At 38.0% G+C, this 144,179-nt stretch overlaps 8 protein-coding genes and 2 pseudogenes across 8 annotated transcripts; 8 read left to right on the top strand and 2 right to left on the bottom strand.

Moving 5' to 3' along the window:
* Nucleotides 1–9,275: 9,275 nt before the first annotated feature.
* LOC121134399 (olfactory receptor 5B12-like) lies at nt 9,276–10,220 on the top strand. The gene has a single exon (XM_040732596.1). The coding sequence runs from the start codon at nt 9,276–9,278 to the stop codon at nt 10,218–10,220; it is 945 nt and encodes a 314-aa protein (XP_040588530.1).
* Nucleotides 10,221–22,984: 12,764 nt separating this feature from the next.
* LOC101828848 (olfactory receptor 5B2-like) lies at nt 22,985–23,914 on the bottom strand. Its single transcript, XM_005063794.2, has one exon. The coding sequence runs from the start codon at nt 23,912–23,914 to the stop codon at nt 22,985–22,987; it is 930 nt and encodes a 309-aa protein (XP_005063851.2).
* A 4,882-nt stretch (nt 23,915–28,796) lies between these two features.
* LOC121134394 (olfactory receptor 5B12-like) lies at nt 28,797–29,810 on the bottom strand. Its single transcript, XM_040732587.1, has one exon. The coding sequence runs from the start codon at nt 29,808–29,810 to the stop codon at nt 28,866–28,868; it is 945 nt and encodes a 314-aa protein (XP_040588521.1). The 3' UTR covers nt 28,797–28,865.
* A 27,049-nt stretch (nt 29,811–56,859) lies between these two features.
* LOC101840046 lies at nt 56,860–57,803 on the top strand (annotated as a pseudogene).
* An 8,604-nt stretch (nt 57,804–66,407) lies between these two features.
* On the top strand, nt 66,408–67,379 carry LOC106020832 (olfactory receptor 5B2-like). The gene has a single exon (XM_013110714.1). The coding sequence runs from the start codon at nt 66,408–66,410 to the stop codon at nt 67,377–67,379; it is 972 nt and encodes a 323-aa protein (XP_012966168.1).
* A 19,736-nt stretch (nt 67,380–87,115) lies between these two features.
* LOC101829117 (olfactory receptor 5B3-like) lies at nt 87,116–88,042 on the top strand. The gene has a single exon (XM_013112100.2). The coding sequence runs from the start codon at nt 87,119–87,121 to the stop codon at nt 88,040–88,042; it is 924 nt and encodes a 307-aa protein (XP_012967554.1). The 5' UTR covers nt 87,116–87,118.
* Nucleotides 88,043–104,461: 16,419 nt separating this feature from the next.
* Nucleotides 104,462–105,388, top strand: LOC106021000 (olfactory receptor 5B3-like). The gene has a single exon (XM_013112151.2). It carries the CDS (start codon nt 104,465–104,467, stop codon nt 105,386–105,388), a length of 924 nt encoding a protein of 307 aa, XP_012967605.1. The 5' UTR covers nt 104,462–104,464.
* Nucleotides 105,389–111,643: 6,255 nt separating this feature from the next.
* On the top strand, nt 111,644–112,570 carry LOC106020995 (olfactory receptor 5B3-like). The gene has a single exon (XM_013112138.1). It carries the CDS (start codon nt 111,644–111,646, stop codon nt 112,568–112,570), a length of 927 nt encoding a protein of 308 aa, XP_012967592.1.
* An 8,405-nt stretch (nt 112,571–120,975) lies between these two features.
* LOC101829380 (olfactory receptor 5B2-like) lies at nt 120,976–121,896 on the top strand. The gene has a single exon (XM_013112141.1). The coding sequence runs from the start codon at nt 120,976–120,978 to the stop codon at nt 121,894–121,896; it is 921 nt and encodes a 306-aa protein (XP_012967595.1).
* A 15,111-nt stretch (nt 121,897–137,007) lies between these two features.
* Nucleotides 137,008–137,939, top strand: LOC101839505 (annotated as a pseudogene).
* The last annotated feature ends 6,240 nt before the right edge of the window (nt 137,940–144,179 follow it).

Below are 144,179 nucleotides of genomic sequence, written 5' to 3'. Positions count from 1 at the left end.
TTTTAAGGACTGATTTTCTGACTTGAGAACGGATCTTATTCAAAGTTACTAGACTTGGATATTCTAATCTCATCTTTTTTGAAATCATGCTATCCCTTATAGCCTTACCAATATCCAGCATGACAATTTCCACTATAAGAAAATAAGAGAACCCTTACAATTCTTATACTTGGTAAGGAATGAAAATAATGCCAGGTACTCACTTTTAATTTCACCACTCTGGAGGCCGAGGCAGGCAGATTTTTGTGAGATCAAGGCCAGCCTGGTCTACTAAGATAGTTCCAGGTCAGCCAAACTACACAAGGAAACCTTGTCTTGGAAAAAAAACAGAATGAAAATCATGACATCAATTCATGTAATTGTTACAGGTTTTACCCCATAACCACTATGTAGATCTATAAATAATTTCTTAGTTTAAGAGACTATCATTGTTGCTGCTTAGTGAGTATTAACATGTAGGTGGAAAAAAATTAATGGTCAAAGCAATGCTATTCCTTGGTCTGCTCCCTTTAACATGAAGACAACTTCAGTTATGTCAAGGCTTCCCCTCTACCATGATGTTCCCTGAGCCTTAGTAGGGGGGGGGTAATTTTTTTTTTACAGTGAATGGTAGTACAGGCAGAGATTCATGGCTGTATAAGATGTTGAGAATAAGTGATGGGTAATGACTCAGCTCTAAAGCAGACATTTATACTATGTTCTCTATAGATATGTATTTTTTATAGTTCTTTAGGCTTCAGAGTCCAAGACTGTAAGATCATATCTGGTAAGAAGTGACCTCCCCAAGACAAAGCCTACATACTAGCCCATAGAATAAGATTAGGCTACTTTTATATCATTGTTGTAGGGCAGTAGCAACAACAAAGATCTGGTATCTCAATGCTGTTTCAATAGCATTAAATCTGAATTGGTCTTGGGAAAGCCATTCAAATTATAGTAGGGTACAAGTCTTGAAACTCAGATCCTTTACCACGTATCTTTCATGTTTTCATTTTGTTTGGTATGATCTTTCATATAATTTTCAGGGGACCACATTTAGGTTTTACTGGAATATCTTTCTGTAGAGAAATTTCAGATAGATCAATTTAAGCAACACTGATTTCTTCTCTATTATTTTCCTATGCAGCATGCACTTTATTCTAAATAAGTTGTATTTTTGTGTTTTTAATGTGTTTATTACTTAGTTTCTGTTTTTATATAATATTTAAATATCATGAGTGAAGCTGGTATTTGCTTTTTTGTGTCTGGTTTAGTGGGTTTTGCCATTATGGATGTAGTACACTTGGATAAACTGATATTTATTCTCACTGTTTCAGACATTTAAGAAAACATGAGCAGATGAAGTTCTGAGACCCACTCTGTTTAGTAACAGACTCTGCGTCCTTGTACCTTAATAGTCATGTTAAATCATGGTTCTGAAAGTATGATGAAGCTTGGTTTGTGCATTTTTGAAGCAAATCATCATATATAATGTAAATATACCCAGGTTCTTCCACAGAAGCAGAGCTAGATCCCCAGAGTTCCTGTAATCACCTGATCATCAGTCAGATGAGATAAAGTATTTGTAACCCTCATGGGATATTTTTCTCCCTCAGAGCTCCATAACTATATAATTTCCTCTTCGTTTCTGTTGTTTAACATTTTAAATCATCACCTAACTACAGTTGTCTTCATGTTAGAGGGAACAGTCCAAGGATTAGAGTCTCTTTGACCATTCATTTGTTCAGATAAATGTTAGTAGATACTTATAACAACAATTGTCTTTCAAGATGATATGTTATTTAGATCCTACAACAGTGGCAATGGGGTAAAATAATCACATAGATTGAGGTCATGACACTTTATCATGTGTAAGGATTGCAAGTATTCTTTTATTTTATTATAGAAAAAGTCTTAAGCATGAATATTGTTCAAGCTGTAAGTGTTTGAAGTGATTATCAGGAAAGACAAGACCAGATCGTATATTTGTTGAATCCAAGGACATTAGTAGCCTTTTTTTCAATGTCTTTTGCCAACTTTCATTTAACTCTTAGCCTTTTGAAAACACACTAAAAAGAGTCACCAAATAAAAATGTATTCTTTCTTTCAAGGTTTGAGACTTGATCCTATACAAAGGTGATGGTCTTGAATGTTGTGCTGTTCAGGGAGAAAGGTAAGTCTCTGTGTCCTACCCACTGTCTCCATAAAATTGTAGGGAGTTGAATCATGGCAGCTAAAAGGCTGATCTTTGCATTTTTGTATATTTGACTTCTGTATCTTTAATTTCAGTTTCTCAAGATAGAATTAATGTGTTTAAATAACAATGAGATTTTATTAGAATATATATGTTTAATGTGATGTATAGAGGAAAAATAAACTACTTTGGTCCTTGTTTTTACAACATGGGCTTCTACAGTTGTGATCAAGTTAATTAACCCTTTACCTTAGTTTTTTTAAAGTCAGAAAATATGTTAATATTAGTAACCCAGACTAAGTCTAGCATTGTTGAATTGATGGAATGCGAACAATATAAAATGTCATCATAGTCTGGGTGTTCATCATCATTAAAAAAAAGAGAAACAGAAGGAATAGAGATCATTAAACAGGATAGAAATCAGGTCTAAAAGCCAGTTTTGTACATTATAGTGAAATAAAGTAGATATAAACTTGTACAAGACACAATTAATTAGCAGAATCCTAACTCCTGATCTTAAGTTCTAATTCTTCTAGTAGAAACTTTTCTTAGGTTATGAGCTAGTAATTGATACACTAAAGTGTATATGACATTAACCACCACCATATATCACTGAGACAGTGGGAAAATAATGATTTCTTCTTGGGAGTGAGAATGAAAATAGCAAACAGTATCCATTGCTTTAGATAACCAATCCATGAAGCACCTGGAGGTTAAGGGATATGCAACATATATTAGTAGAGCTGTTTAGGTCTGGAAATGAGCCCATAGCCTGGTAAACTACTGGGAACAGCTTAGTGTCTTTGGGGAGAATAGAGAAGCCAGCAACATCCAGCACAAAATGTGGCTTATTGGTGTTACTAAAAATACTACTTCTTTTTTAGTGTTGATTTCTTTTCAGGATTTTTAGAATGCTCTAAAGCATTGCAGATCAATTACTTGCCACTAAACTGAATTTTAAAAATGAAGATTGTTTTCATAAAGACACACAAACTGGCATTCAGATTTGATTCGCACATTCATGGTTTTCAACTATCCATATTGACTTTAGGCAATATATTTAACACTAAGACAAACAATCAGTTCGTCAAATGAAGTACTTTCTTATACTCAGTTTAGGGTAAAAGGTTTAAAGTTTCACATATGATTCAATGAGAGTACATTTCAGTTTCCATATTTGTGAACAGGTACTAATAATTCCCATGACTCATACGTTCTGATGATAAAGTAGCAGTTTCTAGATTGGTGATAGGAACACAGTAAATATTAAATAAATGACTTGTACAGATAGTCATGATCAATTGTGACATCAGCATACATAAAATATCTGCATATATGTTACAGTTCTGTGGCTTGGTCTTCTTGTGGGACTCTTAACAATAGGAGCAAGGGTTGTCTCTGACTCTTCTGCTGACTTCTGGGACCTTCATCCTTATACTGGGTTGCCTTGTCCAATTTTCAATTTGACATGCTATGTTTGGTTGATATCCATGAGAAGTTGCCTGTCTCTAAACAGTAACAGAAGAGGAGTAGATGGGATGGGAAGCAGAGAGAAAGTGGGTGACACTGGGAGGAGATACATAAATAAATAAACAAATAAATAAAATGAATGAATTAAGGTAAATTTAAACAATTTACAGTAACAAAGTAGTAGAATTTTACCGACATAGGTAGTAATGTTGGAAGATGAGAGACTGGGGAAGGCTAAAGAAAGCTTTGTACCTTGTATTATTCTTTGAAAAATGCATTGGTATAAGAAGCATTAGTATTTTATAAGGATTTTTTTGCATTTTTAAAGACATTTTTCCTGGGAAGTAAACTACACAAACTTTAATCTGTAGATAGTTTGCAAACCACACTTGGTGAAACAAATCAAAACCCTGACATTCTGGAATCAAGAGTCAGTGGGATTGGTGCAAATTTAAGGCCAGTCTGATTAATGTGCTTCTTTATTTTTTAACTTTAAATTAGAAACAGCTTGCTTCACATGTCAATTCTGGCTCCCTCTCCTTCCCCTCATCCCCTACCCCCAACTCCTCCAACTTCCCCAACTCCCCACTCTATCCACCCTCTGTTCCCCAGGGAGGGTGAGGCCTTCTATGGGGGATCTTCAAAGTCTGTTATATCATCCTTGGCAGGGCCTAGGCCCTCCCCCATGTGTCCAGGCTGAGAGAGCTTCCCTCCATGTGGAATGGGTTCCCAAAGTCCATTTGGATACCAGGGATAAATACTGATCTACTATCTGAGGCCCCATAGATTGCTGAGGCTTCCTCACTGACACCCAGATTCAGGGGTTCCGAATCAGTCCCATGCTGGCCTGTCAGTCACCGGTCTGGAGTCCATGAGCTCCCCCTTGTTCAGGTCAGCTGTTTCTGTGAATTTCACCAGCCGCATCTTGACTCCTTTGCTCATCACGCCTCCCTCTTTGCAACTGGATTCCATGAATTCAGTTCAGTGTTTAGCCATGGGTGTCTACCTCTGCTTCCATCAGCCACTGGATAAAGGCTCTAAGATGGCATATAAGGTAGTCATCAATCTCATTATCAGGAGAGGGCATTTAATGACCACTTGGTGTCATTCTTGTAGATCTCTGAAAATCTCACTAGTGCCAGATCTCTCCTCAACATATAATGGCTCCCTCTATTATGGTATCTCTCATCCTACTCTCCTCTTTTCTTCCCCTGACTCAACCTTCCTGCTCTCCCATGTCCTCCTCTCCCCTCATCTTCTTTCCCTCTCTTTCTCCCAGCTCCCTCTCCTCTCCTCTCCCCCACATGCTCCCAATCACTTCAGGAGATTCTGTCTCATTCTCCTTCTCCTGGGTACCATGCATATCTCTCTTAGGGTCCTCCCTGTTTTCTAGACTCTCTGGCAGTGGGATTGTAGCCTGAAATCCCCTGCTCCATGTCTAAAATCCATATATGAGGGAATACATGCCATGTTTGTCTTTGTGTGACTGGGTTACCTCATTTAGGATGGTTTCTTCTAGTACCATCCATTTGCTTGTGAATTTTAAGATTCCACTGTTTTTTTGTTCTGCTGAGTAGTACTCCATTGTGTGAATGTACCACATTTTCTCTATCCACCATTCAATTGAGGTACATCTAGGTTGCTTCCAGGTTCTGGCTATTACAAATAATGCTTCTATGAACATAGTTGAACAGATGTCCTTATTGTATGAATGTGCATCTTTTGGGTATATGCCTAAGAGTGGAATTGTTGGATCTTGTGGTAGACTGATTTCCTTTTTCCTGAGGAATCTCCACACTAATCTCCTAAGTGATTGTACAAGTTGGCACTCCCACCAGCAGTGGAGGAGTGTTCCCCTTTCTCCACATCCTCTCTAGAATAAACTGTCATTAGTGCTTTTCATTTTAGCCATTCTTATGGGAGTGAGACGATATCTTCGAGTTGTTTTGACTTGCATTTCCCTGATGGCTAAGGATGTTGAGTACTTTCTCAAGTATCTATCAGCCATTTTAGACTCCTAAATTCTCTATTTAATTCTGTACCCCATTTTTTAATTGCATCCTTTGGTGTTTTGGAGACTAGTTCTTGAGTTCTTTGTAAATTTTGGAGATCAGCCCTCTGTTAGATATGGGGTTGGTGAATATTTTTTCCCACTCTATGGGCTTCCATTTTGTCTTGTTAACTGTGTCCTTTGCCTTATAGAAGCTTCTCAGTTTCAGAAGGTCCCATTTATTGTATAAGATCAATGTGTTTCAAAAACAGCAAAACAAAATGTTGCTGATCAGGGTAATAAAGAGAAAGCCTCAGAGTAGTGGAACTTATAAAAACTTGTTATTTGAGAGTAGCTAGACTTTTCTATCTGAGGTGAAATGCAAACAAGTGCAGGCTTTCTGCTGATAACCTAATTAAAAAGCAACGGGCACACACTTTCCTGATGGTAGCCTCCTTTACTTCAACTTCAGTTGACTTCCTTTCTTTTTTTTTTTTTTTTTTGGTTTTTCGAGACAGGGTTTCTCTGTGGCTTTGGAGGCTGTCCTGGAACTAGCTCTTGTAGACCAGGCTGGCCTCGAACTCACAGAGATCCACCTGCCTCTGCCTCCCGAGTGCTGGGATTAAAGGCGTGCGCCACCAACGCCCGGCGACTTCCTTTCTTGACAGTCTCTCTTTACATACAAACATCAGTCTGTTGTCCCGTTACATACTTCTATACTCAGTTACAAATCTCCACACAGCTTCTCTATGTAGCAGTAGCTCTTTCATGTCGGTCTCTCTGTCTCTGTCTCTGTCTCTGTCTCTGTCTCTCTCTCTCTCTCACACACACACACACACATTTATAAATCACTCATTCTTTACTCACTCTCAGTCACTCATTCTCTCACACTTCTCTCTCTCATAGCAGCCTTCTCTCAACACTACCACTCTTCTGCCTCCTTGCATTGCTGCTGCCTCTGCCTTTAAGTTCTCCGCCTTGCTGTCCGCTGCTTCCTGCTCCTCTCACAGCCCAACTCTGGAGAATTGTAAGTTGTTTTTCAGGGCCTGATTCATACTCACAAAGCGTGTTAAGTCACATATTCTCTCAGGGTAGCAGTAGCACAATGAACGGTCAGTGAGCAAGTGGCCTTTCTCGTAGTTCTAGGTTGGTGAGGGTTCACAGAAGTAAACAGTTGGCTGAACCTTGAGGTTGGAAAATATGTGCAGGCTAAAGTTGCTTTAAACTCTGAGCTTGAATCAGTAAAACAACACCTGGGAGAATGGCCCCATGTGTTTGTCTCTAGGGGCAACCAGATATTGTCTCCAGGGGTAACCAGCCTGCTTTGAATTTGCTCTGAAGTCTAATGTTAGCTGTTTGTGTGACCGAGAATCCTATGTCAGTCTAAGCAATGTAAAGTGTCCTAGCATTTCTTTTTTTAATTTAAAATTTGCCTTTCATTTTACAAACCAACCTCAGTTCTCCCTCTCTCCCCTTCTCCCACTCCCCTACCTCTTCTCTTTCCAACATTGATATACACCTCAGTGGGTGAGGGGCCTTCCTTGGGGAATCAGCCAAGTCTGGCATACCAAGTTGAGGCAGGACTAAGCTGAGCAAGGTATCCCACTATAGGGAATGGGCTCCAAAAAGCCAGCTCATGCACCCAGGTTAGGTTCTGGTCCCACTGCCAGGGTTCTGCCCAACAGATAAAGTCGCACAACTGTAACCCGCATTCAGAGAGCCTAGTTCTGTCCCATGCAGGTTCTCCAGCTGAACTCCCACTAGCTCAGGCAAGTTGTCTCTATGGTTTTCCCTATCATGCTCTTGACCAACATTGTTCATATGATCCCTACTCCCTCTCTTCAACTGAACTCCAGGAGCCCAACCCAGTACTTGGCTGTGGGTCACTGCATCTGCTTCAATCAATTGCTGAATGCACGTTCTATGATGATTACTACAGTAGTTACTAATCTGATTAAAGGGGAAGGCCTGTTCAGACACTCCCTATACAATTACTTGGAATCTTAATTGGAGTTATCCTTGTAGATTCCTGGAAATTTCTCTAGCACCATGCTTCTCCCTAACCACATAATGGCTCCCTCTATCGAGACGTCTCTTTCATTGTGTCCGCCCCGCTTATCTGAGGAAGACTATTTATCCTGATATCAGGTGGGTATAAGTATAAATATTTAGAATGTAGTTAGGAATAATTAGTTGCTTTAATAAAGTGGCAGTAGTAGATACTCCCCTAAGATTAATGATTTTACTAGCTCCTAGTAGTTGGCTATATTTTGGTCACCAAGCATGAATTCCTTACTGTTGAACAGGTCTTACCTTCAATTAGAAAATCAGTGGCTACATGCCTGGTGCTTTGTTGTTGTTATATAGTTTATGCTTCTTGGTAGAGGTATTGTCAGCTCAAGTGGAATAATTTTATTTAAACTTCATAAGTATATAGATATAGAGATAATATATATTACACGTAACTTGGGTAAATAACAATATGATTCATTATTTTATTGAGATATTTGCTTAAACTTGATTTCAGATGTAGTAAACAAATTTGGTAAAATATTTTGAGATAATTCCTAATTTTTTTCAAAAATTGAAAAATATCCATCTGCAGTATTTATTCAAATGAGTAATATTTAACAACAGGTATCTTAATCACTCTGGTACAGATAAATTTCCTCTATATTAAAGATATCTGTAAGTAAAAGCTAAAACCTCTAGTAAAGTAGTAAATGTTAAGCACCATTATTTTCTAGATGCCTTTATTGTTTACATATGGTTTTGTTCCATGTTTTCTTATTGTGATAACCTGCATATCTTGTGGATTACAGAAAACCACTATCATTTTTGTCAAATGATGTTCTATTTAAGCATCTTTAGTTATCATATGACAGTTCTTGACACGATGGGAATGATGAAAAACTAGAAGCAAAACTAACTCGTTTCACCACATTTTTATATAGCGTCATGGCCTGATTGTTTTCATCACCAAATTCGTATGTTGAATCTTCCAAGGTGAGATTCATGATACTGAGTCTTAGAGAGTGGCTAGTACATGAGGAAAGAACTCTTGTGAATGAGACTAATGTTTAACTAAAGAGAGGCTGGGTAGAGAGACAACAAACAGTATATATAGTCTGTGAACTGGGAAGCATCAGTAGCAGACAACAGATTGCCAGGGCCTTAGTCTTGGACTTTCTAGCTGTCAGAATAGTACATGATGAGGTTCTGTTACTTATACCCTGTAAAATTTTTGGTATTTTTGTGACAACATACAGAAGGCATCAAGATATTAGGCTGTTCTGGTGTAGAATAAGGGATGTCTTTGCTTTACAGAGATAGAAGTGATTTTGATATTTTCCAGTAAATAATTTGTCTGATAATCTCGTGGCAGACTTTTTATCTGGCCTCTATTCAGTCATCTGTGGAATTACTAGATTAAGATACATCATCTTTTCTGAGAAACAGTATGACTGACCATTAATTTAAATTTAAAATTTGCTGCCATGACTTGCTTAAATCAGGATGCTGGAAAGGAGTATATGCACAGTGAGAGAAGGCATGGAGAAGACAAGCAGAGTGCATCATCAGTCTCCCCTCCAGTTCTCATCCTGATCTTTCTCTTTGTGCAGGGAAGCCCCATAATCCCTAATGGAGAACAGAACAGAGGTGACTAAGTTCATTCTTGCAGGGCTAACAGATGACCCGGAGCTCCAGATTCCACTCTTCATTGTCTTCCTTCTCATCTATCTCAGCACTGTGCTTGGGAACCTGGGAATGATAGGGTTGATTCTGCTGGACTCACGTCTCCACACTCCTATGTACCTTTTCCTCAGTCACCTATCTCTGGTAGACTTTGGTTATTCTTCAGCTGTCACACCCAAAGTGATAGCAGGTCTCCTTTCAACAGATAAAATCATATCCCACGATGCTTGCGGCACCCAATTCTTCTTCTTTGTGGGCTTTATAACCACAGAAAGTTTCCTCCTGGCTGTCATGGCTTATGACCGCTATGCAGCAGTGTGTAAGCCCCTGCATTATACCACCACCATGACCACAAACACATGTACTTGCCTGACTATAAGCTCCTATGTCTGTGGCTTCCTGAATTCCTCCATCCACACTGGGAACATTTTCAGGCTGTCCTTTTGCCAGTCCAATGTGATAGACCACTTCTTCTGTGATGCCCCTCCTCTCCTGGCCCTCTCATGCTCAGACACCTCTGTCAGTGAGATGGTGATTTTCTTTGTGGTGGGTTTCAATGATGTCTTCTCTATTGTAGTCATCCTGATCTCCTACCTGTTTGTATTCATCGCTATTTTGAGGATGCGCTCATCTGAAGGACGCCAGAAGGCCTTTTCTACCTGTGCTTCCCACCTTACTGCAGTCTCCATCTTCTATGGGTCGGGCATCTTCATGTACTTACAGCCCAGTTCCAGCCACACCATGGGCACTGACAAGATGGCATCTGTATTCTACACCATGGTCATCCCCATGCTGAACCCTCTGGTCTACAGCTTGAGGAACACAGAGGTCAAGGGTGCCTTACAAAAGGCTGTGGAGAAAGCAAAATTTTCTATAGCTTTCACATTTTAATTATATACAATCTACACAAAGTCAGCTTTATCTACCTCAGGCTAATCTTGGCTCAGTTCAGCAAGTGAATTTACTGAGTAGCTGTCTCTAACCACTTTTAAAACTGTGTAAGATCTCACTATTTTATCTTGTTTTATACTTGGAGTAGTGGGGATTGAATCTAGTGCCTAGCACATGGTAAACAAGGGCCTTTCCACTGAGCTAGACCAGAAGCCCACACTTGGGTATTTAAATTAATAGTATTTTATATGCTCTGGAAATACTCTTTCATCATATATAGCATATAGTTGCTGATGGTGAAATTTAGTGAGTTCCTGGTTTACTTAATTTGTATCCCTTATTTTATGAGATTTAATATCATTATATAATTTATCTTTCCCTTCTTCCTCCAAAACCCTCCATATACCTCTTTGATCTGTAATATTCATATGTTCTTTTTGTTTAATTGTTGCTACACCCCCCCCCCACTACAGCCTGATTGTTCTGTGTAATTCTACTTGTACGTATAGTTTCAGACATGATGATTTGGTATTGGACAACATTTGGTGTTCCCTCTCTTGGGGAAGACTATTTCTTTCACTATCAGCACTCCTTAGCCCTTTAAAGACGTTTCTTTTATTTTTGAGATTGTAATATATAATAAATCATTTACAGTTATCCTTCTGTACCCTCCCATAGACTTGCACTTTTTCAAATTCATTCTCTATTTTTTAGTTGTTATTCTATCATCTATCTGTCCATTCATCCATCTATTCATCCATCCATTTCATATATTATCTCATGGGTTTTCTTATATCCACATTATGTAAAAAGTTTTGAACCATTAATTTTCTCATTCTCTCTTTTGTTTTTGGTTTTTACGAGACAGGGTTTCTCTGTATTGTTTTGGAGGCTGTCCGTCCAGCCCAGCTTTGAACTTGCAGAGATCAGCCTGCCTCTGCCTCCCGAGTGCACCACCACTGCCCGGCCTCTCATTCTCTTCTTTATGTATGTATTTGCATATCTTTAATATGCCAATGGCTTAAAGACTTAATTTTTATATATAGCTGTATTTAACCCCAAAGTGGGCCTAAGATGAAAGATGGTCTTGGTTCATGCCTATAATTCCATCAATTGAGTGATGCAGGAGGGAAGTAGTGAGTTAAAGGTCAGCCTCAGCTGCCTTATGAACTCAATGAGACATTGTCTAAAAAAAGGTTAAGTTCTTCCCAGACTTCTATAGACACACATAAGTTCTGGACATATGTAGAATTTTCATTATCACTAGCATGCCACGGAGGTGTTTCAGTTTTCTCCATGAAATTCCTTAAGAGTTTCAATAGGGTGCACAGTCTCTACTCTGGAGGAGAGACTAGTGTTCTTCAGTTGTCCTGATTAAAGAACAGTCCTGCTCAGGTCTCTGCTTTCTTTAATTTCCAAATCACCTCCATGAATTCCGAACTAATACTTGGTGCCAAAACTTGGAGGATTTTTAGTATCATGTACTCACAGCCTTTCTTTTTGGGTAATTTTTACTGTATTCCCTTAACTACCTCCCTGCTTTTTCTGATAACCATTTAATCAAGAGTGTGGTTGCTTTCTGAACTTAATTAAGATTGAAGAACTGCCAATTGCGTCCTGAAAGTCCCTGGCTTTTTGCAGATTTTGTTTTCACTAGCAGTGTAAGCCACTTTCTTAGGTTTTATTGGTGTGCCACATAAACTCAGCTTGGGTTTGTTTTCTCATCTTTCTTGCTCTCTTACACCTTCACTGTCTTCCAACCTCTAGAGCAGATGCTTCTCACTGTTTGACCACAGTATATTAAATACACAAATGAAGGCAAGTTCTGGGTTCAATTACAGATATCCTAGACTGACACCCTTGTCCAAACTTCAAGGATTGTTCAGTCTTCTGGCTTTGGTTTCAGCATTGGGTTTTGCCTGAAGCCAGATCACGAGAATTTCAGACCTTATGGGCTAATCCCAGATTCTAGAAATTGGCTTTTTCTGTTGCCAGATGCCCATTCCAGACCTTGGTTAACTGGTTCTCAATCATTTTCTGGTTGTTGGTGATGGCTTATTGTCAGAAACTGGCCCCCTCCTTACTTTGTCTAAAATGGGGTTTAATACCTCCATTTGTATACACCTTTTGCTTGCTTTAAAACAAACCTCAAAGCATTAGTTTGCCTGATGATTGGGGTCCTAATTCCCATACACATTCTCTCACATGTTAATCTTGCTAACAAGCCCCCTCACTATCTAAAATTAGCATATTAAGTTATGTTAGCATATTGTCCTGCCCTGTTTCAGCCCATGAGATGCTGGAAGATGGGATTTGGCTTTCCCATTCCAGAGTCAAGCATCCTTACCTCCAAATATTCTTCAAACTACTGTCTTGGGTCAGGTTGGTCTATTGGCTCTGTGACTGAGAAAAAAGAGAACAAAGAAGCCCAAACCTTCCATCATTGTGGAACAGGGCTGGTCACAATCCTTAAGAAGTTCTCCAGAGCTCCTTTTTCTCTTGCTCCTCGTCTTTTCTCTAACTCTGAGAGAAACTGAGTGCCATGATTCTAGCTCTTCTATCAGTTACCTATGGACTCAGCTTCCTTGAGTTGAGACAATGAAACTCCTTTTTCTGTTTTATTATTTTTCTGTTTTGTTCCTACTAACGTAGGCCATAAGTACCATTTCTTCCTATATCCAAACTGACCTATCTAATGAAAGTGTCTTTCTTTTGTAAAAAAGAGTGTAGCAATCCATATTTAACCTGTGAAATGGTGGCTTTCCTAGGGACTTATGCCCTGATTGGGGGTGGGCTCACTTTACCATGGGACTGAGTTCATATTGAACACAAAATGCCCATGTAGTTTGCTATCTTTTCTGGTGGCTTCTTTAAAATGGAACCAACAATGGAAATTGACTGCCACATTTCTTAATTACGTCATAAAGAAGGCAAATGCCATGTGACCTCACCACCATCCTGGTTAATGTCACTTCATGGCAGAAACTAATATGGTTCCATCCATGAAACTTTATGGTCCCATCGAGTCCTCTGGTGATCCCTGTGTTCTTTTTGTATTTGACCTGAAAACATCAGACCTCTAAAGAGGTTATTCTGTAATTTTAATGCTTTTAACTTTTGACATGATATATTTACTTCCAATAACTGTATCCTAAGAAAGGGAGCTAATATTTTGAGATCCGCATGTCTAAAAAGAGACTCCAAGTGTAACTTACCAAGAGCTAGACAAGCCACTGCCAGTGAGGAGCTGTGATACCTACCATCTGAAGGATCTTTTTTCATTTTTAAAATTTAAATTAGAAACAAGCTTGCTTCACATGGCCATCCCAGCTCCTTCTCCCTTCCCTCCTCCCCTGCCCACCTCTGCCAGGCCCCCCATTCACCCTCACAATCCCCACTCCGATCTCCAGGGAGGGTGAGGCTCTACATGGGGGTCTCCAGAGTCTATCATTTCCACCCAGGGCAGGGCCTAGGCCCTCCCACAAGAGTCCAGGCTGAGAGAGCATCCCTAATTGTGGGATGGGCACTCAAAGGCCATTTGTATGCCAGGAATAAATACTACCCAAGGCTCCATAGATTGCCTAGGCCTACTCACTGACACCCACATTCAGGGGTTCTGGATCAATCCCATGCTGGCCTCCCAGTCATCAGTGTGGAGTCTAGGAGTTCCATTTTGTTCAGATCAGCTGTTTCCGGGGGTTAAACCAGCCCAGTCTTGAACTTTTTGCTCATCAGTCCTCTTTTTCTGTCACTGGATTCCAGGAATTCAGTTCAGTGTTTAGCTGTGGGTGTCTGCTTCTGCTTCCATTAGTCACTGGGTGAAGGTTCTTTTTCCCAGACTCTCTGGCAGTGGGACTGTATGCTGGCACTCCCTTGATTCATGCCTAAAATCCATATATGAATGAGTACATACCATGTTTCTCTTTTTGTGACCGGGTTACCTCACTCAGGTAACTAGTTCCATCCATTTGCCTGCAAATTTCAAGATTCCATTGTTTTTTTTCCACTGAATAGTACTCTGTTGTGTAAATGTACCACATTTCCTCTATCCACTCTTCATTTGAGGGACATCTAGGTTGTTTCCAGGTTCTGGTTATTACAAATAATGCTGCTATGAATACAGTGGAACAGACATCCTTGTTGTATGAATGTGCATCTTTTGGGTATATGCCTATGAGTGGAATTGCTGGGTGTTGGGGAAGTCTTATGCCAATAAAGCACTGTTGAGCCAATAGGAATCTAGATACGTGGGATTAGGAGTCCAGGAGGACTCTGGGAAGGAGAAAGACAAGAGAGTCAACATGTAACGCCATGGGGTCGGAAGCCCGGAACTATTCTCCGGTAAGAGAAATACTTAGATTAACAATTATGGGGTAATTACTTAAGTCAGAGCTAGCCAGTAAGAAACAAGCAAGGCCAACAGTTTCATAATGAATATAGCCTCCTGTGTGTTTATTTGGGACTGATGCGGCTCTAGAACCAGGCTGGCGGGAAGGCTCCTATCAAAGGAAAAAGCTTCTCTTTATAGCTGGGTTTTGTGGTAGACTGATTCCCATTTTCCTGAGGAATCTCCATACTGATTTCCAACGTGGCTGTACAAGTTGGCACTCCCACCAGCAGTGGAGGAGTGTTCCCCTTTCTCCACATCCTCTCTAGCATAAACTGTCATTAGTGCTTTTGATTTTAGCCATTCTTATGGGAGTGAGATGATAACTTAGAGTTGTTTTGACTTGCATTTCCCTGATGGCTAAAGATGTTGAGCACTTTCTCAAGTATCTCTCAGCCATTTTAGACTCCTCTATTGAGAATTCTCTATTTAGTTCTGTACCCCACTTTCTAATTGTATTCTTTAGTTTTTTGGAGGCTTGCTTCTTGAGTTCTATGCAAATTTTGGAGGTCAACCATCTTCCAGATGTGGGGTTAGTGAATATCTTTTCCCAATCTGTGGGTTGTATTTTTGTTTTGCCTAACTGTGTCCTTTGCCTTACAGAAGCTTCTTAGTTTCAGGAGTTCCCATTTATTAATTGTCAATGTTAGTGTCTGTGCTACTGGAGTTATGTCCAGGAAGTGGTGTCCTCTACCAATTTGTTCAAGAGTATCTCCCACTTTCTCTTCTAAGAGGTGCAGTGTGGCTGGATTTATGTTGAGGTCTTTGATTCATTTGGAGCTCTGATGGATCCTAATTCCTACTGTTTCTCCTTTGTATCTTCAGGCCCATTTCCCTCTAACTTGGATAAAATGTTACTTGTCTCCTCAGTCCTCCTTTGTTCCACATATGTTTACTTTGTTTCTGTCCAGTCTAACAAAGCATTTGCTAAAATATCTATTCCCAGCCTCTGGAATGCAGGGTTAGTGACCTAAACGTCTTAGATGGGTCAAGAAACTTCTGACAAGAAGATTGACTTGAATGATAATACCTGTTGGCTGACATGATCCTGGGCACTTCTGATAAGGATATCAACATATCACCCCCACTGCTATCTACTACTCTGAGACTACAATGGAATGGACCTGCAGATGAATCTTCTATCTCAAGCGTTTCCTTTTCTGTCTTTGGAAATTCCCAAGCAAACTGTACCATGTGTCCACAGTTCCCACTATGCCCTCTGGGAGGCATAGGGAGGAGGCAACATAGACTACTCATGTTCTTCAGCTGTTCTGATCAAAGTCCAATTCTCATATTAAAGACAAAAGAGTTTGGCTAGACTCCTATTTGCCCTTACTGATGTTTATACCTTAGAAACTTGCAATGATAAATAGTTGCTGCTCTTTGAACATGTGTTCTAAGAACAGAGTTTTTCCTCACTCAGTTAACTGTGTTTAATGAAACTATAAATTGTAATTGGGCTCTTCTAGGGAGCTGTTAGATGAATAGTGGTACTTCTTTGGAAATGGTTGTTTTTATCATTGCAGTGGGTGTGAGGATAACATTTTCCTGAAAGTGTTAGCTCAGGAAAGAGAAATCACTGAGGGAAAGTCTTAGTCTTAAAATTAGCACTGGAATCACCACAGTAAAACTCATTGCTGTACATAGTCTCATAGCCTCTGTCCCCATGTTGGTCACAATGATCATATTACCTAGGGAGTAAAAGGATACCTTTAATCCCATTGTCCTAACATTAGCACTGAACTGATCAAGACTTTATTTGGTGCGTAGTAAGATGGAGAAGCAAGAAAATGTTACCTTGAAAATTAGAGATGGAATTATGCTAATCTAATATTCAATGAATATTGATGGTTCCAGTGACCAGGGTATTGCCAGTTCATGAACTAGTGACTAAGTTCATTGTGCTATGAAGTGGATGGCTAGTGAGATTTGGCCCCAGTCAGATAGCCTTTTTATCTGGCCACATCATTTGTCTTTTGTAGATGCTGGCCAGGGAAGCAGGAAGGCTACTTGCAGATATTTATCAACTCTCCCCTTTCTTCTCCAAATCCAACTCCCCAGCATCACCTCCAAATCTGTGGCAGACTACCAGTGATCTCCCTCTCTTCTCTGCCACCATCTCTAGCAGATCACACAGCTCTTCTCTAGGCTTCCTTCCAATTCATCCTGTTATTCCAGCCCCGATTTCCACCAGACATTCCGTGGGAACAAACCAGCCAAGTCTATCACCAAAGCAGATGGGCAAGCTGCAGATCTTTACTCTGCCTCCTCTTCTCCAAGTCAGGTTTCCTAGTTTCATGTTCAGTTTTGTACTCTTCTTCTCCAAGTCAGGTTTCCCAGTTTCATGCTCAGTTTTGTAGCAAACTAACTGCTATGGTCTCTTCTCAGCCCCTATCCCTACTTCCAGTAGACTAAGCATATTCTGGTGAAATACAATGCTATTTTCCCTCCAGTGGACCCATTAGCCCTTCCTCCTATCCCATTCCCCTACTTACGTGTCAGATCCCAATACCTAGTAACACATTTTAATCTAGAAGCTCCAGTGGCTATACCTGGCAGGATACTAGAAGAAGATCTAACAGGCACCACAAGACCCCTACCAGACACACACATTCCTCAGAACCAGAGAGGGTAACAGAAACCAAGGAACAAAAAACATGCTTAACAAATACAAGATCAGATATCAGCATCTAAAATTACAACCATCTGAAACTCAGATGCCTAGATGCCAGCATAAAAACACATTCAATAATATTCAGTGCAAATGTTTCCACTGAAGCCCAGCAACCCTACCACAATAGGCCCAACACAACGTAGATGAAGAACAAGATAAGGTCATTAAAATAGCCTTTACGACTATGATAGAAGACTGTAAAGAGGAATCAGTAAATCCCTTAAATAAATCTATAAAGACACAACAGTGGAAGGGAATAAAAACCTGAAAGTGGAAATACAATCAGTAAAGAAAACACAAGCTGTACTCTGCAAAATCGCAAAATTTAAGGGAATTGGACAATTTTCTGGATAGGTATCACATACCAAAATTAAAATCAAGAATAGATAAACAATTTAAATAGACCTATAACCCCTAATCAAACAGAAACAGTCATTAAAACTCTCCCAACCAAAAAAAGTCCAAGGCTAGATGGTTTCAGTGTAGAATTCTACTAAAATTTCAAGGAAGCGCTAATACCAATGTTCTTCAAATTGTTCCATACAATAAGAAGTAGAAAGGTGTTTGCCAAATTCTTTTTATGAGGCCACAATTACCTTGGTATCCAAATCACACGAAGGCACAACTAAGAAAGAGAACTACAGACAAATCTCCCCCATGAACATTGATGCAAAAATACTCAATAAAATACTGGCAAACAGAATTAAAGAACACATCAGAAAAATCACCACCATCATCAAGTAGACTTCATCCAGAGAGGCAGGGATTGTTCAACATATGAAAATCTGTCAATGTAATCCACAATATAAACAAATTGAAAAAAAGCACATGATCATCTCATTAGATGCTGAAAAAGTCTTCAACAAAAATCCAAAACTCCTCCATGATAAAGGTCTTGTAGAGATCAGGGATAAAAGGAACATACCTAAACATAATAAAGGCATTATACAGCAAGCCAGCAGTCAACATCACACTAAATGGAGAGAAACTCAAAGCAATTCCTCTAAAATTAGGAACAAGATAAGGCTGTCCAGTCTTTCCTCATCTATTCATATTGTCCTTGAAGTTTCAGCTAGAACAATAAGACAACAAAAGGAGATCAAGGAGATACAAATGTGAAGGTAAGAAATCAAACTTTAACTATTTGCAGATGATATGGTAGTTTACATAAGTGATCCAAAAATTCTACCAGGGAGCTCCTACAGCTGATAAACACCTTTCAAAGTAGAATGCATGATTAACCTCCCAAAATCGGCAGTCCTCCTCTATATAGATGACAAACAAGCTGAGAAAGAAATCAGAGAATCATCACCCTTCATAACAGCCAAATAAACCATAAAATATCTTGGAGTAACTCTGACTAAACAAATGAAAGACCTGTATGACAAGAACTTTAAGTCTTTCAAGAAAGAAATTAAAGAAGGTATCAGAAAATGGAAAGATCTCCCATACTCTTGGATAGGTAGGATCAACGTAATAAAAATGATAATCTTACAAAAATAATCCATAGATTCAATGCAATACCCATAAAATCCCAGCACAATTCTTCACAGACTTTGAAAAAACCAATACTCAACTTTGTATGGAAAAACAAAAACCCAGGATATCCAAAACAATTCTATATTATTAAGGAACTTCCAGAGTTATTACCATTCCTGACTTCCAGCTCTACTGTGGAGCTATAGTAATGAAAATAAGTTGGTGTTGGCACAAGACAGACAAGTGAACCAATGGAATTGAATAAAAAAACTTGATATTAATCCACATATCTATGAACACCTGTTATTTTGACAAGAAGGCTAAAATTATAAAATGGAGAAAGAATGTATCTTAAATGAATGGTCTGGCATAACTGGATGCTGACATGCATAAGATTTCAGATAGATTCATATCTACTGCCATGCACAAAACTTAAGTTCAAATGGATCAAAGACATAAACATAAATCCAGCCACACCGCCCTCTTAGAAGAGAAAATGGAAAGTACCCTTGAATGCATTGGCACAGGATACTACTTTGGAATACAACATCAGTAGCACAGACCCTGAGATCAACAATCAATAAATGAGACCTCCTGAAACTGAGAAGCTTCCCTAAGGCAAAAGACACAGACAACAAGACAAAATGGCAGCCTGCATAATGGGAAAAGATCTTCACCAAGCCCACATTTGACAGAGGGCTGGTCTCTAAAATATACAAAGAACTCAAGAAACTAGACACCAAAACACCACATAACCCAATTTCAAGATGGGATACAGATCTAAATAAAGAATTCTTAACAGAGGAATCTCAAATGGCTGAAAGACACTTAAGAAATTGCTCAACATCCTTAGCTGTCAGGGAAATGCAAATCAAAACAACTCTAAGACACCATCTTACACATGTCAGAAAGACTAAAGTAAAAAAAGATACTAATGACAGTTTACACTGGAGAGAATATGGAGTAAGGGGAACACTCCTCTATTGTTGGTGGGAGTACAAATTTATACAGTCACTTTGGACATCAGTATGGCAGTTTCTCTGAAAATTGGGAATGGATCTACCTCAAGACCCAGCAATACCACTTTTGGGCATATATCCAAGGGATGCACACTCATACCACAAGACATCTATCTGTTCAACTATGTTCATGGCAGCATTATTTGTAATAGTCAAAAACTGGAAACAACTTAGATGCCCCTCAACCAAAGAATCAATAAAGAAAATGTAGTACATATTCACTATGGACTACTACTCAGTGGCAAAAAAATGACATATTGAAATTTACAGGAAAATGGATGGAACTAAAAGAAACAATCCTGAGTGAGGTATCCAAGACATAGAAAGACAAATATGGTATGTACTCACTCATAAGCAGATGTTAGACATAAAGCAAAGGATAACCAGCTTATAATCCACAACCCTAGAGGACCCTAAGAGAGACATGCATGACAATACCCCACCCAGAAGGGGAAAGTGACAAGATCTTCTGAATAAATTGGGAGTATGAAGAGAGTGGGCAGTGAGGCAGGAGAAAGAGGAGGGGAGAAGGGACAAGGGTAGGAGAGTATGAGGGATCAGAAAGGCCAAGTTGGGAGAAGGATAGAGAAGGAGAGCAAGGAAAGAGATAGAGGGAGCCATTACGGGGTAAAGGAGAAACCTGGCATGAGGGAAATTCCTTTGAATCTACAAGGCTGACCCCAACTAAGAATCTAAGCAATAGTGGAGAGACTATCTTTTTTTTTTTTTGGTTTTACAACACAGGGTTTCTCTGTATTGTTTTGGAGGCTGTCTGTCCAGCCCGGCCTCGAACTCACAGAGATCCGCCTGCCTCTGCCTCCCGAGTGCTGGGATTAAGCGCGTACACCACCACCTCCTGGGGGAGAGACTATCTTAAGTGCTCTTCCCTATAATGAAATTGATGACTACCTTAAATACCATCATATATCTTTCATCCTTTAGCTGATTGAAGCAGAAGCAGAGATTTACAGCTAAGCACTGAACCGAACTCCTGGAATCCAGTTGTAGAGAGGGAGGAGTGATGAGCAAAGGGATCAAGACCACGTTGGGGAAACCCAGAGAAACTGCTGTCCTGAGCAAGTGGGAGCTCACAAACCAGTGTAAGATTAAACTAGACTCCCTAGTTTAGGTGCCAGTTGGGGGGCTTGTCTATGTGGATACTGGTGGTGGAACCAGCATTTATGCCTAGGGCATGAACTGACTTTTTTTCAAGGCCCATTCACTATGGGAGGATACCTTGCTCAGCCTAGATACAGGGGGGAGGGCCTCAGTATTGCCCCATATGATGTGACAGAGTTTGATGATCACCCATGGGAGGCTTCACTCTCTCTGAGGAGTTGATGGGGTGTGGGATGGGGAGATGGTGGGAGGAATGGGAGGATGGGAGGGAAGGAGAACTAGGATTGGTATGTAAAATAAGATTGTTTTTAATTTAAATAAAAAGAAATGAAAATAATAAATGGACATTATGAAAGTTTCCAAAACACCCTTTTAAAGAAAATTACACCTCCTAATTTCTCAGCTTGATTCAAATACCAGTTGATGATGGTTACGGTTAACTATATATGAATACATTATAATATTTCAGTTGGACCTCCACTTTCTTGTGTTTTATTTCACCTTTTGAAATTTCAAGTATAAAACTGTATGGTTATAGAAATTGACTTAATCTAGCAGAAATATTAATTCATAGGAAATTTCAGAATTCTTCATTTGTGAATATTAAATAGAACACATGTAATTTCAGTTATTTCTCATGTTTTCACTCAAGTCTCATATGCCAACATACAGAGAAATAAATATTATACAAATGTTATGTTTTAAAAAGCAAATGACAGATTAGATCATAATCACTGTATTGATTACTTTTCTGTCATGTGATACAATTCAAATCACCAGAAGCAACTAATGGAAGAAAAAAGAGTTTATTTAGGATTATGGTATTGGTGGGATAAGTATTCATCATGACAGTAGGCATGGCAGCAAGAGGCAGGGATGGTGGAAGGAACTGGAGGTCAAGAGATCACATCTTCAATCACAATTATTAAGTAGAGAGAAAATTGGAAATGGGGTAAGGCTATTAACATTCAAAAGCCTGTCCCAAGAAATGTGCTTTATCTAGCAAGGCTCTACTACTTAAATCTCCTCAAACAGCACCACCAACTGGGACCAAGTGTTCAGACAGATAAGCCTATAGAAGACATTTCTCATTCAAAACATCAAACTCACTATATGTTTTTGTAGTTTCCATAGTTCTCATAAGAAACAATCAATATGGTATAATATACAAGGACAAATAAGAGGATATATAGTGTGGGCATTGACTCATGTGATATAGAGTTTGGGAAATACCTTGATACCCCCTTCAGGCTTTAGAAGAACAGAAGATGCTGATTAACACAATCTGAGTTCAGAAGCCTGAGAAAAGGGAGGTGGCTGAGAAAAGGGAGGTACCTGTGGCTGGTGTAAATCTTGAAGATCAAAGATAGTCAGGATTGGGTCATCAGTTCTGATGTCTATGAGTGAGAGGAGATGAATGTTCAGGGCAAAGGGGAAGGAAGAAAGGTTAGAGGTGAAGAGGAAGAGAGGGGCATAAAGAAAGAGGGAGACAGAGGGGGCGTTTGTACTTCTTTGAGCTCTAACTGGTGAGATCATGCCCAGCCACATAGATGAGAGACTGTCTTAGTTTCAAATTTAACTACTTCTAATGGTAGACTCTTGAACTCTTAGAAATATGGTCAGAGGTACATCATTAATCCAGGCAGATGAGCACATTAAATTAAGCAGCACAGATAACCACATCACAAATGTAGTTCCATAAGATTTACCACATTCATTTGCATCTCATGGAACACCTTCAGGTATTCCTTCAGTCTATGGTATTTATCTTTAAATTGCTTTATGTGTATTTTCACTGAGGTGTAGTAGGAAAAATGTATATAATTAAGTGATATAATAGTATTATTAATGAGATTTTGAAAACCCTAAGGTATCTTATATCATTCAAGTATATAATTCTGTTTCAAATATTTTTCTAAGAGTTTTGAAGAAGAAAGAAATTATTTCATCTACTGTAATTTGGTTAGGGCATCAAATTTAATTTAGTACATGCAGGAGATCTGAGAAGAATGAAGCTAGGAACAATGCATTTCATAAAGTTAAATTAAAATCCTACTTTTTTTGCCTTCAGCAAATGAGTACATCTTCACTTTAAAGGATATAGTATCGACTTTAAGAATGCATTCTTGACCTCTTTATTCCTCAGGCTGTAGATCAGAGGGTTCAGCATAGGAATGACCATGGTGTAAAACACAGATGTAACTTTGTCTATGTCCATGGCATGATTAGAGCTGGGTTGTAAATACATGAAGATGACAGTCCCATAGAAAATAGACACTGCTGTGAAGTGGGAGGCACAGGTGGCTATCGCCTTGTGATGTCCTGTTGCTGAGTGCATCTTTAAGATGGTGACAAAAATTAACATGTAAGATGTCACGATAACTATGAGAGCAAAAAAGATATTTAAACTCTCAATGTAAAGAAGAACTAGTTCCCTAAATTGATCGTCAAAACAAGTGAGAGCCATAATTGCTGGAATATCACAGAAAAAATGATGGATCACATTGGACTTACAGAAGGAGAGAGTGAATATGTCTGCAATATGGATGGAGGCATTCAGGAAACTGATGACATAAGAGCCAATAATCAGCCATGTACTCACACTTTTAGTCATGGTGGTGGCATAGTGTAGCGGCTTACACACTGCAGCATAGCGATCATAAGCCATTGAGGCCAAGAGATAATTCTCCACAGTAGCAAAGCCTCCAAAGAAGAACATCTGAGCAGCACAGTCATTGTAGGAAATGACCTTGTTTCCTCCAAGAAGCTCAGTCATAACTATGGGGGTGACAGCTGAGGAGTAACAAAAATCCACCAGAGAAAGATTGCCAAGGAAAATATACATGGGTGTGTGGAGCCGAGAGTCCAAGAGAATCAGTAGGATCATCCCCAGGTTCCCCACGAGGGTGATGGTGTAGATGAGGAGGAAGGTGATAAACAGTGGAAGCTGCAGTGCTGGGTCATCTGTGAGTCCCAACAGGAGGAACTGTGTCACTTCTGTCCTATTCTCCATCATTATCACTTTATAATCATTAGATTCTCTGTAGCAATAGGAAAAAAAGATAATGATGATTTGAAATTCCATTGAACTTGAAAAATATAAACTATATTTTTAAAAAATTTCTTAAAGTTTTTTCACGCAATGTATATTAATCATATCCTTTCCCCTTCTCTACATCCTCCCAGATGCTTCCCACCTCTCTACCCACATCTACTTATACGTCTATATTCTGCTTGAAAAAAGAGGTCACAAATTTGAAAGAGGCAAAAGAGGTATATGGGAGGATTTAGTGGAAAGGGAAGAAGAAAACCATGTGAGTTTATTTTAATCTCAAAAACAGAATAAGTAATAAAAAGGTAAAGCAGCCTAGCTTTGGGGGGTGTCATTTTTCTTATGTAATATGAATGTCAATATATAACTTTTAGTGGACCCCTTCTTGAAATGAGACCCTTTATTGAAGATTAGTCTTAGTATCACAGAAGTAAGCTTGGCTTTATGTGTGTGTGTTTTGACTAGGTGTGTTGATCATGTTTCTGGGTTTCGTCCTAGCTGTCAGCATTTCCCCAAAGTCTGCTTCATCTCAGACCTGGTGCCTTTTGCTACAGAAGGCAATAAATAGTCAGGTCATTACAAAAATAAAAAAATTCCTTAGAAAAATTTCTTGGTTGGGATAAGGGAACTGATTTTTATTAAATGTTGTATTTTCTTATATTACTTTCCTGACAAAACCAAATCATGGAGAGCAAGCTTTGACTATTTCTAGTTTATGTGCTACTTGTCACTTCACAGATTTCTTTTAGTGGCAACTTACATGTTGGAGAATATTTTATTTGAATGCTTTTTTGTGAAATAGAATTTCAAAATAACATTTATTCTCTTTTTAAAATTTATTTCCTCACATACAATACATCCCAACTGCATCTCCCCCAACTCCTCTCTATACCCTACCTACCTTGTCCCCCAGATCCACTGCTCCTCTGTTCCCCCTCAGAAAAGGGCAGGCCTTCCAGGAATATCAACTGAACATGGCATAAAAATATGCAATAAGACTAGGTGCAAACCCTCTTAAAACATTAGGTGTAACCCAATATTAAAAATTATTACCTTAGCTGCTTGAGGTGATAGATAAGGCTTAGCAATATCACAAGGGATTTATATATGAATGGCGTGTCTGTGAGCATTGGAGTATGTAAGAGAAGTGTTATACTTTATCAACAAGAAAACAGTATTTGAGTAATGTGATGCTCTAAAATTGCATAAACTGCTTGAGGAAAAATGTTCAAGATTCAGGAGTTGGATACGCTTCTTGAGAATCAGAATGAGATAGAAAGAATAAGGATTGAGTTGCAAGTTAAAGCATAGTTCATTTTCAGGAGCATTTTCACATTTCAATACATATCATTTCACTCTTTTGGGTATTTGTATTTTGTAACTTCCACAGAGGTGCAAATATATACAGAATGTGATACAATCACCACTTAACTTTTTCTTTGTTTATCACTTTGGGTACAGAATCACCCTGGCTAACAAATCACCAAGTCTCTGTAGTGAACACTGTGACATTTACAAATACTTCAGGCTCACATTTGTTGGATCAACCACTTATAATGGTTTTAAAAACACTTTCATATCTTCAAGGAACTCAAAGCAGATACATACAGCCATCTGCTTCTACATGGGTTAAACTTCTGACTTTAATGTTTTTGCAGTATAGATACTTACCAGATTTCTATAAAAGAAAGAGCATTCATCATAGAGTAGTCAGCCCAAAATCATGAAATCATCCATGGGATATTGCATAAGTCCCTTCTCATCTAGTGGGCAAATGTTCCAATCTTAGGCAAAGAAAAAACCAGTAAAATCATATTTACATTAACCAAGTTCCAAATCTATCATTCATTTTTTTTCTGTCCTCTTGCAAGAGTCATCTACTTCTTTCATATTTATAAAATAAACATAGTAAAATCACATCTCATATCTGATTCCCTAGTTATGTCTATAAATGACAAATCTGAGATATATATCTTCGAGAGGTTATCATTTGGAGATCATTAAACATGACTTTTTCTTTGGCTATGTACCTTAATTATGATTGAAGGCTTATAGCAAATTCTCAGGTAAGAGTAACTACCATTCAAAGGACTAAATGACATTCAATGAGAATAGCATGTGGTGTGTCCTTTCTAAATGAGATGCTGTGGAGTTAGGCTGGTAGTTCTGGGACAGAGATGTGGAGGGAATTTTTTAGACTTGGAGATCTCTGGAGAGGTTCCCTCTGTGAATACCTGACGTTCTTCATTCTGCCTTCCCAGGGAAGAAACGATTATTAGTCTGTAGGGATCAAAATGGTTACAACTTTTTATAATATAAATTCATTTTCACTGACAAATGTTAAAAATATGAATTATGTATATTCCTGTGGTATGGTACCGGGAGATGTTTCTGTACACACATGCCTTGTGTAAGGTCAAAATTCATGCTAAACATATCAGTTTCCTGAAATTTTTGTCATTTCTTCATGGTGAGAACTTTTAAAATCCTTCTTTCTAGCTTTTTAAACAACATACAATACTGTTTTATCTATGGTCTCTTTACTGTTCAATATTCTCTTGCTTCTGTCTAGTTATGTTAGTACCAATTGTCATTTTAGGCTTCCAAATATAAAGTTTGAGCAGAAATCAAACATTTTACAAACTAAACTTGATTAGACATATATTTAAGCCAGCATCTATAACTGAGCATATCATTTGAAAACTACATGAACTTAAGGTATGGCATTATGTTTACCAGGCCTGGAGAGATGGATCAGGCAGTAAAGTGCTTGTGTCACAAGTATTATGTTCTGAGTTTGAATCCCTGGTATCTCTATAAAAATGATGCCTATACAGTGATACACACTTGTACAATAGCAGAGAGTGAGAAACTTCATAGCACTCAGCCCTAAATGAGATGGCTTCATAAAACCTCTCTGTCTCAGGGCTCATGGATCTTTGTGGAAGAGGAGGCAGAAAGTCTGTAGAGCCAGAATGCCTTCCACAGACGATAGGACTGATGCACGTATGGACTCACAGAGACTGGCAGTCCATAAGGGTCTGCACAGGTTCAAGTCAGATGGAGTACCAGCTCCCAGCACTGAAGGGTATTTGTGATGGATACCCACTGGCAAAGGGAAAATCAGTTTCTTCCTAGGGATTCTCACTGGGTATATCAACTATACTCCAGGGCAGGCCCCATGCAGTGAACTCAATTATTACTTTTTGTGTGTGGACTTTCTGTTTAATCATTTTTCAGAAAGAGACAGAGACAGGGAGAGAGAGAGAGACAGAGAGACAGAGAGAAACAGAGAGAGACAGAGAGAGAGACAGAGAGGACATGAAGTTGGATCAGTAGGTTTGTGAGTAGGATCTCCCAGGAGTTGGGGGAGGAAAAAGTACATTGTATGAAAAAAATTAAATTTAGAGAAACATTTTTATTTTTTTCCATTTAAAATTTTTTAAATTTAATTTTACATTATAACCACAGTTCTCCCTCCCACTCCTCCTCCTACCCCTTCACCTCCTCCCATCCCCCTTGTCTCTTCCCACCCTCCTTCACCGCCCTCTCAGGCTGCCTCCAGTCCACTCCTCCTCACAGGTAAGGTCTCCCATGAAGAGTCAACATAGTCTAGCATAATAGGTTGAGGCAGGGCCAGGCCCCTCTCCCATGCATTAAGACTGAGCATGGTATACCACCACAGGGAATAGGCTCAAAGAAGCTAGATCATGTACCAAGTTTGTATTATGTTCCTACTGCCAGGGTCCCTTCTGATAGTCCAAGCTTCACAACTGTCTCCCCCACATGGAGGGCCTAGCTTGGCTTAGTGCTGGCTGGTATGTGTGTGAGCATATGGCTATTTCCTTGAACTATATGGGCAGTCTTTCAAGGGTTGCATTTCTGAAAGAAACTCTCTGTTTCTCCCTGAGCAGTCATATTGCCAAAAGCTAATTAGCTATGAGTGGGATTTATGATCTTCCTCCATCAATGCTGAGGCTTTGGTTGATTTAATCTTGTGTATGAAGTCACATTTCTATAAGTTTATATGTGTATCAGATCTATCATATCCAATAAACAGTATTTTGCTGCAGACTTCTGCTGCTTCTGGCTCTTATAGTGTTTCTTCACCCTTTTTGTGATTGCCCTTGTGCTTTGGGGGAATCTTAAAAGTCTGTCATATGATCTGGGGCAGGGCTTAGGCCCACCCCTATGTGTCCAGGAGGAGACAGCATCCCTCCATGTGGAATGGGCTCTCAAAGTCCATCTGTATGACAAGACTAAATGCTGATATATTGCTTCCACCAACAGTGAAAAATTATTCTCCTTTCCCCTCATTGATGTCAATATTTATCTTTGGCTTTTGCTTTTGATCTTAGCCTTTCTGACAGGAGTAAGATGAAATCTCAAAGTGGTGTTAATTTGAATTTCCCTCATGTTTCAGAATTTGAACATTTGAAGAACATTTGATAGCAAATTGTGTTTCTTCTTTTGAATATTCTCTGTTTAGTTCCATGCCCAAATTTTAAGTTGAGATATTTATTTCCATTATTTTTTTAGATATTGTTTATTTGTTCTAGATACTAGCCATGGTCCTTTGTGTAGCTAGTATAGATTTTTCCCATGAGCTTACTATGAAAGAGAGATGTGTGTGCAGTGCACAATGGATACATGAATGTGTATGTGTATATGAGCATGAGATAGTGGATGTGACCATATTCTTCTGAAAAGATCTTTAAATTTACTATTCCTTCTTGGTGACTGATTGCTTCTAATTAATTGGTTCTAGACCTCTTATTTTAAAAGTGCTTTCATCTTCAAGCTTCACAACTAGCTGAAAAAATTTTATAATTAGAAATACATGGACTGAATAGTCAATATTTTCCATATATTTAGAAAGTAAATGAAACTGCTTTATTGTACATTTGATGTTAAACTAAAATTTGAATGTTAGAGAAGATTTTGCATTTCCCACAGCTTTTTTGAATGCGCCCTTGACCTCTGTGTTCCTTAGGCTGTAGACCAGAGGGTTCAGCATGGGGATGACCATGGTGTAGAACACAGATGCCATCTTGTCAGTGCCCATGGTGTGGCTGGAACTGGGCTGTAAGTACATGAAGATGACTGTTCCATAGAAGATGGAGACTGCAGTAAGGTGGGAAGCACAGGTGGAAAAGGCCTTCTGGCGTCCTTCTGATGAATTAATCCTCAAAATAGCGATGAATACAAACAGGTAGGAGATCAGGATGACTACAATAGAGAAGAGAGCATTGAAACCCACCACAAAGAAAACCACCATCTCACTGACAGAGGTGTCTGAGCATGATAGGGCCAGGAGAGGAGGGGCATCACAGAAGAAGTGGTCTATCACATTGGACTGGCAAAAGGACAGCCTGAAAATGTTCCCAGTGTGGATGGAGGAATTCAGGAAGCCACAGACATAGGAGCTTATAGTCAGGCAAGTACATGTGTTTGTGGTCATGGTGGTGGTATAATGCAGGGGCTTACACACTGCTGCATAGCGGTCATAAGCCATGACAGCCAGGAGGAAACTTTCTGTGGTTATAAAGCCCACAAAGAAGAAGAATTGGGTGCCGCAAGCATCGTGGGATATGATTTTATCTGTTGAAAGGAGACCTGCTATCACTTTGGGTGTGACAGCTGAAGAATAACCAAAGTCCACCAGAGATAGGTGACTGAGGAAAAGGTACATAGGAGTGTGGAGATGTGAGTCCAGCAGAATTAACCCTATCATTCCCAGGTTCCCAAGCACAGTGCTGAGATAGATGAGAAGGAAGACAATGAAGAGTGGAATCTGGAGCTCCGGGTCATCTGTTAGCCCTGCAAGAATGAACTTAGTCACCTCTGTTCTGTTCTCCATTAGGGATTATGGGGCTTCCCTGCACAAAGAGAAAGATCAGGATGAGAACTGGAGGGGAGACTGATGATGCACTCTGCTTGTCTTCTCCATGCCTTCTCTCACTGTGCATATACTCCTTTCCAGCATCCTGATTTAAGCAAGTCATGCAGCAAATTTTAAATTTAAATTAATGGTCAGTCATACTGTTTCTCAGAAGATATGATGTATCTTAATCTAGTAACTCCATGGACAACTGAATTGAAGTCATAGGTGATGTGGGGTGAGGTGGGTGGTGGTTATATAAGTTTGTCACATTAACTGCTCTATGAAAAACTCAAAGTCTGTATTTGAACTTTCAAAAACAAGTGAAATTATTTGTTTCATTGAGCTAGAATCATTTAGTCAGGATAATATATATAATGCAATGCTGTGGAGTACACAACTTTTTTTTCTGTGTTTTGAATGTTTCCTTCAATTTTCAGCTTTTATTCTGGTGTGACTAATCAAACTGTGGGCTTTGAAAATGTTAGCCTTATACCATTCATTGGAGATAGAGTCTAAATATCCCAAATTTATGTCTCAATATTGTGCAGGTTGGGGGTCAGTGGTGTGTCATGAGGTCCCCATCCCTGGTTTATACATGGCTTCAAGTCTACTGTGCAGCATCCAGATGAAGTGAAACTGAAAGTTTGGTGATAAAATTCATTTTCTTTGAATTTTTACTATACTCTATTCTCCTTTTATCCTTTATATAGCCTTTATTCATATAAGAGTTGTCTTTTTGTATGTAGATAGCCATCCCAGTCAAGCAAATTATAAGAATCCTTTTGTGTTTTAGTCACCATGGATATCAACTTACATATCTATTCTTAGTGGACTCATAAAATGTGGATAATAAGTTCATCCAATAATTGCCTTTATTTTTATAAAATTTAAAGTGTAGGAGGACCTTCCCAAACTACCATTTTCTTTTTATTCTCAGATTGCAAGAAACTTTGGATAAGATAAAACAAAATAAATGAACATATAAAATTTGCAGGTAAGTGGGTAGAGCTGGAAGCAAGCATCCCAAGTGAAGTAATTCACACTTAGAAAGATAAATATCACATTTTCAGTTATAGAAGGCATTAATTTTGAATCTTTACAAATGTACAATTTAAAGAACCCATTATCATTGATGCTATCAATTGCATAAGAAAATTTAGTCATGCTTTAGTAATGCATGTTATTGAACCTCCAACTTATTTGTAAATCAGAAATGTTTACAAATAAAATTTGAATTTGCTTTTATTGTAAATGACTTTCACCTAAATATTTTAGAATTTTGAAATGGGAATTAGAGAACCGATTTCATGTTTAAGAGCACTACCTGCTCTTGTGGAGAATATAGCATTCACATGTTGGCTAGCAATGACACATAACTTTAGTAGGGAGGTGTTTGATACAACCACTCATCTTTTTTTTTTTTGATTTTACGAGACAGGGTTTCTCTGTAATGTTTTGGAGGCTGTCGGACCAGCCCGGCCTCGAACTCACAGAGATCCACCTGCCTCTGCCTCCCGAGTGCTGGGATTAAAGGCGTGTGCCACCATCGCCCGGCGACAACTACTCTTCTTAATTAATATATTTTATTATATCTTTTCTGAGCAACAACATGTATTTGAATATTACTTGAGTTTTATTAAAAGAGGGTTAGAAAATAAAATGATTCAAAGATATATATGTATGTCATGGAAATGCAACTCAGAGCAAATGATATATCCTGGGTCTCTGTGTATAAAAGAACTGGATCTTCAAATGTTTAGAGAGTCCTGCTCTATAATCTTTGGATATCTTTTTTAAAAGATTAAAACAAAGAATCCATATAAACTACCAGGTGCTGTCCATTCTCTTAAGAAGTATGGTATCTCTTCAGGGAAAAGAATTTCACTGACTTCTTGGTCCCCAGTAGCACAATAACGCATTTCCTAATGTCGGGAATTTTCTTACTGAAGCAAACATCCAGGCCAATAGATATTAAGCTGTTTTTCTTACTTTCCATTTCTTAAGAAGAGCACAGCGATTTATTATTTTCTTACAATTTTAAAACAGTGATTTAGCCTTGCTCAGTCTATGTAATGGTTAATAAGTCCTGTTTCTAATACCAGGTAAGTCTCTATGGATAGAAATAGACCATGAGTTTATATATTTTTATATCGTAATTATATCATATGATTTTGTAACTAGGAACATTTCATTACTTGTTCTTAAGTTTGATATTTTCTCATTTATTGATATCCATTCCTCCTTTTAAAAATATTGCTATGATTTTCCTGATTGCAATAACATTTTAAAATGATACCACCATTTGGTCTTTTCATCAACTCTGGAATTAATTAAGATAACCCATATTATCACTTTCCCCACAAGAGCCAAACAAGATTATAGTAGTTTAAATACCTATTTTAAAATCAGTCAAGTTAACTTTAAGCAAATTAGGGACCCATGACTTATTAATTGCCTTATGTCATAAGATAAACACTTTTTTTATGAGACAGGGGTTCCCTGTATTGTTTTGGAGGCTATCAGTCTAGCCCAGCCTCAAACTCACAGAGATCCGCCTGCCTCTGCCTCTCGAGTGCTGGGATTAAAGGCGTGCGCCACCACCGCCCGGCTAAGATAAACACTTTTGAAATAATATCACCACTGTATTTGGGCATACAGCCTCTGATTATCTCTGATACAAAGTACAACAATATACAAAACATTTTAGTCTAAGCTTTCAGTGAACCTAAGAAAGGTATCTGATCTCACAGGTTGTAATCTCCTGGTTCTCCTGGTTCCTTCTGTCCTCAAGTTCATGAGGGTTATGTGTCTGATCCATAGGCTTACTTTCTTACCTGAGAAAAGCAGCATGAAAATCTCGCACCTTCATATGTAATTAGGGTTCAATTCATAATTCAGTCCTTGAAAGTAAGAAAATGTCTTTACTTGGAGACTCTTACTTAGTATTTAGCAGGAAAGAAAATAACACAACTGACTTTGGAACTGTCTAACACAAGCTCTACTCCTGGGTCTCCTGGTCTTTCTTAGATACATTATCTGCCCTATTAAAATTTAATAATATATTCATCTCTCAAAAGGAATAGTAGACAGGTAACCCCAAGGACACCTGCCCTGAAGAAGGCCTGGTGTGACAAAATAGTAAAGTTCATCATTTATCATACTTGGTAAGGTGTGATTACTGTTTTATCCAAACAAATAATACCACTGTAATTTTTCCTTAGGGAACATGCTCTTGCTAACATGCCATTAGGGAGAAATTAATTGTTGATTCTAGACAACTATTAATAGTCAGATCAATAACAAAAATAAAAAGGCTCTTGTTTTGGTTCACTTACTTTAGTGTTAGGCCAATGGAGACTTCACATGTAAAAAAGCGGTAACCAGAAGAGAGTTGGAAAGTCATGGAGCTCTCATGGGAAAAATATCCCAAGAGGACTACAACATGCCCTTATCTCACAAAAATTGGTAAATGAGTAACTAAAGATTCTACAAGAATCTAACTCTGTTTATCAATAGTAATTATAGGATTATGTTCATTAATTTTTTAAAAATTCTTTTGGTAAGAAAAGAACTATAGGAAATATTTTTTGGCAGTAAAGTTAAGGGATAGAAATTTATATCTTTGTGTCTACATTGCATGTATGCTTCCCTTAATTATTTTTCCCTTAATTATTTAATTTTTGAGAAGAAAGGTCAATGTGTTAAATTGTTTTTGACCCCTGATGAGTTTTAACTACAGTGTCAACACTTGATAACAGGTCCATGCAAAATAAGAAATATTCTTTGCATTTGTAGTGCTTAAGTACAGTTGTTGTAATAAATACAAAACAAACAAAACAAGAGACACACAAATGTAAGTACAGAGACATACCTGAATTGAATGTTTTTCTCTGTCCTGCTGGTCTCCCTAGGCCGGTTTCTCTCCCATTCACTGGTTCCCACAGCGACTTATGAAATAATCACTCATAAGCCAATATTAAATATAATTGTTTGGCCAATGGCTCAGGATTATTACTGGCTAGCTCTGTCTTATAAATTAACCCATTTTAATAATCTGCATATCACCACATGGCCATGGCTTACCAGTAATATTCTGGAATCTTACCCCTTCAGCTGTTACATGGAGTCTCCCTGACTTACCCTTCTTTCTTTCTCTGTCTCTGTTTGGCTTTCCCACTTAGCTATATATTGCTTGGTCATTGGCTAAATAGGCTTTATCAACAAATAAAAGCAACACATATTCACAGTATACAGAAGGAAATCCTGTATCACATACACAGCATACTTAATAGGAACAATGCTCAGCTGCAGCACTCCTGGGTATAGGAAGAAATAACGAAAAATCAGACATCCTATAATTCATTGAAAATGGAGGCACAAATTAAACCAAACCTATGGGGCACTCTGAAAGCAGTGCTAAGAGGAAAGTTCATAGCACTAACTGCACACATGAAGAAACTGGATAATAGTCACACTAGAGAATTAACAGAACACCTGGAAACTCTAGAACAAAAAGAAGCAAACTCACTCAGGAGGAGTAAACACCAATAAATATTCAAATTGAGAATTGAAATCAATAACGAAGAAACAAAGAAGACAATTCAAAGAATCAATAAAACAAAGAGTTGGTTCTTGAGAAAATCAACAAGGTATACAAATTTTTATCCAAAGTAACCAAAAGGCAGACAGAGAACATTCAAATTAACAAAATAAGAAATGAAAAGGGGATATAACAATGGACACTGAAGAAATCCAGAGAATCATCAGGTCATACTTTGAAAATCTGTACTCCACCAGATTCAAAAATTGAAAGGAAATGGACAATTTTCTGGATAGATATCACTTACCAAAATTAAATCAAGAATGGCTAAGCAATTTAAGTAGATCTATAGCTCCTAGCGATATAGAAGCAATCATGAAAAGTCTCCCAACCCAAAAAAGCCCAGGCCCAGATGTCTTCAGTGCACATTTCTACCAAAAATTTAAAGAAGAGCTAATACCAATACTCCTCAAATTGTTCCACACAACAGAAGCAGAAGGATCATTGTCAAACACTTTTTATGAGGTTACAATTACCTTGGTACCAAAACCACACAAAGACAAAACTAAGATAGAGAACTACAGACCAATCTCCTTCATGAACTATGATGCAAAATACTCAAGAAAATCCTGGCAAATAAAATCCAACAACACATCAGAAAAATCATCTACCATGATCAAGTAGGCTTCATCCCACAGATGCAGGGATGGTTCAACATACAAAAATCCATCAATGTAATCCACTACATAAACAAACTGAAAAAGAAACATCACTTGATCATCTCACTAGATGCTGAAAAAGCCTTCGACAAAATTCAACAGTCGTTCATGACAAAGGTCTTGGAGACATCAGTGTTAAAAGGAACATAACTAAGTATAATAAAAGTAATATATAGCAAACTGATATCATCATTAAACTAACTGGAGAGAAACTCAATGCTATTTCTCAAAAACCAGGAACAAGACAAGGCTGTCCACTCTCGCCATATCTCTTCAATGTTGTACTTGAAGTTCTTGCTAGAGCAATAAGACAACAAAAGGACATCAAGGGGATTAAAAAACTAGAAAGGAAGAAGTAAAACTTTCACTATTTGTAGATGATATGACAGTTTACATAAGTGACACAAAGAATTCTACCAGGGAACTCCTACAGCTGATAAACACCTTCAGCAAAGTGGCGGGGTAGAAGATTAACTCAAGAAAATCAGTAGTTCTACTATATATAGACAATAAAGGGCTGAGAAAAAATTCAGAGAAACATTACCCTTTACAATTGCCACAAAGAGAAGACCTGCCCACACAGAAAAGACATCAGCCCTTCCAAGATCCCAAGCCCAGTGAGTCCAGCTTCAGGTGAGATTCAGTCTCCGGCAGGACCCCCTGCCCAACACCCATGCCCTTGATCTTCGCTCCTGGCATCCAGAAGACCCGCCCACACAGGAAAGACATCAGCCCTTCCAAGACCCCAACCCCAGCGAGTACAGCTTCAGGAGACCCGCCCACACAGCAAAGACATCAGCAATTCCGAGACCCCAACCCCAGCGAGTCCAGCTTCAGGAAAGATATCAGCCCTTCCAGGCCCCAAACTCCGTGTCAGCATCCCCAGCTTCAGCTGCAGGAAGGAAGGAGACCAGTGGAGACGGAAAGACCCCACCAGCACCCATTGGAAGAAGAGATGGGAAGAAGACAAAATAAGAGCTCACTCAGCAACAGAAACACCAACATGACCCCACCAGAATCTAGGGATCCAACACCAGCAAGACCCGAAAAGCACTACATAGATGAAGAAGAGGAGACAGACCTTAAAAATTATTTCATGAAGATGATGGAGACCCTCAAAGAAGAAACGAGGAAATCCCTTAAAGAAATAGAAGAAAAAACAAACAAAAAATCCATGAAATGGGGGAAAATTCAATAAATAAATAAATTTCTCAAAGAATCTAAAGAGCACCAAGGAAAAAACAACCAAAAAATTAAGGAAACAACTCAAACAGTTGAAGGATTGAAAGCTGAAATAGAAACGATAAAGAAAACACAGAATGAAGGGATGCTGGAAATAGAAAAGCTGGGTAAACGATCAGGAACTACAGATGCAAGTATCACCAATAGAATACAAGAGATAGAAGAGAGAATCTCAGGTGTTGAAGACTCATTAGAGGATATAGAGTCGTCAACCAAAGAAAATCTCAAAACCAACAAATCCTTAACACAAAATATCCAGGAAATATGGGACACCGTGAAGAAGCCAAACCTGAGAATAATAGGTATAGAAGAAGGCGAAGAAATACAACTCAAAGGTACAGAAAACATATTCAACAAAATCATAGAAGAAAACTTCCCTAACCTAAAGAAAGATATGCCTATGAAAATACAAGAATCTTACAGAACACCAAATAGGCTGGACCAGAAAAAGAAGTCACCTCGCCATATAATAATCAAAACATCAAACCTACAGAGTAAAGAGAAAATATTAAGAGCAGCTAAAGAAAAAGGCCAAGTAACATACAAAGGCAGACCTATCCGAATTACACCTGACTTCTCAATGGAAACGATGAAAGCCAGAAGATCCTGGACAGATGTCCTACAAACGCTAAGGGAACAAGGATGCCAACCCAGACTACTATATCCAGCAAAGCTCTCAATTACCATAGATGGAGAAAACAAAATATTCCATGACAAAGCCAGATTTAAACAATACTGTATCCATGAATCCAGCTCTACAGAAAATGCTAGAAGGAAAACCTAGAGCCAAGGAAGATAACTACATTCACAAAGACACAGGCAATATATAATCACACTTTACAAAACACCAAAAGAAAAAGGGAGGAGAAACTACACAAAATAACTTCACTAACAATAAATCAAGCACAAACAAGGATCATCAATCAATGGTCATTAATATCCCTCAATGTCAATGGCCTCAACTTGCCTATAAAAAGACACAGACTAGCAGAATGGATACGAAGACAGAACCCTTCCTTCTGCTGCATACAAGAAACACATCTCAACATCAAAGACAGACGTTATCTCAGAGTAAAGGGTTGGGAAAAGATCTTCCAATCAAACAGTCCCAAGAAACAAGCGGGTGTAGCAATCCTAATATCTAACAAATTAGACCTCAAATTAAAATCAATCAAAAGAGATGAAGAAGGACACTTCCTATTCATCAAAGGAAAAATACATCAAGAGGAAGTCTCAATTTTAAACATCTACGCCCCAAATAAAGGCACCTACATTCGTGAAAGAAACATTACTAAAGCTCAAAATGCACATAAAATCTCACACATTAATAGTAGGAGACTTCAACACTCTGCTCTCACCGCTAGACAGGACCTCCAGACAGAAACTTAACAAAGAAACAAAAGAACTAATAGAAGTTATGACCCAACTGGGTTTAACAGACATCTATAGAACATTCCACCCAAATACAAAGGGATATACCTTCTTCTCAGCACCACATGGAACCTTCTCTAAAATCAACCACATACTTGGCAACATATCAAACCTCAGCAGCTACAAAAAAATTGGAATAACTCCATGCATCTTATCAGACCACCATGCTTTAAAATTAGAATTCAACAACAACACAAATTGCAGAAAACCTACAAACTCATGGAAATTGAATAATGCTTAACTGCACCATCCCTGGTTCAAAGAAAAAATCAAAAAAGAAATTAAAGACTTCCTCGAATTCAATGAGAATGAAGACACAACATTCCCAAACCTATGGGACACTTTGAAAGCAGTGCTACGGGGGGAAGTTCATAGCACTAAGTGCCCACATGAAAAATCTGGAGAACAGTCATACTAGAGAATTAATAGCACAGCTGAATGTTCTAGAACAAAAAGAAGCAAACTCCCCCAGGAGGAGCAGATGCCAGGAAATAATCAAATTGAGGGCTGAAATCAATCAAGTAGAAACCAGGAAAACACTGAGAAGAATCAAGGAAACAAAGAGTTGGTTCTTTGAGAAAATCAACAAAATAGATAAACCTCTGTCCAAACTAACCAAAAGACAGAGGGAGAGCATGCTAATTAACAAAATCAGGGATGAAAAAGGGGACATAACAACGGACTCTGAGGACATCCAGAGAATCATCAGGGCATACTTTGAAAATCTGTATTCCACAAAATTTGAAAATTTAAAGGAAATAGACAATTTCCTGGATAGATATCACTTGCCAAAACTAAACCAAGAACAGATAAACAATCTAAACAGACCTATAAGCCCTAATGAAATAGAAGCAGTCATCAAAAGTCTCCCAAACAAAAAAAGCCCAGGCCCAGATGACTTCAGTGCAGAATTCTACCAGAAATTCAAGGAAGAGCTAATTCCAATACTCCTCAAAGTATTCCACACAATAGAAGCAGGAGGCTCACTGCCAAACTCTTTCTACGAGGCTACAATTACCTTGATACCCAAGCCACACAAAGACACAACTAAGAAAGAGAACTATAGACCAATTTCCCTCATGAACATCGATGCAAAAATACTCAATAAAATACTCGCAAACCGGATTCAAGAACACATCAGAAAAATCATCCACCATGATCAAGTAGGCTTCATCCCAGGAATGCAGGGATGGTTCAACATTAGAAAATCTATCAATGTAATGCACCATATTAACAAACTGCGAAAGAAAAACCACATGACCATCTCACTAGATGGTGAAAAAGCCTTTGACAAAATCCAGCACCCCTTCATGATAAAGCTCCTAGTGAGATCAGGGATAACAGGAATGTACCTGAATATAATAAAAGCAATATACAGTAAACCAACAGCTAACATCAAACTAAATGGAGAGAAACTCAAAACAATTCCTCTAAAATCAGGAACAAGACAAGGCTGTCCACTCTCTCCATATCTCTTCAATATTGTACTTGAAGTTCTAGCTACAGCAATGAGACAACAAAAGGAGATAAAGGGGATACAAATAGGAAAAGAAGAAGTCAAACTTTCACTATTTGCAGATGATATGATAGTTTACATAAGTGACCCAAAAAACTCTTCACCAGCCCCCAACCCCACACCCAATCTCCACATCATTCCCCAGGGAGGGTGAGACCCTCCTTGGGGAGGATCTCAAAAGTCTGTCATTTCATCCTGGGCAGGAACTAGGCCTTTCCTCATGTGTTCAGGCTGAGAGAGCATCTCTCTATTTGGAATGGGCTCCCAAAGCTCATTCATAAACCATGGTGAACACTGGTCTACTACCCAAGGCCCCAGTGACTTCTGTGGTCTCCTCCCTGGCACTATATTCATGGAGTCTGGACCAGTTTGTGCCAATACCAAGCTGTTTTCAGGAATATAGCTCTATAATAGAGCTTGAAGTCAGGGATGGTGATGCCTCCAGACATTGCTTTGTTGAACAGTGTAAAGGGAAGCCTTTTCCTTGAGAGAAGCCTTCCTGCCAGCCTGATTCTAGAGCCGCATCAGTCCCAAATAAACACACAGGAGACTATATTAATTATGAAGCTGTTGGCCTTGCTTGTTTCTTACTGGATAGCTCTGACTTAAGTAATTACCCCATAATTGTTAATCTAAGTATGTCTCTTACTGGAGAAGTTTCTGGGCTTCCTACCCCATGGCGTTACATCTCGACTCTGTTTCTCCTTCCCAGAGTCCTCCTGGACGCCTAGTCCAACCTATCTTGGTTCGCTATTGGCCAACAGTGCTTTATTGACAAATACACAGTACTTCCCCAACATCTCCTCTTTTCTGTTTAAACAAAAAGAAGGGTCTTAACTTTAACATACTCAAATTATATATAACAGAACAGTTTTCAAGTAAGAACACAGAATATTTTGCCAACATTTAGCAAGATTTAAAGAAAATATCATCCATCCCATTTTTGTGAGTCCAAAGTCCTGTATGTAGCTTATCTTTTATCATAACTAAGGAAAACTATAATTATACCTATCTGTCTTCAACTCCATCAAAGACCACAGAAGGATAATATATAAACACTAGGATTGACAGAGACATCTTGCTACCTGGACAGTCACCCAAAGTTCCTCTGTAACGTTGGGGCATCCATCTTCAGCCCATATACCACAATGTATCCAGAAGATTTCTCAGCAAAGCAGGAAATTTCAAAACTGTCCATCTGCATTGGCAGTCTGTCAGTCATTTCTGTGTCCTGCAGAAAGTCTCGTAGACATTTCCATGAAGCAGGAACCCTGTAAGACTGAGTTCAGTAGTCACTTTCCTGTGGGCCCTGCATGTCCAGATTATACAACAACAGTCAAACAATCCAGGCAAGAACAGTTTCTTGCCCAAATGGCTAATCTTGCCATGTTGAAAGCAAACTCCATAACAAGTCTCTTCGATGCCCATCTTCCTCTCAGATGTAATTGGTGCTGCCAGGAGCAGACATTTCTCATTGTCAAGAAAAACCCTAAACCATTTTAAATGCCATTTTCTGAAGGTCTTTGAAAGGTTTGAAGACTGTCTATCTCAAATATATCTCTGCCTATCTAGAAAACCTAACTAACCTAACTATAAGTTATAACTATTATAAGTAACTATCTATAGTCTGTATTGAATTATGCATTATGTTTTAAAAGATCAGTATAAGTACAATACTTAATCAAGAGGAGAAATATGCGCATCACAAAATCGACCTTGAATTTGTATCAATAAATGAAAAACCATACCCATACCATAATTCCCCTTTTACCATTAAAAAGAGATTGTCTGTGATCATTAACCAATTATAAGCAATCCCATATAAATGAAAATAAAGGTTTATGAACAAGATGGGAATTAGGACGTCGCTCATTCCAGACTGCTTCATGCTGGAAGGGGGTACTGTTCATACCATGGGGATCATGGCAAGACTCAGAAACCCGTATAAGTCCTTGTTTAAGGGTCTGTAAGGGTGCATCATCTTAGCTGTTTCAGTTGTTGGAACACCTGGTCCACTGCTTCTGGGGGTCTTGGTTCATCAAACCACAGAAGTCTGGAAGGAATCCTCAGCTTTTCATTTTCTGTAGAAACATAAACAAAAACTCCTTTCCCAAGTAACACATCCTTATACTTAAATTTTGAGTCAAGGCATTTTCAAAAGATATAAGTTGAATTAATTAGCAGCATTTATAATCAAGTGTGCTTTAGCAGTTGTTCCTTCCTGAGCAATCAAAAAACTGAAAAACACAATAGCATACAGTATCCAGACTTTCTGTGTATTTTCCATCTTTACGTGGATTATTTATTTCTCTATTATTACTCTATTTCTTTCACTCTTATTTATTTCTCTGAGACAGGTTTCTCTTTGGAAATCTGCCTGCCTCTGCCTCTGGAGCAATTCCTATGGCGTGTGCCACCACAGCCGGCTTCTCTATTTACTGCTATGTCGTTTCTCTTTCTCTCTCAATCTTACGTACAGTTTTTGTTTTTTTTTCTATTATTATTTATTTTTAAGTTTAAATTTAGATTAGAAACAAGGTTGCTTCACAAGTCAGTTCCAGGTCCCTCTCCGTTTTCCTCCCCTCCTTCCGTGCCCTCTCCCAACCACCCCCCAATATCCCCTCATTTCCCCGCGGAGGGTGAGGCCCTCCATGGGGGTGACCAAAGTCTGTCATTTCATCCAGGGCAGGGCCTAGACCCTTCCCCAAGAGATCAGGGTGAGAGTGCATCTCACATTGTTGGATGGGAGTCCAAAGTCCATGTGTATACTTGGGATGAGTACTGATCTACTGCCCAAGGCTCAATAGATTACCAAGGCCTCCTCACTGACAGCCTCATTCAGGAGGTTTTGATCAGTCCCATGCTGGATTCCCAGGCTGATGCCTGGGATTCAAAAGTTAACCTTTGTCAGGTCAGCTGTTTCTGGGGGTTAAACCAGCCCAGTCTTATAGTTTTAAAAACACTGTAAACCTTTAGAGGTTTTTCTTCATCCAAGTCTGACTTTACTGTAAATCTTTATGTTTTTCTGGCCACATGTCTTATCTGTTAAAACTGTGGCTGTTTAAACTGCAGTTTTTCCAAGATGGCGGGCATAAGCATGATTCCAGCTCACTGTCACAGTCTAACATCCAGCAAAACTGCCTGCTTGGAGATGTGGTCTCTGCCACTTCCAGCTGTACATATACACCTTTGAATTGTTAGCAGAGCCTCTTAAAAGAACTTTGTTTTTTTTATGCTGAGTCAGGATGACTGCCTTAAACAAGCCATGTTACTCTGCTTGGCGATCGCAAAACAGAGCCCACCTGAGAAAAATGCTGCTACCAAGAACCCATGTTTTTTTCCATTCTTTTGTTTCTAAAATTCCTTTAAAGCTTTTGTCATTCTACATGGAAATTCATGATGCCACTTCTGATCACCATTTGTAAAGGGAAGCCTTTTCCTTGAGAGCAGCCTTCCCGCCAACCTGGTCTAGAGTCGCATCAGTCCCAAATAAACACACAGGAAGCTATATTAATTATGAAGCGGTTGGCCATGCTTGTTTCTTACTGGCTAGCTCTGCCTTAAATAATTACCCCATAATTGTTAATCTAAGTATTTCTCTTACTGGAGAATAGTTCTGGGCTTCCTACCCCATGGCGTTACATCTTGACTCTTTGTGTTTCTCCTTCCCAGAGTCCTCCTGGACTCTTAGTCCCACCTATCTTGGTTCGCTATTGGCCAGCAGTGCTTTATTGACAAATACACAGGACTTCCCCAACAGAATAGTGTTGTCTTGGCTATCTTGGGTTTTTTGTTTTTCCATATAAAGTTGAGAATTGCAAGAACAATTCTCAGTATTCTTTAGTATTCATTGCTAGTGAAGTCATCCTAAATATCCTAATGTTTTCCCTTTAGCCACTAAGGTTATTACTTTCAGCTGTAACTAGTTCAAGTAATCAATTTTAAAGGTCACTGACTCTTGGAGCCTTTTATGTCTAATCTAGTTTGGAGGTAAAAGTAAGTTACCAGTAAACAGCATTAAGGGTTGAGAAAATGAGCCGGGCATTGGTGGCGCACACCTTTAATCCCAGCACTTGGGATGCAGAGGCAGTGAGATTGAGGCCAACATGATCTCCAGAGCGAGCTCTAGGACAGCCTCCAAAACAATACAGAGAAACCTTGTTTTGAAAAACCAAAAAAATGTTGAGAAAATGTAAACTGATCTTACCTTGTTTATAAATTCTTAGAGCTGAAAGAAATGGACACATGCCTCCATTCATAATTCAGAAGCAATTTCTAATTGGTACTCACTTGTAAATAAAAATTTAGTTTCCTGTATGAAGTCTCATTGAGGGCACCACTCTAGAGGGCAGAATGCCTTCCCAATAGTATATGGCCAACGGAAAATGTACTCAATGTTATCCTTGGAGGTTCCTTGTATAATGTGTCAGGGCTTTTGTTTTTAAACTTCTTAAAATTATTTTTTAAAACTTTATCTTGCTTTGTATCTTTAATTTTAATTTAATGTTGTTTATATATTTTTCTTTTCTCTTTTTACTCTACAGGTCCTTTGAGTATACATTATGACTTCCAGTTTAATGTTTTTATGGGAATTCTGTGTGTGGGTTTTTGTTTCTTGTGTTATTTTCTTTCTGTCTGTTTTATCCAATTCTTATGTGTTAGTTTTTGTTTTATCTTAATATATTATAATATATTTTATTACTTTCCCTTAGAAACCTGTTTTCTAATGTGAGACAGAGAGGGAACGGGTCTGGATTAGAAGGTATGTGAGGAGGAACTGGGAAGAGTAGAGGGAGGTGAAACTGTAATTAGTATAAGTTTTATGAGCAAGAGAAAATTGTTTTCAATAAAAGAAATAAAATAAGTGCAGTGAATGTCTCTTGGGTAAGAAATTTAGCATACAACATAGTAAAAATGTATTTGAGACTTATACCCAATAGATAGAAATATTCAGCTAGTCCTTGGTCTCTAATATGTAATATGACATTATAATTGTAGTTTCATTTATTTACATGTAATTGTATGTATGTACTCTGGTGCATGTGGGTCACGTGTGTAAAGATCAGAAGTCATTCTTGGGTGCTGTCTTCAGTCATTATTTGCTTTACTTCAGGTCCTCCATTCTATTCTATTGCTTTATACATCTAATTTTATGCCAATACCATGTTGCTTTTCTTACTCTATTTCTGCAATATATTTGAAAATCAGGTGCTGTTATGTTTCCAGTATTGATTTATTTATTAGTTTTTACGTTTTCAATAAATGTGTTCAGTATTTTTTGGTCATATCCACCTGTGCCTCTCCCTTCCAAATCCTCCTAGGTCTGTGTAACACAGGCTATTATCATTGCTTGTGGCTGTACACCATAACTGGATGGTAAGACAATATTGCTGAAGATGCCACATATTTTAGTTTCAGAATACAGCAAACTCAATCTCAAACTGGTCAGAAAACTCCTTATTCCCATCCTTTGAGGGTTACATTTCCAAGGCCTGGACAATACTATTCAGGACAAAAAAGAGCAGTGGTCTTACCCAGAATCCTGTATAACCCAGTATAGACCTGTCAGGAAAACAGTGTCTACTGTTGTAATATGGGGGTGGCTATTACCAGGATAATATATATTTTTTTTCTTGATTGGTTTATTGGCCAAGGATAGTTTCAGATATTCGTGGTCTTTTGTGGTTCCATATGAATTTTTGTTTGTTTTTTTTTCTTTCTCTATTTTTTATTTAAATTGGAATCAAACTTGTTTTACATGTCAAACCCAGTTCCCTCTCCCTCCCCTTCTCCCCTACCCACCACTAGGTCCCTATCTCATCCCCTTTCTGCTCCCCAGGGAGGATGAGGTCTTCTATGGGGGAATCTTAAAAGTCTGTCATATCTTTTGGAGCAGTACCTAGGCCCTCCTCCATGTGTCTAGGCTGAGCATATGAAATTTTCAATGTATTTTTTAGTTCTGTGGAAACCATCATTAAATGTATATATTTTAGTAGTATAATCAGTAAATGTAGACTATATCTGAAAACCCATATTCACTTATGCATTATTTATAATAGCCACAATGTACAATCAGTCTGGGTGTCCATCAACAAATGAATGGATGAGGAAATTAGAGTAGACTTGTACAAAGGACTTATTATTTGGCTGTAAAGACAGAAATTATGTCATTTTTAACTGGAACCCATGTGAAAGTGAAATAAGTCACTCAGAAAGATGAATATTCTATTTTTCTTTTCTGCTAGAAGTGTAAGTAAAAGATATTTTAAAACATCATCCTGAAAGTAGTAAGTAAACTGACAACTAGGGAAGAGTAACAGGAGTGGGGAGAAGGGAAAAAGGAGAAATTAAGAGATGGTAGATGGGAATCAATTGGGTTGAATCATGACATGTGTATGAGAGAGAATATCACTATAAAACTATAAAAATATCACTATAAAAATATTTTACATGCATTAATATTACAATAATGAAGATGTAAATTACATATTTACATGTGGGGAAATAATTTTCCCTAAGAATTTTAACTACTGTGTACTAATTTTGTTACTTAATGAGCATAATTATGTTATTTTTTTAGACATATAATGTAATTTGATCACATATTCCTTCCTTCGTTAACTTCTTTTTGTACTACATTTCCTGTTATAGTATATTATAACCATTATTTGTTTTTATCTTTCTTTAATATCACATATTGAAGAAAACATGAAATATTTGCTCTAGTAATGGTTGGTTTACTTTATTCAACTAACATGATGACATCTAGCTCCAGCTCCATATATTTTATGCAGAAAATATGATTTAATTCTTCAAAACTAAGATGATATATCTGCTTTACCGTTCATCTGCTGGTTTTTTAACCTGACAGTTGCAAATAGTGCTGTGGTAGTCGTGGTTGTGCAAGTGTGTCTCTATAGTAAGTTGACTTTGATTTTTTTTGAGTATATGAACAAAAGTGGTATATGTACATTATATAATAGTTTTCCTTTTAATTATTTGAAGAATATTTCATACTAATTTCCATGGGAGGTAAATTAGTTTAAATTGTTTTCATGATGCTATAAGGGTGACTTTTTAATGACATTGACTGCATGCAGGTAAAAGAAGAAATCCTGAAAAAATAAAATGTTTTCAACTAAAAAAAGAAAGGTGCATTATGTAGAAAATAAAGAAATCAACACAAGTAATATTATTACATCATTTTTATTCCTAAGAAGCTGAAGTAGGTCTCCACAGACAGTTTAATTGCTGCATCTCTAGGTGAATGGAGTGAAAGTTGTGGCTCTCCTCCTGGGCATGTAATCTCTGAAGGACTTTATGCCTGTGTAAATTCCTTGGATCCCCTGTATTGTTCTCTAGAATCCCAATATGGCTGTATTTGACACTGTTTTCATTGGAGCAGCCAAAGTCATTTTGGTGGTCATTTGCTGGATTTAATGTCAAGGTCTTTACTTTGCTCAGTAATTTTTTGAAAGATTTATTACTGCTACTCTCTAACTGTGTGCTTGTATGCACATGAGCTCATCTGAACATAGATGCCTGGAAAGGCTAGAGGCATCAGATTAACTAGAGCTGGAGTCATAGGTAGTTGGGAAGCTCCTGAGGTAGGTGTTTGAATCCAAAATCAGGTGCTCTGCAAGAGCAGTACATGCTCTTAACCAATGAGCCACCCCTTCATAAAACCCTGTGATAAGTGGTTTTTAACACACATTTGCATAATATTATAAACCTATACCATTAAAAATTTATATCCTTTAACTAAGAGTGAGGTCTGTGTTCAGAATGATGTCCTTCTCTTGCAGTTGCTCATAACTCCACTCAGTGCTCAAACTTTCTTCTATTTGTTTTAATAGTAGTCCTGTGCGACAGGTTGAACATTCTCTAATCTATATAATCAACTGGTCCTATTGAATTTCAGTCTTTGTGACAGGTCACTAAGAATAACTTCTTCAGCTGGAGCCTTTCCTTCTTGGGATGGGACTTACAGTTGGATCCCAAATAACACTGTGTCACCTTCTTTGAAGAGCGTGGTAAGTTTCTAACTCCATCCTGTTCTTGGTTATGCTGAGTAATGGTCCAACAGTAATCATTTACAAAGGATTCAGGGTTTATCCCCTAACTTTGTAATATGTTGTGAGTTCTTGTGACTTAATTAAAATCCAGATAAAAATGTCAATTATTCAAATAGTAAGAGAAATATCACATTTCTCTCATATTAAGAATACAGGAGATGAAAATAAAAGACATTAAGGTGAAAAGGATATTATTAGGAATGGGAATAACCAGAAATAATAATAGATTGGCGAATGTGAACAAAATTCATGATGGAGAAATGTCACAGTGAAACCTTATAATTGTATAATTAGTTATGACAAAAGGGTAAAATGAATTAGCAAGCACTGAGTAAATGCTTGTTGAGACAATGAGCAATCAATGAACAAACAGAGGCAGTAAATGGACAATGCTCCATTTACTGAGCATTTTGTGGTTGTAGTGATTTGAATGAGAAATGTCACACATAGGCTCAGGCATTGGGACGCTTGGTTCTCAATTGGTGGTGCTATGCAGGGGAGGTTTAGGAGCTGCAGCCTTGCTGGAGGAAATATGGATTTTGAGAGAACATAGTCTCTACCTATTTCCAGTTTTTCCTCTGTGTTATATGTTTGTGATTGAAGATTCCTTCCCTCACCCAATGTGTCTGCCTGGAACCATGCATTCGAATAAATCCTGCCTCTGAGAAGTTGATTTTGGTCATGGTATGTTATCACAGTAATAGAAAAGTAACCAACACAATGGTCCCATATGTGTAAAGCTAAATTTCATGATTAACTTTATGGAGATTCTTAATAACAGTGGTCCTCAACTTTCCTAATACTGCAATCCTTTGATACAGTTACTCATCTTGTGGTGACCCCCACACATAAAATAATTTAATTGCTACTTTATCACTGTAATTTTGCTACAGCTATGGATCATAATCTAAATATGTGATATTCAGGATATTTGATATGTGGCCTCCATAGGAGTCATGATCCACAGGTTGAGAACCACTGCTTTGTAGGTTCTTAGTTAAAAGGTGTTAACATTTTGGAATAAAGAATCCATACCAAGATACACTATTTTTATGGCGATCTAGCATAGCCATACACACACTCACACACACACACGCACACACACACACACACACACACGTGCACACACACACATTCATCACTTCACACTCATGGCAAAGTAATCAAACAAATCAAAAAGTAACTCATGGAACCTTGCTTCTTCTTCACTTGAACTTGACTTCTACTGTCTTTCTTTTTTACCTCCAATAAGTGTACATGCAAAAATACAGAAAAATCAGTTGTACATGATATCTGTAACACGTTGTTGCAAGTTATTATTAGCAATAGTGATAGTGAACTTATTCAATAAAATAATAGTTGGCCTACTACTCAATTTCATCATATATTGTTGCATCATGATCTTCAATGAGCAATATATTTTGCTGCAATGACCTGTTGCAAATTTAATTTCCAAGCTTTCACCTAGAGCATACTTATAGAGGGTTTTAATGCTGAAGATTTAAAGACTAGGAAAATTTATATTGATAAAATATGTATAGTATAGTTTATCAATATTTAAATTATGTTTCATGAAATTAATCTTTGTTAAATTATAGTAAATGAGTGAACATATGATCTCAATATCTCTAATTTTAATAATTTAAAGATTACTAATATTATGTTGAATGCAATATGAGATCCATTGAATGAAATTATATTAATGAGGAATATAGTTTCATCAATAAAATGCATATGAATTATTTTGTTCATTTAGGAGTCTCTTTTTTTTGGTTTTTCGAGACAGGGTTTCTCTGTATTGTTTTGGAGGCTGTCCTGGAACTCACTTTGTAGACCATGCTGGCCTCGAACTCACAGAGATCTGCCTGCCTCTGCCTCCCAAGTGCTGGGATTAAGGCATGCGCCACCAACACCCAGCTAAGGAGTCTTCTGTAGTATCTCAGAACACCTGTTATTGGTGATATTTCTGGTGATATATTTTTATAATCTAATAAAGTCATTGGAGAGCAAAAAAGATCACCACAGCCATAGAGCCTGGTAGTCCTGATACACACCTTTAGTCTCAGTACTTAGGAGACAGAGGAACATGAATCTCTGTTAGTTCAAGGCCACACTGAGCTACACGAATTTGATCCAGTCTAAAAGAGAAACAGCTCCCCATCCCCTTCCATCTTCCTTTCTTCCCACCCCCATATGCTCCCAATATTCTCAGGAGATCTTGTCTATTTACCATTTCTAGCGGGAGAGGAGAAGGGAAGCGGGGAGAAGAACATTAGGGAACAGATGGTTGAGATGCTGGAAGGACAAAGAATGATAGCAAGGAAAAAGATACCTTGATTGAGGGAGTCATTATGGGGCCAGCAAGAAGTCTGGCACTAGAGAAATTCATAGGAATCCACAAGGATGACCCCCACTAAGACCTTAATAATCAGGGGAGAGGGTGCCTGAGCTGGTCTTCCCCTGTAATCAGGTTGATGAATACCTGTATTATCATCATAGAATCTTCATCCAGTAACTGATGGAAGCATTTGCAGAGATCCACGGCTACGAAAGAGGGTGCTTCCCCGGAGTCCTGTCGAGGAGAGGAAGGAGTGATAACATGAGCAAAGGTGTCAAGACCAGTTTAGGGATACCCACAAAAACAGATGATCTGAGCTAGTGGGAGCTCACCGACTCTGGACTGACAGCAAGGAAATCTGCAGAGGACCAAATTAGGTCCTCTGAATGTGGGTGACAGTTGTGTGATTTGGGCAGCCTGTGGGGCCACAAAGAGTGGGGTCAGGATTTATCCCTAGTGCTTGAACTGGCATTTTGGAGCCCATTCTCTTTGGAGGGATACCTTGCTCAGTCTAGATATGGGAGAAGGGCCTTGGTTCTGCCTTAAAGAGATGTGTCAAACTTTGTTGACTCTCCATGGGAAGCTTTACCCTCTCTGAGGAGTTGATGGGGATGAGGTAGGGGGAAGGTAGGGAAACCTTGAGGATGGAAGGGAGTGGGAACTGGGATTGGTATGTAAAATGAGAAAAGATTAAATAATGAAAAGAAATAAATTTCTATCATAATAAACCTCAAAAATATAAAAGAGAAACAGCTCACACAAAGGTTATCTCAACACTTGGAACCACACACCTTTAATCCCAGACTGGGGATATGGTGACAGGAGTGAAAAGGCTGAGTGAAGAAAGGAATACAATACAGGAGGAGACAGGAATGCAGAGAATTGCAGTCTGAGGCTTGGTGTAGAGCAGTGAAGTCTGGGTTACACTCTGAGGATTTGTGGGGACAGGATCACCCATTTTTGGTCTGAGGTAGAGGTAAGAGATAGTGACTGGCTGCCTTGTTTCTCTAATCTTCAGCTTGAACCCCATCTCTGGGTTTATATAATTTTTGTTACAGATATTGTTTGATTTCTCAATGGGGATTGTTTATTAAGAGTTCGGGGATGGGAAGATGGAGGAAGGATCTCTGTAGCGGGAGTGGAGGGAAGGGAAACTTTGGTAGAGATGCAATGTATATGAGAAGAATAAAAGTTTAGAAAATTTGTTTTTGTTGAACAATAACCCTTTCTTCACAAGCTGATTCATTCAACACAAACTTTTGGATTGTAAGACTGGTCCTGAGTATTGCAGTACACAAAAGTCAATAGGCTTCTTCAAGTTTTTGTCAGATATAATGGATTTTCTAAAACCTGCAATGTAGTAATTTTTTCTTTTTGAGAAGAATTTATAAATCATGTTCAAATTATTATGTGAAAATGCAAATCTCTAAACACAAGTTACTGGCTCTAAAATTTAGTCAGTTTTTACAATTTCAGACTAACTTTTATTTATTAAATTATAACATTGTTCTGTCTAATTATTGCCCTTTCTATGTTTATTCATATGGTGTATGCATTTTATAATAGAGAAACAAAATTTAAAGCAGAAAAACCTATACTAGGGCTTACTAAGAGGACTGAGGACAGTAGAGCATGTGGCACAGAGGAAAATGGTGCTCACATTGTCTTTAGTGAAAAAGGCAGTCTCCATATGCATCCCTCTGCGCTTGAAAAGGCGAATTCTAATTTTTTCAAGATCTAATACCTAAACCTTCAGTCTCTAGGTGTCTATATTTGTGTATCATCTCGGGTTTCTGTGTTGTTAACTTTCCCAGTGACTGAAATGGGATCTTTCTTTCCAGTTGTTCCCTAAATGTCACCATTAGGGAATGGTGGTGACTAAGGGATGAATTTTGGGGGTGTTTTGGAGATATAATTAATAGCAGGTACTCAAGGATTATATGAGGACTGAGGGGGAAAGAGCCCAAATGGAATAATCTTTGTATTCCATTATTTTTAGAGTTAAGTTTGGATAGATATTCAAAGGATATGTTTTATCATTTTTATTTTAATTTTAAATAGCTTGTTTTACATGTCAATCCCAGTTCCCTCTCCCTCCCCTCTTCCCGCACTCCCCTTCCCCCATCCCTCCCACCCTATTGCCAAATCCTTCCACATAGGGGATATCTAGAGTCTGTCATTTTACTCTTGGTAGGGTCAAGGCACTCCCCTAAGAGTCCAGGCTGAGAGAGCATCTCTCTTTGTGCTATAGACACATGAAGACAGTTTGTATACCAGGGATAGACACTGATCCACAGCTCAGGGCCCCATAGGTTGCCCAGGCCTTCTCACTGACACTCACATTTGGGGGCTCCAGATCAGTCCCATGCTGGCCTCCCCACTGTCGGTCTGGGGTCCAAGAGCACTCCCCTGTTCAGATCAGCTGTCTCTGCTGGTTTTGCCAGCCCATTCTTTGCCAGTTTGCTCATCACTCCTCTCTCTCTGTCACTGGGTTCCTTGGGTTCAGTTCAGTGATTAGTTGTGTGTTTGCCTCTGCTTCCATCAGTCACAGGATGAAGGCTCCCGGATGGTTATAGACATCAAGTTCATTATCAGGAATGGGCATTCGAGGTGGTTCCTCCACTATTGCTTAGCTTGCCAATTGATGTTATACCTTTAGGTCACTAGAGGTCACTCTGGTGCCTGATCTGTCTTCGATCCTATGATTCCCTCTTCCCCCTATTCTACCCCCACCCCCTCAACTTCCCGTTCCTCCATGACCAACTCCCTTCCTCTTTACCCCCTCTATTCTTCCCAGGTCCCACTCCCCCCACCCCTCGCCGTGTTCCCCATCCATTCAGAGGATCTTGTCTCCATCCTCTTCTCTTGGGTACTATGTATATATGCATATCTTTTAGGTTCTTTCCTGTTTCCCAGATTCTCTGTCTGTGGAAGTGCAGACTGGCACTATCCTGATCCATATCTAAAATCCATATATGAGTGAGTACATACCATGTTTGTCTTTTTGCGACTGGGTTACCTCACTCAGGATGGTTTCTTCCAGTGCTATCCATTTCCCTGCGAATTTCAAGATTCCATTGTTTTTTTCTGCTGAGTAATACTCCATTGTGTAAATGTACCACATTTTCTCTATCCACTCTTCAGTTGAGGGGCATCTAGGTTGCTTCCAGGTTCTGGCTATTACAAGCAATGCTGCTATGAACATAGTGGAGCAGATGCCCTTGTTGTATGAACCCAATTGAGTAGGTGCCAGTTGGCAAAGGTAGACTATGTTTTTTTTTTTTTTTTCGTTAGTTTTTTTTTTAATTTTAAATAGCTTGTTTTACATGTCAATCCCAGTTCCCTCTCCCTCCCCTCCTCCCTCACTCCCCTTCCACCCTCCCTCCCACCCTATTGCCACATACTTCCACATAGGGGATGTCTAGAGTCTATCATTTTACTCTTGGTAGGGTCAAGGCACTCCCCTAAGAGTCCAGGCTGAGAGAGCATCTCTCTTTGTGCTATAGGCACATGAAGACAGATTGTATACCAGGAATAGACACTGATCCACAGCTCAGAGCCCCATAGGTTGTCCAGGCCTTCTCACTGACACTCACATTTGGGGGGTCCAGATCAGTCCCATTCTGGCCTCCCCACTGTCAGTCTGGGATCCAAGAGCTCTCCCCTGTTCAGATCAGCTGTCTCTGCTGGTTTTGCCAGCCCATTCTTTGCCAATTTGCTCATCATCCCTCTCTCTCTGTCACTGGGTTCCTTGGGTTCAGTTCAGTGCTTAGATGTGTGTTTGCCTCTGCTTCCATCAGTCCCAGGATGAAGGCTCCCGGATAGTTATAGACATCAAGTTCATTATCAGGAATGGGCATTCGAGGTGGTCCTTCCACTATTGCTTAGCTTGCCAATTGATGTTATACCTTTAGATCACTGGAGGTCACTCTGGTGCCTGATCTGTCTTCGATCCTATGATTCCCTCTTCCCCCTATTCTACCCCCACCCCCTCAACTTCCTGTTCCCCCATGACCAACTCCCTTCCTCTTTACCCCCTCTATTCTTCCCAGGTCCCACTACCCCCCTCGCCCTGTTCCCCATCCATTCAGAGGATCTTGTCTCCATCCTCTTCTCTTGGGTACTATGTATATATGCATATCTTTTAGGTTCTTTCCTGTTTCCCAGACTCTCTATCTGTGGAAGTGCAGACTGGCACTATCCTGATCCATATCTAAAATCCATATATGAGTGAGTACATACCATGTTTGTCTTTTTGCGACTGGGTTACCTCACTCAGGATGGTTTCTTCCAGTGCTATCCATTTCCCTGCGAATTTCAAGATTCCATTGTTTTTTTCTGCTGAGTAATACTCCATTGTGTAAATGTACCACATTTTCTCTATCCACTCTTCAGTTGAGGGGCATCTAGGTTGCTTCCAGGTTCTGGCTATTACAAACAATGCTGCTATGAACATAGTGGAGCAGATGCCCTTGTTGTATGAACCTGCCTCATTTGGATAAATGCCTAAGAGTGGAATTGCTGGGTCTAGTGGTAGATTAATTCCCATTTTCCTGAGGAATCTCCATACTGATTTCCAAAGAGGCTGTATGAGTTGGCATTCCCACCAGCAGTGGAGGAGTGTTCCTCTCTCTCCACATCCCCTCCAGCATAAATTGTCTTCGGTGTTTTTGATTCTAGCCATTCTGACAGGAGTAAGATGGTATCTCAGAGTTGTTTTGATTTGCATTTCCCTGATGGCTAAGGATGTTGAGCACTTTCTTAAGTGTCTCTTGGCCATTTTAGCCTCCTCTACTGAGAATTCTCTATTTAGCTCTGTACCCCACCTTTCAAGTGGATCCTTTGGTGTTTTGGAGACTTGTTTCTTGAGTTCTTTGTAAATTTTGGAGATTAGCCCTCTGTCAGATGTAGGGTTAGTGAATATCTTTTCCCATTCTGTGGCCTGCCTTTTTGTCTTTTTGATTGTGTCCTTTTACAATAGCCAAAAACAGCATCAAATATCTGGGGATAATGTTAACCAAGGAAGTGAAAGACCTGTATATCAAGAACTTTGTGTCTTTGAAGAAAGAAATCAAAGAAGATACCAGAAAATGGAAAGATCTCCCATGCTCTTGGATTGGTAGGATCAACATAATAAAAATGGCAATCTTGCCAAAAGCAGTCTATAGATTCAATGCAATCCCTATCAAAATTCCATCACAATTCTTCAAGGACCTGGAAAGAACATTAATCAACTTTATATGGAAAAACAAAAGGCCCAGGATAGCCAAAACATCCCTATACAATAAAGGAACTTCAGGAGGCATCACCATACCTGACTTCAAGCTCTATTATAGAGCTATAGTCCTGAAAACAGCTTGGTATTGGCACAAAAATAGGCAGGTAGACCAATGGAACCGAATCGAAAGCCCTAATTTTAACCCACACACCTATGAACACCTGATTTTTGACAAAGAAGCTAAAACTCTACAGTGGAAAAAAGAAAGCATCTTCAACAAATGGTGCTGGCATAACTGGGTACTGGTATGCAGAAGACTGCAGATAGATCCATGTTTATCGCCTTGTACAAAACTTAAGTCCAAATGGATCAAAGATCTCAACATACATCTAGCCACACTGAAACTTTTAGATGAGAAAGTGGGAGATACTCTTCAACGAGTTGGTACAGGAGACCACTTCCTAAACATAACACCAGTGGCACAGGCACTGAGATCAACAATTAACAAATGGGACCTTCTGAAACTAAAAAGCTTCTGTAAGGCAAAGGTAGACTATGTTAAAGAGGCCAAGGGACACAATCATAAAACTTGTGAAGGCATTTTAGTGATGTGATTGTTAAATATTACAACCTTCAAAAGATTGTCATGCAATAAAAGGATAGTGTATCATCATTTGTGTCTCAGAGTAAAATTTCATATTGTTTATATTTGTAAACATCATATACATCCTTAAACAACTTTGAATTTAAGTTGAAAAGCTACCCACATAATGATTTTTTTATAAATATGGCTACAATATTTGTTTTGAGTTTCATTTGATATTTTGTTTTTTTCCTCCAAGATACTACATATATTATTACTACTCCATTAACAGTAATATTTGTTTAGTGGTAGTATCTTATGTTTTACTGTGTTCTAACAATGAGGCAGAATTCTTAATGATTTAAACATATCAAATTATTACATTCTTCAAACACTCTGATGAAGGACACTTTTCATTGGTATTTTAAACTGAGGCACAGAAAAATGTCTACTCACCCAGTGTTTCTTGATCTGTGGGTGGGTAAATCAGGAAGAAAGTGCACACAGATCAGTGACAGAGACTATGTCCTGCTCAGTCATAGCATGCTACCTCTCAGGATGCTTGTGTGGTTTCAAAGCACCTTTAAAAACACCCACAAAAATTATGCAACCTAGGAAAAGCAGGAAGCAAAATGATCATTTTTCAAATTAACTAAATAAATTCTTAAGTCCTTCATGTTTGTTGAATGGGATTATTAAGAGAAAGCATTTCTCTTATTCTTTGTTGCAGTTGTAGGTTGTTTAGTGTAGTGTTCATTTGGATGGTGTTGAGTTTTATATACTTTTTGGGAATGTCTTTCAAAGATGACTGTTTTCTTTGAAGAGTCAAAGGATGAATATATTTCTTTAGATCTCAAATGGATTCCAGCTGAATAGATGAATATCTCATGTCTCACCATGGTACACCCAAAAAGACAGTGATGTATCATTGTTTTCAGGCAATTATACAACAAGACAGGAAGATTATACATATTCATATCTATTATTTCCTAGTCACATAGCTTATAGTGCTTCGTTAACTTGTATCTAACTCTGGAATGACAGTTATGAAAGTCAGAGTACTTAATTACTGAAACAAAATTTCAACCCAACTGAGAATATGTGATTGAAACTTTGAAGACTCTTGAGTGGTCATTTAGCATATCTGAGTGCTGTTGGGAACTAACAGATGCCATGCAGAGGGCTCTAGTGATTACATTGAAAGGATATGGTAAGATTATGGCATTATTGGGAATCCTGCATTAGTAGTGAGATTATGCAGATAATGTCATTTGAATGACAGGAGTTCTCTGTAATGAATTCCTATTTATCAACAATATATTTACTTTCCTATTTGTTTGAACAGGTGATACACAATTTCAAAATGTCATTTGTGGAGAATAGCACTAAGGTGACTAAGTTTACACTTTCGGGATTGACTAACAACCCGGAGATGGAAGTCCCCTTGTTCATAATATCTCATCTATCTCATCACACTGATTGGGAGCTTAGGCATGATTGTGTTGATCTGGCTGGACTCCCATCTCCACAGTCCCATGTACCTTTTCCTCAGTAATCTCTCTCTGGCAGACTGTGTTTACTCCTCAGCTGTGACTCCAAAGGTGATGGCTGGACTTCTCACAGGGGATAAAGATATCTCCTATGGGGGATGTGTTGCTCAAATGTTCTTCTTTGTGTCTTTTGTCTGTGTTGACTCTTTCCTACTTGCTGCCATGGCTTTTGACAGGCGTGCTGCAGTTTACAAGCCTTTACATTATGCCACTACCATGACTACTAGTGTGTGTACTTACATAGTGATTGGCTGCTATGCCTGGGGCTTTTTTTGTGTCTGCTCTACATACTGGATTCACCTTCTCTTTTTCCTTCTGTCCTTCTAATGTGGTCCATCACTTTTTCTGTGATATCCCTCCAATTCTGGCTGTTTCTTGCTCTAATATCTATGTGAATGAGATTGTGCTCTTTATCCTAGCCTCATTTAATGTTCTTTTTGCTCTGATAGTTATCTTGACCTCCTATGCATTCATACTCATTGCTATCCTGAGGATGCGCTCAGCAGAAGGACGGAAGAAAGCCTTCTCTACTTGTGGATCCCACCTCACTGCTGTGACCATATTCTATGGAACAGTAATCTTCATGTACATACAGCCAAGTTCTAGTCATTCTACAGACAATGACCAAATAGCATCTGTGTTCTACACCATAGTAGTCCCCATGTTGAACCCTGTTGTCTATAGCTTAAGGAATAAAGAGGTTCATAGTGCTTTCAAGAAAGCTGTTGAGAAAATGAAGACTTTGTTCAGTTTCTAACCTTTTAAATTATGTATTTTTGAAAATAATTGAGCCATATTTTGAAAAAATACTGATAACAATTTAAACTTTTCATCTAAGTATTATTTTTGTTTTTCACATTTTGTTAAAGATTACTTCCTTTTGTTGACGACCATTTTTATTTACGAGCAAGAGCTGTGCTTACCTTTAGTAGTTGTTACTTGGAACTTGCTAACAACATAAAGTTACAATGCTGAATTGCTGCAAATCTGACAGTGTGTATGTATGTGTTTTCTTGCTTCCTTCTCTCCCTTTCAAGAAGGAATGACACTTCAGCAAATACCTTTTAAAATGTGCTTCCACTGACTTAATCTAGCTCAGAACAACGTATCTCTTCCTAAGTTTCTTTATTATCTGTTCTAGACATGGTCTCCCATAGACCAGATTAGCTTGACCTTCACCACATAGTGAGTGTTAACCTCGAAATCCTGATCTTCCATTTCCAGTGTGGATTGTAGTTGTGAGCCATCAAGCCTGGCTTATGTGGTGCTGGGGATAGAACTCAGAGCTTCCTGCATATTGGAAATGCCCTTCACCTAACCCTGACCCAGAAAGACAAATATAATTTGTAATCACTTGTAAGTGGAGATTATACATAAAGCAAAGGACAACCATCCTCCAGGCCACAACCCCAGAGAATCTAGGTAACAAAGAAGACCCTAAGAGAGACATACATATATCTACCTAGGAAGGGGAAAAAAGACAAGTTCTCCTGAGTAAATTGGGAGCATTGGGAGAGGGGTGAGGATGAAAGGGGAGAGAGAAGAAGAAAAGGGGAGTGAAAAAATGTATAGCTCAATAAAAATAATAAATATAAAAGAAAGAAATGCCCTTCACTAGCTGCGCTACATCCCCAACACTGTCTTTTTAAACAAAGAGAAGTCTGTCAATGCATATAAAAGAAACAGGAAGCTCTCAGTGTAATTCAGAGTATAAATTAGAAACCCTGACTAGGTTAATAGAACAGCAAACATAGTAAAGTTAGTCATTTTATATACAAAGACAGCTTTTCAGTGCCTTGACGTGCTGACTTGTTACTTTTTTCCCCTTTCCTTTCTGTTGTGATGTATTTTGATTTTGGAGACAAGAGTCTCACTATGTAGCCTTGGTTGAACTGGAGCTCTTGATGTATAGCAGGCTGACTTTGAACTCACAAGGACCCCTTTGCTTCTCTCTCCTGTGTGCTAGCTTGTCAGCACTTTATTTTAATCCAGGAGACTTAAAAATCTGTATGATTGTCATTTATCTATTGTTGTATAACAAGCTTTCTTAAAATTTAATGTCTTAAGACATGATTAGTATTTTATATAATCATATGAACAATGCAATTCTTCTATTTTCATTCATGCTCACTCATGAGGCTCTTTATATTATGTAAGGTCAACTGAGCTTGAAGGCCCATGACTAATACTAATAAGAGTGAAACTATCGTAGGCCTTAAAGCTCAGTTGACCTTTTATAATATAAAGTACCTCATGGGTCTGACTTAGAGTTTATGTATGATGAAAGAGTTACCAACTCTTGGGGAAAGGATAAACAAAGGATTTGTGGCCATAAGATTATGACTCCAATCTGGTGACATTAGAATAATTTGGCTGAACTAAAATAAAGTAAAATACAGTATTACAAAATAATCTATTTCTCAAATATCAGAAGCTAGTGTAGCAGCGTGAAATGCACTATTCTGTATGCCATGACAATCCTCCCATTTGTAACGAAGGTTCTGTTAAAACCAGAGACATATTTATGGAAAGAAAAAAAAAACATGTCACAGAAACCCACTATTCCTTTCTTTGGTAAGCCAAGTGTTTGTGTTTCCTTTACTTGAAGTTCTATGAAGAAGCCTACAGAATGTAGATAGTTTTCAATAGGATGCTGAGCATATATAGCCAACATTTGCATAACCTTTCTTGGTGGACTATTCTCAGAAGCCAATTTGTAGGCTCAGTAGACTCAGTCTAGGTACCCTTCAACAGATGGATGGGCAAAGAAAATATGATATCATGCACAGCACACTTCTATTCATCCCCAAATAAGAAAGACATTATAAGGAGAAAGAATGGCACTATAGATCACCAGTTTAAGAGAAATAAGCCAGATTCAGAAAGAATTATCACATGGCTTCTTTCATGTGGTGAAGTTAGTATAAAATAAATAATAAAAATAATTGAAACAGTAGATTTACTTCTTAGGAAGGGTATGTGGCAGGGCAGGATCTAGAGCAGGGGAACTTGTGAGTCTAAGCAAATTGGACACAACTAGAGCAAAATAGATTTATAAATGGAAATGTCATGGTGGTACATAGTATGCTAAGTGATATTTAAATGAATAAATTGCATGTAGAAGAGCCAAATTATAATGTATATAGGACAATTTTTTACTTTAGCAATTTTCATTAGTATCTAATAATTGTATACAATGCCGGGTATAATTATGACATTCCTGTTTATTACTTGAATGGATTTTTGACCATATTTCTCCCACTATTATTCATTATTAGCTACATTATCCCTTGTTCATATATAATGTGCTCCCTTCTATTTTTATGTAGTTTTACTTCTAAATATTACATCTGTGAGAAATGTCTTGGTGAGAATGGTTTATTTCATTTACATGATTGATTATTTTAACATAGAAATGACATGAATTACTCTTGCTGTATGGTTGAACAATTATCTATCATCTATCTATCTATCTATCTATCTATCTATCTTCTATCTATCTATCTAATTTATCTACCTATCATCTATCAATCATAGTTTATTATTTTGATTACTGGCACTACATCTAATTATATAACTCAGCTATATTGAACAGATCATCAATAAACATGGTTTTGAAAATATGTTTATAGCGAGCTGTCTTTGTTTTGGGCCAACTCATACCTAGGAATAGTGTATCAGAATCATTAATTAGTTTTACTTTCAATGACTTTTAAACAATTTCCATTTTAGTGGACACAATAATTTACATTCCCACCAAAAATTTGAAATGATTCTATTTTTAATTTGATTTTTTCTGAAATAGACAATATTTAGCTAAAAGAAATAATAAAAAGTAAAATATTTTTAATTGAATAAAAGCAGACTCATGTGCATGATTTTTTAGAGATACATGAATAAACATCTTTTCATCCAAGAAAAGGTACCATAGTCCCATTTTCATCAGAGAAACTTCATCCAGTAACTGATGGAAACAGATGTAGATACCCACAGCCAAACATTAGATGGAACTCAGTGAATCCTAAAGAAGAGGGGAAGAAAAGACTGTAGGAACCAGAGGGATCAAGGACACCACAAGAAAACCCACAGGATCAACTAACCTAGGCTTGTAGGGACTCAGAGACTGAGCTAAGTAGAAAGTTGCATGAGACTGATATGGGCCCTCTGCATATATGTTACAGGTGTGTAGCTTGATACTCTTGTGAGACTCTTAACAGTAGGAGTAGGGATAGCCTTTGACTACTTTTTCAGATATTGGGACCCTATTACTCATACTGGGTTGCCTGGTCCAGGCTTAATACAAGGGGAGGTACCTAGTGTTACTGCAACTCTATATGCAATGTTTTGTTGATATCCTTAGGAGGCCTGCCCTTTTCTGGATAGAAATGGAGAAGGAGTGGTTGATTGGGGAGATGGGCAGTTGGAGGAAGGACTGGGAGGAGAGGAAGGAGGAGAAACTGTAGTCAGTATGTAAAAATAATACTAAATCATTAAAAAGAGAGACAGAGAGAGGATCCTAGCAATGACCAAAAGTACTTCTATCAAAATCTACCTTGATGTACAAGTGAGTACATTGTAGGCCCTTATAGGAGCTCGATGAGAAGTTACTTATAGTAGAGAATTGTGAGAGACTCAAAGGCAGCTGCATGACTGGAATTTACTCAAGCATAGATGAAGACAAAAAGCTGAATACAACTTGCAGAGAGCTACACGTCTCTCTTCCCCATGCCTTTGCTATCTGCTTATATAACCTAGGGCTGGGGACTCATGCATTTGGTAACTTTCTAAGCTTTGTGAATGATGTAAACTCAAACATTTGTAAGTTTTGTTAGCTTACCAAATCTAATTAATTTCCCCACTTTCTCTAAGAGGGACTATTTCATTTGTATGATTCAGCTACATGATAAAGAACACACACACTCTCTCTCCTCCCCCGCTCTCTCTCTCACACACACACACAAACACACACAGACACACTGCATCACACACACCCCATCACACAGACAAACACACATATGCACACGCACTCATGCACGCACGCACACACACACACACACACACACACACACACACACACACACACGGTTCCAGACAATGTAATATATGACTGTTCTTCCTCAACAAGATGATATAGGTAGGTCTCTATAGACCATTTAATTACTGCTTCTTTAGGTGAATAGAATGAAGGCTGGTGGATGTCCTCCTGGGCACCCATTTCTCTGTGGACTTTGTGAATGTTTCAGTCCTTTGAATTCAAGACATTCATGTGTAGCATCCAGGATGAATCTATAAGATCACTTTAGAAGGATGGCCCTGTGTGCCAAAGGCATTTTGGTGTTTATTGAAATATAGAAAGGTGCTATTTTTGTGAACTTTTATTTCACACTTGCATATTATTATGAGTTTGCAACAACATCCAGCTCAAACGAATGCCCAATTAAAATTGATATCTGAGTTCACAATGGTGTGCTTCTTCCTCTTAGTGTTTCTGGCCACTTCACAGAGTGCAATCAGAGACTCTTCTGTTTTCACTCTCAGCATCCCTATGTGACAGATTGGACACTATTTTGTAACCTCCTAATAATAATCACTTTTTCATTGTATTGGTCTGTCTCTGGGGAATCTCATTGTTCAACTAGTCATTAGGAAAAAACTTCTTCACCAGGAGGTTTGCTTATTTGAGAGGGACTTCCAACTGGATCTCAAGTAACACAGAGACACCTTCCTTAAAGAACAAGGTGGGTTTGTAGCTTAATCTATGTTTTGCTCAGAATGCAGAAACAGAAGATTTGGTGTATGAAGGTGCAGGGTGACTATTTTTCTGTGTAATAATCAGAGTTCAGCATTATGGTATCTAGTATCCTGTGTTCATATCTGTTTTTAAATCAGGAGTCTAGAAATCACAGCTGCTTTCCCTAATGGAGGAAATGGGTATATTTCCAAATAGAAGGTGCCAGCATTATTACAGTTTGAAATATGTTTTTAAGATAGTGTTTATAAAGTGGAGCATGCTCAGTAGGTGAGTTTTGATACACTATGCAAACAAATGAAGGACCGAATGAAGTCTATCTATGAATAACTACTTACTTGTTTGTTAAGTTATTTAGAATGTGTTTCTAAAGCAACATTCTTACAGAACTTTACACAATCAAGTGTTGTGTGAATATGGAATTTATAGCTATAAATACAATTTATATTGATACACAGAATATATATATATATATACACACATGTCAACATGGATATATTCATAGAATAAATAAAGCTTCCATGTACTCCTACTTCCCTTACTTTCAAGATTCAACTTTATGCTTCTTTTTGTCTTAAATAAATTAATATTTGCAAACATTAAGCAGAGAAGTGGCATAAAATCTGTGTTAGAAACCGTTACTAGCCAGGCAGTGGTGGCACATGCCTTAAAACCAGCACTCAGGAGGTAGAGGCAGGTGAATCTCTATGAGTTTGAGGCCAGCCTGGTCTACAAAGGGAGTTCCAGGACAGCCAGGACCATTACACATGAAAACCCTTTCTTGAAAAACAAAACAAAAAGACAAAAAGGAAACCAATACCAATAATAGCAGTGGCATTTAACACAATTTTTAAAAATTGTGTATTTCATCCATTATTTAATTTTACCATCCACTAATGGATTATAACTTTTCATTTATAAAATACTGTGAACAACCTGTCATATCCTAATTATCAAAGACTCACACTAGTCAAACTCAGAGAGAGTACAGTGCACTTAATAACACATGTATCACAGTAAATGTATTTCAATTATATTTAAGTGTTATTTCATTGACTGTTGTTCTCAGTTATGTTTCAAAAAGTATAAGCATAATATATTCTCAAAAAATTAGAGTCTATTTTGAGAGATTCTTAAAGAAAGACATGGACGCTGTCTATATGGAACATAATATAAGATATAAATTAAAAGAATATATTATCATAAAAATACCAACAAAAAGCATAAGAAGTGTTTCCTTCTTGGATTCTTCATGTGCAGTCTCAGAACAGTCATCATTAGAGATGCTTAAATTCTTATTGGGAGCTGCTCTTCAAATCACTGTTTATGAAGAGGAATTACAAGTATTTCTTAGGTAGCTTATTCACGTAAAAATGGACTGCCAGTGTGGTGTGTGCTGTATGATATGACAGGCAGATGAACATTAGGAAAAATCAAGAGGCTTCTCCGTTTTAATCTAGTATACAACAAATACTAAATTGTATGGGAATAAGTTTCTTCAAAAACTTTGAAGCATCTTATATCTTAAAGTTTTTTTCAGAGGAAAAAAGATTTTGGAGAATTTAAATGTTATTAAGTAAAAAATACTTTAGTAAAGTTTTTAAGTAAAGAAAACCTAAGTTTCAAAATGAGATATATCCTGAAGCTCAGGCACTTTTTGCTACCTCAAATTGGTTTAAATTTCCATAATTCTTGGATCATTCTGTACCTTTATTTGTTTCTCTGTTCTCTCTCCATCTTTACTCTTTTCAATCTCTATTCATTGTTCTTTGGTGCTGGGAAGTGAACCCTGGGTTTTATTTATAACAGATAAACTCCTTAACAGCATGCTCTGCTCCCAATCATTGTTCTTATTTACTTTAATTTTTTCATTTTTAGACAAAGTCTTGCTAAGATACTCAGCCTGTACTTGACCTCAGTCTGTCACCCATGTAGGAGTTAACTCACAGTTTTCTTGTTTCTGATTCCCAGATAGAATGGTGTTCTCTTATGTGTTCAGCTCTATTCTAAGTATAACGTGTCACAGAGAAATAACTTTAAAACAGCAAAATTTATTGCTTAGGTTCTCATGTTAAATTTAGAATGTTTAGATGCGAATCCATAAGAATTAGGATAACAGTGTCTGGCACCAAGAATAATGTTGCCAGTGTATGTTTAGAGTTATAAAGAATCGATGCATTAATATCCAGTAATGGATCAAGGAAGGGTTTATGGGGTCTTACTTACCCCTCACTGTTGAACTGTTAGTGCTAGATTCAGAAAAGAGATAGAATTTGCCTTCAGTACACATCCCCTGGTAAGCCCAGTTATGTTACAATGGATAGTCCTAATCCAATGCTCACGCAGATGGCCCTGGTTCACAAAAGAAAATTAAACGTCAAGAGGACTCAGGATAAGGAGGTAGACAGATCTCTCTGAGTTCAAGGCCACGAGATTGAATCGGTCTAAAACAGTTACAGATCACACGCCTTTAATCCCAGAACTAGGGGGTTATTAAAGAGAGAAGCAGGGTTTTCAGTAGTCAGTATGAGGCAGTCATTCTCCAGAGGAGAGGTTATAGTCTGAGGCTTGGTGAGATCTTGTGGAGACAGGATCAGCCCATTTAGCTTGAGGTAGAGGTAAGAAGATAGTGGCCAGCTGCTTTGAGTCCTCCCCAAATGTCAGGAATCTGGAAAAGGAATACATAGAGAGGAAGAAGGGTTGAGCACTGCCAAAAGAATGTAAGAAATGGTGACAGGGGAGATTAATAGGAATCACACACACAATAAAAATGTAGCCCTATCATCTTTAAGATCAGATATTTGCAGAGCACAGGAGATTTTCTCGTCCCATCTTTCCTATGAACTAATTTGAAGTCTCAGTTCTTTCCTTCTATGACCCAAATGGTAGTGGCTCTTCTGGGGGTAGTGACTGATGAATACTTTGAGGGTATATGTTGGAGAGAACATTAACCATGTATGCTTATGGATTACATGTAGAGCAAGAGAGTAAGATACCCAAAGCCAAGCTATTCTGGTATTAAATTCTTGTTTGCTGAAGGGTTTATCATATTTTCAGCAGATATTTACCCTGGATTTTATAAAATAAGGGGGCTATTTTATAATGGGATTATGTAGTCAAATAAGGTTAGTGGTCAAACCTGAACTTCATCAGGTTATGTTGTAGCACAAGATGGCATTTAAAAATTCCTGTTTGTTATTCTTTCTGAGACATTATCCTTGTTACCATTTAATATTTGTGAAAGTTTTATTTTACCTAAGCAAATTTTAATTAAAGTTAGATGATTATCTACATAAGCTGCATGAGTGATGGGGTTCAAATAATTTTTTCTTTCCCATTTTATCTATTCCAATAACATGTGCATACATCATTGTTGTTATTAATAACATCATATTTATTTAGAATGGTATAATGGTTGTTCACTGTGCATTAACTATACATTAACAGAATTCTGAGCAATTTAAATCAATGATTCATTATATTGTTTTCTTCCCTGCTCATCATGTGTTTACCTATGGTGACTGAACCCAGGGTCTCATGCTCTCTGGGAAAGACATCTGTCATGTCCTTTCTTGATCTTGACAGGTAAAATACAATATAAAAACGTTGTTCATGGCCAATAGCAGTAGAATGAGTGCTTTTATACTTTTGGGATTGACTGACAACCCGGAGATGGAAGTCCCCTTGTTCATAATATTCACCCTCATCTATCTCATCACACTGATCGGGAACTTAGGCATGATTGTGTTGATCTGGCTGGACTCCCGTCTCCACATTCCCATGTATCTTTTCCTCAGTAATCTCTCTCTGGCAGACTGTGTTTACTCCTCAGCTGTGACTCCAAAGGTGATGGCTGGACTTCTCACAGGGGATAAAGTTATCTCCTATGGGGGATGTGTTGCTCAAATGTTCTTCTTTGTGTCATTTGCCAGTGTTGACTGTTTTCTGCTTGCTGCCATGGCTTTTGACAGGCATGCTGCAGTTTGCAAGCCCTTACATTATGCCACTACCATGACTGCTAATGTGTGTACTTATATAGTGATTGGCTGCTATGTGTTTAGCTTAGCAGAATCATCTATCTATATTGGGTTTATCTTTGATCTCTCCTTTTGCCATTCTACTGTGATTCATCACTTTTTCTGTGATATCCCTCCAATCCTGGATCTTTCCTGCTCTGATATATACATGAATGAGATTGTGCTCTTTACCATGACATCCTTTAATGTCTTTTTTGCTCTGATAGTTATCTTGACCTCCTATGCATTCATACTCATTGCTATCCTGAGGATGCGCTCAGCAGAAGGACGGAAGAAAGCCTTCTCCACTTGTGCATCTCACCTCACTGCTGTGACCATATTCTATGGAACTATAATCTTTATGTATCTACAGCCCAGTTCTAGTCATTCCATGGACAATGACCAAATGGCATCTGTGTTTTACACCACAGTAGTCCCCATGTTGAACCCAGTAGTCTATAGCTTAAGGAATAAAGAGGTTCATAATGCCTTAAAGAAAGCCACTGAGAAGATGAAGTCTGTTCAACACCTAGTTTTAATTAGAGATTTATACAATTTACACAATTAATAATTTATTTATTGTGTAGCAGAAAATTCTTTCATTTACTGGCTAAAGGCAATGGTTTACTATATATACCAGTCATGACAGAAAAGCCCCTTTGCTTTGAGTCTGGGCTCACTCATGAGATTTTGTATGTTTATTACTTGGGTGTTCCAAGATAGTCTCATTTTATTTTATTGTTAACAATACTGGCTCTTTTCTAGACAATCTTTGTTTATCTGCTCTGGATCTCTCATCCTATAGTGCACAATACATTTGGCTTACTTACAATTTTAGGCAGTATTCTCAGAGACTGTTATGTAACTCATAGTCTTATTCAAATCTTAAATAAAACATGTATGCATCTCCTCCACAACTCTATACCAGGAAATGGCAGTTAAGCCTCACCAAGATTCAAATACGAAGAAGGAGATACTAGTTTTTGAGAAAGGGTGTGAGAAGAATTTGTCATTGTGAGGTGATTAGAGCTTCACTAGATCAGAGCTATTGTGGAACAACAATACTAGTCTGCTGAAGAATACAAAACATGTTCAATGTTCAGAGACTAAGAGGAGTTCGCAGCCTTAATTGGGACATACATATCAGACTCTCTTCCCAGGCCTTAAGGAACTTTGTGAAGGAGAGGACTGGCAGATTGTAAGAGGCAGGGATGATAGGCAACACCAAGGAACAGTGCTTTCTGGACACAGCATGGCATTTACATATATGCACTCTCAATGCTTTTGACAGCAAGCACACGATCTGCACAAGCTCAAGCAAGAAAAATACCAGCGTAGAGCAAGAAAGTGGACATGAAATCCCATCACTATCTGAGGAACTATTGGTATTTAGCAACTTCTGGGAGAAGGAAAATGTGTTTTCTTTAGCTATGTGTCTATGGGAAGATCAACTATACACCGGAGCTGGCCTTAATCACAAGACTATTTGGGGGCACACACATTGGACTTTATGCATTAGGAGACAGAAAAATAAAACCGAACATTTGGTGGGAAAGGATGAGAGAGGGTAGTTATGACTGGAGTTGGAGGAGCGGTGTCTATTTTCAAATATATCATATGAAAATATTAAAGAATTGATAAAAATATTATTTGAAAGTAACAAATAATATGAAGCCATATATAGTCATTCTTTCCCAAATAGCAGTAGCTCAGGCAGAACTGTAAAAATGAACTTTCTAGACTGCTATGTTTTAAATGATATGCTGGTATGGATGTCTATTCCCAGTGTCTCTTTCTGCCATCTCATAGAGAATTAAAAGCCTCTCTTCTTCATTTTTATAGTTCTTCTATGGGGAGAAAATGAAAAGAGATGGAAAATGTCTTCTTTAGCAATTCAGGTACTGGCTATACACACTGCTACTGAGCACAATCTTCTATCCAGAAGTTAATCTCACATTCATGACCAATTGCTATTGTCATCAAATGTATTGCTAAAATTCAAATATTGTGGAATAGAAAAATGTAGAGTTTGGTAGTAAATAGTCTGATAAGTAATATCTGATTCTGAACTACCAAACTTGATTTTTCCTAGACTTTGAGTAATTTCTTTAACATAGTCATTCTTCATCATTCCCACCATTCCCTTTTGCTAATAATCACTTAAGGTTTTTACCTTTGTCATTTAATTCACATAAATCTCAGAAATATATGCTTTATTAAACAAATATAATGATGTAATTTCTGTTTGAATCTCCTAAATCATATGCAATATTACAAAATCTGGATTTCCAACTTCATGTCAAAATTAATCAGAAGTGATAAAGAAGGTAACTTCATTTTGACCAAATGAACACTTCATCAACAGGAATTATGATTCTGAACATATATACTCAAACTTGGATACATCCAATACTATTCATTAGTCTAGAGAGTAACCTTAATTCAGTAATATCAGTAAAATTATATATCCTAGCTTAACTAACAGACAGGCTGCATAGACAAAAATGAACTGAGAAACAGTGGACATAAATAAAATCATAAATGAAATGGACATAATATTTTTACTATCATTATAGATTATTTAAATATGTTTGAAAGGTAAATATTGCTTTGGATGCAAGTGTGAGAAAATAGCGATCCAATTGCTTAAACTAGTAGAACAGTAAATGTATTCTGTGTTGGATGAGAAAGATCAAGGAAGCAATGAACTTTGTTTTGCAATTTAAACCTGAAGGTTCTCTTGGATATCCCAGAACAAATTTAGAATTGAAATGAAGAAATACATTTGAGAGTTATAAACATGAAAATAGTGTTTAATTCCTAGAGAGTTCTCTCAGTAAGAGGTTAGGTTTAGGACTGGGGAGCTCAGCAGGTAAACAGTTGCCTAGAAAGTGGAAAGATTGGTGTTCATTAATCGTGAAAATGCCAGGTAAGCACAGCAAACCTCCTGTAATCCCAAGGCACAGTAAGTATATGGAGACAGGAAATCCCTGGAGCATGCTGTATTTGTTAACTCTGGTTTCAGTGGAGGGTCACTTAGGAAGCTGCCGATGTCAACATTGGGCATCCTTATGTGTGTGTGCCTTCACACATGCAAACATAGAGGTACACAGGCATGCACAGATTTTAGTATATTATTGTTTAATTGTGCTTTATTTAGAGTCACAGGAAAATGATGTGATTCAGCTAAGTTTTTCACCACTGTGTAACAAGGGAAACCTTTCTTCTAGTTCCTATAAAAATATTTATTTCTTTTCTGACTCCCACAAGAACAGCCTTTGATTTTCTGTCCATGTGTAGTTACAAGAATTCTCACCATGAACACTTAGATATCTCTTAGAAGACTGTGATTCTACTACCCTTATCTCCTGAATGTGCACCAGAATTACCCTGAAAATTCCATTCGTAAGATTAAGACTGTTGTTGCCATTCAGATCAAATCTGCTCCACCTTCTACTTATACATTACTTACAAAATCATGTTTTCATTTTTGTGTATTTGAAATGTTGTACTTCTGTACTAAAATTTTCTTTCTAGGCTGTACCTGAGCACCCAAAACTGGGTGATAATAAATAAATGAATAATTACCTTTTCTTTAAGTTTTGCAAGCTAATTTCAAGATTAAAGTACTAGCCGGTTTGGTTGTTCACTATAGATATGTAATGATCTGATATTTCTGAGTCCAGTTATTTAAAGAGTAAAAATTATACTTAGAAGTAAGACCAATAGTGCGGCACATAGACCACAAAATAAAGACATTATTCAAGAAAGTCAAATGATATTCAGCAAAACAATGAGATAATTATCCCAAAAGCATTTGGAGAGGATGTTCTACCCATCAAAGATCTATAGTGCTAGTACCTAATGTATAGTTTTGAGACAATGAGACCTTGGACAATGCTGCCTAGACAACACAAATGTCTCTGCTGTTTGCGTCCTGATGGGATGCCTATTACTTATCAATCCCAATTCAAACTTATACCAGTGATTTTGCAAGTATCATTATAGAAAGAACATCCAGAGGAAGCTAATTCTGCAAGAATGCAGAATGCAGGAGCTGGGTAGACACAGCTGCAGTCACTTCGATTTCAAAATATATTTTCTTAAGTTTCTTTTCTTGTGAAATGACAAAATACCATGACAAAAACAGCTTGTATAAGAAAGACTTTATTTGGTTCATGGAGCCAGACTGAAGATTCCTTATGGTGAGGAAGGCATGGAAGCATGTGGCAGGAGCAAAATGGTTGATCATATTTCAGCCACACAGAGAACTCAAAGAGAGTGAATGTGAAGTAGGGCAAGGCTACAAAGCCTCAGAGTCCACCCTGAATCACATAGCTCATCAAGGCTATATCTCTTAAATGTTCCACAAATTCCCTGAAACAGCAGCAGCCCTGCAAGTGTTTAGATTCTTGGGCTTATGAGGAACACCTTTCATTCAAACCACTATACATGTTTTAAACAGCATTGAAGCTGAGGCATGAAATCGCCACAGAGGGAGGCCAGCTGCGAAAGGCTGTATCAAATTTACTTTGGCTTAGTAAAGCCATAAATCAGGTATGTCCCCAAGACTCCTGACCTATGTACTACAAAAGTCAAATGCAGCCTGGTAGAGCCACAGGGACACATCATCAACTTAATTTCAATGCTTGTGAAATACTGTATGACCTCCCAAAATATGTTCATCATTATATAATAATTATGATGTATTTATAGTTTACTGTGATGTTAAATACATATAGCCAAGTGTGTAATTACCCAGTCAGGGTAACTAATGTTTTCTTCTATAATTTTGGTTTTTGGAGTCATTGAGTACTTCTCTTGTAGTGTTACTGTGGGTTGTAGTCTTCATACTGTGTTACTTCTTTTAAGCCTTTAGCAGTCAGTCTGTTATTTAACATTTACATATGGAAGACACTGTAGTATTTGTGTTCTTGCTTTTATTTTTCTTAATATAATGATTTTGGGATTTATCAGATTTGATGTAAATTATCTAAAAGCATAATTTTGGGAGTATAATAATATTTCATGTGTTTATTTATTTCATGTTAAAGGTGCATTTATCCAATGATCAGCATCCAGGCTTATTCTGTATCTTAGATGTTGGGAATAGTGCAGCAATGACCTCTCTGGGGTGTAAGGACACATAGATGTCCTTTTGATATGCTGATATTGTTTGGTATTTTTTTCTGCTTTTTTTCGAGGCAGGGTTTCTCTGTGCTTTGGAGGCTATCCTTGAACTAGCTCTTATAGACCAGGCTGGTCTCGAACTCACAGAGACCCACCTTCTTCTGCCTCCTGAGTGCTGGGATTAAAGACAAGCACCACCACCGCCTGGCTGCTTTTGGTATTTTAAAAGCAAACAAATCTGTATAATTAAATAAATACACTATATATATATATTTTAACTTGATGCTTGACTTTCTAAAAGAGTATTACAGCATAAGGCATGTATAACTTTACTAAGTTTTTCACTAAGGTCAATGGATTGCTTCAAGTACCTTAAGTGACATCTATCCCTGCCTCAAATCATTCCAGTATCCCAGCCTCCAACACCAGCAGGCATTGCTGGTGAACACACCAGCCAAGCAGGCCAGAAAAATGACCCAGCTCCAGCAGGCCCTCTTTGTTAATCCACAAACCACTTCTTTCCTAGGAGCAGTATCCTAACCTTCAATACTAGCAGGTATTCTCTGTGAACATACCAGCCAATCAAGTCATGAAGACAGGGAAGCTAACTGAAGACATTAACCAGTCTCCCTCTCCTCCAAATCCACCCCAAGCCTCATCCATAGATCTGAAGCCGAACACTTGTTGAGTCTTCCTTCCCTCCCCTGCCTACATCTCCAGTGAATCCCTAAGATCTTCACTGGTTGCTTTATCTCAGCCCACATCTCCAGATCAAGGCTCAGAAAGTATTTTTTTCTCAGTTCCTTCTCCCTCCCCTCCACCCCCGGGGCCCCAATCCTCCCAAACTCTCACCCCACTCCATTCCCCCTCTGCTCCCCAGGAAGGGTAACAGCTTCCATGAGGGATTTTCAGAGTCTGTCATATCATATCGGGCAGGGCCTAGGTTCTCCCCCATGTGTCTAGGCTGAGAGCGCATCCCTCCCTGTGGAATGGGCTCCCAGAGTCTATTTGTATGCCAGGAATAAATACTGCTCTACTCTCCAAGGTCCAATAGATTGCCAATGCCTCTTCTCTGACAACCAGGTTCAGGTGGGGGGTGTCTGGATAAGTCCCTTGCTGGCCTCTCAGTCATCAGTCTGGGGTCCATGTGTTCCCCCTTGTTTAGGACAGCTGCTTCTGTGGGTTTTGCCAGCCTGATCTTGATTCATTTGCTCATCACTCCTCTTTGCAACTGGGTTCCAGGAGTTCAATTTGGTTTTTAGCTGTGGGTGTCTGCCTCTGCTTCCATCAGCCACAGGATGAGGGTTCTAGGATGGCATATAAGGTAGTCTTAAATCTCATTATTGTAGGAGGACATTTAAGGTAGCCAGAGCCATACGACAACAAAAGGGGATCAAGGGATACAAATTGGGAAGGAAGAGGTCAAACTTTCACTATTTGCAGATGATATGATAGTTTACATAAGTGATCCAAAGAACTCTGCCATGGAACTCTTACAGCTGATTAATGACTTCAGCAAAGTGGCAGGCTATAAGGTTCCTGGTCTTCTTCTCCACATGCGAACAGAACGAGGACTAGGAAGAACTACCAGATTATTGGACTTGCTAGCACCCACCAAAAGGGAACTCTGGTCGCCTAACCACCAGACCAGTAAGGGGCTCTTTCTGCACCCACTAGAAGAAGAGATGGGAAAGAGACAATACAAAAACACACTCAGCAACAGAAAAACAAATGTGACACTGCCAGATTCTAGAGACTCCACACCAGCAAGACTCCAACATTCCAATGCAAATGAAGCAGAAGAGAATAACCTTAAAACGACCTTCATGAAAATGATAGAGGCCCTAAAAGAGGATATAGGAAAATCCCTCAAAGAAATGGATGAAAAAACAACCCAAAAATGCAAGAAATGGAAGAAAAAACAAAGCAAAAAAGGCAGGAAATGGAAGAAAAAGCAAACCAAAAAATACAAGAACTGGAAGAAAAAGCAAACCAAAAAATGCAAGAAATGGAAGAAAGAACAAACCAAAAAATTCATAAAATGCAACAAATGGACGAAAAGATAAACCGAAAATTACAAGAAACAATGCAAACAATGCAAGGGTTGAAAACTGAAATAGAGAACATAAAAAAAAACCACAGTCTGAAGAAAGGCTGGAAATAGAAAAGCTGGGCAAATGGTCAGGTACTACCGATACAAGCATTACCAACAGAATAGAAGAGATGGAAGACAGAATCTTAGTTGTTGAAGATAAACTAGGAGAAGTGGAGTCATCAACCTATGAAAATCTTAAGTCCAACAAGTCCTTAACACAAAACATCCAGGAAATATGGGACACCATGAAAAGACCAAACCTAAGAATAATAGGTATAGAAGAAGGTGAAGAAAACCACCTCAAAGGGGCAGAAAACGTATTCAACAAAATCATAGAAGAAAACTTACCCAACCTTAAGAAAGTTATGCAAATGAAGGTACAGGAAGCTTACAGAACACCAAATAGAGTGGATCAAAACAAGTCTCCTTGCCACATAATAATCAAGACACCAAATATACAGAATAAAGAAAGAATATTAAGAGCAGCTAAGGAAAAAGGCCAAGTAACATATAAAGGCAAACCTATCAGAATTACACCTAACTTCTCCATGGAAACTCTGAAAGCAAGAAGGTCCTGGATAGATATTCTACCGAAACTAAGAGACCATGGATGCTAGCCCAGACTACTATACCTGGCAAAGATCTCAATCACTATAGATGGAGAAAACAAGATATGCCATGACAAAACTGTATTCAAGCAATAGGTATCCACTAACCCAGCCCTACAGAAAGTTTTGGAAGGAAAACTCCAACCCAAGGAAGTTAACTACAACCAGAAAAACATAGGCAATAGAGAATCCATCTCTACCAACAGCCAAAAGAACAAAGGGGTGAAATTCTATACATAATTCCACCACCACCAATCATTCCAAGTCCAAAATGAATGAGCAATCAATGGTCATTAATATCCCTCAACATTAATGGCCTTAACTCACCCATAAAAAGACACAGGCTAGCAGAATGGATTCAAAGACAGAACCCATCCTTCTGCTGCATCCAAGAAATACACCTCACCCTCAGAGACAGACATTACCTGAGAGTTAAAGGTTGGGAAAAAATTTCCAATCAAATGGACCCAAGAAACAAGCAGGGTAGCAATCCTAATATTTAACAAATAAGACTTTAAAATAAAATCAATCAAAAGAGACGAAGGAGGTCATTACATACTGATAACAGGTGAAATCCACCAAGATGAAGTGTCTTTCCTGAACATCTATGCCCCAAATACAAAGGCATCCACATTCGTAAAAGAAACATTACTAAAACTTAAATCACATATAAAGCCCCACACACTTATAGTGGGAGATTTCAACCCCACTCTCACCACTAGACAGGAATACCAGACAGAAACTCAACAAAGAAACAAAGGGTTTAATAGAAGTAATGAGTGGGATTAACAGACATCTATAGAACATTTCATCCATAAAAGAATATACCTTCTTCTCACCACCACATGGAACCTTCTCAAAAATCGACCACATACTTGGCAACATATCAAACCTCAGCAGCTTCAAAAAAATTGGAATAACTCCATGCATCTTATCAGACCACCATGCTTTTAAATTAGAATTCAATTACAACACAAATTGCAGAAAACCTACAAACTCATGGAAATTGAATAATACACAACTACACCATTCCTGGGTCAAAGAAGAAATAAAAAAGAAATTAAAGACTTCCTAGAATTCAATGAAAACAAAGACACAACATACCCAAACCTATGGGACACTTGGAAAGCAGTGCTACGGGGGAAGTTCATAGCACTAAGTGCCCACATGAAGAAACTGGAGAATAGTTACACTAGAGAATTAACAGCACAGCTAAAAGCTCTAGAACACAAGGAAGCAAACTCCCTCAGGAGGAGTAGATGCCAGGAAATAATCAAATTGAGGGCTGAAATCAATAAAGTAGAAACTAGGAAAACAACAAAGAATCAATGCAACGAAGAGTTGGTTCTTTGAGAAAATCAACAAGATAGACAAACCTTTATCCAAACCTACCAAACAGCAGAGTGTGAACATGCAAATTAACAAAATCAGAAATGAAAAGGGGGACATAACAACGGACTCTGAGGAAATTCAGAGAATTATCAGGTCACACTTTGAAAACCTGTACTCCACAAAATTCGAAAATTTAAAGGAAATGGACTACTTCCTGGATAGCTATCACTTGCCAAAATTAAATCAAGAACAGATAAGCAATTGAAATAGACCTATAACCCCCATGGAAATGGAAGTCATCAAAAGTCTCCCAACCAAAAAAAGCCCAGGTCGAGATGGCCTGGGTGCAGAACTCTACCAGAAATTTAAAGAACAACTTATACCAATTCTTCTCAAAGTATTCCACGCAATAGAAGCAGAAGGGTCTTTGCCAAACTCTTTCTATGAGGCTTCAATAACATTGATCCCCAAGCCACACAAAGACACAACTAAGAAAGAGAACCTCAGACCAATATCTCTCATGAACATTGATGCAAAAATACTCAATAAAATTCTGGCAAATCAGATCCAAGAACACATCAAAACAATCATTCACCACGATCAAGTGGGTTTCATCCCAGGGATGCAGGGATGGTTCAACATATGAAAATCCATCAATGTAATCCACCATATAAACAAGCTGAAAAACAAAAATCACATGATCAACTCACTAGATGCTGAAAAAGCCTTTGACAAAATCCAACACCCCTTCATGATAAAGGTCTTGAAGAGATCTGGGATAACAGAAACATACCTAAACATACTAAAAGCTATATACAGTAAACCAACAGCCAACATCAAACTAAATGGACAGAAACTCAATGCAATTCCTCTAAAATCAAGAACAAGGCAAGGCTGTCCACTCTCTCCATACCTTTCCAACATTGTACTTGAAGTTCTAGCCAGAGCCTTATGACAACAAAAGGGGATCAAGGGGGTACAAATTGGGAAGGAAGAGGTCAAACTTTCACTATTTGCAGATGATATGATTGTTTACATAAATGACCCAAAGAACTCTACCAGGGAACTCTTACAGCTGATTAACACCTTCAGCAAAGTGGCAGGCTACAAGATCAACTCAAGAAAATCAGTAGCCCTACTATATACAGATGATAAAAGGGCTGAAACAGAAATCAGAGAAACATCACCCTTTACAATTGCCACAAACAACATAAAATACCTTGGGGTAATGCTAACCAAACAAATGAAAGACCTGTATCGCAAGAACTTTGAATCTTTAAAGAAAGAAATTAAAGAAGCCCTCAGAAAATGGAAAGATCTCCCATTCTCCTGGATAGGTAGGATCAATGTAGTAAAAATAGCAGTCCTGCCAAAAGCAATCTACAGATTCAATGCAATCCCCATTAAAATCCCAGCACAATTCTTCACAGACCGTGAAAGAACAATAATCCATTTTATATGGAAAAACAAAAGACCCAGGATAGCCAAAACAACCCTGTTCAACAAGGCAACGTCAGGAGGCATCACCATCCCTGACCTCAAGCTCTATTATAGAGCTATAGTCCTGAAAACAGCTTGGTATTGGCACAAAAATAGACAGGTAGCCCAATGGAATCGAACTGAAAACCCGGATATTAACCCACACACGTATGAACATCTGATCTTTGACAAAGAAGCTAAAAATATACAATGGAATAAAGAAAGCATCTTCAACAAATGGTGCTGACATAACTGGAGGCTGGCATGTAGAAGAATGCAGATCGATCCATGTTCATCGCCATGCACAAAACTTAAGTCCAAATGGATCAAAGACCTCAACATAAATCCAGCCACACTGAACCTCTTAGGAGAGAAAGTGGGTGGTACCCTTGAACGAATTGGTACAGGAGGCAGCTTCCTGAACATAACACCAGTAGCACAGACAGTGAGATCAACAATTAATAAATGGGATTTCATGAAACTGAGAAACTTCGGTAAGGCAAAGGACACAGTCAGCAAGACAAAAAGGCAGCCCACAGAATGGGAAAAAGTATTGACTAACCCCACATCTGACAGAGGGTTGATCTCCAAAATTTACAAAGAACTCAACAATCAAGTCTCCAAAACACCAAAAGATCTAATTAAATAGTGGGCTGCAGAACTAAATAGAGAATTTTCATTAGAGGAGTCTAAAATGGCTGAGAGGCACTTGAGAAAGTGCTCAACATCTTTAGGCAACCGGGAAATGCAAATCAAAACAACTCTGAGATACCATCTCACTCCTGTCAGAATGACTAGAATCAAAAACACCAATGACAATTTATGCTGCAGAGGATGTGGTGAAAGGGGAACACTCCTCCATTGCCAGTGTGAGTGCCAACTTGTTCAGCCACTTTGGAAATCAGTATGGAGATTCCTCAGAAAAATGGGAATAAACCTACCACAAGACCTAGCAACTCCACTCTTAGGCATATATCCAAAAGATGCCCATTCCTACAACAAGGATGTCTCTTCCACTATGTTCATAGCAGCATTATTTGTATTAGCCAGAACTTGGAAGCAGCCTAGATGCCCCTCAACCGAAGAGTGGATAGAGAAAATGTGCTACATTTACACAATGGAGTACTATTCAGCAGAAGAAAACAATGGAATCCTGAGTTTTGCAGGCAAATGGATGGCACTAGAAGAAACCATCCTGAGTGAGGTAACACAGTCACAAAAAGAGAAAAAAATGGCATGTACTCTCTCATATATGGAATTTAGACATAGATCTTGGGAGTGCCAGCCTACAATCCCATGGCCAGAGAGTCTGGGAAACAGAACCTTCATTCAGTGGCTGATGGAAGAAGAGGCAGACTCCCACGGCTAAGTACTGAGCTGAACTCAAGAAAGCCAGTAACAGAGAGGGAGGACTGATGACCAAAGGCGTTAAGACTGGGCTGGTTTAATTCCCAGAAACAGCTGACCTGACAAGGGTTAACTCTTGAACCCCAGGCTGATGCCTGGGAATCCAGCATGGGACTGATCAAGACCCCCCTGAATATGGTTGTCAGTGAGGAGGCCTAGGTAATCTATTGAGCCTTGGGCAGTAGATTAGTATTTATCCTGAGTATACAAATGGACTTTGGACTCCCATCCAACAATGTGAGATGCACTCTCACCCTGAACTCTTAGGGGTGGGTCTAGACTTTGGACACCCCCAAGGAGGTCCTCACCCTCCCAGGGGAAATGAGGAGATATTGGGGGGGGTTGGGGAGAGGGCACGGGAGGAGGGGAGGGAAACAGAGAGGGACCTGGAACCGACTTGTGAAGCAACGTTGTTTCTAATTTAAATTTAAATTTGAAAATAAATAATAAAAAAGAAAAAAAAAGAAAAATCCTTAGGGGTGTTCTCTAGATAGTAAAATAGTCAGAATGCAGTCCAGTTTTGGATCCACATGGTCCACATGTTCTTCTAATATTCTCTTTTCTACACATTCTAATTCATTTTCAGCATCAGCTGATAGTACTTGTGGACTGTTTAGGTCTTTATCTCCTTTTAAAGCCATTTTCAGGTGTTTTAAATCATGCCCTTCTACTCCGATAATTGTCTGTAGTTGAGAGATTTCTCCTAATAGTTTTTGAAGATCATTAAGAGTCTGGTAACAATCTCTTCTGATCTGTACTTTCTGCGGTCTAATTTTCTGTGAGTCTATTTTATACCCTAAATAATTAATAGAATCTCCTCTTGGTATTTTTTTCTGGGGCAATTTGTAATCCCCAGTGAGGCAAAGTTTCCTTTACTGCTTTAAACATCTTTTCCAAAGTACCTTTATTTGAATCAGACAATAATGTATCATCCATATAATGATATACTAATGATTGTTGAAATCATTTATGAATTATTTCCAGAGGTTTATGCATAAAATACTTTCTGCCACAAAACCGGAAGCGGAAAAGACAGCGTCCGGCTCTCCTGCACAGTCTTTTATCTGCATCTCTGTACATGCCTCTAGCCACGCCCAAAGTGTGCATGGCTAGTGGTGTAGTTTACTTCCCTTTCATTACCTCAGCCATATGTGTCTCTAGTCATGACCAAAGTGGTTGTGATTAGCGGCGCAGTCCTAAAGTCTCCTCCTACAGACTGATTATAGGACTGGAGGGTCACTCACTGATTATTTGTTATGGCTGCTGTAGTCTGTGCCTCAGAGGAGGAAGTCCACTGGTATTGGGGACAGGGCCTAGCAGTGGGGCACAGTGATTAGCTGGAGAAGTGTATGGTGACTGGCAGAATCCAGGGAGGAGTGCAGTTCTACTGGAAGGTGGGTTACTCACTCACTTCTCGTGTTTTTCATATTAATAGCAGAAACAGTAATAGGATGTCCATCAGGGAATTTTTCTTTTTTACTTGAATGACCTGAATTCAATGAGAATGTCCTTTTAAGTTTATTTTGTTGTACACAGTTTAAGACATAGCCATTTCTCATCTCAGTCCCAACTCTCCAAGTTTAGAATTGCAAATTAATAATATGAATCTCTGTCGTGAAACTGGGGAAATAATGTCCTTTTAACTGATAATCAAACATTGCTTTTCACATCAAAGAAGTGATCAGAAATGTTGTATCACATTCCAAAACGAGAAAAAACTTTAACAAGAATGAAACACAATGAGTTAGGTCCCACTCATAAGACTTTGCCAACAATAGAACTTCAGTGATGCTGTCCTGCTAAAGCCTTCCATTTGTCCTATTCCTCTTCCAGAATTAAGTTTCTGGGCCATGCCATGCTGCCTCTTGCTGTCAATCCTTGTCAGTCATGGCCATGTATCATCCCACCACTGTTCTATGTGGATCCCCATGAACTAGATCATTGTGCCTAATATCTCTGCAATTATCATCTCACTTCTGAATACTTGCTCTTTTTGTAGTTTTTATTATTTTTCTTCTCCATATTTATATGTGCTTCTCCTACAAGCATAATTGGGTTTACAATTAAAATTCTGTGAATCTGTTTAGAGAATTTGATAGTTTGCCCCCAACACCTCTAGTATTGATGTGATTTTCCACAACTTTTCCAAAATTCATAAAGGAGTCTTTCAGTTCATTTTTCATTTTTACCAATATCATGAGTCAAATTATCAATGGAAAGTTGATGATTGTTTGAATAATGGATTATTCTCTGGTTGTTTAGAATCATTATATTCCAAAACTCTTCTGGGTTATTTTCATTCTTGAAGAAAAAAATCATTGTTATTATGAACATCTTTGTTTACACACATGGGACACCTGAGATTGAACTTCTGGTCTACCTCTAATGACGCCCTTTGTTGGTTCATGAGGCAGAGAACTAAGTTCCATGGGATGGAGAGAAGTTGTCTGCTGTCTAACTCTTCTAAGTTTTTCTTCATTGCTTGTGGTTCAGTCTTTCCTTCAGATTCTGTCTCAGGTTCAGGTTCAAAATAAGATTCTTCTAAAGTTTCCTTCATGCCATTTATCACAGTATGAGCATCATAGGAACAGCTGTTTGCATTCTCTTCCACAAGTTCCAGAAATGTCTGCCCTTCTATATCATCTCCTCACTCTTCATCAGTTATGGTTCAGAATTAACACATACTTTACCTACATATTGAGACATGTAAAAATAAAAATTTTTTGGAATAGATCTTTTTGTTGTCATAACAAAGGTTTGTATAAATTTTCTCTGTGTCAAACACAAAACCCATACCTTGTACAATACATCATTACTCAAGTTTGCATGAATATCCACATTACAAATTTTGCTATGGCATTTACTGAAGTTTAGAGACAACACTTTATGGTGTACATCAATCATTTTGACCAAAAGCTGCCTTCTGCAGTTTTCCACAATATCCATCCCTCCATAAACAATGGGGGAATGCAGACTATGGACACCCCCATGGAGGGCCTCACCTTCCCTGGGGAAATGATGGGATACTGGGGGGGGTTGGGAGGGCATGGGAGGAGGGGAGGGAAATGAAGAGGGACCTGGAATTGACATGTGAAGCAACCTTGTTTCTAATTTAAATTTAAAAATAAATAATTAAAAATAATAAAAAACTTATGTGAATATTCTAGAGTTTTATTGAACAAAGTATGCCATAGCATCAAAAATTTCCAGCCCACCAATAGTGACTTTTCCATAACCCATTTCTTTCCTGCACAATGTCAAATGCTTGCAGAAAAGGCTAGGTTTCACATGCTTTCACTTTTACTGGAACAGATAACTGGCAAGAACAGTGTGCCTGATGCAGCACCCCTGACACTAAGTATGTACACTTGATAGTTGCTGTGAGCCATGGAGCAGAGGGGAATCCATGTTTGAAGACTCTTGGCTTTATCCTGCACAGTAAATACAGCTGCTATCTGTTTGACATCCATGTAATGTCTGAAAGAGTATTTCACAGTGCCACACCCCAGCTCTGGCTTTCATATTCTTTCTACTTCTTTTCCAAGATGGTCACTAAACTTTGGGTGGGTGAGTTGATGAAGATGCTGCACCTAATTAAACTAGTACTTATAAACACTTACTCTCAGAGTCTTGGGCATTTATAACACTCTCCATTAAGCATTGCCCATTGCAAAAAGAATGTTCTTTGATCAAGGATGGGAGCAGGATGTATATATGGATATAAAAGTGAATACTTAGAAAGAGATTTGACAACATACCAATTTGGTAAAACAATAGTAGATTTCCCTAGGGGTAAATAACCTTTCTAGTCATGATTTTGATCAGGTTAACAGAACCAAGTATAACTATCTCCTGACAAACCATACATCAGGCCTCAGAGCTAATAAAAAAGTGATTGGTTACTCCCATAACCTTCAAGTGTCTATTCTACCTATGGGTTCTTCTGTTATGGAAGTCCAGTATTAAAGTATTAATAGTTAATCACTTGGGTAATGATATTGATGTCACTTCTACCCTGTATCCTGCACAGCACCTTTCACTAATAATTATAGAATTAGTTTGATCTTACAAGAAAAAAAGTACATATAATATAAAGTGTTTCCATAAAACACTGTTCAATAATGGTTTGACAGTAGTACAAATGTTAATTTTTTAAATCTTTCAATAATTCTCTGTGTTCCCCCAAAGTACTAGAGAGTTGTAAGATAGTTATTTTCAATTTTTAAGAGACAGAGAAATTTCCAAGATTATATGTGTATGTTCTAAAGAATATTACATGAATTCTTACATAGTATAGTTATATGTTATAATATAATTGACCACATATGAAAGAGTAGTTGACAGTGAAACCAAGAAAAAACATGGAAGTTATGTGACCACCAGCTATGGAATGTCACCAACTGATGTAGGAGTGAAGGAGCATAAAACAGTGTCTGCTAGAGTACAGAGTGAGACCTAGCTCTGATCTTTCATAGACTTCAGCCCTGTAAAACTTGAGATTTTTATTTATGGATTCTAGATGTGGCAGATAATAAAATGTATCATTGTAAGACTCTAGGTTTAAAACAATTTGTTAGAGCAGCTATAGAAAACTAACAAACTCTCACTTGGTTTCTTCTCTGTAATAAACATACAGAAATATTTTATTAGTTTGAGTGAATTTACAAGTGAAGCCATCATATCCTGGGCTTTTATCCATGGAAGTATTTATTATTAATCCAATATACATTTTCTCACTGGAGTCAATTTTGGTGATGTTTATAAATTTTACTAGTCTTACCCATTTTTTGGTGCACAGTTTTTCACAGTATTCAATCATAGTTGTTCTTGTAAGGGTTCTGTAATGACAAATGTATTTGAATAAAGTCAGCTATCAGGGAAGCAGAATAGAAAGTCATCGAGGAGAAGCTCAGATAATTGACTTAGATGACTCTGGATATGTTACCTGACTATTATTTGGATGAAATTCCCTAGAGTTACACTCACAGAATCACTCTCTAGAGGTCTCAAGTCTGTAGGATTTTCCCCACCCAGATGTCCTTGCATTAGCCTCTAAGTGTAATGTAACTCAAAGTGATATTATTTAGGAGGAACACACTGTAGGCTATGTTTCATTGGCCATTAGTTATTGATCTGAATGATAATCACTCAGCATTTACAGACTGTCTTGACCTGAGGATTTGCTAAGAGCATTCAACTAAGATCTAGGAAAACAAAGACAAATTAACATTGACTGACTTTTAAGTGATAACCTCTTCATGAGAAGTTTTGTAGAACTGCATTTTGTACAAGCACAGTTTGTAAATGCCATGAGCAATGCAATTTTATTGTGTTTATGAAGCTTATTTGGAGGAAGTGGGATGCTCTTCCAGGGATGCAAGAATTGATGGAGGCTTGGACCTTAATCTATGCAAATGCTCTTTTCTTCTTTATTCACTGCAGTAGAATATTTGGGACTTTTTGACCACTGCCTGAGAGGGAGCTTCTCTCACAGCACTTACATAGTATGCCATGACTGATCTGGCGGTTTCAGAATGCTATTCTAGATGGGCTGCTCTCTCCTGGGAAACTGGTAAGCTTCTATTCTCCATGAAATTTTCATGAGTTTTGTATGTAAAACCAGCAAGGCAACTACATTCACTATGAGTTATTCTAAAAGAAAATTAGATGATTTCAATGTGTTTTTAAAACCTGAGGTAAATGAAATATTTCATTATTAGTAATGTAAAACATTTAATAACACACGTTTCTTTCTCAGTAAGGATGCACAAAAACAAAACATATAAAATCCTAGCTGATTGGGCTAAACTATCATATTGTTATATATGTATTTGCTTCTTCTTGGAGGGAGGCAACAAGCAAAGATAACAGTTAATCCTCAAAGTGAAAGAATACTTTCTTCATGACAAGAGTTCTTAATGAATTAACCAGTTTTGACTGTACCTTAACCTTTACCCATGATCTCATACTAGTTAATTTTAATACACCTACACATTTTGATAGGGGTATGGATAAAAGTCATAGAGTTTTAATTATACTGAAAATGCCCTTATCTTTCAAATCTTGACCTTCTTTAAAAACTGGATATATGATTTTTAGGATATTTATACATTTCAGTTATCAACTTCTCACTCAATAGTGAAGAATAAAAATTCTGCTTGTGCCCCTCAGATATAGACACACAGATATAAACAGACATATATTTACATATAAAACCTTTATTATTGGTTGTAGAGCTAAGTATCTTCTAAGTTGATCTTGTATTTGTTAAAGGTAGAAGACAGTGTTCAAATCAGGCTTATAAACTGACATCTTGAGAGTGAAAGGTCAGGAACAGTTAGAATTTGATGATTAGTCTTCAAAAGCTTCATTTATAATCAAGAAACTTGATGTGCTATTACTATACGAGAAGAGACTCAGAATGGAACTTAACATTAAAATAAATCTGTGAGCTAAAGACACCCCATAATTCAGGAACACTTCAACATATGGGCCCTGGTTTGGCTAACATATGCCATTCATGAGATGGGATGATTATTAAAAGCAAATTCTTCATTACTGTCTTCTACATATGGAGGGCCTCGTTTGGTTCCCTGGAGTCTCCACAGTTGTAGATCTAGAGGAGGGGTGGGATGGTATGAATGTAAACTGAAATCAAAAAGTAAAAAAGAAATAAATGGAAAAAGTTAATTCTTCACATCAAAAGTAAAATACACGTTCACCTAGAATTATAATATCACCAATCACATTTGTAGACTAAGAATAGACTGACAACATTGGAAAGCTTAGAAAATCCCAGGGGCTATAATACAGCATAGGAAAAATTGAGTTCTTCCAGAATGGAGAGTGAAAATTTAAGATGACAACCAAAATCAGGTGTGTTAGCATCCAGTAACCAACATCCACAACACTATGCTAGCATAAAAGTAACATGATAAACAAAACTGGCCTGGCTGTGCTGAGCACATATCTATTGCCCTTTACATATTATCTGTTTAAATTCTCAGAGTAACATTTCCAAGCATGTCTCATTACTGTTTTCATTTTGCAGATGAGAATAAGATACTCAGAATTTGTTCAGGATCAGTGAACTACTATGTAGAAAATGTTGGGTCTTATATGCACATTTTCCAGGAACACGAATTCTGTATCAATATCTGATGACAGATCTTCAGTAAGAATGTCTCTGAGGTAGAAAATTTCTTTCACATCAGTTATTCTACCACATCTACTATGCACAGAGATATGTAAGGATAATTTCCGAGTTCACCTTGTATTATCCTCAGTCAAAAGTTTATGCTTTAACTCACAACAATGTCAATGTGTTCTAATATGATGCATAAAATGAGAGCATATTGAAGAGATAAAGTGTAATTCATCATTTCTTAATTTGCTAATGGCACTTTTATAGTTTCATTTCCAGGTTTGTTTCTTGTTCCAATAATGAAATGCAGATACTTAGTAGACAAGATAAAATCGCTACCTGTGAAATCACTCAGTTCTTTATGAACCAAAGTGGAATTTATACATTGGCATAAATTCAGTTAAATATATGTTAGACTATTGGATTAGAAGTCACCCAGAATAGGTAAAAGATTGACTTGAATTCTGGACAGAAATCACCAAATTAGGCTTGTGTAAATATAAATAAATGACTCAACCTTTTGTGCTTCATAATTTATAAGATTAGAATCGGCAGTCAAACACAAAATTCTCTTGAGAGGAAACTATGAACACACCCTAAAGATTTTATGGCATTTCTTAGCAGATGAGAAACACGTGTTTGATTGAACTAAGGAGAATGAATTAGGAGATAGATTCACCCAGAAAATAATTTTGATTAGGTTACTAAACTGTTTACATTTTAGCTAACAATCTACAAAATTAAAATTAGGCAGAAAATTAGTAAAGATTTCACAGATTTAATAGTTTGTAACCCTGTATATAATACACAATCGTTTCTCTCAAGATTATGCTTTTCTAGAAAATATCAAAGTACATGTTTTGTGATAATGTGAAGTTCAATTCAACTTTTTTTGCTTGTTTTTCGAGACAGGGTTTCTCTGTGACTTTGGAGGCTGTCCTGGAACTAGCTCCAGGTTGGTCTTGAACTAACAGAGATCTACCTGACTCTGCCTCCTGTGTGCTGGGATTAAAGGTGTGAGCCATGACTGCCTGCCTCAATTCAACTTTTTAATCTTTTTGTAACTTTTGTCATTTTGATGCAGAGCATCCTTTGATTCTCTGGTAACCCTAATGGAGAACAGGACAGAAGTGACATGGTTCATCCTCCTGGGACTCACTGATGACCCAGGCCTGGAACTTCCCCTCTTCATCACCTTCCTCCTCATCTACACCATCACCCTGATGGGAAACCTGGGGATGATCCTGCTGATTGTTCTGGACTCTCGACTCCACATCCCCATGTATATTTTCCTTGGTAATCTATCACTGGTGGACTTCTGTTACTCTTCAGGTGTCACTCCGAAAGTCATGGCTGGGTTTCTAGTGGGAGACAAAGCCATGACATACAATGAGTGTGCTACTCAGATGTTCTTTGTTACAGGCTTTGCTACTGTGGAAAATTACCTATTGGCCTCAATGGCCTATGATCGCTATGCAGCAGTGTGTAAGCCCCTACACTATGCCACCACAATGACTACAGCTATGTGTGCATGGATGATTGCAGGCTGCTATGCTTGCGGCTTCCTGAATGCCTGTATCTATACTGGGGACACATTCAGTCTCTCCTTCTGTGAGCCTGATGTAGTCCATCATTTTTTCTGTGATATTCCCGCAGTCATGGTACTCTCTTGCTCTGATAAACATGTGAATGAACTGAGTCTTGTTTGTGTAGCCAGTTTCAATATCTTTTTTGCTCTCATGGTCATCTTAATATCCTATCTAATGATTTTTATCACAATCCTAAAGATGCACTCAGCTGTAGGACATCAGAAGGCCATTTCCACCTGTGTGTCCCATTTTACTGCTGTTTTTATTTTCTATGGGACAGTAATTTTTATGTATTTGCAGCCTAGCTCCAGTCATGCCATGGACACTGACAAAACTGTGTCTGTGTTCTATACTATGGTCATCCCCATGTTGAACCCTTTGGTCTACAGCTTGAGGAACAAGGAAGTCAAGAGTGCATTCAGAAAGATTGTTTTCAGGACAAAATGATATTTACAATATTGATTTTACACATTTGAAATGTGCAATACCTGGATTCATTTCCCTCATATATTTTTCATTGAATCAGATTTGTTATCTATCTCTTATATATCTGTTCATTTGCTTACCTATCTGTTTATCTTATCCATCCATTGATCATCTCTCTGTGCGTGAGTGCATGTGGATGTGCATGTGCCTGTGTGTGTGTGTGCGCGTGCGTGTGTGTGTTTGTGTTACTACATGGAACTGATCTGGAGGTAAAAGGACAGCTTGTAGAAGGCAGTTCTTTCTTTCTACTGGACAGATTCAACTCAGGCTCTCAGCTTTGGTAAAAAGCATGTTTTGTGGTGATATTTTGTTTATGATCTAATAAAGCTTGCCTGAAGATCAGAGTGCAAAGCTGGCCACAGCCAAAGGGGTGAGTTAGTAGTGGTAGACACCTTTATTCCAGCACTCAGGAGACAGAAGCAGATGGATCTCTGGGAGTTCAGGCCACCCTGAGCTACATGAGAGTGAATCAGTCTAAAAGAGAAACAGAGCTCACCTTTGATCCAAGTACCTGAGATGACACACCTGTAATCCCAGCACTAGAGAGGAATATAAGGTGGGAGGAGACAGGAGCATTCTAGGTAGTCTGAGGTTTGGTAGAAACAGATGTAGTCAAATTCAATCTGAGGATTCATGGAGACATGATTGCCCTTTCAGTCTGAGGTAGAGACAAGAGCTCTCTAGTGGCTGGCTTCTTTCTCTGATCTTCAGCTTTAACTCCAATATCTGTCTCTGGGATTTTATTATTAATACCAAATAGAATTCATGCTACAATTTTTACTCACTAAGACAATTTGCTAATCTTGTTATTCTTGAATAACATTTGAAAGCTCTGAAGCTGAAAGAAAACTCCAGTTTCTCAAACTCCAAGGGTTAGTGCATATGTCCAGAAATGATAGTGTAGACTCAGTTCAAGCTGGACTATACATGATTTCTAGTAGACAGATAAAAGTTCAAGGTCAGAATTTTCCAGCAGCCTGCAAAAGAATGGGGTTCTGCTTACCCAAGAGGGTCACTTCCCTTGGCTATACATGTGCTTGTATATAAAAGTTCATGCTGGCTTTCAGACTACTTCAGTTCCTACTCACACATACTTGTTATGTATTTCAAAGTTCATTCTAGAGTCCTGACCCTTTTCACCTCTCCTCCTCCTCTACTAAAATAGTTCCCGGTTGTTATGGGTAGTTTTCCTCTTCTTAGATACCAGCTTGTTCTCTATATGAGGCAAAGGTATTCCCTTGTCCCCATTTTTGTTATTCTTGCTTCTCTTGAAGACTGCCCTGGGTGTTTCCAGTCTGCTTCTTATTCTCTCATCTCTGGACTCTTTCAGGTGCCTCTGGATGTTCTTTCTTATTTACAACAAAAACCATCCCTCAATAATTGAGCAATGATTATGGTTGTTTCTTTGCTGAGCTCTTGTCTTGTTTACAAAAAACCAACTCAGAATTCAGTTTTCTAAAGTTGTATCTTGCAGGAAAACAAAGATATTTAGAGTTGTAATCTCTGACTGAGAATCTAATTGTGCTGGATTTCCTTATCAAATACAAATAGGATATGGATCAATTAGCTCATCTTTTATCAACTCCTTTTTACTTGTGTCAGTGAAAATGTTTGTACAATAAGAACACAATATACACTATGCACTGGAGTCCCTTATGTGGAACACATGGACATAGATTTGGCCAACTTTTCAGGAAGAAATATACTTTTCAATTATGTGGTAGTTTTATAGTTTAGTTTGACTGTATTAAGTAATTCTTTAGTAATGAAAGTATTCTTTTCAAATTTCGTGACAAACCCATGGATTCTCAGCAATGAAAGGGGTGATATGCATGGATTAATTGCTTTAGACTAATTTAAGTTACACAGTAAGACAGTGTTAAAGCAAAAAGAAGAACAAAAGAAAAACCACTGGAAAATCAGTAACTAAAATGTCCCAACCGATGTCTTTCTGAGTGCTTATAACAATATTTCAGAAAGTAACTACTCCTAGAAACTGTGGGATCAGCAAGGAAGAGTATCCTGGTCAATGTGTGTGCCCATCATCCAAAATGAGAGTGTTCGACTAGATAGAATGAAGTAGAAAATGCTCCCTCTTCCCCTCTCTCTCTCTCTCTCTCTCCCTCTCTCTCCCCTTCTCTCCTTTCACTCCTCTTCCTCTCCTTGTCTTCCTTTCTTTGAGAGAGACATCTGTATTCTGTCACATCTAGATACTGGAGCTACAGGATCTCCAGCCCTTGGTCTCCACTCCCTTTATTCTTTCTCAGGTCTTTAAACTGTGACTTAATTAACACCATCAGCCTTCGTGGGCTCCAGCCTCACAGAAAACATAGTGACTTTGGCTTTGATAATAAACTAATGGACAAATATCTTGTAAGGCTATACATAGGATTTCTTACCTATCATTTGAAGACTGACTGCTTATCCTTAAACAGGTAATATATATCAACCCCTCCAAGGCTCCTGGAACAATGTGATCAGAAATGATGTTAAGGACCAGAGCTTGAGAGGACATCTGTGAAACAGTACCCTAGTCTCCTGCTCCACCCATGTGACTAAGACTATCAGGGCCTGTCTCTAGGCCACACTCCTGTGCCTGGGGTCTACAACTGGGGCTCCCAACCATCCCAGTGAGATCCAAAGAATCCCACCATCTTAGTCCATTTCTCCACCCATAAGACCAGGAAGTGGAGAGCTACCAGAACAGTGGACTTGCCTACACCCACCAGAACGAACACTGGTCCCACACCCACCAGGAGAGGAAGAGGCACCCTCTGGAACCCACTGCAAGAACGGATGGGAAGAAGACAATATAAAAACACAAGGAGCAACAGAAAAACCAATATGACACCGGCAGAGCCCAGCGATCCTACACCAACAAGACTGGAACACCCCAACACAAATGAACCAGAAGAGAATGACATAAAAAACAACTTCATGGAAATGATAGAGTCTCTCACAGAGGATATGAGAAAATCCCTTAAAGAGATAGAAGAAAAAACAATCCAAAAAATCAACTACATACTTGACAACATAGCAAATCTCAACAGGTACAAAAAATTGGAATAACTCCATGTATCTTATCAGACCATCATGCCTTAAAGTTAGAATTCAACAATGACACAAATCACAGAAACCCTGGAAACTCATGGAAATTCAATAATATACAATTTGCACCACTCCTGGGTCAAAGAATAAATAAAAAAAAGTGAAGACTTCCTAGAATCCAATGAGAATGAAGACAGCATATCCAAACTTATGGGACACTTTGAAAGCAGTGCTAAGAGGTAAGTTCATAGCACTAAGTACCCACATGAAGAAACTGGAGAATAGTCACACTAGAGAATTAACAGCACAACTGAAAGCTCTAGAACAAAAGGAAGCAAACTCACCCCAGAGCAGCAGGCCCCAAGAAATAATTAAATTGAGGGCTGAAATCAATAAAGTAGAAACTAGGAAAATGATACAAAGAATCAATGTAACAAAAAGAGTTGGTTCTTTGAGAAAATCAACAAGATAGACAAACCTTTATCCAAACTTACCAAATGGCAGAGTACGAGCATGCAAATTAACAAAATCAGAAATGAAAAGGGAGAAATAACAATGGACAGTGAGGAAATCCAGAGAATCATCAGGTCATATTTTGAAAAGCTGTGCTCCACAAAATTTGAAAACTTAAAGGAAATGGACAATTTTCTGGATAAATATCACTTACCAAAATTAAATCAAGAACAGATAAGCAATTTAAATAGTCCTATAACACCTGAGGAAATAGAGACAGTCATCAAAAGTCTCCCAACCAAAATAAGCCCAGGGCCAGATGGCTTCAGTGCAGAATTTTACCAGAAATTCAAAGAAGAGGTTATACCAATTCTCCTCAAAGTATTCCATGCAATAGAAGCAGAAGGGTCTTTGCCAAACTCATTTTACGAGGCTTCAAAAACATTGATACCCCCAGCCACACAAAGACACGACTAAGAAACAGAACTTCAGACCAATATCTCTCATGAACATTGATGCAAAAATACTCAATAAAGTACTAGTAAATTAGATCCAAGAACACATCAGAAAACTCATCCTCCATGATAAAGTAGGTTCATTCCAGGCATGCAGGGATGGTTCAACATACGAAAATCCATCAATATAATACACCATATAACCAAACTGAGAAACAAAAATCACATGATAATCTCACTAGATGCTGAAAAAGCCTTTGATAAAATCTATCACCTCTTCGTGATAAAGGTCTTGGAGAGATCTGGGATAACAGGAACATACCTAAACACCATAAAAGCTATATACAGCAAACAAACAGCCAACATCAAACTGAATGGAGAGAAACTCAAGGCAATTCCTCTAAGATCTGGAACAATTCAAGGCTTTCCCCTCGCCCCATACCTTTTCAATATTGTACTGGAAGTTCTAGACAGAGCAATAAGACAACAAAAGGAGATCAAGGGGATACAAATTGGAAAGGAAGAGGTAAAACTTTCACTATTTGCAGATGATATGATAGTTTGCATAAGTGACCCAAAAAAACTCTACCAGGGAACTTTTACAGCTGATAAACACTTTCAGCAAAGTGGCAGGATACAAGATCAATTCAAGAAAATCAGTAGCCCTAATATATACAGATGATAAAAGGGCTGAGATAGAAATGAGAGAAACATCACCCTTTACAATTGCCACAAACAACATAAAATACCTGGGGGTAACGCTAACCAAACAAGTGAAAGACCTGTATCAGAAGAACTTTGAGTCTTTAAAGAAAGAAATTAAAGAAGACACCAGGAAATTGAAAGATCTCCCATGGTCTTGGATAGGTAGGATTAATGTAGTAAAAATGGCAATCCTGCCAAAAGCAACCTACAGACTCAGTGCAATCCCCATCAAAATCCCAGCACAATTTTTCACAGACCTTGAAACAACAGTACTCTACTTTATATTGAAAAACAAGAAACCCAGGATAGCCAAGGCAACACTGCTCAACAAAGCATTACCACTTCTGACTTCAAAGCTCTATTATAGAGCTATAGTCCTGAAAACAGCTTGATATTGGCCCAAAAATATACAGGAAGACTAATGGAATGGTATAGAAAATCCTGATATTAACCCACACACCAATGAACACTTGATTTTTGACAAAGAAGCAAAAATTATGCAATGGAAAAAAGAAAGCATCTTCTACCAATGGTGCTGGCATAACTGGATATTTTCATGTAGAAGACTGCAGGTAGATCCATATCTATCACCATGCACAAAACTTAAGTATAAATGGATCAAAGACATCAACATAAATCCAGCCACATTGAACCTGTTATAAGAGAAAGTGGGAGATACCCTTGAACTATAATTGGTACAGGAGACCACTTCTTGAACATAACACCAGTACAATAAACACTGAGATTGGCAATTAATAAATGGGATCTGCTGAAACTGAGAAGCTTCTGTAAGGCAAAGGACACAGTCATCAAGACAAAAAGGCACCCCACCGATTGGGAAAAGATATTCACACATCTGACAGAGGGCTGATCTCCAAAATTTACAAAGAACTCAATAAGCAAGTCTCCAAAACACCAAAGGATCCAATTAAAAAGTGGGGGACTGAATTAAATAGAGAATTCTCAACATCATTAGCCATTAGGGAATTGCAAATCAAAGCAACTCTGAGATATCATCTTACTCCTGTCAGAATGGCTAAAATCAATAACACCAACGACAGTTTGTGCTGGAGAGGATGTGGAGAAAGGGGAACACTCCTCCACTGCTGGTGGGAGTAGAAACTTTTACAGCCACTATGGAAATCAGTATGGAGATTCCTCAGGAAAATGGGACTCAGTCTACCAGAAGACCCAGCAATTCCACTCTTAGACATATACCCAAAAGATGCCCATTCACACAACAAGGATATCTGTTCCACTATGTTCATAGCATCATTATATGTAATAGCTAGTTCCTTAAAGCAACCTAGATGCCCCACAACTGAAGAGTGGACAGAAAATGTGGTACATTTACACAATGGAGTACTACTTAGTGGAAAAAAAACAATGGAATCTTGAAATTTGCAGGCAAATGGATGGCACTAGAGGAAACCATCCTGAGTGCAGTAGCCCAGAAACAAAAACACAAACATGTTATGTGCTTACTCATATATGGATTTTGATATGTATCAGGGGAGTGTCAGCCTACAATCCCAGGGCCAGTGAGTCTGGGGAACAGGGAGTTTCCCAAGAGAGATGAATGATACCCCAGAGAAGTGGAATGGGGCAAGATCTCCTGAGCAGATTGGAAACATTGGCAGAGGGGAGAGGGAACCAGGAAAAAGAGGAGAGGATAAGAGGAGGGTAGAAGAAGGCATGGGGGATCAGGAAGGTTGAGTCAAGGTAAGAATATAGAAGAGCAATATGAGAGATACCATAATAGATCCAGTCATTATAGGCTTGATGAGAGAACTGACATTAGTGAGATCTCCAGAGATTTCCAAGGATAACACCAACTGGCAAACTAAGCAATAGTGGAGAGACTACATTAGTAGCCTGTCCTTGATGATAAGATTGATGACTACCTTATATGCCATCCTATAACCTTCATCCAGTGACTGATGGAATCAGAGACAAATACCCACAGCTAAACACTGAACTGAACTCCTGGAACCTAGTGACAGAGATGGAGGACTGATGAGCAAAGGGGTCAAGACCATGATGGTGAAACTCACAAAGACAGCTGACTGGATATGGGGGAGCTCTTGAGTCCCAGACTGATGGCTGAGAGGTCAACAGGGGACTGATCCAGACTCCATGAATGTAGTCTCAGTGAGGAGGCCACAGAAATCACTGGGGCCTTGGGTAGTAGATCAGTGTTTACCATGGTGCATGAATGAGCTTTGGGAGCCCATTCCAAATAGAGGGATGCTTTCTCAGCCTGAACACATGGGGAAGGGCCTAGGTCCTGCCCTGGATGAAATGGCAGACTTTGGAGATCCCCCCAAGGAGGAACTCACTCTCCCCGGGGAATGATGTAGGGGTTTGGGAGCTGGTGGAAGGACAAGGAAGGAGGGGTGGAGAGGGAGCTGGGACTGACATGAGAAGCATTCATGTTTCTAATTTAAATAAAAACATATATTCAGAAAAATGACTCCAAAACAAACAAGAATAAACAATTGATGGTCATTAATATCCCTGAATATCAATGGTCTTAACTCATCCAATTAAAAAGACACAGGGTAACAGAATAGATACAAAGACAGAATCCATCCTTCTGCTGCATACAAGAAACACACCTCAGTTTCAAAGACAGATGTTACCTCAGAATTAATGGTCAGAAAATGATTTTCCAATCAAATGGACGTAAAAAGCAAGCAGGTATTGCTATCCTAATATCTAACAAAATAGACTTCAAAGTAAAATTAATCAAAAGAGATGAGGAGGGACACTTCATATTCATCACAGGAAAAATCCACAGGATGAAGTCTCAGTTGTGAATATCTATACCTCAAATACAAAGGCACCCACATTTGTAAAAGAAACATTACTAAAACTCAAATCACACATTAAACACACACACTTATAGTAGGAGACTTCAACACCCCATTCACCACTGGACAGATCCACCATACAGAAACTTAACAAGGAAACAAAGGAACTAACAGAAGATGGAGAGGATATTTCAAACATTATCATAATTGTTTTTCATAAGGCATGTCTCAATGAATGACAAGAGACACAAACTTTAAAAAATAACAGAGGTTAAACATAGGATTAATAACATGTATAATGATAATATAAAATTTGTGAAAACAAGTTGTACAACAAGCAGGGTGGGACTAATGGTACAAAAGAGTATACTGCATGACACACCACTTCTCTCAATGATACTAGGATGAATAAAGAGATGTTGGAAAGGCACAGGAACAAATTTTTGTTTGTTTTAAATTAATTTTAGGGTGTTTTTCTTGTGGGGTGCTGAAGTGGTGAGAGGCAGGTAGGGACAAGCTAGGAGTTGAGTGGGATTTGGGTGCATGATGTGAAATTCCTAAAGAATCTATAAAGAATTACATTATAAAAAGTAGTAAAACAAAATATAAGATAAAACAAATACCATCACTTTGAAGTTGGGCAAACCAAACGAACAGAAGGAATACAGCCTAAAAGAAGGCACAAGAATCAGAGACCCCCTTGTTCACACAGTCAGAAGTCCCATAAAAACATTATCCTGGAAGCCGTAATATACATGCAGAGGAGCTGGTGCAGAACCATGCAGGTCCTGTGCTTGCTGCTTCAGTCTCTGTAATCTCATATGAGCTTTGCTCAGTTGATTTAGAGGACCTCATCATCATACTGTCCTCCATCCCCGCTGGGTGTTATGCTACTTCTGCCTCTTCTTTCACGGGGTCCCATGAATTCTTTTTTTTTTTTGTCTTGTATACTTAGATTTGTAATGAGCACAATTTGGAAGAGCTGTCTTTTACATAAAAAATCTTGTTTCAATTATAATCAAGAATGTTGGGAAATTCCAAATCACCTTTTTATTAACAGAAGTACATACAATATTTATTGGTTTTCATATTTAGCATATTCTTCCCAAAGTGGAAAAGAAAACTACTGGGGGAGGAAAAAACCCACTAAAAACACTAAAACATATCTCAGTTCAACAGAATTATATACCCATGTGACTTTTCAGTAAAGTTGGCTTGATGAATAGTAAAACTTGTTATAACTTAATAAGATGTTTTAAAATTCACATATATATCTTATCATCACCACGATATCATCCTGGCCACCCCTGAGCCCCTGGTCCTTGTGATCTCCATTACCTGAATTCAGATAGACACAGTGTAGCAGTGTAGCAGGCAGGCAGGTACACAGGCTTGCAGAATGCATTACAGAATTATATGGAGCTCTCCAGGGTGAGAATGGCCAGTGGCCAAAGGGACCACTGTGGAGCGGGACTTGTGACATCATGAGACTTTTCAGATCATTTTTATATAAATTAGAAAGAATCTTATTTTACATATAAATCCCAGTTTCCTCTCCCTCCCATCCTCAGACTGGGGTCTGTGTGCTCCCACTTGCTCAAGTCAGCTGTTTCTATGGATTTCCTCAGCACGATCTTGGCCCCTTTGCTCATCACTCCTCCTTCTCTACAGCTGGATTCTAGGAGTTTGGCTCAGTGCTTAGCTGTGGGTCTCTGCTTCTGCTTCCATCAGCTACTGGATGAAGGCTCTAGGATAGCATTTAAGGTAGTCATCAATCTCATTACACGGGAAGAGCTCTAGCTAGGACTTCAAGTACAATATTGAAGAGAGATGGAGAGAGTGGACAGCCTTCTCTTGTTTCAGATTGTATAGGAATCGTGTTGAGTTTCCACTTAGTTCGACGTTGGCAGTATATTGGTTTGCAGTATATTGCTTTTTCACGTTTATATATGATTCTTTTATTCCTGATCTCTCCAAGACTTTTATCATGAAGGGGTGATGGATTTTGTCAAAGGCTTTTTCAGCAATCTAGTGAGATTATCATGTGGTTTTTCTTTTTCAGATTGTTTATATGGCGGATTTCATTGATGGGTTTTCATATGTTGAACCATTCATTCTTCCCTGGGATGAAGCCTACTTGATCATGGTGGATGATTTTTCTGATGTGTTCCTGGATTCTATTTGCCATTATTTTGTTGAGAATATTTGCATCAATGTTTATGAGGGATATTTGTCTAAGTTTTCTTTCTTAGTTGTGTCTTTGTGGGGCTTGTGCACCAAAGTAATTGTAGCCTTATAAAAAGAGTTTGGCAATGCCCTTTTTGCTTCTGTTGTGTGGAACAGTTTGAGGAGTAATGGTATTAGCTCTTCTTTGAATTTCTGATAGAATTCTGCACTGAAACCATCTGGTCCTGGGCTTTTTGTGGTTGGGGGACTTTTGATGACTGCTTCTATTTCATTAGCGGTTATAAGTCTATTCAAATTGCTTTTCTGTTCTTGATTTAATTTTGGTAAGCGATATCTGTCCAAAAATGTCCACTTCCTATAGATTTTCAAATTTTGTGGAGTGCAGGTTTTCAAAGTATGACCTGATGATTCTCTGGATTTCCTCAGTGTCCATTGTTATGTCCCCCTTTTCATTTTTGATATTGTTAATTATCATGTCTCTCTCTCTCTCTCTCTCTCTCTCTCTCTCTCTCTCTCTCTGCCTTTTGATTATGTTGGATAAAGGTTTGTCTATGTTGTTGATTTTCTCAAAGAACCAACTCTTTGCTTCATTGATTCTTTGCAATGTTTTCCTGGTTCACACTTTATTGATTTCAGCCCTCAATTTGATTCTTTCCTGGCCTCTACTCCTCTTGGGTGAGTTTGCTAATTTTTGTTCTAGAGCTTTCAGTGGTGCTGTTAATTCTCTAGTGTGATTTTTATCCAGATTCTTCATGTGGGCACTTAGTGCCATAAATTTTCCTCTGAGCACTGGTTTCAATGTGTACCATAAGTTTGGGTATGTTGTGTCTTCATTCACATTGAATTCCAGGAAGTCTTTAATTTCTTCTTTAGCTGCTCTTAATGTTTTCTCTTTATTTTGTAGCCTTGATGATTTGATTATTATGTGGCAAGGGTACTTCTTTTTCTGGTCCAGCCTATTTGATGTTCTTTAAGCTTCTTGTACTTTCATAGGCATATCCTTCTTTAGGTTTGGAAAGTTTTCTTCTATGATTTTGTTGAACATGTTTTCTGTATCTTTGAGATGTATTTCTTCAGCTTCTTCCATACCTATTTTTCTTAGGTTTGGCCTCTTCACAGTGTCCAATATTTGCTGGATATTTTGTGTTAGGGATTTTTTGGATTTGATAAATTTTTTGGTCAACAACTGTATATCCTCTAATGAGTCTCTCTTCCATCTCTTGTATTCTATTGGTTATACTTACATCTGTAGTTCCTGATTATTTACCCAGCTTTTCTATTTCCAGCATCCCCTTATTATGTGTTTTCTTTATTGTTTCTGTTTCAATTTTCAAGCTTTGGACTATTTGAGATGTTTTCTTCACTTGTTTTTTCTTCACTCTCTTTAGATTCTTTAAGAGATTTGTTTATTTCTTGAATGTTTGCTTTGTTTTTTCTTCTATTTTTTAAAGGAATTTTCTTGTTTTATCTGTGAGGATCTCTATCATCTTCATAAAATGATTTTTAAGGTCTGTCTCTTTTGCTTCATCTGTGTTGTGCTTTTCATGTCTTGCTGGTGTGGACTCTCTAGATTCTGATGGGGTCATATTGGTCCTTCTATTGCTGAGTGTGCCCTTATACTGTCATCTTCCCATCCCTTCTTCATGTGGGTACAGGTGGGGTCTTTCTGCCTCCACTAGTCTCCCCGTGGCATATGTGGGTCAAGACTTCAGTGTCTGAAACTTTTGATGGTCTGGTTTCTCCTGATATTCTCCACACTTATGCAGAGCTTGGTGGGCAGAGGGGTGCCAAAAGTGGGGTATGGCAGAAATCTCCTCCTTCCTGCCTGAATCAGAGCTTGGTGGATGTGGGAATAACTGAGGGTTGGGTGTGGCAAGACTCAGATACTTTCTGTCTGGGTGGGACCACTTGATTCCAGGAACAGGCCCAGGAAGATAGAGGGAGGGGATGATGGGCAGAGGTTGGGTCCCCAGGAGGATCCAAGCTCACCTGAAGCAGGGTACAGCATGTCTAGGGAGAGCTGAGGGTGTGATGTCTATAACTATATTTTAATGAATTTTCTGTTTTCTATTTTCAACACACTTAAAATGCTTTATTTAAATATAAAAAACCCAAAGATGGGAAAGAAATTCTGTCAAAAATCCTATGGAACTAGATTTGTCTTAATACCAAAATCAGATAAAGAAATACAATATTTTGGTAACTTAACAGAATCTAGGGTCACCAGCAGAGTCTCAGTAAGGTATAATCTAGAATAGACTGATCTATGAATGTCTGTGGGGGATTGTCTTGATTTACTGGAAGGCCTTTGGGTGGCATCCTTCTCTGGGCAGGAGATACCAGACTTTGTAAGAATGGAGCAAGTGAGATGATCATTAACATACAGCATTAATTCATTGTTCTATGCTCTTGATTGTGATTAATATGAAGAAGCTCCTTCAGTTTTCTGCAGCCTTGAATTACCTGTAGTGAAGTGAGTAAATAAATACATAAATAGCGCATAAATGTAATAAAAAGTTTTAAAATTAATTAGTCATAAATAGAAATAAGTAGACATATTTTTAAAATGTGACACATAATTTTTGTAGATTAATATAAGGGCCAGTACATAAAAGAATTATAAAGGATCATTAGGTATTATAGCAAGTTACAGTTGACTAGGAACAAGAAGCTGAGATGTAATATTGGGCACAAGGGTTACTGTAGGTAACAATAATGTATTATGTTTTTGGAAAGACTAGTAGAAATGAAAAGAAAATTCTAGAAGAAAGGAAAAGAAAAAGATAGAAGGAAGGATTTTGAAAATGTTCACCACACGGATATAATGCTTAACTTAAACTTTTACAATATACATTATGTGTAGAAATACTGCATGGTATCTTATTAATATGTATGACTTTTGTGTTTTCATTTATCCATTAAAAAGGAAATTTAACTTCTAAGATACAAACTAGTTTGGTCCCTAAGGCTGGTTAATTGTTTTTCTCCTGAGAAGACAGGATGAGGATCTTCATATACAATCTGGGGGGAACATCCTGAGCTCTCTGAGTGTCTGTATTTCTCCCCACATCTCCATGAACTAGCCTTTGAAATCCCATTGTGGCTCACCAGAGGCACACTGCATGTCATTATTTATTAGATGCTGTTTATTTTCTGAATGACAGTCATTGTTAACACATGCAGGTCCTCTGACTCACATGAAGATCAACTATAGGCCTTTAAGCAAACTGAATGAAAACACTCAAACATAAAATTCATATCAACTGACTCTTACCTGGCAAGTTCTTCATGGGTTTCCTTACAGTCTTCTCTATTATGTACAGATACAACTTGTTAACTTTGGAAGAGGAGTAATCTTGCCTGGTTTTCCTGTAGTATGCATTCCCAATAAGGAGGTAAGTGACTTTTCTATGGGAAGAAAAGTAATGCATGATGAATTAAGAACTTGATCTGTGCAGTTCCTTCCTTCCATTCTTTCCTTAGACAGGATTTATACATTGATCACTTTCCCAGAGCAAGTTCCTCAAAGAGGATTGTGAAATACCACATAGTGAAGTTTTAAGATTTTAGAGTGACAATTCTATGCAAAAAAATCCATCCTAAAAACTGACTACCTATATTTCATTAGCATCTTAGCCAGAAGTATAATTCCTTAAAAAGACATGGACTCTATATATCTACTATGAATTACTTGAAAACAGTTGTTTAAAAATTGTTTTGCGAGCTAAAACAGTTTAAAGGCTAAGAGCTATTCTTCTAAACTTAGTTTTGAAATGTTGAGTATATGTATAGTTGTCAAAATACTACAGGATATTTAATGATTTTATGAGCTATTCTCAGAAGGAATATAAAATGTAATTTGGTTGATGTAACTCTATTTTGTACACTATATATTTGATTTGATTGTAGATTAAGAAACAGTCACAAAAGACAGAGAATAAAATAATTTTTTTCACACTAATTAAGGGATAGAAATAAATGAATATACTTTAACCACATTTCTACCTTTATGCCATGAGTTCATATTCACTGTTGGATGGAATTTTAACTCTTACACCTTGAGTGTTTTTTCTATCACTTACAAAAATTGAGATTACCATGAAACTTCTTAGATCAAAGGTTTTCTTACAAATAAAGTAAGAAATAGTGCTTCCTATTCTACTTTACACACACACACACACACAGACACACACACACATACACACAAGAACACAGACACACACACTATATTTGTAGGCATTACAGCAAATGCTAAAAGTTATCACATGATATGTATTGGAAATGAAAATGTTTTCATTGTATACATACATAGTTAAAGTTGCCAAAGGCTTGAGAAAACGACAATAGGAACTAATTGTTAGAGTGAGTATCCTTCCAAATATACCAAGCCAAACAGGAAAGTTTAAGTATCATTATACTATAAGAACAATTTGTCTATGAGATAAACAGTGTCCATACACTAGGAACATGGGCTCCATGTCTTCTATTCTTACTGTGGGATGATATCCCTAGAAAAATAAAACTGAAAATTAACAAAAGAGGAAAGTATTATATAAAATTAAGGATTACAAGAATGAAAATTTTGACAGGAATGTTGCATGACTAACACTGATATTCTTAGAATAAAACAGATTCCTGAGAAAGCACAGGCATTCTCAGGGTCCCAAATGAAGAAAAGGCAATTTGAAGAGAAAAATTTAAAGACAAAAACTTACCCAGAACTAAAGCCCTGTATGCTATTATCAGCTAGTAATGACAACATGGCCAGTAGTACTCAGCAACCTTCCTCAGCAACCAGCATTTTCTTGCCTTTGATATACTATACTTTCCCAATAAAAACCCAAGTAGGCCTTATTACTAGCTCCTTTTGTAGATAACAATATGGTGCTTAGACGAATTAGGTGCTTTCCAGCTAGTGGCTGATCTAGTATGTATTTCTTCCAAGAACTTGAACTCTCTGTCTTAGTTAATGATATTTCTTCATTTCGAACTGCTTCTAAGATCAAACACTTATCCTGCAAATCTAGTATGTACATTGTTGAGCAATATTGATTCAACATAAAGCCTTCTTTGAGATAATCATACCTTTATCCTTCCGGTTATACCTTTATCAATGTATCTAGATGCGCATATTAAAATCAATTCAAGCTCATTACTTCATTCAGAATCTCTTAGTATTCAGAAGAAACATTACACAGTCAGGGAGTACTCATTAGCTTGATTTTTTTTTAGCTGCCAAGATTTACAGGTTGTCCCTGGGACTTTTATTTAAACCCTAATAAAATCGTCCTCAAGCTTCCATTTGAATTTGTTCTTAAATTCTTTTACTAAGGAGACAAGAACCTGAAGAAGGGACTCTCTACTTCTCACTAACATACAGTAACTAGTGAGATTCCCAACAATTACCAGTAACTTTATACATTTGAATTTTTGTTTTTAGATATTTTGTAATTCAGGTTTGAGTACCTTGGTTTTTTCCTTTCTTCCATAAACACAGAACAACCATCTTTGCCTGGTTTTTGTTTGTTTCTTTGTTTATTTATTTTAGGTTAGAAACAATCTTGTTTCACATGTCAATCCCAGCTCCCTCTCCCTAGCCTCCTCCCCTGCTCTCCCCACCAGGTCCCCCAGTCCTCCACCCAATCTCCACTCTGATCACCAAGGAGGGTGAGGCCCTCCATGATGGATCTCAGGTAACTGTCATTTCATCCAAGGCAGGGCCTAGGCCCTCCCCCCCAAGAGTCCTGGCTGAGAGAACCTCCCATATTGTGGTATGGGCCCTCAAAGTCTATCTGCATGCCAGGGGTAAATACGACCCAAGGCACCATAGATTAACCTAGGCCTCCTCATTGACACCCACATTCAAGGGGTCTTGGTCAGTCCCATGCTTTCCACAGAGCCATCAATCTGGAGTCCAAGAGCTCCCCCTTATTCAGGTCCACTGTTTCTGTGGGTTAAACCAGTCCACTCTTTGCTTGTTCTTTAATGAGAGCAAGTATATAGTGACCAAGATGAAATTAACATGCAGTGTGCTACTCACATTACTGTGATTAAACAGAGGAGAACAATTATTCATTATAATTAAATTAAATTATTTAGATCATTAGCTTGCAATAGGTGTAAAGTTTACCTGGATCCAAAAGAGAAATTGGTAATTATGTTATTTAAATATGCAGAAAATTTATATCTCTGTGCTTCACAATTTAGATGGATGTAACAATTTGTCAAAGTCACTACATTATGGACAGAGAACAGGCTGTTTCTATAGTAGCACTTGACAGGGAAACACAGTAGTTACTTTTACAGAGGCCAGAAAAAATGAATTGGCACATAAATATGTTAAAATAAAAAAATTTCATATGATTATTAAACTACTTAATATATATGTATAATTTTTATTTTGGGTAGAAAATAAATAACATTCCACAGATTCTAATTTCTTTATTATCCTATTCTTAATTAAAAAATATTTCATATGTATGAGAGCTTTGCCTACATGTATGTCTGTGCTCAATGTGTGGCTCATTCCTGAGGTGGCCAGAAGATGGTGTCAGATTCCCTGGCATTGGAGTTATAGATGGTTGTGAGTGGCTGGGTGGATGCTGAGTGCTTTGGAATAGAAGGCCAGTGCTTGTAAGTGCTGAACCATTTCTCTAGCCCCTTATTCTACTCTTTTTAAAAGAAATTGTTTAAAGCCTTCTGTTGATGAACTGATATCATTGATGGAGAACAAGACAGAAGTGACATGGTTCATCCTGCTGGGACTCACCAATGACCCACATCTTCAGCTTCCCCTCTTCATTACTTTCCTCCTCATCTACACCATCACCCTGGTGGGCAACTTGGGAATGTTTCTGCTGATTGTCTTTGACTCTCGGCTCCACACCCCTATGTACACATTCCTCAGTAACATGTCCTTAGTGGATTTTTGTTATTCTTCAACAGTCACTCCAAAGGTCATAGCTGGATTCCTTTCAGGAGACAAGATCATGTCCTACAATGCATGCACCTCTCAGATGTTCTTTTTTGCAACCTTTGCTAATGTTGAAAACTACCTTTTGGTCTCAATGGCTTATGATCGCAATGCAGCAGTGTGTAGGCCCCTACACTATGTCACCACCATGACAACAGGTGTGTGTGCATATTTAGTCATTTGCAGTTATATCTGTGGTTTATTTAATGCTTCCATCTATACTGTGAATGCATTAAGTCTCTCCTTCTGTGAGATAAATGTGGTCCATCATTTTTTCTGTGACATTCCAGCAGTAATGACTGTATCTTGTTCTGATAGACATGCCAATGAACTGGTTCTTATTTATGTAGCCAGCTTTAATATCTTTTTTGCTCTTATACTTATCAGTATATCCTACATGTTCATTTTCATCAACATACTAAAGATGCACTCAGTTGCAGGGTATCAAAAAGCTCTCTCCACTTGTGCCTCCCACTTCACAGCTGTTTCCATCTTCTATGGGACAGTCATATTCATGTACTTGCAGCCTAGCTCCCATCACTCCATGGATACTGATAAAATTGCATCTGTCTTCTATACTATGATCATCCCCATGTTGAACCCTCTGGTCTACAGTCTAAGGAATAAAGAGGTGAAGACTGCATTCACAAAGATTGCATTGAGGTCGAAATAATGTCACAGCTTTCCTTTTAACTTTTTGGCATGCATACCATTTGGAATCACTTTTCTTATCTTAACTCTATACTGGATCACATTTTCCTCACCACACTGAATCCAAGAACTTGAAGCGACATCTCCTCTGCAGTGATACATTAGTGGTGAAAAAATAACATCTTTTTCAGAAGAGTAAAATGTGAATGCCTTGTGAAAAACACAAATGACTACATTATCATATTCAATCAATTTTCTTGTGATTTTTTCTGTCACATCAATAGAAATCTATGTATGCAGGTGCATATAGAAGCCAGTCAAAGAGAAGACACGCTCATAATTTTCTTGTGAAGATGTATGATACAAATGGATGTCAGAAAATTTTCAGACTAAAATGTAACCCGGATTTGTGTTACATGTTAACCTTTGTGTTATTTAATGGTGCTCATTTCATAGGGATATCCAAAGGAACACAATAAATATTTAATGTTTGTTTAATGGCTAGAGTATGAGGTTGTATTTTAAAAGTGCTGCTTGAAATAAGAAGACTTACTTTAAAAATATCAGTTTTCCTCCTCATATAATCCTTGGAGGGCTCACCTGAATAAAATTGAGTTATGAAAAAAGGAGCTACATCTTTCTTTAAATTTGTTATTGAGTGATATTTATCTCCTTTCCTCTCCCTTATTCTCTAATCTTGTCAGCCTCCAAGAATTAAATTTTCCTTCCTCATTATCAGGTATTCAGTTGAATCATTCAACTATATTTCCTGACTGTTTATCATAGAGATGGTTCAATACAGGTCTTACTATCTTTCCTAGTCCTATAAACCTATAGCAAAATAAATCTGCAAAGGTTGGGAGATGACTCAGTGGGAAAAGTGTTTACTGTACAAACAGAAGTTCTTCAATATACACTTCTCTAGTCTCCTGCAAATTCATCCCCATTATTCTACTAATTGTTATTTCATTCACACATGTACATATATATGCATATATCCCTAAATGCACCAGTTCAGTACATGTAATGTTACTTGTTTGCATGTTTTCAGGGCTGATGTCTTCATGCTGAATGTCTCATGAATGGCTCTTCTCTGGAGAAAACAAATTATGCTCCCAGCTTTTCTCAGTTGCCTATAGTTCTTTGTGTAGGCTTGAGGCATTATAGACTTTTCCCTGTCCACTTTTTTATGTCCATTGGTGTCTTCCTTTTTCAGCTCATGTTTGGCCAATCATGTAGTTGACACTTCATGGATGTAAGTTTTGACAGAAGGAGACAGAATCTCATAGCAAACTCCCTGAGTCTCTATCTCCTGCAATCGTTTTGCATCTTCTATAGGAATGTTCCTCAATACTTAAGTACATGAGTGTTTTGTAGATGTAGCTACTGGGACAGGACTTCTCAACTGTTCATTTGGATTAATTATGGGTTTCAGTCTTCATGGGAAGTGAATGAAGGAGAATAGCAGGATCCAAGTGAACTCATATGGAAAGTGGTAAAAGGGGGACTCTCTAGAGGAATATGGAGAGAAATAGTGAAGAAACAGGGGTGTGTATAAGATAAGAATTAAGAATTCTGAAAAAGTCACAAGGAATCATACTATTAACTATTTACCCAAACAAACACTATAATACACATAATTATACACTATATATATGCATGTATAGTCAAAAAAACTTTTATCATATTGCATTGACAATGATTCCTCTAAGAGCCAAGAGCACCTAACAAAAGCATTAATACTAGACATAAAAAGCCTTCTTTTGATTGTTGGACAGGGATATTTAAGAGATTCCCAAACAATATAGTCTGTTGTTGTTGACCTTCATTGCTCCCCAGTGGTGGAAGGAGAGTAACTGTTGCTGAAGACACCATGCACTTCAGAAATAGAGCCCACAAACGCCTAATCTGAAACTAACCTGAATTTCATTATAACAGAAGGCGTCATACAACTTTCCAAAGGCTGAAGACCAAGAATTCTACCCAATACGATGTCTATGAACCACATAAAACAGTAACATTGTATATTAACCCTGAATGTTCAATAGTGGCAAGAATACCTTGGTAGTAACCAACAGTTCTCTAATTATACTTGAGACTCAGTCAACGAGAAATACCATTCCTGATACTGGAAACCTATATAACTACTCATTGCTCATTAAGTTACGTGTGTTGGAAGGAAACCCACAACCTTTGATTGACTAAACCAGAATAATTTGTAACAACAATACATAAAACTTTGTACTATGATGTTGTATAAGGAGACACTTGGCTGCTCAGCTTGCTAAGAATAAGTGATGTTGGGCTTTCAGATCTAAAGGAGGCATTTATGCCACTCACTCAAAGGCTCAGAGAACATCACAGAGAAGGAGGCAGAAAGTATATGAGTACCAGAAAATATGGAAAAGAGCTGCATAATGTCATCAGAGTATGAGACAGCCTTTGTAATTATGATTTTACAATAGCTGTTGCTTCCTGAAATTTCTCACACTGAACTGGTCCTGTCAAAATCAGTATGGCTAGAGGAGGGACTCATAGAACTTTATGCTTCCCTGAGCCATAGGCTATTTCTGGAATCTTGGGGAGAGACAATCATATTCTTCATTTGTGTACCCACTGGTGAGTCGAACCAGGAACCAATAGATAGTTAAAAAATCTTAGGCAACTTGTGTAGTACTGGTTAAACTCAAGGAATCCCCAAAGTCATGAGTGTGACTGATGGACTTTTGTGAAGGTGAAGGGAGACTAGCTAGGATGGGATGAGAGTAATAAGACTTAGTAATATACAAGAATGAGGTTGTCAAAGAACAAATTTAATGAAACGTAGGAAAAGGAGAAAAGAAAGATCTCCGGATTCCTTACTAATTTGTTGCAGGTTACCCTACTCAGACACTCCTTGGGGAAGGGGGTGAGAAGATGCAGCACCAAGGACCCAGGCACTGGGAGTCAGTGAGTAGCAGAGCATGCTGCGGACTCATTTATTAAGTCAGCTATACCTTCCTTTATACCCCTTCCCAAGGTCCTGTTGACTCAGGTGGCTGAGTCTGTTACATTGTCATTTCCTCATTGGTGTCTCTGGGTCAGGCTGGCCTGGAAACAGGATGGAGCAAGATGACTGTGTCTTGGGTAGGCTGGCTGCAGTTTCTACCACACTAATGTACATAATTTCAATTATTACTTAAAATCTTTCATTTAAAAATATACCAACACTTTTTATTCCTGCAGGCAGACTAATTGTCTCTTCTCTGGGAAAACTGGATGAGAATTCTTCAACTATTCTCACAGGGGAAATCTCCAGGGTTTGCCCAATCTGTATAATTCTCTCAAGTTCCTCTTGTGCTGGCCTCTAAATCCCAACCTGACTCTGAATCACATTGTTTAGAAAGCACATTCTTCAGGGCATGACTCTTTGGACATCATTAATCATCTGAATGATTTTCATCATGAATACAAAAATGTCTTATATTTACCTGAAGACTCACTGCGAACTTTTAGCCACCACCAAAGGGATTTTGAAATACAAATATTACATTGATGGACTTTTCTGCTATCAATGTATATTGATTGTACAAAATAATGAGTTTCATAAGATATTTTCTATATGCTTATAATGTATGTTGCTCATATTTACTGATATATGGTTGATTTTTGAGTTATACCTTCTATGGATGATAGCTATCTGCTCCTATTATTTACATAAATGCTGTAAGAGAAGGAATTGTATCATACCTATTTTACTAATAAGGATGAGGTAAGTGATTCTTCTCAGGGCAACAAAATTCAAAAAATTCATTTTTATTTGAAACTTGATTCATGCTTGGGTTATTTCTGTCAATTTTCTTTGTATTAGAGAAGTTGGGGCACCTATAATAGATTTTGAAAATATTCTATAGTGAATTTTATGACTTCAAAATGTTTTACTTCTATATTATGTTTCTACTTAAATGATAAGTGAAATTCATAAAACAATAATAGGCTGCCTGTATCTGATATGAGTTATATGAAAATAAAATGAGGAGTTCAGTTTTTAAAACACTGAAATAACAGTGAGGCATAAATGTCATAAAGCATACCATGAAGACTTTATTAGTTTATTTATAAATCATGCTTCTTTCTCCCACTAAATACAGACAAATACAGGCAGACTGATTAGTGGTTGTATGTTAGATATAGTTTTTCATCTCATTGCAAGTTGCAACGGAAAAATGAGAAAGGTAGAATGAGACTTTGCCAAGCTGAAAGGGATCATAATGAATTATGAGTTAACGAACTAAAACTTTCATTTCCAAGCTATGGTGATCTCATGTGTAATCTTGGGAAATTGCTTAAGTTTCTTAATCTGGATTGTATTCTATAAGTTCCTCTGTAATTTCTCAAATTCTAAGTTTCCTTGCCCATGTATAATAGTGCTATATAACACAGATACAGATACACACATATATACACACAAACTTAAAAACAATTTTTACACTATCATTCATAGCAAATGATGAAAGTTAACATGTGTGTTACAATTGGGAACCATGACATCTTCAGGCCTGTAGTTGAACTTTTTGATGAAAAAGAGGGTAGACAGTAGTAGCTAATTTGGGGTGGAAATCCTATCAGGGTTTTCAGAGCAGAAAGAATATTTGAAATCATATTGTCACTTTATAAGAACAGATTCAAATAATTTTTTGAAACTATGAAACTTTGGAATAAACATGTCTATTGTAAAGAAAGTTTACACTGACTTGTAATAGCCTATTTGAAACACTAATGAGACAAAGAATGTATTTTAAGAAGTCATAGCTTTTATCAAACTGAAATACAGACTTCAAGGAAAAGTTAACAATAGTCTGTACAAAAATTTAGAAAGGCAATATTATTCTTTGAGTAAAGACAGAGAAATCCTAGCAAGCAGAGAAATGACCACTGACTGAAATGTGGGATAAAAAAATGGAGATGTAAGAGTAATGACTTCCAGACTGACAAGCAAGTTAAGCCCTGAGCTTTAGTTGTCACCCTGATCTAACCAATGTGAGGTCCCTAGTACTAGCATGATGGCAGTTGTCAGGTTGTGCTCAGCACCCAGTGTACATCTGTCTTATGTGCTTTATTTGCTGAATTCAATTTAGGATTTGCGACTGTCATTCTGTGGATAGAAAAGCAATGCTCTGGGGAATAAGGCTACAGTGACTCCTACCTGGTAAGCAATTGCTCCAATATAGCTCTTTTTCAGTGCTGAAAATTCTCTGCCAATCACTTAATTCACTCACTAAACAAATTGTATTATTGTATGTCATTCCCATAACAAGTATTCCTCCAAAACTGCTGTGGACAAGAGTTAAGTACCTCAATCAATTCAGAAGTTTATGATTAACTATGACTTTCCAGCATGTACAAATGCTGGTGATGTAAAACTTTTCTGATATGGTGAAGATGAGACATCATCATACACTTAAGAACTTCTTTATACAAGTTTGCTTGATTTTTGTTATGAGACAATATTTGATGTATTCCAGGCTTGTCTAATTAAGAAATTTTAATTTAATGAAGAACACTTTTGCTTTTAAGAGAAGAATAATTTTCATTGGGATTTTTGTTTTTTGTATTTGCAATGGAAGGAAACTGCATGAAAGTAGTATTTGATCATTTACTTTATTAATTAATGGTGAAGTGTAAATACTGAATTTCATTGAATGGTGACAAAAGATTAATTATGAATTCAGGTGATTGGCTTAAACTGAGAGTTAACAAACATAAAATCATTTAAAGGTTGTCATGAGTCCAAAGAAGAGAGTGCCAATTAATAGCTTAGTAACAAGAATAAATCATTCAACCTCTTGTACTTTATAATTTATATAAAAGTGGCAACTGATAAAATTTATATGTTCCTAGGAAGTGTCAGTAAACACACTTCAAAAATGTCCACAACAGTTGTTAGATAGGTGAACAATATGGAAATATCAACTGGTTTTGAGTTCAAGAGAGATTACTTGGCAAACGATTCCACCAAACAAATAATTTCTATCATATAATTAAATTATCAACATTCCCATTTATAAAGAAAGTTTTAAAATTCTGTACATTATCTATTAGGATTCCTTTCTTCATAATAGCACCATATAATTAGTGCACTCAACTTGATTCTGAAACCCGGTATTTTTTTGAAGAAGTTCAAGGCACAAGTCATACACTTGTGGTTTCTAGACATAATTGATACTTTTTATATCATTTTTATTGTTCCCTCTTGTTCTTATGGCCATAGAACATCCAGTGATCTCAAATAACCTGGATGGAGAACAGGACAGAAGTGTCACACTTCCTCCTGCTGGGACTCACCAATGACACAGATCTGCAGCTTCCCCTTTTTGCTGCCTTCCTCCTCATCTACACCATCACCATGGTGGGGAACCTGGGAATTATCCTGCTGATTGCCCTGGACTCCCGGCTTCACTCTCCCATGTACTTTTTCCTAGGTAATCTCTCTCTGGTGGATTTTTGTTATTCTTCAGCTGTTACCCCAACAGTGATGGCTGGACTTCTTATGGGAAACAAAATGATGTCATATAATGACTGTGCTATACAGATGTTCTGTTTCACTGCCTTTGCCAGTGTGGAAAACTACTTGTTAGCCTCAATGGCATATGATCGCTATGCAGCAGTGTGTAAGCCTCTACACTATTCCACAACCATGACTACAAATGTGTGTGCATGGCTGATCATAGGCTGCTATGTCCTAGGTTTCCTAAATGCTTCCATCTATACTGGAGATGCCTTCAGTCTCTACTTCTGTGACTCCAATGTAGTCCACCATTTTTTTTGTGATATTCCTGCAGTTATGGTTCTTTCTTGCTCTGATAGTCATATTAACGAGCTGCTTCTTGTCTATGTAGTGAGCTTCAATATCTTTTTTGCTGTAATAGTCATCTGGATATCTTATGCATTCATTTTTATTACCATCCTACAAATGCACACAGTTGCTGGACATCGCAAGGCTGTATCGACCTGTGCCTCCCATTTCACTGCAGTCTCTATTTTCTATGGGACTGTCATCTTTATGTATTTACAGCCTAGCTCCAGTCATTCCATGGACACAGACAAAATTGCATCTGTGTTCTACACCATGATTATTCCTATGCTGAACCCTATGGTCTACACTCTGAGGAACAAGGAGGTCAAGAGTGCATTATTAAAGCTGAAGAGCACATTAACTCTTTGAACAGAAAATAATCATTAGGAATTTTTCATTTCTACACTGTTTGGGATGCCCAAACATGGGTTCATTCCTCTCAGATCTTCCCTATGTATTGAGTTACATTTGAAGTTCACTCTGAAATTTTTGAGGTGATTTGTTTGTATATGTAATGGCTAATGTCTGCTAAAACAGGACATGCTATACCTAGAAATACATAGAAGAATTAGAATAGCTAACATTTCTGGAGGTCAAGACCCCTAAACCCTTATTCAACATTGATATATTGTCTCATTTTGTTGGTATATTTGTTACATGTCAATGAAAATGTGAATAAAACAAATACTTGAAGAAGTCCATGAAATGAACAAATTTACACAGCTCTCCCATGATGACAGACACACAGGGATATGCTGAATTTGTTGGAGTTCAATATGATTCCTGTAGAGGTTATTTTGTGTGTTGATTTGACTGTATTACTGGATGTCCAGATAGACAGCATGATGCTTTTCTGTGAGAGTAGGACCCCAACAGTCTAATATTGATAAAGTAACTTGAAAAAAATTACCATTTAGATGAGTGGCCATAATTCAATCCATTGAGGTCTCATCTGAATTGAAATAAATTGTAGAATGAAAAAAAATTCCTTTTATCTTCCCCCAACTGGCCTACCTTCCTCCCTTCAAAGGCTTCCAAGTAGCTCTTATATAACCTCCTTCATTTGGCACTTCCTGTAAGGTTACTGGATATATTAATGGTGGTTTTCTTAAGACCTTAGATTGTTAATTTTTAACCTGAAAATGCAATGCTGAATTTGGTTTTCCATGTAATTTCTCATTCTGTGTTGTGTTTGAATATCTCTATAATCTGCTTTAATAAGTTTTTCTAAGAGATAAATCAAGAATTATCAAAGGAACAACAGAGATTACCAAAATAACAATTAACAAGACCAGGCTGGGGAAATTCACAGAAACAGCTGACCCTAACAAGGGGGAACTCATGGATCTCAGACTGATAGCTGGGAAACCAACATAGAACCTAACCATGCCCTCTGAATGTGAGTGTCAGTTAGGAGGACTGGGCAGTCTATGGGACTTCTGGTAGTGGATCAGTATCCCTAGTGTATGAATGGACTCTGAGAGCCCATTCCATGTAGAGGGATACTCTCTCAGCCTAGACACACGATGGTTAAGGGCCTGTGTCCTTCTCCAAATGATGTGACAGACTTTGATAATCTCTCATGGAAGGCCTTACCCTCCCTGGGGAGTGGATGGGGGATGGGATAGTTGGGGTCTGCGGGAGGCATGAGATGATGGGAGGGAGAGGGAACTGGGATTGACATGTAAAACAAGATTGTTTCTAATTTAAATTAAAAAAGAGAAAAAAGTTTTAAAAGAGAAATGAAACTGTTTCCAAGGTGAAATCTGTAACCCACAATTATATCAAATGAGTTGTTTTCATGTCTTTATGTCTCTAATGTCATTGTTCAAATGCATTTGTAACTGTAAATGAGGTACAATTGATTTCAACCAATAAGGCTATCACTACCATGTGTTCACAATTTCTAAATAATGCTGTTTTTATGTTTTTTGTTCTACCACAAAATTTATTCTCATAGAAAACATAATAAATACTGATATACAAACAACAACAACAAAACAAAAACCAATTAACAGCATGCCAATCCCTGCTGATTATCCCTTCATGTTCCATTTTTAAACCATTTTTGTTTAATCATATTCAGATTTAATTTTCTCCATTTTAACAGTGTTTTCCATTTTTTTAGTGTGGGGGAGACAACTCTTTTTTTTTTAAAGTAATCCCTTCCTTTAAGAATTCCCAATAAACTTACCAAATCTGCCAACGATTTCAGTGAACTGTGAGGCTTAGAAGGTCTGAATCAGAGAGCTGACTTGTGGCCATGAGCTCAGAGATTCAAACACAGGAGAAGGGCTCTAGGAAGAGCCCAAAAGCCTCCTGAGTTTTGGAGGCAGCTGAAGACTTCTTAGAAAAACTACAACTGAAAAATCCCATAGTTGCTCAAAGATTTTAGGAGAAAACAAAAAACAATACCTAGCTGGATGGGCAGGGACTCAGGCAGGAGCGACTCAGGCAGAAGTCCTGTCTGCAGCTCAGTTTTGGACTGAGACAAAGTGACTTTTTCATGAATTCGTACTTTAATGTTGGGTGCCAATATGTAACATGAAAAAATAAAATATCCAGAGACAGATATTGGGGTTCAAACTTCAAGCTGAATATCAGAAAAGTGAAGTACCTGGTCACAAGCTGATGAACTTATTGCCTGTATATATTGTGTATACTTACTATGTATAGTTTTTCTTATGTTAGTTGCAGGGAATTGTGGTGATATATTATTTAAGATTTATTAAAGCTTGCCTGAGGATTCAGAAAGTAAAACCAGCCTCAAGATATAGAGATCAGGCAGTGGGGATACAGACCTTTAATCCCAGCAGCCAGAAGCTAGGAAGTGGTGGTACACATCTTTGATCCCATGATTCAGTGTTAAAGGTAGACTGATCTCTGTGAGGCCAAGGTCACCCTAATCTACACAAGACTGATGCAGTCCTAAAGAGAAACAGCTCACACAAAGATCTCAGTTCCTGGGATCACATGCCTTTAATCTCAACACTACAGGTATATAAAAGATAGGAGCAGGGTGTTACATAGTATTGAGCATTCATTCTCCAGCCACATTGTGGATAGGAGGGATTCATTCTTCAGTAACATTGAGATAGAAAACCATTCAGTCTTAGGATTCTACAGCCATACTGGGGATAGGTAGCAGAATCAGCCCATTCAGCCTGAGGTCATGGTAAGGGCTAGTAGCCTGCTGCTTTGCTTTTCTAATCTTCAATTTGAAGCTTGAACCCCAGCCAACTACATGTTTCTTACCCCCAATATACTTAGAAGTTATAATTTGTCTCAGGGGGAAAGTCTCCAGAATGATCTCCAGCTGTGTAATCAGCTCTCTATCTCCATACAAAGGCTTTGAACAAGTATGATTTCATTTGATATCATGTTAGAGGTAACACACATTCAGTCTCTCCTCCTGAAATTCCAATGCTGTTCATTTTTTCCTGTGATATACCAACAAGCCAGCTTAAACCACTTTACCCACCTTATAATTTTCTTAATGTCCCACATTGTCATTTTCATCACAATCTTGAGGATGCCTTAGATTCAGGATATTGGAGACTGCATCCACCTGTGTCTCCGACTTCACTGATGTCTCCATCTCCTATAGGACTGTAATTTTCATGTATTCGAAAACCAGCTGAAGTCATAAAATGGTCATTTACCAAATAGTGTTTGTGTTCATCCACATGCTGAAACTGCAGACATACAGTGTGAGGAACAAGGCCAAAATTACATTATGAAGGAAGAATACTATTTTTATAGTCATACCTCTGTGGAATACACAGAATTAATCATACTCATTGAGTCATTTAATGCACTAATTATATTTTTTTGTTTCTGAGATTCCCCTTTCCTCTGCAGCAGTGGGTTCTTTTTTCTGGGAAAAGAAAACATTATGCTAAAAAATAGCATTTAGAAGAGAATATTTTGGTTATTTTTGCTTGTTTTTCTTTAAAACACTTTATTAATATTTCTGTTTAATCATTTTAACTTTTTGTGCCATTATCATAGTTCATCTTCATTGACAACTGGTCTAGATTAAGATACACCATAGAAACACACCTTCAATATATCTATGAGGTTATTTCTAGAAAATTTCAGCTGAAAGAGGAACATCACTCTTACTAAGGGTGTTATCATCTAATGGCCTGTTATTTTAGCACCAGTAAAAAGTAGAATTTAGGTGGGTCTCAGAATAAATTTGTATTACTCCTAACTGTATATACACTGTCATTTCATTTCCTGACACCACGTCTTCTCAGCCATCATGGTCTGTAATCTTATCTTAAACCAGAACTCCAGATGAACCTTAAATGTTTAAGATTAACATGAAATAAAATCATATAAATTTGTGTGAGACACAACTAATTATGAGAACGACAAATCCTGATCTCAAACTCCAATTATTCTAGTAGAGACTCTTTTGGAGTGGGTGATGCACTTTAGGAACTAACGATTGGTACGCTAAATTGCACACTTATCAACCATTATCGTGTAGTTCTGAAATGAGAAAACAATGATTTCTGCTTGATAATGAAAATGAAAATGAAAATATCAAGCAGTATTCATTGCTGTAGACAGCCCAATCCACGAGGCCTCTTGAGGTCAAGGGATAAATGTCTGGAAATGACCCCACAGCTTGGTGAACCACAGAGAGAGGATTAGTGCCTTTGGAGAGAATGGAGGATCCAGCAGCATATGTGTGTCCTATGGGCTTTACTAAAACACTGTTCCTTTTTAACACCAGTGATTCTTTTCATGGGTTTTAAAACTATGTAAACCGTTGTAGATCCAATTCTTGTCTCTAATCTAAAATTCAGAAATGTAGATTATTTTCTTAAAGTCATAGTAACTGGCACTTAGATTTGCTTCTCACATTCATAGTTTTCAGCTATCCAAATTGACTTTAGGCAATAAAGTTAACACTCAGACAAACAATCAGTTAGTCAGAGGAGCTATCTTCTTATACTCATTTTAGGTTAGATGTAAAATGTTTAAAACAGAATTTATTCATGACAGACTGCTAAGATTTGCCTTTAAAGGGACATTGTTTTAGATCTTATCTGTTAACTTTCCTTAGCCTTCACATGTAATTAAATGCCAATACATTTAATTTTCATATCTGTGAATTGTGAATAATAATTCATTGACTCATAATATCTAATAATTACGTGGCAGAGTTTCTAGGCTGCTGATAGAAACATGGTAATTGTTTTTATATCTATTTTTAGTTTTGATATTATAATGTAATAACATTTCCCCTTCCTTTTCCTCTCTCTAAACCTTCCCATATACCCTTTCTTGTTCGTTTTGAAATTTATGTCCTCTTTAAAAATGTATATGTATGTGTGTCTGTGTAAGTAAATAATTACAGCTACTTTGTATAATGTTATTTTTGTGAATGTTTCAAGGCTCACTATTTTGTATTGGGTAACCAACTGGTATGTGCTTCCCAGGGAAAGTCCTGCACTCAGAATCCCTTAGCCACTGCTGCTTGTAGTTTCTTTGTGTAAAGTTGAGGCTTCATGGGTTTTCTCAATCCACATTAGCCTCTCTATTGGTGTTGTTCTTGTTCAGTTCATGTTTGCATAATAAAGTTGACAAATATTTGTGAGTGTAGCTTCTGACATTCCCAGAAGACAAGACACACCCTCACAACAAATTAGCTGATCCACTGGCATTTACAATATTTTTCTTGTCTCTTCTGTAATGATATTTGAGCTGTGAGTATGAGAATTGTATTGTAGATGTATCCATTGTGACTGGGATCCACACCTATATATTTTGATTGCTTTTAGTTTTCTGTAGTGCTCTGTGTCTTTTGTAAAGAGAATTTTCCTTGATAGGGCATGGGGATTACACTTACCTATGTGTATAAAAACAAATATTTAGACTATTGAACCAATATGTATATTCTGCAAACCTGCTTGGTTTTATAGCTTGAACCAGCACTAAGTTGATTAACTAGGTTTTAAAATGAATGCATGGAATTTTGAGAAAAACATTGTGGGGCATGGGAATATATGGAAATAAAGGAATGGGGGTTAGATTTGGCTAAAATATGTTGTGCACATAAGTGAAATTCTCAAATATTTAAGCATTAATAAATGCAAAAATCTCTTAAGATTACTTCGTCAGCTGTTTAAGCTTTCCTTATTCTTAATAGTCAAATGTTTAGTTGCAGACCAGAAAAAGTAATATGCAATATTCATATACTGGAACATTCCTCTTGCTTAAAAGTGATTCTATAGGATGGGGAGATGGCTCAGCAGCAAAATGGCTTTCCATATAAGTAACAGACATGAGGACAAGAATTCAGATCTGTATATCACACATAAATGACCAGGTGGTCATGGCAGCCTGCCTGTGATTGCAGCACTCTGAAAGCAAACACACAGGTTCTACTGAGTAAGTTGACTAACTAGACTAGGCCTATTGGTGAGTATCAAGTTCAGTTGAGGGACTCTTTCTCAATTACTAAGATGGAGAGCACTCAGAGACATGTCCTGACACCAGCCACCAGTTCTCTCTCTTTCTCTCTCTCTCTCTCTCTCTCTCTCTCTCTCTCTCTCTCTCTCTCTCTCTCTCTCTCTCTCTCTCTCTCTCTCTCTCTCTCTCTCTTGCTCTCTCTCTCTCACACACACTCGTGAATGCACACAAACATGTACACCAATTCATGCATTGAAAGAGGGAACCTCAAATGAGGAGTTGTCTCCATCAGATTCACCCATTAGTATGTCTGTGGGGGTGTTTTCTTGATTGCTAATTGACACAGAAAGGAACTGTCCACTGTGTGTGGTGACACCCTAGGCAGTTGGGTTTGGAATACATAAGCAAGGTGGCTGAGCAAGCCAGAAGGACAAAACCAGTAACAACTTCTGTGGCTCCTGTTTCAGTTCGTGCTTCCAGGTTTTTGGTTTGGCTTCTCTCGGCGATGTATTATAACATGGAAACATAAGTCATAAATTAAACCTTTCTTCCCCATGTTGTTTTTGACCAATATTTTATCACAACAACAGAGAAGAAAGTAAGAACTTCTATATACTCACTCAATGCATTTGCGTACATGTACACAGGCATTTCAGCACACACACACACACACACACACACACACACACGAGAAAAAAACAAAAATATCCCTGTCACAAATGGCATTGCAGATGGCACTCAAATGCTAAATGAAGCACAGACTCAAAAGACATATACTTCAGGGTTATGTTTAGGGAATCGCAGCAAAAATGAGATCAGTTGGACAATTTAATTGAAAAGATGGGTTGAAGGTGGAAGAAAGAGTTATCAAAGAAAATTTCAGATGACTTGCCTTACTTGATTATGTAGTGGATATAGGGATAGATATTTGACATCATTCTTAGGACTATATACTACTATTTCGGCATTTGTACTGACCTGCCACTTTGAAGTTATGACAGGATATGCCCTTAGCTGCTGCCACTTAGAGCTTGTTCCTCCTCTCTCTGCCTTTCTTTCTTCTCTCATATTCCCAGAGGCTGATCTCCCCTCTCGATTAAAATGAAAAAACCCTCATCTTGAACTCTGTCACATGACATCTTTCTCTCTTGCACCACTTTAAAAAATTACAACACTGTGCACTAAAATTTCTGCACCTCACAGAGCATTAATTAACCATTTTGAAAAACAATAAGTAACATGTAATGCAAACATTGGTGTACACTGAAGTAGCCAACTTGATCCCACAGGTTGCATAATTGCTTCCTTTTCACTGTATAGAGTCAGAAGCATCACAGAACCTTATGGGAAGAAATCTCCAGAGCTCCCCAAGTCTGTATGATTCATTCCAGGTCTCTAAGCATTAGTCTCTGAGATCTAATATGACCACATCTCATCATTTTAGAGGAAAAAGTCTTCAGGTCATATTTTGTTGGTCTCTACTTTTCATTTCAATGATGACAGTTCTTAGTATAAATGGACTTCAGACATGAGGAATTGTTGTGATGCTCAACCATGGTGAGGAAAAATATTCAAAGATAAGTATTAGATTGATCAATTAATTAACTATTTAAAATAGTTAATCTTAAATTAACTTTTATTTTACAACATTGATTTTCACAACTGTATCTATTCATTAATTATAATTACATGTCTGTGTATTTGTGTCTCTGAGAGTTTATGCATGACTCCAGGTGTCCCAGGGCTAGAGGAAAGGGATGTAACTCCCTGGAGCTGGTCACAAGTTATCCAATGTGGGTGCTGGGACCAGTGTTTCAATTCTCTGCAAGAGCAGTGTTCTCTTTTAACCACTTAACCAGTCCTCCAGCACATCATATCCAGGTTTTACAGCTAGAATTTGTAAAAGTGGGACAGAAATGATATTGTGTTATTTTTATGCCAGTAGGGATGAGGTAAGCAACCTATCCTTGAAGAAAAGAATCTGCATAACCAAATTGGAAATTGGCCCATTCTAATATAGAGTCTTACATTTTTCTCAGTTTAGTGAATTTGAGATCTTTTGAGAACAATCTGAGAGAGTATACCTATAATCATATCTAGGCAATACTCCATGTCTAACTTGATGGCTGCATACTGATGATTAATCTATTTTTATGCACAGTAACTGACAAGCTGGAATAAACATTTTAGGTAGAAGAGTAATTTATACAAAGGCATGGGTAGGTATATTGAGTATGGATTATTTAAAGGTTAAAATTGCTTTCAACCATTTTCTAAACATTTAATGTCAAATTGAAGTATAAAAATAAAATCCTCCAATGTTGGAGGACATATAGTGCTGTCATATGATGGAAAACAGCACAGAAGTGACATATTTCATCCTCATGGGACTCACTGATGATCCAGGCCTACAGCTTCCCCTCTTCATCACCTTCCTCCTCATATACACCATCACCCTGTCTGGAAATCTGGGGATGATCCTGCTGATTCTCTTGGACTCTCGACTCCATACTCCCATGTACTTTTTCCTGGGTAATCTTTCCCTTGTTGATCTTGGTTACTCTTCAGCTATTATTCCCAAAGTCATGGCTGGGCTTCTATTAGGAAACAAAGTCATTTCCTACAATAACTGTGCTATTCAGGTGTTCTGCTTTGCAGGTTTTGCTACTGTAGAAAATTTCTTGTTGGCCTCAATGGCTTATGATCACTATGCTGCAGTATGTAAGCCCCTACACTATGCCACTACTGTGACTACAAATATCTGTGTGTGTCTGATTATAAGTTGTTATGTATTTGGTTTTTTGAATGCATTTGTCTTCATTGGGGATACATCCAGTTTTTCCTTCTGTAAATACAATGTGATTCATCAGTTTTTCTGTGACATGCCTGCCATCATGTCTCTCTCTTGTTCTGATAGACATGTGAATGAGCTGGTTTCTGTTTGTCTAGCCAGCTTCAATATCTTTTGTGCTCTCATAATTATCTTAGTGTCCTACATGTTAATTGTTATTGCCATTCTAAAAATGCACTCAGGATACCAGAAAGCTATATTCACCTGTGCCTCCCACTTCACAGCTGTCACTATTTTCTATGTGACTCTTATCTTCATGTACTTACAGCCAAGTTCCAGTCATGCAATGGACACTGCCAAAATTGTGTCTGTGTTTTATACGATGCTCATCCCAATGTTCAACCCCCTGGTCTACAGTCTGAAGAACAAGGAGGTAAAAGGGACATTCAGAAAAATTGTTCGGTTGGAAAAATAAATTCTCTCTTTAGTTAGTACCTTAATTTTTTCTTATACACACTCACTAGAATCATTAGTATCTAATTGCCTCCATGTACAGGGTTGCATTTAAAAACAATGCTGTTGAACAGGGTTGTTTTGGCTATCCTGGGTCTTTTGTTTTTCCATACATAATTGATTATTGTTCTTTCAAGGTCTGTGAAGAATTGTGCTGGGATTTTAATGGGGATTGCATTGAATCTGTAGATTGCTTTTGGCAGGATTGCCATTTTTACTACATTGATCCTACCTATCCAAGAGCATGGGAGATCTTTCAATTTTCTGAGGGCTTCTTTAATTTCTTTCTTTAAAGATTCAAAGTTTAATGCGGATCGATCCATGTTTATCGCCATGCACAAAATTTAAGTCCAAATGGATCAAAGACCGCAACATAAATCCAGCCACACTGAACCTCTTAGAAGAGAAAGTGGGTGGTACCCTTGAACGAATTGGTACAGGAGACAGCTTCCTGAACATAACACCAGTAGCACAGACAGTGAGATCAACAATAAATGGGACCTACTGAAACTGAGAAGCTTCTGTAAGGCAAAGGACACAGTCAGCAAGACAAGAAGGCAGCACACAGAATGGGAAAAAATATTCACTAATCCCACATCTGACAGAGGGTTGATCTCCAAAATTTACAAAGAACTCAAGAAGCAAGTCTCCAAAACACCAAAGGACCCTATTAAAAAGTGGGCTGCAGAACTAAATAGAGAGTTTTCAATAGAGGAGTCTAAAATGGCTGAGAGGCACTTGAGAAAGTGCTCAACATCCTTAGCCATCCGGGAAATGCAAATCAAAACAACTCTGAGATACCATCTCACTCCTGTCAGAATGGCTAAAATCAAAAACACCAATGACAATTTATGCTGGAGAGGATGTGGTGAAAGGGGGACACTCCTCCATTGCTGGTGGGAGTGCCAACTTGTTCAGCCACTTTGGAAATCAGTATGGAGATTCCTCAGAAAAATGGGAATAAACCTACCACAAGACCCAGCAACTCCACTCTTAGGCATATATCCAAAAGATGCCCATTCATACAACAAAGATGTCTGTTCCACTATGTTCATAGCAGCTTTATTTGTAATAGCCAGAACTTGGAAGCAATCTAGATGTCCCTCACCCGAAGAGTGGATAGAGAAAATGTGGTACATCTACACAATGGAGTACTATTCAGCAGAAAAAAATAATGGAATCCTGAGATTCGCAGGCAAATGGATGACACTAGAAGAAACCATCCTGAGTGAGGTAACCCAGTCACAAAAAGAGAAACATGGCATGTACTCTCTCATATATGGATTTTAGACATAGATCTGGGGAGTGCCAGCCTACAATCCTATGGCCAGAGAGTCTGGGAAACAGAAACTTCATTTAGTGGCTGATCGAAGAAGAGGCAGACTCCCTTGGTTAAGTACTGAGCTGAACTCAAGAAAGCCAGTAACAGAGAGGGAGGACTGATGATCAAAGGGATTAAGACTGGGCTGGTTTAACCCCCAGAAACAGCTGACCTGACAAAGGTTAACTCTTGAATCCCAGGCATCAGCCTGGGAATCCAGCATGGGACTGATCAAGACCCCCTGAATGTGGGTGTCAGTGAGGAGGCCTAGGGAATCTATTGAGCCTTGGGCAGCAGATCAGTACCCATCCCAAGTATACACACGGACTTTGGACTCCCATAGAACAATGTGAGGTGCACTCTCACCCTGAACTCTTGGGGAAGGGTCTAGGCCCTGCCCTATATGAAATGACAGACTATGGACACCCCCATGGAGGGCCTCACCCTCCCTGGGGGAATGAAGGGATAACGGGGGGGGTTGGGGGGAGGGCACGGGAGGAGGGGAGGGAATGGGAGAGGGACCTGGAACTGACTTGTGAAGCAACCTCGTTTCTTATCTAAATTTAAACTGGAAAATAAAAAAAAAATAAAAACAATGCTGTTTCAAGTGCCTGAGATGTGACTCCCTCCCTCTAGTGTTTACTCAGAAAAAGGAACATTATATTTAAAAACATGGTCTGAATGAAAATGATTTTGATATATTGGATTCTGTTTAGTTAAAAATGCCATTATTAATATTGATACATTTAGTCATTTTCCCCAAACTTTTACTATAACATATCAAGATGATTAATCCTCATTGCCAACAAGACTGGATTTAGTATAATGAATACTTTTGTGAATAATGCCATGAAGATGTTTCTTGAAGGTTCAACTGTAGAGAATACCCACCGTCTCCTGTGAGTATGACCATTACATGGACTGAGGTCAGCTGATGATAATAAAGGAAAAAGAGACCTGAGGATCAGGAACTATTTCTGACTCCTGACTGCACAGAAAAATGAATATATATATGCATATATATGTATATGTTTGTAAGCCTTGAGCCAAAATAAAAATAAACATTTCTTTTTTAAAGTTGCTTTTGATGTGTACTTCATCACAGCAACAGGAAAGGTCAGTGATACACCTATCAATAAAATAAATATATGCCCAAAATGAAGAAATCCATGAGTAAGAGAACTGTTTAAAGATGTTGAGTGAGGATTCATGAAAATGCATTTGGAAAATTAAACAGAATGAAATGGTGTGTGTGTATGTGTGTGTGTGTGTGTGTGTGCATGCGTGCCTGCAAGCATGTGTGTGTGTGTGTTGTGTTTTCATGTGTTAACTATACAAAAAGAAAAAGCTCTATTGGTCAGAAAAAAGGTTTAATAGTTACTGTTGTGTTGTATTGAGTGTGTATGATTGTGGGTATGTATTCTATGCAGATTGACTATTATCTGACTCAGGAGAATTACTACCAATTATTTCCTGGTCAGTAGGAAGATATCCTCAAACCACTGAGGGTTGCAGAAATAGAACACTACATTATATAAAGAACAAATTTTATTTACATTAAAAAAATCATCTATCCTCACTTTTAGACAATAGAGTCATTGGATCTCCCGTTTCACTACCCCGGTTTCATATGAGTCAGAAGTTGCCTGCTCCCCATCCCTGACTATTTACACCATGTCTTTAAAATCAGAATAAATAGATCATAATCCTTCCTGTTTCACAGCTTTCAGATAGCATGCCATGACACTGCTTAGGATCTATACTTATTCTTGCATATCCTACAGCAAATATCCCATTGTTCCATACTTGTCCTGAGGATTTGTTTACTGGAGAATGTTAATAAACATGTTAAGAATCATGATCTAGGCTTATTATATGTATGAAACTTAATGCATAACAGGGTATTCTGGCAACAATGCATGGAAAAAGGAACACTTACTCATTGGTAGTAGGAATGCAAGCTAGTATGGTCATTATGAAAATCAGAGTGGAATTTCCTAAAACAAGCTGAGAAAAGATCTACCCCAAGATCCAGCCATACCACTCTTGGGCATATTCCCAAAGGACTCCACATCTTAGCACATGGATACTTGCTTATCAATAGTCACTGATGTCTTATTCATAATTGCCAGAAAATGGAAACATTTTGGATACCCATGGACAATGAAAATGTGGTTCATTTATATAATAGAACATTATTCAGCTGTTAAGAGAAATAAAATTTTCAGGTAAACAGATGAAGTTAAAACAGTCATTCTGAGTGATGTAACCCAGATTCATGAGACATGTATTGCCTGTTCTATAGCATATAGCTTTGTTTAAGCTTTAAATAAGTGTGTTTCATTTATTTCAACCACGGGGATTGGGGAGCTTGTAAATAACCAGTGTGGGGGAGGAGATAATCCAATGAAAAGCAATAGAAAATAGTGTTATAAAAGAATAAAAGAGAGCCTACCCTTGTAAGCCCTTGGCCATTCCACCCACCTAATCCCCAGAGACCTGGGGACAGTCTAAACTATCCAGGGCTGCATCTGCCACCATCTAAGCCTTGGCTCCAATCCCACTAGGAGAGGTGTGGCCTTTTCCTGCCCCCACCCCCATTGAAGGTCCTTGACAAATGCACATAGCCCCATCCCACCCAACAAAATCCCAGAGACCTGGGTGCATCCCCAAACCATCCAGCATTACTAAAACATAAATCATACATAAATCCTAACATACTTATAGTGGAAAACTTCAACACTCCACCCCTCTCACCGGGACTCCTTAAAAGAAACATAACAAAGAAATACAGGAACTAACAGAAGTTATGATCCAATTGGGATTAACAGACATCTATAAAATAGTCCACCCAAACACAAAAGAGTATACTTTCTTACCAGTAACACATGCAACCTCCACCCAAACTGGCCACATACTTGGCAACAATGCAAACCGCAACAGATACAAAAAAAAAAATCAAAACCAAAAAACCCTCAAAACTGGAATAACCCTGTGTATCTTATCAGATCACCATGTTTTAAAGCTAGAATTCAACAGCAACACAAATTGCAGACAGCTTATAAACTCATGGAAATTGAAAAATGCTCGACACTCCTGGGTCAAGGAAGAAAGAAAGAAAGAAAGAAATTAAAGACATCCTAGAATTAAATGAAAATGAAGGCACAACATACCTAAACTTATGGGACACTTTGAAAGCAGTGCTAATAGGAAAGTTCATAGCACTAAGTGCCAAAAAAGAAACTGGAGAATAGTCACACTAGAGACTTAACAACACACCTGGAAGTTCTAGAACAAAAAGAATCAAACTAACTGAGGAGGAGTAGATGCCAGCAAACAACAAAAGTTTGGGCTGAAATCAATAAAGTAGAAACAAAGAAAACAATAAAAAGAATCAATGAAACAAAGAGTTGGTTATTTTTGAAAATCAACACGATAGATGGACATTTATCCAAACTAACAAAAAGGCAGAGAGAATATATAAATTAATGAAATCAGAAATGAAAAGTGGGACATAACAATGGACATTGAGGAAATCCAGAGAATCATCAGGTCATACTTTGAAAACTTATACTTCACAAAATTGGAAAATGTAAAAGAAATAGATAATTTTCTGGATGAGTATCACTTACCAAATTATATCAAGAACAGATAAGCAATTTAAATAAACCTATAACCCCTAATGAAACAGTCATCCAAAGTCTCACAAGCAAAAAAAAAAAAAGCCCAGGGTGAGATAATTTCTGTGCAGAATTCTACCAGAAATTCAAAGAAGAGCTAATACCAATACTCCTCAAAGTATTCCACATAATAGAAGCAGACAGGTCATTGTCAAACTCGATGAGGCTATAATAACTTTGGTACACAAACCACACAAAGACACAACTGAGAAAGAGAACTATGGACCAATCTCACTCATGAACAGTGATGCAAAAGTACTTAATAAAATATTTGAAAATTGAATCCAAGGACACATCAGAAAAACTATCCACCATGATCAAGTAAGCTTCATCTTAAAGATGTAGGTATGTTTCAACATATGAAAATCTGTAAATGTAATCCTCTATAGAGATAAACTGAAAAAGAAAAACCACATGATCATCTCATTAGATGCTGAAAAAAGCCTTCAGCAAAATCCAATACCCCTTCATTATAAAGGTCTTGTAGAGATCAGGGATAAAAGGAACATAACTAAACATAATAAAGACAATATACAGTAAACCAACAGTCAACATCAAGCTAAGTGGAGAGAAGTTCAACTCGATTCCTCTAAAATCAGAAACAAGAGAAGGCTGTCCACTCTCTCCATGTCTCTTCCATATTGTACTTGAAGTTCTAGCTAGAGCAATAAACAGCAAATGGATATCAAGAGGATAAAAACTGGAAAGGAAGAAGTCAAACTTTCACTGTTTGCAAATGATATGATAATTTACATAAATGACACCAAAATCCTACCAGGGAACTCCTACAGTGAATAAACACCTTCAGTAAAGTAGCAGAATACAGGATTAAAAAAAAATCAGTAGTCCTCCTATATATAGACAATAAAGTGACTGAAAGCAAAACTAGAGAATAGCCACAAACATCATAAAATATCTTGGGGGTAACTCTGACCAAACAAGTGAAAGACCTGTATGACAAGAACTTTAATCTTTAAGGAAACAAATAAAGAAGATATCAGAAAACTGAAAGATCTCCCATGCTCTTAGATAGGTAGGATTAACATAGTAAAATGACAATCTTAACAAAAGCAATCTACAGATTCAATGCAATCCCCATCAAAATCACAGCACAATTCTTCACAGGCCTTGAAAGAACAATACTCAACTTTACATGGAAAAACAAAAACAAAACAACAAGAATAACCAAAACAACCCTGCACAATAAAGGAACTTCCGGAGGCATCACCATCCCTGACTTCAAGCTCTTCTATAGAACTATAGTAGTGAAAACAGTTTGGTATTAGCACAAAAGCCTACAGGTAGAGCCATGGAATTGAATCAAAGACCCTGATATTAATCCGTATACCTTTTGACAAAGAAGCTAAAATTAATCAATAGAAAAAAAGTATCTTTAGCAAATGTTACTGGCATAACTGGATGCTGACATGTGGAAGATTACAGATAGATCCATATCTATTGCCATGCACCAGACTTAAGTGCAAATGGATCAAAGACCTCAACATAAATCCAGCCTCAGTGAACCTCTTAGAAGAGAAAGTGGGAAGTACCCTTGAATGCACTGGCATAGGAGGCCACTTCCTGAACATAATACCAGCAGCACAGACACTGAGATTGGCAGTTAATTAATGGGACCTCCTGAAACCGAGAGGCTTCTGTAAGCCAAAGGACACAGCCAACCACACAATGTGACAGCCTACAGAATGGGAAAAGATCTTCATCAACCCCACATATGACAGAGGGCTGATCTCCAAAATATACAAAAAATCCAACTAGTCATCAAAACACCAAGTAATCCAATTTAAAAAATGGGGTACATATTTAACTAGAGAATTTCCAATAAAGGAATCTAAAATGGCAGAAAGGCACTTAAAAAATTGCTCAACATCCTTACTATCAGGGAAATGCAAATCAAAACAACTTTGAGATAAAATCTTACCATCTGTCAGAATGGCTAAAATAAAAAACACCAATGACAGGTTATGCTGGAGAGGATGTGGAGAAAGGGGAACACTCCTACACTGCTGGCGCGAGTGCAAAATTGTACAGCCACTTTGGAAATCTGTATGACAGTTTCTCAGGAAAGTATGAATCAGTCTACCTCAAGATCCAGCAATTCTAAGCCGGGTGTTGGTGACACATGCCTTTAATCCCAGCACTCGGGAGGCAGAGGCAGGTGGATCTTGGTGAGTTTGAGGCCAGCCTGGTCTACAGAGCAAGTGCCAGGACAGGTTCCAAAACAATACAGAGAAACCCTGTCTCGAAAAACCAAAAAAAAAAAATCCAGCAATTCCACTCCTCAGCATATACCCAGAGGATGCACATTCACACCACAAGGGCATCAGTTTAACCATGTTTATAACAGCTTTATTTGTAATAGCCAGAACCTGGAAGCAACCTAGATGCTCCTCAACCAAAGAATAGATGAAGAAAACATGGTACATTTACACAATTGAGTACTATTCAGTGGAAAAAAAAACAATGAAATCTTCAAATTCCCCGGCAAATGGATGGAACTAGAAGAAACCATACTGAGTGAAGTCACCAAGACACTAAGACAAACATGGTATCATTCACATCTGTTTCTTATCATCTTATCTCTAGTTATTATCTTAGTAATAGAGCATGGGGTGTTGCAATCTTCATCTATTACCCTACAACTATGTTTTCCTTTTACCTTATGTGTTTTCTCCTCTGTTGTTAGGCATCGTCTTAGTTTGGGGTTTTAATCACTGTGAAGAGACAAGATGATCATGACAACTCTTATAAGGAAAGCATTTATTCATTTGCTTATTTTAATTTCCTTTCACATTCCAGCTTAAGTTATCCTCCCCATCCCTCCTCCCACCCACCTTTGCCTCCTTCCAGCTCACCCCCTTCCATTGGAAAGGCTTGCTCATAAATTTCAGAGGTATAGCCCATTATCACCATGATGGGAACATGATGGTGTGCAGGAAGATATGGTGCTGGATTTGAGAGTGTTATATCTTGCAGGCAACTGGAAGTCAGCTGACTCAGAGACTGAGTATTAGAGAACCTTCTTGGAGGGAAATGAGCAAAAGAAATCTCAAACTCTGCCCCCACAGTGCCACTCTTCTGCCAACAAGGCATCATCACCTAACTTTGCTACACCCACTGGGCATTTTCTTCCAATTCCCTGCATTCAGTCAAACTTCAAAAGTTCCCATTGTCAGTTACAGTCTCAAACTTGTTTCAACGTCCAAAGTCTCTTCTGAGGTGGATGGCAATCTTAATTATAAATCAAAATTGCCCTGTGAAAATCAAATTAAAAAAATCAGATCACATATTTCCAACATATAGTGGCACAGAATATATATTACCATTCCAAAATAGAGACAAGGGAGCATAGCAAGGAAATATTGGACAAAAGCAAGTCTGAGAACCAGCTGGACAAACCCCAAATTCTATAGCTTCATGTCTTATGTTAATTGCCTTCAGACCTCCAACTCTGTTAAGCTTTTTGACTGGAACACACTTCTTTAGGCGGGCTGATTCCACTCTCTGTTAGCAGCTCTCCTCAGCATGTATCCCATGACTATGGCATCTGTAACTTCTTGAGTTCTCTAAGGGTATCATGGCTTCAACTTCATTGCTTCACATAATGACCTCTCTAGGCTTCCATTTAGGGACACGCTTGATGCACGCCTTGACACAGTGGCTTTATTCCATAACTCTTTTCTTCAGTCCTTAACTCTGAAGCCATAACCATGTGGCCAAAGCTGCCAAGTCCTGTTGCTTGCTGGGGCTGGAACACGATCCTCTTGTTCAATTATATCTTCATCAGCTTTCTGTTTTCAATAATTTCCCTCACTGCCTAAGCTTGGCTATCCTGAAACTTACTCAGTAGACCAGGCTGGCCTCAGAAATGTGGCAGCCTCTATGCGCTCAGTGTTAGAATTAAAGTTGTGCCCCTACACACCCAGCTCTAAGTTTTAGCTTCTTTCCACAAATTGGAAATTTAGGTGGGTAGGATCTTGCCCTGAGGTCTCGATTCCCTTTATTCAATTTCTTAATCTGCTTATCTCCTTGAACATAGGATTTAGCTCCACTCTACTTTCTGGTGCTTTTTTTTCTCCTCAAAATGTAAATTTTTGTAATTTACCCTGCTCATTTGCTCCTTTCATCATGAATATTCGTTAGACTTACCACCACTATTATCTACACAACAGAGTCTATGCTAGGCTTTTGAGATTTCTTCTGTTAGTGGAATTAATTCAAAACTCTTCATTTTAGCCTCAGGCAGACTCTTCAGACAAGGGTGAAAGGCAGTTCCACCCCTTTTTTTTTCACCAGAATATGAAAGAACAGTCTCTAGGCAACATACTAATATTTTTATTCTTCCCTGATACCTGAGTGAGTGCCTCCCCCATTCAAATAATAGAACCACTCACTATCTTCCATGTTCCTACTAGTATGGCCCATTAAACAATGCTGAAAGCATTCTATCACTTTCCAAACCCAAAGTACCGAAGTCCAAATTCTTCTAAACACACCATCAGGTCTATCATAGCAATACCACAGTTCCTGGTACCAACATCTGTCTTAGTTTGGGTTTTTATTACTGTGAAGAGAAAGCATGACCATGGCAACTCTTATAAGGAAAACATTTAATTGGAAAGGCTCTTTTTTAAACACTTTTTAAATTATATATTTAAATTAGGAACAAGCTTGCTTCCCATGTCAGTCCCAGCTCCCTCTCCCTCCCCTCCATGCCTGTTTCTCCCCACTGGCCCCCAAACCTCCCACCCAATCCCCAATCCCCACTCTGTTCTCCGGGGAGGTTAAGGCCCTCCATGGGGGATTTCTAGATTCTGTCATTCCGTTGCAAGGAGGGTCTAGGCCCTCCCCCAAGTGTCCACATTTAGAGAGCATCTCTCATTGTGTGACGGGCACGCAGAGTCCATTTATATACCAGGGATATATACTGATCTACCCAAAGCCCCATAGATTGCCTAGGTCTCCTCACTGACACCCACATTCAGGGAGTCTGGATCAGTCCCATGCTGGTCCTTCAGTCATCTGTTTGAGGTCCAAGATCTCCTCCTTGTTCAGGTCAGCTGTTTCTCTGGGTTTCTTCAGCCCAATCTTGACTCATCACTCCTCCCTCTTTGTCACTGGGTTCCAGGAGTTCATATAAGATAGTCATCAAAATCATTATCAGGGAGGGACATTTAAGGTAGTCTTTCCACTATTGCTTAATTTGCCAGTTGGTGTCATCCTTGTAGATCTCTCGAAATCTCACTAGTGCCAGATTTCCCCTCAAACCTAGAATGACTCCCTCTATTATGGTGTCTCTCATCCTGCTCTCATCTATTCTTCCCAGAACTTCCTGCTCCTCTATGTCCTCCTCTCCCGTCCTCTACTTCCCCTCTCTTTATCCTGGGAAAAGCTTGCTTAGAATTTCAGAGGTGCAGTCCAGTATCTTTATGAAGAGGATCATGGCAGTGGGCAGGCAGATGTGGTGCTGGAACTGAGGGTGCTACATCTTGCAGGTATCAGGAAGTCAGCTCTGACTCTTATACTGATGGTAGCTTGAGCAAAAGGTACCTCAAAGCTTGCCCCCACAGTGCCACCCTTCCTATAACAAGGCCTCATCTCTTAATTGTGCCACTAGAGGGGGGCATTTTCTTTCAGACCACCATAGGTACTCTCAGTTTACAACTTCTTTGTGTTCAAAAACTAAAATATGAGACAATAAAACAAAATACACATACAATCAAATAAGATAAACAGACTTTCACTCTGTTGCTAAAAATTCAAGAATCATTCAACCTGATGTGACACATGGCTCAGGTGGTAGAGAAACATACATGACACGTGGGTTCTATGCTATGGTTTCTGTACTCTGGTCTCCACTGAAAATTGTGGTTTATGCGATTATTTGGCAAATGTAAGATAACATGCTGTGATGAAGGGTATCGCATCATTGTAGCCCTCAGAGGCAATGTTTTACCGTGACTCTTTTTCCATTGGAAGAAGGGCTCTTCATAACTAGTGATTGCATAACAACTGATTGCATACACATATGTGAATATTCAAGTTCTCTTATTAAAGATTTCTAGTTTAAATGTTTTCTATGTGAGCACGCTTTGTATAATTTCAATCTTTAAATTTTATTCTTTAATTATCGAAAAGAGATTCTTCTCTCATATGATACATCCCTATCATAGTTACCCTCCTTCTACTCTTCCTAGCTATTCCCCCATCTCCCTATTCCTTTAGATCCACACCTCCTCCATTTACCTTCAGAAAAGAACAGGTCTTCTAAGCATCTAGGCATATTAACTGAATGAGGCACAGCAAATGCAAAAAGACTAGCCACAAACCCTCTTCAATGTTGGACTAGGCAAGCTAATAGGAGGAAATGGGTCCCAAAGGCAAGCAAAAGAGTCAGAGTCATCCCCACTCCCATTATTAGGAATCCCACTAAAAACCTCAAGATAACAACCACAACATACATCTAGAGGGCCTAGTGAAGACCCAGCCAGGCTCTGTGCTTGTCACTTCAGTTTCTGTGAGCCCCTATGAGTCCTGCCTCGTTGATTCTCCTGGTTTCTTTGACTCCTTCTGGTTCTTATTCCTACCTCTCCTTCCACTTAATGTGTGTTGTGGGTCTCTGCTGGAGAAAGCCTGTCTGATGGCAACTGGGCTAAGCACTGATCTATGGGAATAGCATAGTATAATTAGGAATAACGTCAATGACTTTTTAAACTGAAGCACTTACAAGCTATATCCTGCCCATTCTCCTTTTTTTGTCTAATTAATCATGTGCATTTCCATTAATTTTATATAGTTGGTTTTGAGTTTATTGGAAATTTTGTTGCTATTCACCTATTGAGTCGTACCTCATGTGAATGCTAATCATCTTGGTTATATCAATTGCTGTCATTCTAGTATTACAGACATAGTGATTGTGTAATTGCACATGGTGTGTGTGTGTGTGTATAGACAGATATCAGAAAGTCAGAAAGGAGACATTGATTGTTTGTAATTAACTCCATGCAATTATTCAGGTGGAAGAATCCACCTGACATGTAATAGGAAATAAAAAACAAAACAGAATCATTCCAGTCATGCATCTTTTCACCCATCTGTCTTCAAAGATGAAAAGTTTATTTTAAAGTTTCACATTCTCTTATGGTTTACATGGTTCCTGATAGGAAATCCTCTATTATCCCGTCTGTGAATCCTTTCATATTTCTGTAAAAAAGCTGTGTGTTTCTTGAAGTTCTATGACAGTATATTTGACCTTAAGTGGTTTCATTGTACTCATCGTGGTGTGTGTGTATGTGTTTGTGTGTGTGTTTTCCTCTCTATATTTATCTTTCTTGGCTTGTATACGTTTTGAATGGGAGAGGTTTATTTCTTTTACAAATTTCATTTTGGGAAATAATTGAAAATTCCTTACAATCATGTGTAACTGAATGTGTGAATCTATCTCTTGTTGGCAAAAGTTCAATCTCAGGATTGAATGTGATAGTATATATGCATGTTTTAAAGAAGAAAACTATTTTCTGAGGAAGGAGCACTGGAGAAAGAGTGGTGCCAGCATGAAGTGGTATAAGGATATTGAGTAATGGACTGATAGAGGGGACCAACAAGAGCAAAGGTGTAAAATGCCATAATTAAAATCCCATTGCTTTGCATACTTATTTAAAATACAGGAAAATCTTTGGTAAATATGTATTATATGAGAAAAGAAATTATTTTAATAAAATAAAACTAAGCAAAATAAAACATACATTAAAACTATTTCCTAAGATTTTTAGAAATATATTATAGAATGTCATCAAATGAAAGTAAAATAAAAAGAACCATTACTACTTTTAAATTTCAAAATCAATCAATAAAAGTAATGTAAAATGATGTATGCATATTAAAGTAACCAATGTGATTCCCTTGGGTCATTTAATTGCTTCCTCCACATAATGTAGGGACAGAAACTATAGGTAGACTCCTGGGAGAAGTCTCCAGAACTTGCCAGGTCTGACTAATTTGCTTCAGATTTGCATGTGTGAGACTATGAAACACAAATACAACTCCATACTGCAATTTTGAAAGAATGAACTTCATTGATCAATGTTTTATTTTCAGTGCTAATAGATAACTATAAAGCCTTCTGACCAGAGGATTAGCTAGAAGCCTCAACTGCGGTGAGAGAAAGCATTCAATAATAAACATTAGATTCATATACTTCTAAATTGTTAGCTTTGTTTTCAGATTCTCACTGATATCTCTTATTCATCCTTAGTGCTATAATTTACAAAATTTGTGGTAGATGTGACATTATGATGACATTATCTATAAAGCAGAAAGAAATTATGCTTAACCTCAACATTTATCCATATTAATGATCTTTCTTCTATCTTAGCTGCAGAGAACTGAGAATCTGTTGAATAAAACTAGGAAAAGAGGTGCTTGTAATCACATTTAGGCCACATTCTACTGCTTACTTTATAACAGACTGGCTGATCTAGGTGAATAAACTTTTCTCCTCAAGATATCTGGTAAGGGTGAATATATAATAAGAATTGTAATTCATGTCAATCCATGGGCAGATGTTCCCACTGTAACTGTTGAAAAAGTGAAAATATTATTTTCAGTAGGGTCCAAAAACTAAATTCTAAATGAGGTATACAAACAGACATTTCCACTATAGGCAGTTTACTGTTTGCCCTCATGGGATATGCAAAGCTGGGATTTAAAAAATATCTGGAATGAATGGCACAGAATAGTTGATGTTTTATATTTTGACTATGTTCATCTATTATATTTACAATATGTTCATCTGTCAGAGGTGTTAATAGAATGAACAGACAACATAAAGCATATAAATAATGAAGAAAAGGAAATGAACCTATTTAAGAGATAAAATTTCCCTGAATGAATCAACAAAGCTGTGTTTTAGTGGTTTCTCTGAATTCACATCATTGAGAGGAGACAATAAATGCAATCTTACTATTTAAATCGGTTGTTGGTAGGTGACAAATATGAAGTGAACTTGAAGATATATTTATTTGTTGCTCATTCATTAATTTGTTTAAGAATTAATTAGCATACGGGCAAAACATTTTCTTTTTTATTTAAAAATTTTCATTCAATATATTTTCATCATGGTTTCCTCTCCTATAACTACTCTTAGGTACTCTCTACCCAACCAACTTTATGTCTGTCTGTCTATCTATCTATCTATCTATCTATCTATCTATCTATCTATCTATCTATCATATGTCCAGGTATCTCTATCTTCCCCTCATAAAACCTCACAAAATGAAAATCAAACCAAACAAACAAAAAGCAATAGAACAAAAATTTAAGAAAAATCCCAACGGGACAAAAATCTCACAAAAATCCATGGAGTTCATTTTGTATAGACAAACTACTCCTGTGCATGGTACCTGCTCTGGAGTGCGGTTGATATATTCAGTGAGGAGACTGCATTGGAGAAAAGTGAGTTTATATTTTCCAGTGTGAGCCATTTACAGATAGCTTCTTGGTTACAAGTCAGATTCTATGTCCACGTTCTCCTCTCCATGTTGGGGACCCTTTTGGATAGAACTTTTGCATGCTGCTATAGTCTCTTTATGCATGCATGTATGTATGTATGTATGTATGTATGTATGTATGTATGTATGTATGTATATATGTCCTGTTGCATCTGAAAGACTCTGTTTCCCTAGAGTCATCCATCTGCTCTGGCTCCTACAATCTTTCTACATCTTCCACATAGTTCCTTCAGGCCTATGTGGAGAGATTTCATGGAGACATCCCACTTAGGACAAAGTGCTCCGAAGTGTTTCACTCTCTGCACACCAATGAAAACCACTTCTAAATGACATATATTGCATTTTAGATTTAATAGCATGTGACCATGTATGCAGAAAACACCTTAAATTGGTATTCAAAGCCCAGACTTTGGTAGACAATCTTTCCAAACAAGTTGTTAATACAATGAATGTTTATATCCCGTGTTCATATTTGTCCATTTCAAGTTCATTATTATCATATTCCTTTTCTTTCTCATTGCCACAGAACATCAAGTGGCTGTAATATGACAATACTGAAGAACAGGACAGAAGTGACACAGTTCATTCTCATGGGACTGACCAATGACCCAGGCCTGCAGCTTGCCCTATTCATCACTTTCCTCCTCATATACACCATAACTCTAATTGGGAACCTGGGTATGATCATGTTGATTCTCTTGGATTCTCGGCTCCATACTCCCATGTATTTTTTCTTGGTAACTTGTCCCTGGTTGATTTTGGTTACTCTTCAGCTGTCACTCCCAAAGTCATGGCTGGGCTCCTAATTGGAGACAAGATCATGTCTTACAATGACTGTGCTATTCAGATGTTCTTTTTTGCAGCCTTTGCTACTGTGGAAAATTTCTTGTTGGCCTCAATGGCCTGTGATCGTTATGCAGCAGTGTGTAAACCCCTACACTATGCCAGCTCCATGAATACAAGCGCGCGTGTGTGTATGGTTCTGTGCTGCTATGTCCTTGGTTTGTTGAATGTCTCAGTCTACACTGGTGATGTATTTAGTCTCTCCTTCTGTAAGTCTAATATAATTCATCATTTTTTCTGTGATATGCCAGCAGTCATGTCACTTTCTTGCTCTGATAGACATGTTAATGAGCTAGTTCTTATATGTCTAGCTAGCTTCAATATCTTTATTGCTCTCATAATAATATTAGTATCCTATATTATAATTTTCATAACAATCTTAAAGATGCACTCAGGATCAGGGCCTCAGAAGGCTATATCTACTTGTGCCTCCCACTTCACTGCAGTCTCCATCTTCTATGGAACGATTATCTTCATGTATTTGCAGCCCAGCTCTAGCCATGCAATGGACACTGACAAATTTGTGTCTGTATTTTATACCATGGTCATCCCTATGCTGAACCCTCTAGTTTACAGCCTGAGGAACAAAGAGGTAAAGAGAGCATTCATGAAAACGGTTCTGATGGAAAAATAATCATTGTGATTATAACACTCAATATTTTGTGATATAGATTATTAAAATTCATTCTTATCATATCTTCTGTATGTACTTGGTTGTGTTTTAACCACACTAGTTCAAGATCTGACTTCTTATTCATGCCTTTGTATAACATTTTCTTCTGGGACCTAAAGAACCTTATATTTAGAAACGGTGTATCAATAAGAATGTTTTTGATTTTTTGAGTTTGATTTGTCAAAAACATTTTATCATTATTAATACATTCAATTATTTACTGTCACATTCTTCTGATGTATCATGATAGCTAATCTTCATTGTCAACTAGAGTTTTAATCCCCATTGAAATATAGTTCTAGAGATGCCCACTAGGGTGTTTCTATGTTTGCTGTATTTTATTGCAGCAGCCATAAGAATAATGAAAGTTTACTATGGGGTATGTGTTGGAAGAATTTATCATTAAACTTTCTTATCCCTGAAATTCTCTTTGCTTGAACATTTTTCATTCCTAACTTAATTTCTATATTTATTTCCTCTTTTCTGAATATATATACTTATTTATGTATATATATGAATATGCATATCCACACACATATGCATATATATATTCTTTTTCTGTTATCTAACATGATGCTCTGCAGGTTGTTTAGAATATTCTGTTATAGAGTCATCTATTATTCTGGCCTCTACTCATAGCTACAAATTTCAGATAATTTGAGAGATTATTTCAGATAGCAAACCAAAATGAAAAAATATATTGTCTCGACAATCTTCAGAGGACATGTAAATATTATTAAACTTTTTTTGTAAGAAAGACCTGATACAACAATGTATCATACATCTTTAAAGAGATATATCACCATGTCCTACACTATTGTATTTCTAGAAAACTCATTGAAATATAAGACCTTTTAATGTACCTTGAACTGTCTTTATGCAACCTGCCACTACATGCCTTACTACTAAGTCTACTGAAGTTTCTATATCTAGATCACTAAGTTCATTTAGCAGAATATCATGATGTACAAGGCTTGTATGAAATGTTGTACATGGGGAGAATGATTACATTCCTGAGACATAATCACCCATGTGTAAAAGCTGATGCTGTAGCTAAACATAACATTGTGGGAGCATTTTCAGGAGAAATCAAAATATATTCTTTTAGTAATCATTTGCTACCAATACAGCTGTGAACCAAGTACCAGAATTTGTGTTAATCACTAGAATGATGAAGCTTTAATTTGAATCAACTGCTGATTAAGTTAGGGAGCCAGGAAAAAGAGAGGGGGATAAGAGGAGGGGAGACGAAAGTATGGGGGAGCAGGAAGGTTGAGTCCAGGTAAGAATAGAGAGCAGGATGAGAGATACCATAATAGATTGAGTCATTATAGGCTTGAGGAGAGAGCTGACACTAGTGAGATCTCCAGAGATCTACAAGGATAATACCAACTGGCAAACTAAGCAAAAGTGGAGAGACTACATTAAATGCCCCTCCTTGATGGTAAGGTTGATGACTACCTTATATGCCATCCTAGGACCTTCATCCAGTGACTGATGGAAGCAGAGACAGATACCCACAGCTAAATACTGAACTGAACTCCTGGAACCTAGTGACAGAGATTGAGGAGTGATGAGCAAAGGGGTCATCCACAAATACAGCTGACTGGATAAGGGGGAGCTCTTGAATCCCAGACTGATGCCTCAAAGGCCAACATGGGACTGATCCAGACTCCATGAATGTAGTCTCAGTGAGGGGAGCACAGAAACCACTGGGGCCTTGGGTAGTAGATCAGTGTTTACCATGGTGCATGAATGAGCTTTGGGAGCCCATTCCAAATAGAGGGATGCTCTCTCAGCCTGGACACATGGGGAAGGGCCTAGGTCCTGCCCTGGATGAAATGACAGACTTAAGAGATCCCCCAGGGAGGGCCTCACTTTCCCTGGGGAATGATGTGGGTATTGGGTGGGGGGCTGGGGGGGCTGGTGGAGGGACAAGGGAGGAGGGGTGGGAGAGGGAGCTGGGATTGACATGTGAAGCATTCATGGTTCTAATTTAAATAAAAAACATTACAAAAAAAAGAGATACCTGAAAAAAATAATTCTCTGTTAAATTCCAAGAGTCATTGTTTTTCCTGCAGAGGCCAAGAGAATGAACTAAATAGTACACAGTGAGGTTACATACCCATTCATCTTTTAACATTTTAATAGCAGCACAATTTCTACACTCTTCTAGTAATATACTGTTTTTGGTTTTCTGTTTATCAGATAGTGGCAGTTCTAGTGTCTTCTCCTCGTCCTTTACCACAATTTTTAATAACATTGGAAGGGTCATGTAAACAAGTTAAGTATACCATCTGCTAAGATTAACTGTTCTAAATGTGTTCTCTGGAAATCGTGAAATAATATTAGATTGGTTGGTGATTAGGTGGGTTCATCAGGATGCAAGCCTAGTACAAGTTTCCAGGTATCATGTCACAGTAATTTCATATGCCAAACATACTACACTGAATACTGTTTTGAATATTCTGTCCTTTATGGAAATTTCACTTATTTTTTTTTCACAATGGATAACTGTACCTGGTCTCTACCATGCACTCATTGTCACTTTCACAATAGAGCTGTAACTGATTTCTACTATGTTAAAATGAATCGATTTCAATTGTTTTACTTTTCTTTATTGACTGTCCTTAATTCTCAATTTAATTTGGATATTGAAGAAGTGTAATGGCAGAGCTTTTTTTTCTTTTTGAGACAGGATTTCTCTGTTTAACAGTCCTGGTTGTCCTAGAACTCACTTTGTAGATCAGGCTGGCCTCAAAATCACTGAGATCTGCCTCCCAAGTGCTGAGATAAAAGGTATGCACCCATCACCGCCCAGCAAATAGCAGAGATTTTCATTTTTATTTTATTGAAAATAGATTTTGTTATGCCATATATAATGATTTCCCTCCCTTAACTTCTCCCACTTCCTCCCCATCTACTCTCCTATCCAGATCCACAGTATTTCTTTCTCCAAGGAATAATAAAAGAAAATGAACAAATCAAAATAGAAGAAAACAAACAAATAAGATAAAGAGCCAAAGAATGCTGCACACACACATTTACACAAACACAAATCCCATAAAAATACAAAACTTGAAGCAATAATACATGTGCCAAGGTACTGTAAGGTTAAAAAAATGCTGTGACATTTTGAACCAAAAATGCAATTTTTTTTGGCTTGCCTTGGCCATCTACTATTGGGCATGCAGACTACTCTTTTTTATTTTAATTTTAAATAGCTTGTTTCACATGTCGATCCCAGTTCCCTCTCCCTCCCCTCCTCCTGCATCTCCCCCCACAGCCTCCTACCCTATCGCTGCTTCCTTTCACATAGGGGATATCTAAAGTCTGTCATTTCACTCAGGGCAGGGTCCAGGCACTCCCCTAAGAGTCCAGGCTGAGAGAGCAACCTTCTTTGTGTTATGAACACACGAACTCTGTTTGTATGCCTGGGATAAATAAACACTGATCCACTGCCCAGGGCCCCATAGGTTGCCCAGGCTTCCTCACTGACTCTCACATTCAGGGGGTCTGTGTCAGTCCCATGCTGGCCTCCCAGCTGTCGGTCTGGGGTCCAAGATCTCTCGCCTGTACTCTTAAGAGTGGTTTGTTTTCCTCGTGATACAGCCTTGGATAAAGTTAATTTTTCATTTTCAAGTAGTTCTCAACTGGATATAGCCTCTTGGTTAGGGAAGAAATCTTGTGTCTACTCTCAACTCTAAGACTCCTTCTGATACAAACCATTCCAAGGCCTGTGCATGCTGCCACAGTTCTTTGAGTTCATATATTTCAGTCCTCATGTGTTTAGAAGGCCTTGTTTTCTTAATGTCCTCCAATCTCTCTGTCTCTTACACTATTTCTGCTTCCCCTTCTGCAGAGTTCCCTGAGCCTGAGTAAAGGGATTTGATGGATACATCCTGGTTATGAAAGAGTGTTCCAAGGTCTCTCACTGTCTGCTTATTGTCTGGCTGTGGTTCACTGTGTTTTTTTCCCATTTGCTGCAGGAAGAAGGTTACTATTCTCTGTTGATGGCTGGACAAGACACTGATCTCAGTATATAAGAATATCTTTAGGAGCCATTTAAATCCCATTCTTAGAGAACAGTAGAATTTAGTTTTCTCTGGGTTTCTAGCCTGGCTAGTCTCAGATTCTTCACTGCAAGCAGTGTTGGGCATGAGTTTCATTTAAGTGGGTCTTAAATTCAGTCAGATATTAGCTGTGGTTCTAGGGTTTTTATTGCCATAATCAGACACCATGATCAAAAGGCAAGTTGGGGAGGAAAGAGTTTATTTGGCTTATAATTCTGCACTGCTGTTCATCACTGAAAGAAGTCAGGACAGGAACTTAAACAGGTAAGGATCCCCCAAGACAGGAGCTGATGCAGAGGCCATGCAGAAGTGTCTTACTGATTTGCTTTCCATAGCTTGCTCAGCATACCTTCTTATAAAATCTATGACTCCCAGATCAGTGATTTCACCACCCACTATGGGCTGGGCCATTCCCCCATTGATCATTAAATGAGAAAATGCCTTATAGATGGATCTCAGGGAGGCATTTCCTCAGCTGAGGTTCTTTTATCTGTGATGATTCTAGTTTGTATCAAGTTGACACACAAACCACCCAATACAGATGTTTATTCCACATATTTTGTCCCAGTATTGCACTGGCATATCTTGCAAGCAGATCATTCAAATAGAGCTACTGGTCTGCAGCTGAGTTTGTGTTTACCTTTCTCCTCTGGTATTATTCATAGTATCTTCCAGTATTGTGAATATTATTCAGCATCAGTGAAGGTTCCTGGAAGGTGTTAGCTCTACTTCTTCAAGTTCAGTGAATTGTGTTAGTGTTGTTATTGGCAACAGAGCCTCACTTCCAGTTTGTGAAGAGCAATCAACAATTTTGGCAGTTCCAGTGGGATTCCTTTGGTCAACAGCTTAATTAGATGAAACTCATTCCCAGTAAGGGAAGCTTCATTTAGTTAGGAGAGTTGCCCATTTGAGGATCTGTCTCCCTGGTGATTTCTTTTAGGTAGCTCTTATTGAATATTTTGATGTACATTATGTGATATGCCTTTGCAAAGATACTTTCTGATTGGTTTAATAAAGAGCCAAATGGCCAATAGCTAAGATGGAGAAGATAGATGGGACTTCTATCTTTTCACCAGAAAAATGCAGAGCAAATCAGATGTACAGTATAGAGGAGATATAAAGAATCACATGGAAAAACACAGGTTAATATAAATGGGTTAATTTAAGTTATAAGGGCTAGCTAGTTGGGAACAAGCCTAAGCTAATCCCAAGCTTTCATAACTAATAAAAAATCTCCATGTAATTATTTGGGAGCTGGTGGTCCAAAGAAAGATCTACTAACTCTGGTGGCTAATGTGCCATCTGGCATGCTACTCCCTGAAACTAGGTAGAAATGCCTGCTCAGTGTGGATCCATCAGATTTCCAGAGCTGGAGTGGATAAATGCAGCCCCCAGCCAATGCTTTCAAGGGTACTTATCACTTTCTTTTCTAAGGGGCTCAGTGTGGCTGGATTTATGTTGATATCTTTGATCCATTTGGACTTACATTTTGTGCATGGTGTTACATATGGGGCCTATCTGTAATCTTCTACATGCCAGCATCCAGTTCTGCTAACACTATTTGTTGAAGATGCTTTCATTTTTCCATTATATAATTTTATATTCTTTGCCAAAAATTAGCTGTTCATAGGTGTGTACGGATTAATATCAGGCAAGAATAACAGATGACTCCATAACAGAACAACCTGCATAGCATAATGATATTGACAAAAGTAACTTCAGAAAAGAGGAAACAAATATAGAAATTAAGTTAGCAATGGAAAAGTTCAAGTAAAGAGAATTTCAGGGACAGGAAATTTTAATGGTAAATTCTTCCAACACATACCCATAGTAAACTTTCATTATTCTTAAGGTTGCTGTAATAAAATACAGCAAACATAGAAACACCCTAGTAGGCATCTCTAGAACTATATTTCAATAGGGATTAAAACTCTAGTCAAGTTGACTTTGTTCATAGCAGCATTATTTATTATATCTAGAACTTGAAAGAAATATAGAGGACCCTCAACTGAAGAATGGATAAAGAAAATGTGATATGTTTACACAATGGAGTATTACTCAGCAATAAAAAACAATGATATCTTGAAATTCCCAGGCAAATGGATGGAACTACAAAAAACCATCCTGA

Source organism: Mesocricetus auratus, unplaced genomic scaffold (genome assembly GCF_017639785.1).
Source record: "Mesocricetus auratus isolate SY011 unplaced genomic scaffold, BCM_Maur_2.0 Super-Scaffold_4256, whole genome shotgun sequence".
Classification (NCBI taxonomy): Eukaryota; Metazoa; Chordata; class Mammalia; order Rodentia; family Cricetidae; genus Mesocricetus; species Mesocricetus auratus.
Note: the sequence above shows the minus strand (reverse complement) of the source record. Positions and strands in the feature narration are given on the sequence as shown.

Coding starts and splice junctions, on each gene's coding strand:
- LOC101829117 (XM_013112100.2), top strand. CDS start 87,119: ATGGAGAACAGGACAGAAGTGACATGGTTCATCCTCCTGGGACTCACT.
- LOC101829380 (XM_013112141.1), top strand. CDS start 120,976: ATGATGGAAAACAGCACAGAAGTGACATATTTCATCCTCATGGGACTC.
- LOC121134394 (XM_040732587.1), bottom strand. CDS start 29,810: ATGGAGAACAGAACAGAGGTGACTAAGTTCATTCTTGCAGGGCTAACA.
- LOC121134399 (XM_040732596.1), top strand. CDS start 9,276: ATGGAGAACAGAACAGAGGTGACTAAGTTCATTCTTGCAGGGCTAACA.
- LOC106021000 (XM_013112151.2), top strand. CDS start 104,465: ATGGAGAACAAGACAGAAGTGACATGGTTCATCCTGCTGGGACTCACC.
- LOC106020832 (XM_013110714.1), top strand. CDS start 66,408: ATGGCCAATAGCAGTAGAATGAGTGCTTTTATACTTTTGGGATTGACT.
- LOC106020995 (XM_013112138.1), top strand. CDS start 111,644: ATGGAGAACAGGACAGAAGTGTCACACTTCCTCCTGCTGGGACTCACC.
- LOC101828848 (XM_005063794.2), bottom strand. CDS start 23,914: ATGATGGAGAATAGGACAGAAGTGACACAGTTCCTCCTGTTGGGACTC.